At 38.2% G+C, this 112500-nt stretch overlaps 7 protein-coding genes across 9 annotated transcripts in view; 4 read left to right on the forward strand and 3 right to left on the reverse strand.

Annotated features, from left to right (window-relative positions):
• Positions 1-6132: 6132 nt before the first annotated feature.
• LOC144649762 (octopamine receptor beta-2R-like) lies at positions 6133-8329 on the reverse strand. The gene has a single exon (XM_078509348.1). The coding sequence runs from the start codon at positions 8003-8005 to the stop codon at positions 7106-7108; it is 900 nt and encodes a 299-aa protein (XP_078365474.1). The 5' UTR covers positions 8006-8329; the 3' UTR covers positions 6133-7105.
• A 6105-nt stretch (positions 8330-14434) lies between these two features.
• On the forward strand, positions 14435-27772 carry LOC144663280 (schlafen family member 13-like). Its single transcript, XM_078524182.1, has 8 exons — positions 14435-14542; positions 15476-15565; positions 17700-17731; positions 17902-18021; positions 19111-20108; positions 20582-20692; positions 24986-25724; positions 25934-27772. The coding sequence occupies exons 2-8, from the start codon at positions 15485-15487 to the stop codon at positions 26670-26672; spliced, it is 2820 nt and encodes a 939-aa protein (XP_078380308.1). The 5' UTR covers positions 14435-14542; positions 15476-15484; the 3' UTR covers positions 26673-27772.
• A 12530-nt stretch (positions 27773-40302) lies between these two features.
• On the forward strand, positions 40303-73665 carry LOC144663343 (schlafen family member 13-like). Its single transcript, XM_078524250.1, has 10 exons — positions 40303-40411; positions 44046-44138; positions 45304-45338; positions 45710-45793; positions 46691-46771; positions 47771-47902; positions 61960-62987; positions 67872-67976; positions 70647-71370; positions 72784-73665. Exons 2-10 carry the CDS (start codon positions 44055-44057, stop codon positions 73505-73507), a joined length of 2997 nt encoding a protein of 998 aa, XP_078380376.1. The 5' UTR covers positions 40303-40411; positions 44046-44054; the 3' UTR covers positions 73508-73665.
• A 3802-nt stretch (positions 73666-77467) lies between these two features.
• LOC144663362 (tyrosine-protein kinase CSK-like) lies at positions 77468-95342 on the forward strand. Of its 2 annotated transcripts, none has more exons than XM_078524274.1 (17): positions 77468-77624; positions 78254-78305; positions 79781-79846; positions 80155-80205; positions 80993-81096; positions 81550-81669; positions 82116-82218; positions 82761-82866; positions 83518-83583; positions 84609-84711; positions 86067-86154; positions 86867-86940; positions 90118-90168; positions 90934-90982; positions 91367-91462; positions 91871-91957; positions 93113-95342. In XM_078524274.1, the coding sequence occupies exons 2-17, from the start codon at positions 78285-78287 to the stop codon at positions 93299-93301; spliced, it is 1374 nt and encodes a 457-aa protein (XP_078380400.1). In that variant the 5' UTR covers positions 77468-77624; positions 78254-78284; the 3' UTR covers positions 93302-95342. The 2 variants fall into 2 exon arrangements, with proteins under 2 accessions (XP_078380400.1, XP_078380410.1); XM_078524284.1 differs by having other exon boundaries at positions 77468-77611.
• A 3085-nt stretch (positions 95343-98427) lies between these two features.
• LOC144663290 (Golgi pH regulator-like) lies at positions 98428-102396 on the reverse strand. 2 transcript variants are annotated; one of them, XR_013572595.1, is made up of 3 exons: positions 101629-102396; positions 98929-99793; positions 98428-98742 (listed from the first exon to the last, which is right to left on the reverse strand). XR_013572595.1 is itself a non-coding variant. In XM_078524193.1 (2 exons), the coding sequence occupies exons 1-2, from the start codon at positions 102308-102310 to the stop codon at positions 99096-99098; spliced, it is 1380 nt and encodes a 459-aa protein (XP_078380319.1). In that variant the 5' UTR covers positions 102311-102396; the 3' UTR covers positions 98428-99095. The 2 variants fall into 2 exon arrangements, 1 of the variants encoding a protein (XP_078380319.1); XM_078524193.1 differs by having other exon boundaries at positions 98428-99793.
• Positions 102397-102477: 81 nt separating this feature from the next.
• Positions 102478-106867, forward strand: LOC144663304 (G2/mitotic-specific cyclin-B-like). Its single transcript, XM_078524206.1, has 7 exons — positions 102478-102691; positions 102827-102952; positions 103052-103318; positions 103503-103664; positions 104589-104825; positions 105510-105761; positions 106142-106867. Exons 1-7 carry the CDS (start codon positions 102641-102643, stop codon positions 106244-106246), a joined length of 1200 nt encoding a protein of 399 aa, XP_078380332.1. The 5' UTR covers positions 102478-102640; the 3' UTR covers positions 106247-106867.
• Positions 106868-109817: 2950 nt separating this feature from the next.
• Positions 109818-112500, reverse strand: part of LOC144663425 (proteasome subunit alpha type-1-like) — a 9113-nt gene continuing 6430 nt past the window's right edge. The window contains exons 11-14 of the mRNA XM_078524372.1: positions 112320-112391; positions 110953-110994; positions 110427-110459; positions 109818-110013 (exon numbers count right to left, since the gene is read on the reverse strand). Coding sequence (XP_078380498.1) covers positions 109945-110013; positions 110427-110459; positions 110953-110994; positions 112320-112391 — 216 coding nt within the window. The 3' untranslated portion in view covers positions 109818-109944. The remainder of the gene's footprint in view (positions 110014-110426; positions 110460-110952; positions 110995-112319; positions 112392-112500) is intronic.

Consider the following 112500-nt stretch of genomic DNA (forward strand, 5'->3'; position numbering starts at 1 on the left):
GAACAATCGGTAAATGTCAAAGGGACTTTGTTTTCAAATGCGTTGGAAAATTAGGAAATTCACTGATGGAAATTGAATAGTAATGTAGAGAAGGTAGTATAGGTTGCAAGGGTGTAAACATATTCAAATGGACTTGTGCTAAAAGCTTTTTGTGAGTACTTAGAATTAAACATGTTTATTCACCTGTTTTTTCTTCAAACGAAAGTTTTCAACTTTAAAGCTTCAATTTTTCTTCAAGCAAGCAAAGATTTAAGAAATTTTCAACACAAACCGGCCATTTGCAATCCCATGAATACTGAGAAATTGTCCACAAAATTTACGAAAAGTTATATGGTAGGTAGAAGTTTCGGCAAACATCAAAGTAACTTTGGTGGCCTTGGCAATAAGCGATCGGTTATCTCCCTGGCAGTGGGTAAGATATCTAGAAACCGATCCATTCCAAGTGGGAATCACTTAATATAATATATAACATCTTTATTCATCTTCATGACTGCAGACCAGGGTGAATGTAATCATGTTTTCCCAGTGAGGTGGGGGTCGGCTCGATTAACTTCTTTTCTTTTTTTTTTCTACAAGAATTTTAATATCTTCTTTTCTCAATTGTGGTAAATCCAGGCGCAATGTCAAATGCCTTCATTAAAATCCTATCTGATAACAGAAAGAAGCATACCGAGTTCTCTACAATTCTCCATATTCGCAGGAATATTTCGATCTTCATTATTACTTGAAAGAGCTCTACTGTGTAAATGGAAGATGTTTTTAGAAAGCTAAAACCGTGTCGTCCTAGGGTGATGTCGAGTGATGGGAACTCTGCAAATAAACAAGGCGATTGGAAGCGATTTTAGTCACAAATTGCCTAGGTGGGCTCAGACCTTAATTGAACAATGGGTTGGTATCCTGCACGGGAACGAAAAATTAGCTCATGATTTATTGGCGCCTACAGGCTTTAACCAACCTTTTGCCGCCAAACAAACCGCAATTAATAAATCAATTGCCTGACAGATTATTCCCATAATCGTATCTTCAAGCATTTTGAAATATTTCGGTTTAGAGATTTCAGATAGATCACAAATTCTTGGGTGCAAACCGTTCAGCTGGCACAACTTTGCCTTGGGCAATTCACTGACTCTATAAGTGGTCAGAAATTGTTTTGGACCCACTTTTAGAGAACAATAAGCAATTTATTGATGATGATGTGGACAGGATAGCAAATATTATCAAGGCCAATGTTATTCGCATATTTACAGAAAAAAAGAAATTGAACTCGTGCTTTTTTCCTGCGCAAACAGACACTCTGAACGTCAGAAGTGACGATATTCCTCGTCATTTGATCTAACACTATTCACATTGGTGCAGTGCAAAAGATTATATACTGCTTACATAGGGTGCTTTCCCTTGAATGAATCGATAACAAAGATAAAAACTTATCGATAGCGCTTCTAGGAAGTTATTATGATAATGAATTTATAGTGCTCTATTTATGGGAACTGTAATCAAGTTCCCCCATAATGACACTATTTTATGAATGATCAAATTAATTAAAGGATAATAATAAAATCATCATAGTTGGTAGTCAATGTTTAATGACGGTACTCTCGTTCTCTACTACATACAAAATTGGTCCTATTTGTTTACTGTTTTCCTGCACACAACGAATGTCTACCTTGATTTTACTATCAATTGTAAACAGAAAATAAATGCCCCTTACTGTGGTCCGACTACTTTACTTCCAGTGAAGGTTCCTTAAGAATACCCCACTGAGGACGAATTCGGCCTCTTCTCATCATCTAACATCTCTTTCCATTACAAATTAAATGATCGTGCTAAATGGCATATCTAATGAAAATTATTTCCCCAGTTGGAGTAGAATCGTGAAATAACGAGAATATCTTTAAGACCATATCGGACTTGCAGGGTCAAAATCATCAAGAGCCAATCACAGCACTTGATAAAATGATTATCTGATAAATCAATACTTTACCACAGCTGGTTTGATGTATTGTGTGATATCTTTCAAATCAATCGTTTTCTTTTTGCGTACTCACCATAGTATATTCAGCTTCATGATGGCGATTTTCTCTTGTGCATAATGACCTATCGGGGCCTAATTAAATCTTCCGGTACTTATGATCGTACAGTGATCTTCCTGATTTTAGCGTGGTTAGCTGTTCGAGTTCCATCAACTTCATCGACTTTAAGTTGGTTCAGACGCTTCAGTAATCATTTTTGTTCAGTGTGATGACAACATATCAAGAAAGCCTTTCATTAATCAGCGGCCAGTCACTTCATATCCCCAAATTCAAGTGTTCGCCAATGATGGCATTCTTCGGACTGCGAACAAAATTTTGTTGTTTATTGTTTATTAAACTTAAGTAAATACCCCTTACTGTGGTCCGACTACTTTACTTCCAGTGAAGGTTGCGAAATTTTTACTGGGGACGAATTCGGCCTCTTCTCATCATCTAGCTTAGTTTTCTTTTGTAAATTAAATAAGCGTGCTAAATGACACGTCTCATTAAAAGTGTTTTCACAATTGGAGTAGAATCGTGAAATAACGAAAATATCTTTAAGGCATATCAGACTTGCAGGGTCAAAATCATCAAGAGCCAATCACAGCACTTGATGAAATGGCCATCTGATAAATCATCACACCACAGCTGGTTTGATGTATTGTGTGATATCTTTCAAATCAATCATTCTTTTCGTATAAAATGTTCAGCTGTGATGGCGGCATTCTCTTATCTCTCCTATATTTGTATAATTAAATCTTAATTTTTTTATGATCGTCTTATTTTAGCGAATTTAGCATTTCAGTTATCAGCTTGTCAGCTTTAAGTTAGTTCAGACATGGTGGTATTTTTATTCAGTGTGATAACTTCTTTCCTGTCAGCCTTTCGTTAATCAGCCAAATCTTATATCCCAAATTCTATTATTCGCCAATGATAGCATTCTTAGACTAAGACCAAAATTTTATTGTTGTGTTTATCAAGGGAAAATAATTTTTTATACTCTTTGCGTTTCCTTGAATTAGTCCTGATTTTACAGGCATAAGTTAAAATCTCAGTCATGCCAGCTACGTCTCAAGTCGAATCTGTATATTAAAATGGATTGTTCTTATTAATCTTCCAAAGAATAGGTATATGAGCCCTTCAGATTCAGTTATTTTCAAGCTACAAATTCATCGCTGTAGTAAAAATTTTTCATACTCGTAGCACCATCCTTGATTTAGTTGAAAAACTTTACAGACGAGATTTTAAATCGCAGCAACTCTTTGGCTACTTTTCATGGCAAATTTGCATTTGTGTGCTGCAATACTCAAACAAGTCATATATGAACCCCTTCATAAAAAATATAAGTTATGCGAAAAGCTCGGTCAGTTTCAGGATACATAACTGTCCTGCGCATATTTCTACACCATAACATTTTATATCAGTTTAGAATTACCAAGATGGGAGAATTTGATCAAGACACCTCTTCCCTTGGGGATTAGTACTGGATTTTGAGAAGAACTGGAACGCAGATCTCTGCGAAAATTAAAAATTTGTCCAATCGTTTCCTCTAAAAAATTCACCGAATTTAAATTATTAACTATGATATCTTCCTGAAAGTTATGCTACTTTTTCAGCGTGATAACACATGCATAGTCAAAGATATTAAATATGGAAAATAATTCACAGGCGTTTACCATTTGCCAAAAAAGCTGGGAAATGTAAAGTAAATGGAATACTCTGTCTTAGTGCTTCCAACTGGAAAATTTCCGACGTTTCAGATGGATTTTCGTTTCCCACATACTTACACCGGGCAATTTGATCTAACATAAAAAAAAATTCCCCTTCGATGATCAGAATGTTTATTCTCATGAGCTGCAATACCAGATTGGTACTGATATTGTAAAGAGAAATGAGACGCTGGTCACTGAGTTGGCAATTTTGCCTGTTCTTTAACTTTTATCTTTGTGTTATATGGAGTTATGCTTCTCTTTTACATTTACAACATGAAAGACGAGGAAATGAAAAGCTGACTGACGAAATCTCACAAAAAAACTGCTTGATTAACTCTCTCCGCTTTTGATTTCTCGGCGTAGGAACTGAAGTTAGAACCAGGGTCAAGTAGCTTAACTATTTTAGTTCAAGCATTCGGAAATGATTGATTGAGAAAATAAGTGGTGCTTTTAAAAGCTGAAAATTTCGTTCTGGGCCTTGTCAGAACAGTTCAGGAAGTTTGTGAATTATTAAATTGAAAACTTAATTGCGACCTTTTTCTTTGAATCGTTCGATCTTAATTTCGACTTAATTGTTTACTTTTTTGCACAAAAATGACTGCCACTCTTTGTCTACCAGTTTTGTTTTTCTTGTTTATCTTTTCAATCCACCAAATGTAATTTGTCTTCTTGTACAACACCGGTAATGACAAAACGAAAAAAAAGGTTGTACAATTAACCACAATAGTTAGCGGTGAGATGTTGGCGTTTCCTCGCGGCAGTCAATAAACACATAAAAACCTCAAGCAATGAATGGACTAATTTCTTTTATTGCTACTGATTATTTATTTTACATTTGCATTCCGTTTTTTGTCATCGCCTTTATGAATAATAGCACATATATATTTTATCCCACTTTATTTTATTAGTAAACTGCACTAGCTGTAGATATTTACAAGTCTCCGAAATAGTTCTCTAAAACGAAAAATACAAAATACAAATCATTTCAGATGCAGTCGGCGAGTGAGAACAACTTGCCACACGACAAAAGCTGAACAAGCAGTTCGTTTTTTAGTTGAGCAATCTTCCTCTCCTGGCTTTTTTATTAAAATTGTGGTTCTCAAATGAAACCGTTTCTGTTTACATGTTTCATGGTCCAGTTTTTCCAGACACCATCGACCTCCCACCAACTTCATTTCCAATCGAGCCATATTATTAAACTTGAGATATCACTCCCTGACTTAAGCATATTAAACTTAACCTTGTCGATTGATTTAGTATTTCTCCACAAAGCCTCCGTTTATGTTCAAGGACAAATGTGTCTACTCCATTAGCATCGATATGCTAATGGCATATCCCCATTTTCTCTTTGTCATTATTTTTCAAGCATACACGACAAAGAAGCCTTCGCGATCTTTTTCGAAACACAACGAGTCGAATTCTCCAAGACACTATAGACGAGGAATTTGTAAGCGTTTTGTTGCAGTTTAGCCCGCTAATCTTGTTTCACCGATAAGATAGAATTATGACATCTTTTCAATTTAGTAAAATTAAAAATGAAAGACAAAGGATGAGATTTCAATTCCGGTGTATTGTCATATGTTTCGTTTTAATTTCCCCGTCCCGCTGTTCCGCAAATTTATCGAACATTCTTCGAAGCGGTTTTCATTCGAAAAATTCAAAATAAAGGGTTTTGTAACAATATACACCACTGCGAATAATTTATACTTTCGTGTTTATACTAATAGAGAAAATTGAGCACCCGGGTAGTTGCGGTTTCTTTTTTATAACAGTTAAAAATTTAATTTCTCTCTAGCTCGTGTTATACCGGGGATGCCTTCCTTCACTATTTAACACGAAGATTCTAGTTGAAAGCGTTTCCTAATCTGACGTTAGCTCATCTCGGCGACAAAAAGGCCATCTCTTTTGACACTGAAGACAATTTAAATTGTAACTTGCATTTCAATCTATCTGCGTGAATGTTTTTTTTTTTTTAGATATTAAAGCTTGCCATCCTTACTGAAAAAAAGAAATGTGATCCGAATTTCAATACGAAATAGAATCTAATGCATTCCTACAAAGGATTGGAAATAAAAATATATCAATATGTTCATATCGTAGAAAGAAAGCATTTTAGCATTTTGCCTTATTGTTTTTCCGACAGGGTTTATTTCTTATAAACAGAAGCAAATTTTATTAGAAGCTTTTATCGACGAACGTAAATCTTCATAAATAGCTATTGAAACTTTCACTACAAAACCACTAGCAAATTTAACACTCAACGATCGGAAGATACCCGGCTAAATGATCGAATGACTACTAAATTAAAATGCAGATTTTTATGTTTTTGACACGATCACCCAAGAAGCCAAACATTAGAAACACAACAAGAGATCACACAGTGAAACAACACAAAAATGACATCGGAACAATTGATTATTTTAATATTGAGACTGATTTTTCACACAAAGAAATTTCCCCCATTATTAATCGCGTTAACATTTGAATGTGTAGAAGTTATTAAGTTATTTAGGCCATCTTTTCATTGAAAGCGAGGAATCCTTTATAATTCCGCAATTATCAGAAATACATCCAAGGTAGCTATTGTAGCTATTCGTTGAATACAGTCTCGTCAGGCTAAAACCCGGAGTAAATAATTCGCTTTTGTTTGTATGCCAGAATACACAATACCACCTTTCCTGCATCATAGTTTATTTCATGAACTTGCTGTATTGACTTTTGTGATTATAAAAGCAAGCTTTTAAGAAGGCGGCTTTTTTGTAGCTTAGCTACAGTTTACATTACAGATTTTAATATTCTAGTGAGACTTTACCAAAACGACAGTTCGATGTCTATATAGCATTTAACATCGCTTTTAAATACTCGTTAAAAAAATAAAAGCGATCTTCAATTCCGTATTGATTTAACAGATGTGTTGCTCGATAAATGAAAATTTCTTGGTTTTTGCCCGTAATTATCTCGTGAAAAGAAAACAATTGAACTTTAAATTAATATTCGTATCGAGTTTTACAATCGCGAGGCTTAAGGCTCCCAGCCAAGAAAACACGATTTTTGGGTCAAGTTTTATGATAAGATGAAGAAATTATCAATAATTGTAACAATTTTTTTATAATTTTAATTTTCTGACAAGAAAACAAAGCTATTCTTTTCCTAAAGATTTATGTCCTAGAGCGGTTGTCGTGTGGTGGTTTTTCATAACAACCGGCGCCATAGTTCAGATCTACGTGACATATTGATTTCGAAAGAGACAACATACATTGCACTCGAAATGAACAATAGCTCGAGGCATACTTTTCAGCAAGGTATTAAATAGCCTTTACAATACGCAATCGACCACATGCAAATACACGTCTCAAAATAAGCTAAAATATCCAAAGTTCGTGTTCAGTTCAACGATGTTCCTGATTCCACCTCGTCAGAGCAGTGACGGCGAAAGCTGATCGTGCGGCAGTGAAAAAGACGCAGGAACGCATTTCTAAAGTCGCCCTTGAAAAACGCGTAAACAGCCGCGTTCGCCAGTGACCCCGCCGTCATAGTGTACCATGAGACGATGGGGAGTACCTGAGGAATCATGTCATCTCTTTTCAGCGCGCCAGCCGCTGTCATGTAAAATACGGGCATCCAACTTATCACGAAGATTCCCGCAATAATGGCGAAAACTCTCGCTACGCGCGCTTCGCTCGAAACGCGCTTGCCTTCTTTGGTCGCCTGCGCCTGGTTTTCGTAGGTCGCGAGTTTGGCGAGGTTCTTTACCTGGCGCGCGACCTCGCGAAAAATCTTGATGTAAGCGAACAGGATGAAAATATAAGGAACCAACACACCGAGCACAATAAAAAACAGATAAACTGTCTCTGCAGTTGAACCTATTTCCCACGCTAACGGCAGAAGGGTTAGTGGAACTGGAAGAATCCAGGTCGCTAGCAATATTTTGACAAAGTATTTAGTCATTGTGTAGGAATATCGCAGCGAGTTCATAACAGCTAGATAGCGGTCCAGTGTCACCGCAAACAAATTGGTAACGTTAGCGAAGAGAATAAACGAAATCAAATATGCGTTGACTGGGTTAAACTGATCAGTGATACTCACTGGTATTAACACAGCTCCGAAGAGAACGTCTGATAGAGCTAAAGACACCACAAATCCGTTGGTAAAAGTTCGTAATTTGCGGAAGCGGTACACCAGAAAACAAACGAGGAGATTTTCCAGCGTAATTAAAACGCCAAGGATGCCCAAAGGGATGGCTTCGCTGAGCGGTTTTGTCGGCGTTGCTGTATGATTAGCCATTTTTCCGTGGATAATCAATTCGCCGGCGCGCGATCGCCACAATGTCTTCCAATGCGATCGAAAATTTCAATTAGTTCGTGAAAGACGTGTCGTGGTGGGGTTCCCCTGAAGCAATTCAATAACTTGTGCGTTCTCACCCACGGTCTTAAATACGTCGTTTCCCAGTGTCACACACCTTGTGGTACATGAAAAGTGAATGGATTGTTTCCCTTTTCTCAACCACTCAGTTGTAATCTGTGGACAGATGTTTTGAGTTAAATTCGCCGCGCAGACTTCGCGACTTTTTTTACTAACGAGCCAACAGTAATGAGACGGTGTAGGTAGATTGGAATCCCCCTTTTAACGTCTCGCTTGTCGCGGTTCTGCCAATCGGAATTCTTCTGTCGAAAACAAAGCGTGCGTGAGTGGTATCATGGCATAGTGTCTTTATATTTGTATTTATGGCGCATGAATAGGGCTGGTCGGCTTTATCTATCAATAAAGATTGATAGCCTCTTTGCTCAAATGCGAATTTATGTCCAACTAACGCGAGAGGATAAATGTAAATAACTTAGTTTTCTTTTTCACGGTGATTGAAAATCGTTTTACGGGTTTGAAATGACAGGTACACAAAACAAAAGGAATCATCAAAATTCTTGCTTACCGCAAAAATTTTCCAATATGCACGAAAATGCGCTCAAAATATTGTATTGCTTCCAGCGATATAAATGACAGCTGGGAATAAACGTATATTCCGCCTTCGAATTAGCAAAATATTGCGCTCGCTTTCGACACTAATAACTTATTAAAATGTTATTTTCTTGGCCAGCTTTCGTCTCAAGACATCAAGTTTCTAGCTTCATCGAAATAAATTTTTTAGCAAGTTTATTTGGAAATTAAGCAAACTCCTGCAATGTTGTCAATCCAGAGTTCAAGCCTTTCCTAACCGGCAAAATGGCACCTATTGAGAATAAACGCACTTCAATGTATCGTGCACAAAACATGCATAAAAACAAAGTTATCTTCCGTTCTAAAAACGCCTTGTTGTTCAGCTGTTCCACGTGTGTCTGTGTGGATAGTAAGGACACAAATCGCTTTGGCTGAGACTTTTCGTCTGTTTCCTTATCGAAGCTATGTTTATCGCATGAGCTGAAGTTCCATCCCCATGAGCAGGTGCCACTAGCAGCCACAAAAGTTGTTTGCATACAGCGTGAGGTTTGTTTACGTGGCGAGTGTTTGTTAATTGAATTGTATATCGCTGACTTCCGTTCACCACATACGCTTTTGCGCCAGACTACTTCGTATGTCCCGGATATACCCTAACTGAGCAAAATTTATGCTTGTTTCGCCGTGATCGTTTTTCAAACACTCCTCAACAGGGTTAATCTACAGGGTGTTCTCTCTCTAGAGTCGTAAATATTTTATTTGTATTTGTATCAATAGCAGCCTGCCGTGAATAATTTATTTCTGAAGAAAAGCCGGAGGCAACTACACTAAAATACTGAGATAGCTATGGCGATGGGGATTATTAAAATAAGAGAGCAAACACGCATTAGAGCACAAAATAAACATACAAACATCAATACTGCAACGCATTTTAATAATTTAACTTGGCATTTTAGGAGCTGTTTATCTGTCTTGAAGAGAATATCCAGGTCAAAATTGAAACGATGCAAATTTAATGTAGTCGTCGGCAGTTTTAATGTAGGTTTAATTGCTTTTAGAAAAGACGATTTTAAGATATCGTGTTCCTGCTAATGAAGGTTTGTGGGCAGTAAATACCGGAATTATTTTGTGGGAAAGCCTCTTTTAAAAAATACCAAGCCAGGTTTTCCTTTTAAATTGAATTTTGCTGTGAAAAAGATATTTTAAAACTTTGCTTACTTCTCCAGTTACACGAACTTAAGATCAAAATACGACAATTTAGAATTTTTATTTTTATTTTCCAATTAACGTTGCTTGCGACGTATTTTGAAATATAAACATATAGGTAATTAACTCATCTGTTGCCAAGAATGGAAGAAAATTTCTCCCGGTTGAAGAATTACCAGAATTAATTAAGCTGAAATTGAATTAGTGCTAGTTTTCAACGCATCTTCTGATCTCGTTCAATTAAGACCCCCACGTCAAGGTCTTAGGAAGTTTTTAAAAATTAATGACTTTTTACAGCTATAAACTTCGACTTTTATTAAGGATTATAGAGATCTAATCCCTGAAATAATCTTATGCAAAACGAAAGACAGTCTGAGAGGATTATTATCAAACTAAACTGATCTACCTTGGAATAAATCAGTTTTTATTAAAATTTAAATCCTTCCTTGTCAGAGTTCGTCTGTAGATTAAGATTGTACGTCTTTATGTTAAGACTAAATAAAGTAAACTTTCGACATTGATGTGATGTTTGAATATTCATTTTCTTGACTTCCTTTATCGCAATATAACTATTGAAATAATAAGACATGCTTTACTATACGCTTGTCAGGAGCTTAAGTATAATCCGACAGTTTAGGTCAGTCTAATAAGGTTCGTTTTCTAAATTACACCATCATATGAAACTTCAATTTGACGTTTTGTGATCATTTTAGAACGCAACAGATGTTTTATCTGAATAGAGATTGATTTTCTTGACTGATTTATCGAAACGTCTGCATCAGATAATGCACAAGACACTTCAATATTTATTCTCTTGCTCATGTAATTTCCTGAAAGGATTTTCAAGAGCATTGTGTCTTTCCCTTGTTTGTTTACCAAGAGCAAAGAAATATCTGTGATTTTTGATGCAGTGACACGCCTTCCCAAAGTGGCTTACAAATGGACTCAAGTATCTTTAAATCGCTCTTCTGGAGTGTTTGCAAACAGTTCTAAACATACCTTGTTTTTAAAAGCTTTTACCAATAGTAAAAATAGCCTTCTTGAAAAGATAACAAAATCAATAACAAGCTATCTCTAAAATCTTCATTTAAGTTATGTCAACCTTCTGTTAGCCGGAGGAAAACTGGAAGGGCATGGGAAGTGAAAAATCACCAAGGAAACTGAACAAGGAAAAAAATGTGTGATCAGTAAAATGTATAGGTTTTTTCAAGCTTGTCGATCCTAATCTGTATTAATTTTCGTCAGTCGAAACCATTCTTGTTTATTTTTGCGTTTTTATTACTCCTTTGTTGTTTTTCTGTGTTAGACAGCTATTATTTTGAGGTTTTCTTCAATTTGAAAGTAATCAGAAAAAATTACTTAAAATAGCGTGACACTGTTCTTTTAAGTGTAATACTATTTATCAACTGGCCTGCGTATTAAAATGAAATCCCCAAATAAAGTTTCCACTTGTGTTGTATTGATACTGAAGTTGAAGAACGTTAAGCAGTCAATATTGCTAGAGATTTTTTTATCGGTAATATTGTCGTCTTTATCAATCTATTTTAGTGAAAATCTTGTTATCTGATAATGAAACCTTCATATTAAACGTTGACTTTAGTTCCATGAGCTTTTTGTGTTTTATTTTTGCAACTATGGTTAGCTGTCCTTGGCACATCTAGTACCGCGCACACCTCACATGCAAAGCCCACTTCTGATGCATCACCTTTTTTACTCCAGAAGCCTTTTAACCGTTGATCAAACAGCCTCTGCTGTCAACTAAGGGGTTTTTCGTGCAGTCTTTGACTATAGCGTGTTCACACAACCAATTGAAGGTGAAATCAGTAGGGAACTAAGCACTGACGTTTTAGAGGCGATGGCGTCATCTATAACCAAGGGAACCTGGCGCAGAGGATGCCACCAAATGAATAGAAAACCTGCATATGAAATGTTTGAGAGAAATGCTGCTATTATCGTAGGATATGGAAATCTTTTTGGGCGACTACAGAATTCTTGGGTTACCGCTCCAATTACCCAAAATTTCTTCACTGATTTGGTTTCTTTTTCCTTCTGTCTTTATCACCCATGCCACACCCTTTAGAATACTTGGAACTGAGAAAAAATGTAAAAAAATTAATTAAAATCTGCAGTAAAGATAAAATGAGGTCAGGTGTGGCTTTCTATAAAAGGAGATGCAATATCATTTCAATACTCGTTCACGATCGCTTTGCTGTTCGTCCAGTACAGAACAACCAGATTCGGGTTATCTGTATATATCAGCCGTACGCCAGCGGACTGATACCTCGGCCATGATCGATTATCATATCACATGATATCACGATGCCATGCAATTCACAGACTCGTAGAACTGACTTTTTACTCATTTAATCTATAGTAGAATACACTGAACTTATGAGCTTTCTAGTTTGGTGGTTATTAAAGCCGTGATTTCCAACAATTTTAAATATTTCCTTTTTGGTTATGAGTTAATATCATGATTTCATTTGCGTGTCAAATCTCGACCGTGACTAACTGTGACTCTGCAGCAATATTTTATACTTTATGAGTCTTACGTTATCAATGGATATAGCTCTATAATTCATCCATCCTATCTTATCATTTTTTTAACCCTGCGTAGTTTATAATTGTACTTCCGTCAGAAATACTGATGTAAGCTATATTGAGAACTTTTGACTGACTAATCGTGAGGTTGACGAGGTTGCATGCACTTGATAAGAGCTAGAACTAAAAGCCTTTCGAACACGAACTTATTATCTGTAAAAATAGCCTTTAGTTATTATCAGGGTGTCTCTTTCTGTTTTGTCTTTAAAAGTGATCCATCCTTCCATTCACCATCCGTCCGTCCGACCGCCCGACTGCCCGTCCTTCCATCCGTCCGTCCATCTCTATACATACGTTTTTTCAAAGCACAAAATAACAAGACCATTCCGAAAAGGGAGATTAAGAGGCGGACTCTATCCTCTTATGAAAGGGAATCCTTAACACAGAGATAACCTTTGGATTTCCCTTTCAACAGTCTTTTCATAACTTTGTTCAAATGAGTCTCAAATAAATTGTACGTGTCATTCTATCATAAGAAAACGTCCGAAGAGAGCGTTGGAGGTCACTGTCCGGATAAGCGAGTGATTGTCCAAATACCCTGTTTTTTTGTGCGTCTGGTTACAAGTCTCGATATAAAGACGGATTATTCGTCCAGACCTATATAGCTAGCTTGTGAAAAGGCTGTCTGGTCTTTGGTCTCTGGTCTTGATATATTTTTGACTTAACGGGGTTTTTTATACAAATTTCAAAATAACTCTGTAGGTAGGGCTCAGAGCTACATTAAACAGTGTTAAAGTTTCGTACAAATAACATAGCTCTGAACCCTACGAAGAGATTATTTTCAATTGTAAGAATTTCTCTTATGCCAAAAAGACAAGAGGAGGTTATTTTTAACAACAGTTGCCAATAAAGCCTGCATGATAACCTTTTTCAATATGCCAGTAGCCGGCATACAAACAACACAAGGTATTCATCAACTTCAGTGTAGGCATCGAAGCAAACTTTGCATGAAACCACGTCTACGCACAATTGTACCACCGCTGGAAGGCAAATGCCCTCCTATCAGGCAATACAGTACATGTAGATCTCTGGCATGAATTTCCTCATTATCTGATTGCAGAAGGACCTAAGTATGTTTTCTTCTGCCAAAGAAGTAAAACACTATTTTCTGTCAGAACAACATTGTCTATAAGATTCTGAAAATAGAATGTTGTAAGTACAACATTTACTTGGTCTGGTTTTCTTCCGTGCTGCTCCTTCTTTTTTTAAAGGGTTTTGCGTTGAATGTTACTTCACGTTTGAGGCTTTTAAAATAACGACAAACCACATCAGCTGGGGGTAAGTTTACGTTTATTTTGACCTTTAACATAGACATTACTCTAAATACGTTCACTATAATAAGACCCTTTCAAAATCCCCATACATTTCTTTTCATTTCGAACATACAGTCACGCCGCTTGTATGGGCCTCCTGTGAATTCACAGGAAAATATATTTGCGATCGCAACTCGATCTGCAGCCATCGCATTTGTTTGACTTGTTTATACCTGGTTTTAATGGTAAGAACGAAGTCGGGCGGAAATGAAATGCCAATAAGAGGCAAGGGGTAAAGGCAGTTAAAAAAGACAGGAAACCGCAAATATATATATAGCCTGAGCATTTTTTACTGTGGAAAACTCGAAGTGCGTGTTGATGCAGGATTACTATCGATTTATTACAGATTTCTCTGCTCGTTCGATGGTCGTTTTCTAACAAATCTGCCTCGCATATCTTCTCGCATGGACCAGAAATATAACGCAGTTTCTTCGTGAAGGGCTATCTTCTCGTAGCATATTACAAATTTGCAAACTGATTCCGGCTATCCCGAAAAGCTAATCTGTAAGTAGACTTCCATTTCTTTCGCCTGGGAACGAGTCGAAATCTGATTTCGTGCACAGGCTTCGCCGCATAAGAGGGACAAAGCAGGATCTGGGGAGAGATTACATCATCATTACGTCAGAGAACGTCAGAGGTGAGCGGGATTTTTGATCAAGAAAAGCACGAAGGTGGAAGCCATTTTGGAACGCCTTTTTCATTCCTGAACGCTTTCGAGAAGTTTGTACATTTTAGTAACCTATCGAAGACCCCTGAAGCTCGTTTCCAACAGGTGAGACCTTCAGGATATGTTTTTAGTAGTTATTTAGTAGCTGCGGGCAGTTTGAGGCAAAACTCAGACGCACGAGTCATCAATAACTTGCGGAAGAAAATATCGAACGAGAAAAATTATCGTTCTGTAGAAACCGAAGGGTTTGCAATTGCATATCACATATTTTCACTCTGATGTAAGGTTGTTGTTCTGAGTTGATAAAGGTCTTGTTTGTGAAAAGAGAAGAAACGTCGAATATCAATCTCAACACGATTCTCGACTCCGCTCTACAACCATATTCAGACATAAGCTTACAAGTCGATCGAACACAACGTTTTCGAACGTTTTATTTGAAATCGAATGTACCGTAATTGGCCGTCGCGTGATTGGGTTTTTAAAAATGTGTTAGGTACGTATATTAAAACGTTTAGTTTGGTTCCAATGGCGTTTGTGGATTGAGAAAACGAACGTTCGATCATATTCGGTAAATATTAGAGATTTTAATTCTAGCATGTTTATACCTTACGTAAAATTAATTACGAACGAAACTTAGTATATATATCATTGTATTATTCACTTTTGAGCTGAGTAACTACACTCTTAACTAGAAATCTTATTTTAAGAACAAATTTTTCAAAACAAATTGCGAATTAAGGACCTTTGTTCTTAAATTAAAAACGATCACTTGATTTAACTAATTTAAGACAAAGGTCCTTAATTCGCGATTTGTTTTGAAAAAATTGTTCTTAAAGTAAGATTTCTAGTTTAAGAGTGTTAACTGCCAGAGCTAAAAGCATCATGATCAAACCATTTGTCAGAATGTGAATTTTTAGGCCAATGCAGGATAAATTTTAGGATTTTATGTATTGGATGTATGTTTGATGTACACAGTGTTCCCTAACACTAGTACTATATAATTCAAAAATTGTAATTCAATTATACATTTTATTTAAGGAACTAAACATGTCTAAAAGACATGCAGAAGAGAAGAAAGGCTCTCAGAAGCCTAAACTGAAACGTTCCAGTTCGCAAGGAAAAGTTTATGTAAGTAAAAACTGGGATCAGAATAATTTCCTTTATAGTTCATGCAACTACCAGATTCCAAGCTTTTTTTTCACTAGAATAATAATAACCAATTTTAACAACCCTTTATAACTTTTCTAAGAAATACTAAGAAATTCTAATTAGTGTCATAATTAAAAGTACGGAAAATCGTCATTTGTGATGTTGTTTCAATGAGTCATGCTGAAGAAAGCGTGTCCTGATCAGCCATTAGGGAACTTAAGCACCAGACGTTCTCTGTGCGGCTAAGGCAACCAGAAGTAAATTTCACTTTAGGTTTCCTTTTTCCGTGAAAATGTTCAGCCGTCGTGACTTCAATGGCACTGATGTTACTGTGCCTGTTTTGACGTTGCTGTAATACGCGAGTTTTGCCTTTCGATTTTCCTGCCTAATGTTATTTTGCACTTACATTTTTATCCAAAGCTTCAATTGTTACTGTAATTGTTAATCGAATTAGCGCCCGGGGCGCTTATTTACTTTTGGCACCTCAAGGGATAGCACTCATTTGAGACAGGGGGCTTATTCTGGACAGGGCGCTTATTTAATTATTTGAGAAACAACCAAATAATCAAAACAAAACTTTTATAAATATTAAAATAGCTAACAACATCAGAAACTGTAACAGTAACAAATCATTGAAAGTTCAGTTGCCTTTAAAAGAATTGTTCATTTTTGGCAGTAAATATATACATGTACGGTGCCGTGAATGTTCATGAGTTTATAAGAATAGGGGCACTTATTAGAATGAGGGCGCCTATTGGAATAGGGGCGCTCATTGACAAAAACACATTCGAGGGGGGTCGCTTATTCGGAAGGGGGTGCTTATTGGAAGGAGGGCGCTTAATCAAATCATTATGGTATTTTATTTTTTTGGAACCTGTATCTTCGAGGTAATGAAATATTTTGTGCATTTTTAGAAGCTTTTTAGATCATGCCATAAAGATGTCTACAACAGTACAAATGCACGTGTTGAAAGCATTTTGTTTAAACTCAATTTATCTCATTTATCATGTTAAATTTGCAGTTCCCGCTGTAATTTCCAGTTTTTGTTTTTTTAACGATTCTTACGCTTTTATGATTACGATTGTCATGATCCAAAATGTAAAGCGCCGAGGTATCTTTGTTGTCATTCAGTGGAATAGAATAAACAGCCTGTAAGATCACCGCGCTGTTTCTATATGCGACTGTCTTAATTAAAAAATTGCTAGCGAATTGCATGATCCAGTTCAATAAAAATAAAGGCCAGGGCATGATTAATCTCGGAAGTCAACCTTGGACAGATTAAACAAGCTTGATAATCCACATGTCGAGCTCTGAACTATGCTTAACATTCAGCTTCCTCGATGGTTTAAAGCTGATAGGAATTCTTGAATAGAAATTATGCAGAATTTTATTTTTCTTGGAGCAGTAGCTCTCCTTCAGCACCAAAAATTCTTCGTCCAAAAATATTTTCCTATCATACGATTATAGCATCATTTCCTTGGAAAAATTTTCACACATTTTCTCAGTGAGTTTTTGAGCCAGGGTTTGAAGTGTCTGAAGTAGTTGCCATCGCGAAAACTGGGCTTGCTTAAAACCATGTAATTTGGCTGCAATAACAGCGCCCTCTTTGCCAGGTTAAAACGTCAGTGCTTAAGTTCCCTATTGTATTCAGCAGACAACTTGGTATAGATTTATTATTTGGTATAGATTAAGTATGTGGCACACTTGCTGCCGATATAAACAATTCAGTAGATATGTTTTGAGGCACACTTGCCGTGAGTTAAACAACTGGGTAGCCGGATTTATTTTGTGACCACAGGCCGTGACAACCCTCCAAGCGTATTTTTTCCTTAGTGGCCATTTGGCTGCGGACTGCTCAAGTTTGGTCGCCAGTGAAAAATTTAAGTTGTAAATTAAGCTTATGCTTTCGATCCTTATTCTCAATTATGTTAGTCGCCAGGCTGGCGACTAACATATTGACCTACACACATGCCAAGTGTGTAGGTCAATCGGGTAAAGCATGCAGATTTTAGGCACACAAAATTGACTTGAACGCACTCCGCTAATGTATGATTATTACTAGTATGTATATTACCCTCTGTCAGATAATATGTTTTATCTGTCTGTATTTTAGGAAAATGGAGATTTACCTTGTTCTCTGGATAGGTATGTACCATATATGTATATGTAGCTATGGTTGGTTCTGTCGTTTATGACTGGAAAAAAGTTCTCTGCAGTGCATTTTCAGGAAAAAGTCAGGGAATTTCATTTAAAATTATCAACATACTGAGATAAAATTTTTTTGTTTAAGCCCTAATATTTTTTTTTTTCAGTAGAGACTCAGGATTTCAAGATCAGGGAGGCAGTTCTATGGATGTAGATGAAAACGACAATACAGTCATCCCACAGTCCTCTACTTTAGAAGAGAACACAGCTGGAGATAATGAGAGAAACAGGTATATGTGCATTTAATTTTGTTAAAAATATATTTAGTGACCTGGTTTTTGACATTGGTTTGTTTGTGCAAAGCTGTTGAGCTGTCAGCTCAATTAAATCAGACTTCCTGAGAATTAAATATAGGAGGGTGTCATCCTGCAGTGCTACATGTTAAAACATGTTAAAAAAACAACAGAATTTTGCATTCTTTTGTTCAGCATTGTGTGTTTGTTTATTGTTGTATTTGAGTTTTAATGGGTTTTTTTGGCATGTCACAGGGAATAATTTTTTAAATCTCTAGCCATACTCCAGATGCGTGAACAAAAAGTAGTGGAACTCTCATGTACAGGCAAAATACTCAGCGTGTTCTGCCTAGTATTTCAAAATGGTTTTGATAAATGGCAAAGAGACTGCATTATTCGTATCAATCATTAAAATTTGATTAGAACATTATAATCATCCAACCATAGCCCGAGTGTGAACTCATTTGAAATATTGATCGTTGCTATCTGGGGTACTAGATGAATCTTGGATTTGATCTCTATATATCTGGATATATCTCCCCGGTAGTCATCCCCCTTTAAAATTTCCATGGCACACTTACCTGATGTTGTAAACCAATTCTTGTATGTTCGAGAGCAGACTTCCTCAAACGACAAAAGGGCATTTGGCGGGTTTAGCAATTCACCAATTTTTTTGCGGTGATTTCCTTCCCATAATCTGAACATGTCCATTCCAGAAAGTGTTTATCCTTTGAGTTTTCAAGAAGAGCTTGCTTCTGTTAAGTGTTTATTATAAAATTAGATAAAAATCTTGCCAAATGACAACCAAGTGAATGGTGCCAAACTTCCCATTACTGGTACTGTTTCTGTTTTCATTCCCCCCATTCTGGTTGTTTCAATCTCAAGTTCTTTATATTTTTAGTCTTTCAGTGATCTTTAGTAAGTTGCTTCTGCCTGATGGTACTGCCATGTTTATTATTATTATTATTATTGTTGTTATTATTATTATTATTATTATTATTATTATTATTATTATTATTATTATTATTATTATTATTATAAAGTTTGCTTCTGCAGGAACATTTATAACTGCATTTTTGTTCACAGGCTTTTTGCGGAAAATGTATTAAGTTGCTTCATAAAGATTGGAGGAAAAAAAGGCAAGAATCCGAAGAAACCTAAAAATCAAAAAGCATGTGATAATGGAAGCAACATCCCAAACTGCATTGTTGAAAAATGTTGTGCCATATACAATGCTGGTGGAGGAGTGCTAGAATTGCCAATTGCCAACTTTGAGGATTTAGATGCTCCCTTACCTGACTTGGATAAGTTTTGGCAGACAGTAGAACCAAAACTTAACGCTTTGATTAAACCATATTCTTATACTGATGTCTTTGATCGTAAATATGATGGAAATTCTGGTAAAGTTCATCTCTTTATAAAAAGAATCCCTAATCATTTTTGCACATTGAAATACAATTTGTTTTTGCCTGGTGATTCAGGAACCTATGATGCCTCATACTCTGAAGCAATAGACATACTAAGCAAAAAGCAGCATTCAAGTGTTGAAGTCTCTCTTGCCAATCTCCCAAAATTAGAAAAAGAATTTGTCTATGGTGACAAGGTCAGTTTCCACGAATCAAAACAGATTCAGCTCAAGCACTACGAATCTGAAAAGATTTTGGATGCTCACAGTAAACACAACCAATGTGATACTATGAGAAGAACTATATCAGCCTTTGCTAATGCATGTGGTGGTGTAATTGTTCTGGGTGTCACAGATGAAGGTGTGGTGGAAGGCCAGAACTTGGAAGGAGACTCCACGGAGGCCGTTGTGCAAAGAGTGAATGACTTAATCAACAAAATGCACTGGGTTGACGGTACCCCAAAAAGAGAAGAACATTGGGACATAGAGTTCTTTCCCGTTAAGGGTAAAGAGAACTGTTTTATTATAGTGATTAAAGTGGCCAAAGTGCCAGGGGGTGTTTTTGCCAAATGCCCTAAGAGTGTTGAGCTGAGACCTGATGAAGATGACAGCGAAGGACAAGTTCTGACATTTGATGAATGGAAGCAAAGAATGGTTGGTGGTCAGGCTAATAGCAAAGGTTTGTACTTGTGTGTACCTCTTTCTTGTAACTAATCGTCATTATGTGGACTTCACAAAGTCACATCCAATCACCATAAGTACATGTACATTCTGTTTGCATTCGCTAAAAATTAAAGATACAATTTTGAGGTTTTGTGTGTGTTAAATTATTGATTGCAAATTTGCTTTGAATTAATCTGGGGTATGTTTTTGAAGAATAGCTTACTCAGGGTATCAGAGGTTCTTCTATGGGCTTTTGCGAACCAGTCGTAGGTAGTCAAATTACTAAAATTATGCAAGAAAAGCTTCTAGCACCCAATTGTGGCATCCCAAATAAGGAGGTGAAACGATTGCCATTGTGAAGGCTTGTGATGTACCGCTTCAGGTTTGCACAGCCAGATAACTGAGCACTGAACATGCTGCAGTTGCAAGCTTTGACTTTTATTTGTGTTTGTGTTAATTTCTCTTTTGTTTTGCCTTTGTTTTTTACAGGTGTTGAGGCAGTGCTTTCAAAGTTCAAGTGCTTTAGCTTAGGTGCTCCTAAGCATGAGTTATTAACAATAGAAGGTGGTGTAGACGAAATACGAAATGCGTTCTTTGAAGGTAAAAGCAAAAGTTATATAAAATGTGCCACAATGGTTGTAAGACAATGGATCGTTTTCATGTGGCATCAAAAATTATATTTGTTTCCAACATTTCAGCTCAACAGTAGCCTTCGTTACGATCACGGTTGTCCAAAAATATCTATTAATCTTGTGATTATTAGCCATTAAAGAAGTTAGAGTAGCATAAAGTGTTCCAGATGTTCACACTCATGATTTTCCGGCCACCATACATGTATTAGTGTACCCCCGAGGTACACCAATATGGCGACTCCATACGGGGCTCTGTAAATTTGTGCAAAACGTCTCGACGAATATCTTACGTTAGGGAAAATGCACAGACCTGAAATTTGGAGAAATGACTTCTTTATTAATCTCCTCTAATAATATCCCGTTTTCTTGACTTCATTCACTGGATGGTTTTTAAATTTGTATTTTTGTTGCGTGACAGTGAAAACGATCTATAGATTATTTTTGTTTTCATTTCATTTGCTCTCAGCTTTAATTATATATGCCGATTATTTAAATGAAGTCTAAAAATAAACAAGAACTGCAAGCAGTTTATAATCGTGCGGGTAATTTTTGACCACCTGACCTTTGCGTTAGTCACGGAGTGAACGTGACATGAATTTCCTTTACCACGTCATAGCCACATGCCTAGCCGGAAAAATGCCTGCTTACGCATGCAAATATTTATTTTATTCCGAATGTTCAATAAAATAAACCCAAACCAGTTCATTTAAAAGAAAGCCAAATCACGCCAAAATAAAGAGTAGACTAAGGCCATCCCATTGTGTTTCTCCGTTTAGCGTCTTCCGACAAGCTTTTGGTAATTCCCCTGGCGCGATGACGTGTATCCCGTGCTTTGGCACATTCTTGCTGAGCTTGCAACTTACGTTTCGATAACGTTTCGATTCTCAAAATACCGTAAACTCAAAACAAAAATTGGGCTATCCAGAAAATAAGTCGTCGTTTTGCAATATTTAACACATTCCGGGTAAATTGTACGACTTGCACTCGCTCCGAGCCAAACGCTTGAGTAACACAACAATAAATATTTCACACAAACAGAGCGCAGAGTATTCAAACAGAAAATAGGTGAATGATTATTTATAGCTACAAGCGAGAGATCGCGTGACAGGGGTCTGACGTAGTGGTAGTTTCAAATAGCTTGGACATGTCCAAGCGGTCTTGGTTTTCGCTATGTGATTATATTCAGCCTTCTCTTCTTGTAAAATATGGTATGAAACAAAATTATACATTTCAGAGAGCAGAGTGTTCGTGTTAAACGCGAGTGATCGGCTGATCGCTATTAAATATTAAATCTTGCGTGACCGTGACAGAAGAGCCGGCTGGGCCGCGTGGGTCTGGATCGATTTACCGACAAAAAAAAAAAAAAAAAAAAATTCCGTGCAGATTATGAATCGGGCCCAGGCCCCGCCCGATTAATTAACCAAAAGCCATACTAGTTAGAATACGTCTAAATGTTGTGCCCCAGGTGCTAATTTACTATTGGTAATTAAAGGGAGGGGCCGAATTGGTGAGAGGGCGCTTACTTTTTTCGACATGAGCGTAAACATCAAAACAACAACAGATAATGTAACTCGAGAACTGTTTTTAATTTTTCAGACATGTTTCGGCAGAAACCAATCTGCCATCCTCAGTGTGATTTGAACATGGTTACAATAACATATAAATAGTAAGGAAAATTACAATAATAATAGTGATAATTAGCACAGTAACAATGAGAAAAAATAAACAGAAAGTTTTAAATTGACGTGATGAACTTGTGCATTAAGTGTTGGTTTTTCCCAACGGATGTGGAGCGCTTCTTTGATCTTGCGTGTAAACTTTTTAGAGGCCCGATCGATGATGTCAAAATTGGCCTGTGAGCATACTGAGCGGCATGTTTCTGAACTCTCAAGGTGTTTAAAAATGTGCGAAGCCCTGTCCGTTGTTCCGTTACACGTGTGTTGAAATGTCGGGAGGTTTCACCGACATAGCCAGCTGCACAGCCTACACACGAGAATTTATAAACCACACATGATCGGAGACCGCTAGGGACTGGGTCTTTCCCACTTAGGAGACTACATACCTCGAGAGAAGAAAAGGCTAACCACTATCTTGATATTTACATTATAGCAATAAAATTGCGATAGTCGACGAATGCGTTTTAGGGTGAAGCTGAAAAAGACACCAATGTACGGTAATTTGAAATAAAAGGTATAGGGCGTTTGTTCAACATTAGGTCTTTCAAAGTTGCTGGTTACATGTTTGGTGACACTACGATTAATGATCCTTTCAATAAGCCTAGATGGATACAAGTTTTTCTTTAAGATGATTATAAGTCCTCATTTAACACTTTTCAGGTGTTACAAATCTTGAGAGTTATATCAACAAGGGTCTGAACCAGACCAATTCTGTATGTTAATGAGGTGAAGCAGAAAAAACTTGTAAATAAGCCAGTGAATGTTTTCTTACACAATACTCTAGTAATAATTGCTGGCCCATGTTGTCAATGTATACGTCTAGAAAAGGCAGTTTGTGATCAGTTTCCGCTTCCATTGTAAATCGTATGCTTTTGCAACCATGTTCAAATCACACTGAGGATGGCAGATCGGTTTCTGCCGAAACATGTCTGAAAAAATTAAGTGTCGTGTTTTGTTTTAAATTTGTAACAAAATAGGGGTTACGTACAGATTAGGAAGTAGACTACGTAATTCATTCGTCTATTTCTAATCAATCTATTCTATATATTCTAAATGTCTTGAATGTCGCTTTTGCAATGGGGGTGCTTATTGAAAATGAAGGTGTATGTTTCGCTTTAGGGTAGGAATATGCGAAAGATGTGAATCAGTCAGCGACGCAAGCTAATCGATAGGAAAAAAACAGAGTTCTTCCAACAGGAGTACATGCATCATCAGCATTTTAAATTTTAAGGAGTGCCACTTATATTCTATTATTTGGGAGGTGCGATGGCCTAATGGTTAGCGCGCTCAACTCCGAGTCGAACGGCCCGGGCTCACAATCTACAGTCACCAGATTTGAAGTGGCATAATGGAAATATTGAAATAAGCACTCATTTCAACCAACTGTCTCTACTCGACGATTGTAGTTAGGTCTACCTACATGGCGTAGGTACATTGAATCGCCTGCAGCTCAGTGGTAGAGCGTTCAAGTGGTGTGCGGAAGGTCATAGTTTCTACTCCTGCTATAGAAGAACTCTGTTTTTTTTTTCTTGTCGATTAGCTTGTAAACAATCGACATTATTACTTTATACTAAAAACGATCAAGTCATTTAAATTGGGTCTTGCTTTTAATAACAATAATATATAGATTTAGGCACGCCTAAAAGCGGAGCTCCCCATTTATTTAATTTTCACTGGAGTTAACAATTTTTTCATTCTAGTGAATAAGCGGCCAAAGTACTAATGTTTATGGCGGTTTATAGGTGCAAGACAAATTTAAATAGCTCACGGTTAAACTGAATGTCAGTAGTACGACAAAAATAATAATCTTAAAGCGGGGCAAAATCATTACTCATGGCACGAAAAATTACTTTAGAGTACAGTAAATTATCTGCTTTCTAGCAATAGAAAATAGTTTCGCGATCCTGTTTTAGTTTCGCAGCAGTTTAGTAGACTCCACAATATCTATTACATTGATATAGGATATATTCAACGTGCATTACAGAGTCTGTCGGATTAGTTCAATCGGTAAGGTGCCAGTCTGCGGCTCGGGAGGTCGTGAGTTCAAATCCCAGAGGGTCAAATTTTTTTTTTTTACCCCGTAGCAATAAAATGGTTTGTTTATTATATCAACCCGATTTAGCTTTCGAATGCTCCTTCATGTACGATGCTGGCTTTACAGATAGACACGAAAGTCATCGATCGATTATGGCTCTCAATGTCCACTTTTTTGGTGGTCGATTTCTTTCTACACGTAATTTTCAGCCACATTTTGTTTCATTGCTTCTTGTTTTTCTTTTTAAACCTCTTTAAATTTGAAAGGCCGCCTTTATACGGCCTTCTTGCTTCACTCTTTCTACCATAAAACTATGGCCGCCATGTTGCGCGACTCCGTACGTATGTACGCCGCACGTACGCGCCCGCGAACCATGCCGCTATCCATGTCGACCATGAAAACTTATGTGTTCTTTCTTTCATGGTTATGGTGCTACGCTTAGGAGCTCCGCTAATAACAATTTATCGAGAAGAGAGAATCCTACAACAGTCAGTTTTCATGTTTTCTTGACTACACAGCTTTGATTGTTTTCTGTTTCTGTGAATTTCAGTGAAAGACGACTGGCCACTGTCACCGAAAGGTGCTGTTTCAAACCTTCCAAAAGCAGCGCAAGATGTTATTACACAAATCCAAGATATGCTTGCAAATGGTGGTACGCACGGAATTATTTTAGTCTCCCGTTCATGGCTTAGGGATGTTGATCCTCAAGCAGCTTGCCCAGATGGTTTAATTTGTGACCTATTGCTTGTCACCTCTGACTATGGGGGACTCAATTTAGTCACGCTTTGTGAACCCGGTTCAGAAGAGAGCGTCGCTGAATACAGCCTAACAACTGCTCGAGATCTGAAGAAATCCCTTGTGTTGGAGGGCGGCTGCGACGAAAAATTCTATATTTCGAACCGTGTAGTACCTTGCAGTGCGACAAGAAAGATTGATATCCCTTGTGCTAACAAGCAGTACCCAAAGCTGTATGACATGGCATATACCCCGGAGAAGCTTTACAAGATTCTGGAGGCCTTGGTGATCGTTCTTGCCAAAGTCCCGTCAACGCTATCAAACTCGCTGGGCGTTAGCTTTATGAATCTTCTCACCGTAAGACAGTTTCAGTTGGTACATGAGCAGATTGAAGACTGCAGCTGCAAAGAGCTGTGGATCAAGGGTCCAGCTGGATCTGGTAAGACCTTGGTAGCTGTCGAGTTTATGAGAGAGCTGCGCCGCCGTGATGAGCACCTAAGGAAATACGAAATCCTCTATGTGTGTGAAAATAAAGGGCTCAGAGAGCAAGTAAGGTAATTGTTCTTTTCTTTGTTGCTTTCACGCATAGTTTCTGTTTACCCGGCCGTTTAACGTGAAATTATTACACCGGTTTACTGTAATTTTTTAACTGTATTTTCTCCTCTGACTTGTTGCTCACGGCGTAGAGAATGCCAAGTGATGGAAAGCCATTTATTGCTTTGATTAATTTTGCTTCCTTATTCTATCTTATCCTATTTATCAGGAGAGCAGACGTGTGTGAGTGTGTTTGTCGAAAATCCTTCATGACAGGCTCATATTTCCTGGTTAAGCATGTGGTCATGGACGAAGTTCAGAGTTTTAGAGCCGAGGACGGAGACTGGCTAGAGAAAGCTAGAAGACGGGTTCGTCCACCTTCTGATGACCCTGACAAAGATCCAGGCTTCCTGTGGCTTTTTATTGATAACAGTCAGGTTAATCACCATTATGAGACAGGTATCCCAGCTGAGACGCTACAGGTACCCCATTTTCGTCTTAAAAAGGTTATAAGAAATTCAAAAACAATTTTTGAGTATTCAAAGAAATTTGTACACGAGAATGCTGCAAGTAAAATTGAATTGGGGCACGATTTCCCTGGGGACGAAGTGAAAAGGGTAAATTGTAAACGACCTAAGCTTACTAGTCGTTTAAAAAAAGTTTTAAAATCTCTTTTCGGTGAAGGGTATAGCGAAGGAGAGATTACCGTCTTGTACGGGAAGGAGGATTGTATCCCTGACAATCTTTGTAAAGAATTGAATTTGCCCAGATATGTTGACGCTGAGAGGAACAATGCAGACAGTCTGGTTGTTAGTACCCTAAGAATGTACAGTGGTCTAGATAGACCAGTTGTTGTGCTGGTCAACTTAGGCTCAACACTTCCGTACAGAAGTCAGGTGGAGAGGGCCATTTACTGTGCCGTCACTCGGGCCATGGTCAAACTGGTGGTAATAGATGTAGAATGGTAGCATAAGTTCAACAGCTCTTGTCTTGTCCAGTCGTGTTGGTATAAGAATAGTATTTAGGTACTCGTAGTCGAAAAGTCCCTGTATTACTAATCATTGCATGTACAAACTTCTACAACACATATAACGACAAGTTTCTTTCTTTGAACCGAATTTCAAATGCTCATGTACCCGTGCCAAGGCGATGCTACAAGGTACTAGATTGCTATATCGTTGTTTTTAATACCCCCTCCCCCCTCCCCTACCACCGTTGGTCAAGTTTGGTTCATACAGTTTTAGTAAAGTTGACGTAAGGTACCATGGAGACCCTAACATATAGGAGAACTTGGCCCTTCGTTTTAGTACAACAAATTAAGATTTGTCTCAGAGAAGCAAATGTGTCGATAGCTTAGGACTTAAAGAATTATTTGGGATACTTTGAGATACTGAAACAATATTTTTTAGCACTTAAGGTAACATTTTGATACGAAGAATATTGATATGACATAAGTTTTCAAATTTTGTTTAATTAAAATAAAAACAATAACTTTTTGAGTTATCGATGGGTAATAGTGAAAGATCCATTTTGCAGTATTTTTAATAGGGCGCTTTTCCAATGACCTAAAAGCTAATGATGTATTTGCCTTGGTTTTATGATTGCTGGGTACCGTAGTTCATTGATAGCGGCAAACTGCTATTTTCCAGTCAGAGAGAAGAGTCAAGATGTCGGCATTCCGGCCAATCAGATGAAAAACCAAACAGAGTTGAGTTCTGATTGTTAAAGAAACTATTTGCAGTGATTGGTTGATATTGTGCTTCTTTTCACGAGTCATTCGCATTAAGAAAGTCATTGGATAACCGCTCTAGGAATTAAAAATTCCCATGTTTTCACATTTCCGTACTTTCTAGAACTTGTGAAGAAAATGTAAATAATATTGTTGGATTTGTATTGTAAATTAGATTTGCAATACTAGTATAGTTATTTCTGAGTTCTTTTACATTGAAAATTTAAATTTTCAGTTATTATCGATGTAATAGATAATTAATTTTACGGCTTATCAAGTCAAATAAAACAGTTTTTAAAGGTAATCACGACTTCAATTTTATGATGCTTATGGGAGCAGTGTTTGACATGCAGGTAAAAAAGTTTTGAAACTGATATTAAAGTTTTAGAAAACGATTAAAAATGACGGTAATATAATTTTTTAAAAGTGACCTGTGATCTGGCCCCGGTTGTTCAAAGGGTGGAAATAGTCCAGGAGCAAATGTCGCTGAAAAAAGTTCCGTTGGAATTTCGTGAAGATTTTTGCCGACCAGTGTAAAAGTGTTGTGGAGGGCCTAAGGGACCCGATAAATGTTGTCGGCACTTTTGTAACCCGTGCAGACGGTTTCTATGGGGCGTTGAAATGTGCCCTGTGTGGCTCAGCATGAAAACGAGGCTGAAGTCCTAAATTGCTTCTCCCAAGCTCTAAATTGGTTGAAATATTGCCGTTTTTTGTATTTTAGGACGAAGTTTTCCTAGTCGTTTAAATTTTGAGATAAAAAAAACTATAGCTTGCACTGATTATTCTGGTCACAGGTCTTAGCCCTATTGAGACCCGGGGGAGGGGGCTTTTCACGCCCCCGCTGACTTTGAACACTTATTACTTTTTCAGGGTTCCACCAAACGCTACCAAACTTTGCTAGTTTATCTAAAATTTATCCGAGAATAATTTGTTAGAATAGATTGTTGTGTCAGGAACTTGACATCACCACAGCAACGGCATTTTGACAGGCATGTTTTCCCAAATTTGTAATTTTCGTATTTCTATTAATGAAAATTAACTTTAATGCAAATATTTTCACCTTTTTACGGTTGGTAAGCACAGTTCTATTGATTTCAGGTACTTTGCAGTAATTTTGGGTGGTTTTCTTGCGTTTTGGAAAACTTTTGAAATCCAAGATGGCGGATCCAATATGGCGGCTGTTTTGACATCGTGATGTAATTGCACGTGATGTCACGTAGTCATCCCACGTGACGTATACCAAAAGACAAATATTCTGACATACTATACATCCTATTAGCTTCATTGTGATTGCTGAAAGTTATTCTAGAAGCTACATGAGGGGACTCGTAGTCGCCCTCGGTCCAAGAAGGACCGAGGGCGATCCAAGAAGGTCCAAAAAACCCCGGTTTGAGGGGCCGGGTTAGTTTTTTTTTTTACTTTAGTAAAAAAAAGCTCCTCTGACTGGCTAAGCTTTGAAACAACTGATAACTTCCAATATCAAATTAAGATTTCTAGATATTAATTACTATGATATAATCGTTTATTGTTTTAAAGCTGTTAAAACCTCGACATGTTAAGTTTAAAATTAACAATAACTGCAGCAACAGAAACCTATTGGATGTGAACTATAAGAGGTCAAAGATGCCCATTATTTTGCAAAATGTCCTAATAGAATGAAGTGCGAGTGTTTCGGCTCTGAATGTGGACAAAGAGGAAAATCAATCATTTATTGAACTTTTGTTTCTTAGGCGTTTCAAAACTAGACTGCTTTTATGACTACGTAGTGAAAACCGGTTGAAAATTAATGGTAGGAAAAAACCGTTGTTATTACTTAAAGAAGCCTTGAGGTCTATAGAAGTTTTTTCATGGCAACAGGGAAGTGAACAAGAACCCGCGATAGGATGGGATACCACTCTCGCTCATATCAACCGTTGCATGAAGGCTCCAGGAGGACTTATTGGGATCACACTAAACCTAAATGCTAGAGCAAAGTTTTTCCTAAGGCAAAGCAAATGGCTGGGATGTCTTCACTGATGCAGCTTTTATTTGACAACGCGGAGACAGAGTTATTGATTGGTTGTTGACCACGGAACTTTGCTAACCCGTTTAAAGAAAAGAGTAAAGAACTTTACAATTGTTGTAACCAAAGTGGTCATGATCATGCCTGAAGCAATGAAGACTGATCTTTGCCATAAAAGTGAGAGAGATAGGGCACTTTGTAAGATCTTTGCTTAAGACAGAATTCACTCGAACATAGTGAACCGCTGGTCCCAGAACAAATAAACTCAAACTTCTTCCTTGGAAAGAAAGCGGAAAGGTATCAAAGTACCGGTATCTTGCAATGATAAAGTGGTCGAGTTTCAAGACTAATGATAGTATGCAAGAGCCAGACCTGAGGTTGATGCCAAGGCAGTGATAGGGCAATCTAAGTTATCTGTAGTACCGAAATCTATGTTTGCACCCGATGGTATGATGCTCCATTATTCCGCAAAGAGCTCGTTAATGAGAATTCTTTACAAGCATGGAGGTGAATCGCAGCAGAGAATGAACACGGCAACTCAGAATAACGTAGATGACATAATAAATGTGGACGCGGAGCCTAAACTGCAACTACGAGTCCCTGCTGTTGACGCGCTGTGGCAGAACTGCAGTACCTTGATAGGTCAGACTTTATTAAAGACTGTTCATAGTCACTGGCGTTGGCCAGAACCACCGTGTAATTGAACTTGGGTCCATTGCTAGCGCTCTTGGCAGTGCTAAAATTGCAGTACTATGTGTAGCCTGCGAATACAGCAGCCTCTCATTCGCGTAGTAGCGAGAGCGAATGAGAGGCGGCTGTATTCGCAGGCTAACATAACTGGAGGTTTTTTCCTGATAGTCTGCGTGCTGAAAGGCCTTCAGAGACACAGACAAGGACTTAATTAATGCTTTGGGATGTCTTGGAACGACGCTGTATCCAGAATAGAAGACAGTGGCTCTAATAGAACAGTATGTTTGCCAGACGTTTTAGCTCAGAACAAACATCTCGACTCATGATGATAAAGACATCATGTGGTAGATGTGCAAAAAGAACAGGCTACCACCTGCATTTGTACGCAGAGTGCACTTTATGAAGCAATTCTCTGTGCCCTTTACCAGATCATCGCTTTTAACTACGACGGAGTATGCAGTCCTAGGTTGCCAAAGCCAGATGGTTACGGATGGAAAAAGAGGGAGGAAGAATGGACGACTGTAGCGATGCGTAGAAAGTTTACCCACAAAACTTGCTACAATCTGAGAGGGGAATGGGAGGGTCTGTAGATATTATATTACATATATTGAAAAGACGGTTTTTACTAGCGTCACTAGACCCTGAAAAGTCTTTTAATTTCGTTACAATTGCCCAACGCCGGGATATTCATTGATTCCTACTGACATAACTTAGAAAATGTTTGGCGAGGGGACGGGAGACACTATGGTTTCAGGTCTGTTCCAGGTTCAATGAACCACAAGAAAATGCAGCCTCGATTTCATGGTCACGTGATCGAGACTATCCATATTAGTTAAGATATTCTTTTGGACATCTCAAACTATCGAAACTGCTAATAATTATTCTAAAATACCAATAAATACCACATTTTTTGAAGTTTATCATTCAGCCTCGTTTTCATGCTAAGCCAAATAGGCGATGTTTTTCAATTCCCCTCTGAAGGCCTTTGCACGGGTTACAAGATTGCCGACAACATTTATCGTGTTCCTTAGGTTCCCCTTAACACTTCTAAACTAGTCGGCAAAAATCTTCACGAAATTCCCACGGGAATACCATTGCTCCCAGACTAAAAACTGCGCTATCCAATGGATAGTGATTTATCCGGTGGATAGCGTCCTTTGAACAACCGGGGCCAGGTGTATTACAGCGCAATTTACTCGCAACAGTTTCGACTTTAATAGTTGCCTTTTAACTTCTGGATCACTTTCGAATCTTACCTTCGTTAACTTGTGTTTCTACACAACGTTTCTCATTTCCCCGAGCTTCCACTAGATTTTTTTTTCTGTGCGAAAATGTTCCCTACTTAAAGAACAGCCAGCTAATACTAGGACATATCTGAAGGGTAAACTCGTGTAATTTTTTACGCGTTGTAATGTTGTTTTCTATTTTTTTGCGCCTTAAACGTGCAAGTTTGTCATGACTAACCCGGCCACGTCTGCGGCCGTGACAAACGGGACGGACAAAGGATAAGTTCAATGCAGAGGGTCGCGAGATGGAGGCACAAATGAAACGGCACTCGCGAGAGTGACAAGCCCAAGACTGGTCGAGTCACTCGATCACACAAACCCCGACTTTTACCCAAGGACATATGTGGCTCTAGTAATCTTGCTTACGTATCCTGTATTAACATGTGCTGCAGAACATTGGCTGAAAACCCCTCTTCGTAGTACCATGTCAGAAGAGAGGCTATCCTCCCCGGCAATTTTTAACTCAATTTCCCATTCAGTAAGCCTCCTGTAAATAAAAGGTTGGCATATAAACGAAGTCATTTGCTAAATACTTGACGTGACCTTTTCCTGGAAAACTCGGGAAATCGCATTTTTGAGCCCCTAAAAAATAGTTTCCGGGTGGGGGAGGGGGCATGCCCCCAGACCATCCTAGCAACTCGCGCAACCATTTCCATAATTTCAGACATATACTATCTCAGCGGAGGTACCTCCATATTATAATCAGAATGGGTATATTCCGCTGTGAAGGGCATGGTTTTCAAGCAGTTTAGTCTCTTGATAAGGTACAGAAAACAGAGAGTTCTAGTTCGCAGTAGGGTCAGTCAGAGACCTCCTCTCGCAGTATTTTGGGGAGTGTTCACGTCTTGTATACGATAGGGTTGCAGAATGCATCTGAACCTGGTCGGGTGAATGGTATAAGCGGCACACCCACCCAAAAAATTCACGGAGTACCCAAGATACCGTAATTTCTTTTACACATTTTTGGCCATGGTGCGTACACTGTATTTCGTTCATAATTGTTGGGCGTTTTTCGGCGGGTTACTATCGCGAGGAGGTAAGCGTTTCAATATTGGTTAGGCTTCTTTTTGGGAGACATTTTAGTCGATTACACACTGATGTTTTGGTTCATGGCTGCAATCTTCGATATATTGCAGAGAGAGAACAATAGGGTTTTAGAAGGGCAGTAATCATATATATGATATCACGATGTGAATACAACTTGAAATGCGACTTCCTATGTGTTTAAAATTCTCGCTAGAGAAACTAACCAGAACACAAAACAACCACCAAACATTTCTTTGGGAAAGGAAGTTTATTTCCAGAACAAGAAACAAATGCAGGAAAAAACTACACCGGAAATGAAACTTCAGCCCACATAGGGTGGGAGGGAAGGGTAGAAAATTATCCGTGTAATCAAACTATCAGTAAACTTATGCGAATCAACCGGTTAACAATTCCAACTGAGGTACGCCCTTTTGTAACGTACAATATATACAATGTCCATTAATAAGTAATAATTAATAAATCATGTGATATACACGCCTCGCTCAAATTAATTATTTTAAGCTGGGCTAAAAATATAACAATTCTCGCTAGAGAAACTAACCAGAACACAAGACAACCACCAAACATTTCTTTGGGAAAGGAAGTTTATTTCCAGAACAAGAAACAAATGCAGGAAAAAACTACACCGGAAATGAAACTTCAGCCACCAACGAGGAACCCCAAATAAAAGAAGATGGTTGTCTTGTGAATCAAACTAGAGAAAACCTAGGTATTGTGCAAAAGACGAAGCTTCATCTGCTCAGCGACTTGAACCTTAGCTGGCAACGAAATTTCTAAATAGGTCTTGTAAGCATCAGACGCCCAGTCGCCAAAAATCTGAATGAGTTCGCCTGGAACTCCACAGTGAAACGCAAATGTGGCCGCCCCCCTACGAAAACTGTGTCCCCGATACAATTTCGGAAAAGAAACACCTGCAAGGGTCAACTTAGCCCTCAAAAAGGAAATAAACTCGCCCTTGTGCAGAGAGACAAAATTACCCCTACGTGAAGAATAAGTAAACGCGGGTGCCGAGCGAGTAGCAGGGAAAAAACTAATCATGCGCGAATACATGGCCACTGGACAAATAGGAGAGTTCTCTAATCGTACTAAAGGTAACATTAAGCGACGTTCCCCGAACTGAATAGTTTTTGACCATTTAAATAACACTAATAAACCCGCCTGGCACTCAAAAATATCCCCTCGACAAAGGTGCTGGACCTTGTCAAAACGAGAAGCTGCTTGAGGGATAATGTTGGAAACCCGAGCGAAAAGGAAAAAGGTAAAAAGGAAGGCACACATAAATGTGACCTCTTTTCCGTCGGCAAGGTCAGTGACGGAAACCAACTGTGACAAAATATCGGGGGTAATGGGGGGTGCACGATTGGGAGTATGTTTGACGGTACGCTGAAGACCTTTCAACGTCAAACGAACCTCGTACGATTGCAGGAAAGGGAACTCAAAACCCGCAACTAAATGCAAAAGCTTAACCCCACTTAAATAGTTTCGAATAGACTGCGGAGTAAGTGATCGACTGAGAAATTGACAATACAATGCAAGAACATGAGCAGTGGCTGGAACTGGTGTTAAGTCAAAATATAAACAAAATGCTAAATAACTTTTCCACTGCGATCTATGATTCTTATGAGTTCCTGGTGCGTACGCATTTAGTCGAGTGCGCTTTAAGTCTTCCTCTAGCACAAGTCGTTCAGCATCTGTAAAAGAACAAAAGTTACAAATCACTATTGAGCGTAAATAACTCATCAGTGACAGTTTCCTCCTTAATAGAACCAGCGTCGTCACATTCTGCGGCAAAAAGTGAGGAATACTTGACGACGTCCAAATGCCATCGGGATAAATAGTCTGCAAGTCGGTTATTTACCCCTGGCAAATGAACCGCTCTGATCTCAAATTCTTGCGAAGCAATTTCAAGCCATGCGTTACGCAGGATTGCTCCCATTAACGGGTCGCTAGTCTTCCCGGAGTTAATAACTGCAACTACGGCGGTATTATCACAGTACACTTGCACTCGTAAACCAGCCCAACGCGCGCCCCACAAACGAACCGCAATTAAGAGAGCTAGAAATTCTAGCTGATGAATAGCTGGAAACTGCTGAAGGACCCAGTCTGGAAATGGAGCATGGAAAACCATGTTACCACAAATTCCGCCACATCCTGTCAAACAAGCGTCAGTCGCGAAAACACAATCAGGAGCTGACCACGGAACATCCAAAATGATTGACACTCCATTGTAGACAGCGATAAAGTCAAGCCACCAACAAATGTCTTTCCGAAATTCTTTATTCAGGGAAACTCGATGATGATTGTGATTAAGGCGTTTAAGCAGATCAATAATTCGCATGAGAAAAATGCGACTGTTCTTTACACATTTCGACACAAAAGACAGTTTTCCGAGCAACGATTGCAGTTCTCGCTTAGTGGCCTTTGTCTTGTGTGACCACGTTGTTAGTAACTCTTGAATCTCAAGTAAACGTTCGGGATGAACCGATTTTGTCATGGCCAGAGTATCAAACTCCACTCCTAAACAGGTCGCACGTGTAGTCGGCGAACAAGCCTTACTCGTCGATTCTTCTACTCCGAGTTCCACCAGTAAGGGTTGCAAAGAACAAAAGGCGGTCGCGGCTCTGTCCGGAAGCTCAACGCCTTGAAAATCGTCCAGATAATTTAACACGTCAAAACCCCGCCGAGAACAAATGTACGAAATACCGCTCGTAATGCGTTGACAGGCCATCGCGGCCGACCGCAAGCCCATAGGAAGCACGACATCAAAATAATAACAGTCATTCCAATGAAAACCCAATAATGGGAAGTCATAAGGATCAATGTAAAATTGCCGATAGGCTTTGCGCAAATCACATTTATAAATCAAACAACCTGGTCCCTTCCGAGCTATAAGACTAGCGATATGATCCACCATAGGATATGTCAGGGAAAACTCCACCCCTTCGTGCAGCGATTTATCAATTCCAGCGTTGACAGACGTGCTCAAAGGCCAACTCAGGTCAAGGATAATTCGCCGCTCAGTAGAATCTTTCTTTGGAACAGAATTAAGAGGCGACACCGCCAACCGTCCTGAAAATGGAGGAGATGAAAACGGACCTGCCACAGAATGTCTCGTAAGCTCCGTGTCAAGATAAATGTCTAAGTCACGCGGGTAATTGGTCGCGCCAGAGTGATTGCGCAACTGACTGACAGGAAAACCGAACTGTTCGTAATCATAACCCACTGGCCAGCCAAATTCAAGATAATCAACGATAACATTGTCATAATAATCACTAAGATAAGACCTCCACTGCGGAATGTTAAGGTTTGAAACTAATGGTATCCGTAATCCTCTGTAATTAGGGAAACCAGACGCAAAAACACGCTCGTGAAGCTCAACCACGTCGAGACTAAAATTCTGACGTTCACGACAAACACTAGCCTGCTGCTCGGAAGCCTGATCACAAACACCATTTTCCCGTGAAAGTGTTCGAGATTGTACAAGTGAAGAAACAAGATCCTGGTGCTTGAAAGCCCTACCGGTCGCTCCGAGCTCACTAAATAAGTGATCTTGAGAAAAGGACGGTTGAAACTCACAACTGCTTGAAAAAGAGTTCTCACAAATAGTTAGAGTGTCCTGATCACACAAGTCCGGAAAAGATGTCCTGGAGAAATCGTGTTTGTCCTGATAACAGAATTCATGAAAAGGTGTCTTATGAAGATCTGGATTGTCCTGAAGACTATTGAGGGTCTGAGCAGATGTCCTGTTTAAAACACAACTGTCCTGAAAAGAATTCCTGTTAAAATCGAGAAAGTCTTGATCGCCGGAGTCCTGAGTACCGGCAACAATAACGTCTTGAATAAACGGAACAGCGGTAATTCTTGCTAGTCATTCTTTTGGTTTGTTTGGGCAATCATCGGAATATTCGGAATGCATCCGTTTAACCTTGTCCTTCACCCAACAGGCCGCACAAATATGACACAGCCATTTCTTTTCCCCTTTAAGCAGGGCGTAATGATCCTTTGAGTGTGTGCATGAACCCTTCTGATACTCGCGGCAAAACAAAACTGCAGTGGAAGTGGAGGGGGCGGGGCGCTTCTGATCTTTCGTCTTCTTGTGCGAACCTGCGAGCGTACGGTTTTCCAGATGAAGAAAAGAATCCCCCCAGTTAAGCCGACCTCTTTCAATTTCTAATAAAACCGCCGCATGAAAGCTACGTACGGCTGGCCATTCGTAGACGGACGCCAGATACATCAAAGCGCCCAAGTGTTCCGTGCGATGTGTTCGTTCATGAGAAGTGATTTGCGGCAACAATAATATAGCACTGTACCCCGCAACAAATTCCTCTAAAGTAAGCTCATCGTAGGTAACGTTTTTAGAAACATAGCCTAAGCTCAACTCGCTTTGCGGCCAGAATTGTCGCCGTACTACACGCGTAGCAATTTTGGCTGTTTTACCAGATTTCAGGTTCCGCTTACCTCGTTTCTTTCGGGCGTTCTGCTCAGCTGACGAAGAATCGTCGTCGCTGTCCTCACTGGACGTAGAATCATCAGCGGCGGCTGCAGAGGCGGAGGAAGTCAGACCCATTTTGCTAAGACGTTTCTCTACGTCGCGCGATAAATCCTCAAATTCACGCAGGTCTCGTGGAGAAATTTCTTTGTTCTTGTCTTTCCTTGTCACCTTCCTACTCTTGATCTTGCCAGAGCCCGTTTCACGATCCCGTTTGCCCTGCTCTGCTAAAGTTTCCTGTCGTAGCTCGGCCAACTTCTTTTTCAATGAGATTAACTTTGTTCTTTCGCGGGCTTCGTCTAGCTTAGACTTTTCTTTGACAATCAAAGCTTCTAATTCTTCTACGGTTTCCTCTGGCGACTCGTCGTGGTCGACGTCTTGTTCGGTGAGCACATGAGATTCTTCAGTGTCACGCTCTGAGCCACTTAATTTAGATCTGGCACTCATGGTTTTACCGCGTACGTTAAGTGTCCTGTAATTTACACGCGTAGACCGTGGCCGTAAACTGTACATAGAAAATTATCCGTGTAATCAAACTATCAGTAAACTTATGCGAATCAACCGGTTAACAATTCCAACTGAGGTACGCCCTTTTGTAACGTACAATATATACAATGTCCATTAATAAGTAATAATTAATAAATCATGTGATATACACGCCTCGCTCAAATTAATTATTTTAAGCTGGGCTAAAAATATAACAAAACACGATCTCCTTAAAATCCAATTCACAGTCTTGTAGAACTTTTTTCTTTTATTGCTCTAAAGTAGAATGTACTCAACTTGAGTCAGTGAAATTTCTGGCCACGTTGGTTATTCAAGGCGCGATGACCAACAATTTCAGTTAAATATTTCCGTTTTGGTTTTGAGTAAATATCGTGATTTCATTGTGCTTGTCAAGTCTTATCAGAAATGCGACCGTGACTAGCCTTGACTCTGCAGCAATATTTTATACTTTAACTTTCTTAATATAGTTAATGGTTTGAAACCAGGAGTATCAGTAGGTCGTCCCGGGTAGGTCGTAAAGTATGATCGTCCAGGTGAGCATTTATACAATGGCTGTGCACGCACGTTATAAAATCTTATAAATCTGAACGCTTTCTTGACACATGTAGCTGCTTTCACAGGCGCGTAGGAGGGGGGGGGGGGGGTTCGAGGAGTTCGAACGAACCCCCTTTGGAGGTTTATAATGGAGGACTGAAAACACAAACTGTTGATTTTCAGCAATTAGTAAGTAAGCGGCCTCAATATATCCTAGTGACCTAGTATTATATGTAGTCAAAATAATCCCATCGTTGAAAAATATTTCCTTAACAGGCGTTCAGGATTTGATAAATGGTCGGGGGACCCAGTTGATACGTGTATTTAGTGCATAATGACGCTGCTTTTAGTACATTGACGGTGGAGCCGGGGGGTGGGGGCTTAAGCTTTTACCCTGAGATGCTTTTGCAGCACACGTCAAGCTTTTGTAAAATACAGAGACAAGATAAGCAAGGCTGACACTACGTAGAAATGAAAAAACCTTAACGGGACAACGACATGATAGAGTCCAAACTGAAAGTCAAAAATGCAAACTCTGGACAGCTGTTTCGACCTGATTGGGTCTCTTCAGCAGAGTGTATGCCGCACAGAATAGAACAACCAGCGCAAAGACAGTTGTCTATAAAGTGCTCGTGGTAATGACAATCCGGATGGGCTCAAATTCAAACACTCGCCCATTGATCACAGCCGCGTGACTATTACTCAATAGGTCAAATCATGTCGTTGTCTCGATAAGGAAAGTGAGAATAGACAGAACTATCCTTACACTGAAAACATGGACAAAACCATGTGAAAAACAACACTGCAAACATGGACAAAACCATGTGAAAACAGTGAAAATGTACAGCATATCGGATCTAAAAGATCTACGGTCCAAATAAAACTAAAAGTGACAATAGAAAGCAAGGGACCGCGGACGAAAATGCTGCTGTGTACGTAGGAGCTGGCGACAGCTCTAATCAGCCAAAAATAAAAATACAGGTCGAAACAGCTGTCCAGAGTTTGCATTTTTGACTTTCAGTTTGGACTCTATCATCCCTTGCTTTCTATTGTCACTTTTAGTTTTATTTGGACCGTAGATCTTTTAGATCCGATATGCTGTACATTTTCACTGTTTTCACATGGTTTTGTCCATGTTTGCAGTGTTGTTTTTCACATGGTTTTGTCCATGTTTTCAGTGTAAGGATAGTTCTGTCTATTCTCACTTTCCTTATCGAGACAACGACATGATTTGACCTATTGAGTAATAGTCACGCGGCTGTGATCAATGGGCGAGTGTTTGAATTTGAGCCCATCCGGATTGTCATTACCACGAGCACTTTATAGACAACTGTCTTTGCGCTGGTTGTTCTATTCTGTGCGGCATACACTCTGCTGAAGAGACCCAATCAGGTCGAAACAGCTGTCCAGAGTTTGCATTTTTGACTTTCAGTTTGGACTCTATCATGTCGTTGTCCCGTTAAGGTTTTTTCATTTCTACGTAGTGTCAGCCTTGCTTATCTTGTCTCTGTATTTTTATTTTTGGCTGATTAGAGCTGTCGCCAGCTCCTACGTACACAGCAGCATTTTCGTCCGCGGTCCCTTGCTTTCTATTGTCACTTTTTGTAAAATGTTTAGTGTACTAAGCCGGTATGTATGCATGAATGTATCAAGTTAACAAAACGCCGATAATATTGTTGTTATGACTAAACATACCTGTTGTTTTACACTCCATCGAGTTTGAAATATTGACGTGCACAATGCTGAAAATAACATTTCCGGGCCTCTAGATTTCAAAATATTCTGGCGACATGCCCCAGACCCCCCCTAGAGGCTCGCGCCTTCGGCGCTCGTATTTAATAACCCCCTTAATAATTATTTCTATCAATACGAACACCCTTCCAAAAACCTCAGCTACGCGCCTGTTTCAGGTGCCCAACTCGCTAGATTACCGGCCGAAGGAACTTGGGATGAATAGAAAATAGCGGTTATCCAAAATTCCAGAAAAGAGGACAACCTCGCAAGATAGCTAAACCCAAGTATTTGGGAAAAAAATTCCCGGAAATCTCAGTTCCATTCGATTTTGCTCCTGGAATTTCCGGAATTTCGGTTGAATGGCTCGCATTGCGGAAATTTAACATTTTTCTATTTTCTGGAAACTTTCCCAAGAAATTTTTTGTACCCATACCATTCGCTCCTGTTCCAAAATTTCCGGATCTTTTCGTCATGAAAATCGCCCATATAGCTGGAGCTTTGTATGATTTGATGACGTCAGATAAAAACCACCAATAGGAATGCAAAGATTTTATTTAAGCGGGAAGATCATAGATCAAGACGCCGAGGACGCCATTTTGGAAATGAATTGCATGATGAAGAAGAAAGACGTTGATTGTTTATCGCCGTATTATTATAATTCTAAGTAGTGAAATGTGCAGATAAAAAAGGTAAGGTTTCCAAATTTGCTTTTCTTAGTTTTCGATTTTAATACTGTATGTTCCACTCACGTAGACTTGTTTAATAGACTCGATTAGACCCGGGGTATCCAATCGAACAAAATCGAACCAAAAATCAATCGAACCCAATCGAACACCAATCGTTCGTTTGGGTTCGGTAATCGCACAAAATCGAACATCTATTTTGCTGTGAGTTCGATTTTCGAACCAATCGAACATAATCAAACATAATCGAACACAATTGAACTCAATCAGGTTCGATTTTGTTCGGAATCTTTCTCTGGAAAAGTAAATCACGCAGGACTAATCAAAATGAACTTCAGTTATGGAATGGAATAAATATAAAAACGTCCAAATATCTAACTGAATGTCAATGTTTAGTAAAATATATTTGGTAGAAGAGAACAAAACGACGGTAAAATAACTGAAATGCACTATTGTTTACATTTATATATTAGAAGGAAAGATATCGTTTCTGCCCTTCTTTTCACCGTTACACTCAAAAAGAAGTTGCACCATTTCATTCACTGCAACACAGCCAGTTGTGTTCAATATGTGAAGGACACACATTAACGCAGTATAAACAAACAGGAGTTCGATAATCGAACGTTCGATTGAGTTCGATTGTTGGTTGTTCGGTAATCAAACGTTCGATTGAGTTCGATTGACCAAATTTTATTGTGAGTTCGATTATGTTCGATTACCGAACCCAATCGAACGATTGGTGTTCGATTGAGCTCGATTACCGAACGTTCGATTGGATACCCCGGGATTAGACCGTGGATTCTCCCGAGAACAGCTCATGGGCTGCAATCCAAATCGAAGGATCGCAAGGTTTTTGTAGCGAATTCCCTCCACAGTAATGCCAGGACTTTAAGCTTTATGGTTGGTGTACGGTGGTTTGAGAAGAGAAGAGACTCTTTTCAAGTATATTCTCTCTAAGAGAGAATATATTTGAAAAGATATGTAAGCTTATAAACACGCAGTGAGCAAATATGGGTCAATAAGAATTGATTCATGCGTGGCGCGCATACAACTAGTACTTGGGCCAGACGAGGATGAGAGTTCAAACTCTCGCTCTCGTTTGGCCTGAAACTCTCATGCGCTCTCATCGACTTTGAACATACTCCAATTGAAGAGCTGCGGGAATAAACGGCCCCTGGACTTTCTGACTAAATCGAACATTATCGAAACAGCTCCAAATTGCGCATGCAGGTTTGTTTACGTGTGCTTAACAATGTCCTGTCTTTCATTTCACTGGTCTTTGTTTCGTTTTTGAAAAATTACACATGCAAAAAGACAAGGTTTTTGCTCGCGCGGCTTCTTTTGTCTTTTCTTTTACAAACGATAAACAAAGGAAACCTTTTGTTTCTCAAAACGATGAAGTTAGCTAAAGTTTTGGGATTACAGGCCTAGCCCCAACCCCTTAGCTTAACCCTAGCGAAAAAAAGCTTAACCCTAAACCCCAAGGGTTAGGGTTAGGGTCTGACGCTAGGGTTTCATTTCAAATTTAGGGTTAAAAAGCTAAACCCAAGTTTAAGGGTTAGGGTTAGCGTTAGCGTTTCAAGCGGCTAGCTTTCACTGCAGTCTGCTTGCGGTTAGCTTCTTTTTGTTGTTTCGGGCAAGACTATTTTACTCTGTTACCGTTAGCTGTAATTTTGAGGTGAAAGTGAAATAAAGACCGATTGTTGATTGAATACGTTTGCTCGTGTTGTCACATTATACTAGTTTTGCTTTCAGTTAAGTGCCGCCAGCTTGCTCTCACTTCTATCTCCACTCCTTACATCATCACACATCTACAAAATCCCGCGAAAACAAGATAAACTAAGGCACGAATCGATTGATTGATTTATTGATTGATGAATATTTAATGAGGCACAGAAAATAATTTTGCGAGGGAACGTCCCCTGCGAAACCTATAAAGAATTTTTTAGTCTAAAACCAGGTCACTTCTCGGCAACTTTGTCGCGGCAGAACCCAAGCGGACCCTGCAAAACTCGCGTTGACGAAGTTCCCGGCAAGAAACCTCTTGTTTTAGGCCTTCTATGCGGCCAGGCTCAAACTACCTTGTTTGCAACGTTTTTTTCCGAAGCGCTAAACAGCGCTGTTGTACAAAACAAAGGCAGAAACATCACTCAGTTCTTCGAGCGATGCTGTAAACTTACGGGTATTCAGACTTAATGATGTCCTTCAACCACCTGGCAGCCGCAATCGAGCTAAAACTATAAACTTTTCCGTTTTACTTTCACAGGCGCCATTTCGCTTAATTCAAACTCTTCCGCCTCTAACATGTGACCTTACGTCACAATGCAGTATCCAGTCCTACTCTACTCAAATCAACAAAAAAACATGCGCAGCGAGTCGAAAGAATGCTTGTTAAATGGTTTCTCGTCTTCCGTAGACGCTTAGAAAACCCTACAGGGAAAGATGTACACGCGATGCGTTGGAAAACTCAGACTGCTAGCTGACTGGAAGCACGTAAGCCTGCAAAATGCCTTTTTTTGCATACATAATTTCTGAAAAACGGAGAAAAGGCCAGCCGAATGCAACACAGGACAGTGTTTAGCACACGTAAACAAACCTGCATGCGCAATTTGGAGCTGTTTCGATAATGTTCGATTTAGTCAGAAAGTACAGGGGCCGTTTATTCCCGCAGCTCTTCAATTTTTATGAGAGTTGATGAGACTTTTTTCTCTCATTTGGCCCGAGTTGATGATCGTCGATGAGTGTTGATGAAACCTCTCATGAGAGTCAACTCACATTCTTGTTGTTGCTGGAGGCTATGCCTCGAGCAACTCTTATGAATCTCTCGTGCTCTCGAAACTTCTCAAGTTTAGCCTTTTCACTATAATTTGTTGCAGCTCATGTTTGGATGAATATTATTTGGGAAACACGCTTGTTCCCCTTCGTTTTTGTTTTCTCTTTCTTGCTGTCTTGCTGGCTACAAGTTCGATACCAAAGCAAAAATTTGGAAGTTTTTCGCTAGAATATGCCATTTATAATTAGTTGTTGTAAAGACTGTCTGAAAGTAAACAACAGGAGCTTGAAGCTATAAAAGAAACTTGACAGGAACTTTGCAAAAATGTTTTGGAAAACATGCCCCCAGACCCTCCTAGGGAAAGGGGCCTTTTAACCCTATCCTGCGAACAGGCTTTGTGGTGCACTCAGATGGCACACTGTGCCAGCAACGACTGAGGCGCAAAGCTGTCTGAGTGTTCCGGAAAGCCTGTTCTTAGGCTATACAACCCCTTTTGTGGTCACAGCCAATCTCTGTGGGTCACCACTGGATTTTTCTGCCAGTGACACCACATTTCAGAATTTGCAAGCTGCAGATGGTACAAGTTGCTTGTTCTGAGTGTGCAATTAGTGGCCATTTTGATTTTCTGGCCTGCACAGGCCTGTAGTCTCCTGCAAATCAAACAAGTGACTTGGAGCAAGTCTGAACAGCCATTAGCTACCCAGGCTACAAGTTTTTCTAAACCAAACATTGTTTCATTTTACACATGTAGGATTCTAACAGCAACAAAGGGAAACAGTAGCTTAGAGTAGTAACAGTTCAGACATTGCAGATATATAAAATGATTATTAATAATAAGCTCTCTCTGTAAACAAATTTGTGGCTCAGGAACTGACCATGTCAAAAAGGCGGCCATCAAAGGAAATAACAGACCCCGCAAAGTTTAAACACATTAAATCTTCCAGTGGACAGGAACAAATAGTAAGTACATATAATATTCTGTAAATGCTGGGCAAAAAGAGACTGCATGGATGGAGAATCGAATTAACAAATGGTAAACGTCACAGCATTCACTATTGATTTAGGTTTTAACTAAATTTTAAATTAGATTATTGTTTATAGTAGATTCTTAATTTTTATAGTACATTAGAGAGGGCCACAAATTTATTAGTTGTAAAACTATTACGTGTAACCCTCTATAAATAAAGTTTGATTGATTGATTGATTGAGTTACAGATGCATGCGGGAGGTTGCTAAGCACAAAAGATGCGTAAGAGTCGCCCGAGGCGACAGCCGAGGGCGACAATAGCTTTTTGAGTGCTTAGCAAACCTCCCAAGTGCATCTGTAACTCAATAGTGCACGCTGTGACGTTTACCATTTGTTTTATAGCACAACTTTTAGGAGACTTATTAAAGTTTCTTTGAGGTAAAATTGCGTGCGCTTATTTGAACAATTATTTATTGAATCATTTGAAACTTGCTTTATACCTCAAAGTCTTTCAGCATTATGGAGAAATGGTTTTTCTTATGTTTAGCTTTTCAAATTCACAGAAAAATCGAGAAAAGAAGTAAAAACTCGTGAAGTAGTGGAACTTTCTTGTGCCATGTTGCAACAGATAAGCGCGCACGCTCAGGTTGAAGCATACCTCAGCGTGCACCCATGGGCAAATAGTAGACGCTAAATTAACCAATCAGAACGCGTGCTTTACTTTAGTTGTGCTATAACTACAGTTGTCTTTAACTCTTAACAGGCACCCATATTGTTCTGTATAATTTATACAAACATTTGCATTATATTTGTGTTCTGTTGGAAGTCCAGGAATCTTATCGGTTTTCCCATTTTTATCCATTTTCTGATAGAACATGATCCTCCATTCCTTGAAGGGAAATAATATTATTCTTGAGATTTTGGTTTAAGAACACATTAAATTGCAGGTTTCGGACTGCAATCCTTTAGTGTGTTTACTAAAACAATTATGTTTTTGAAAGAAGTCAATTTGTCTTATAAGTAAACCTATTGTGTAATGCTATATAGAAAATATATTCTGAACCACTGTTAAAGCACTTAACAATCAACATCCATACTCAGATGTCTCTGTTCTATTTTTTCTAATACTGATTTGTAATCATCACTTTCTTTTCTCAGAGTCGACATGATAATCAGTTTTTGTTTCCTGACAGGTTTGTAATTTATTTGTGTGTTATTAACTCTTATTTTTGTAATGACCAATTTTGCAGTTTATTTACTACACATCTTATAATAGGTGAATGATGATATAAACATAACAGCATAAGGAGGAAACTAATCTTTTCTCTATGTTGTTTTGTTGCTTAGTGTAAACCAGACTTTACTATCTGTGAACATTTTTTCTTACATAATCTCACGTCATCACATTTTTATCAGTATTGTTCTTTCTGCCATGTTTTACCATTAATAGTCTTTGGGTTTACTTACATTGTGTAGTATACCTTCTCATTTAAAATATCATTTTTTGTTATACATTTATGCCTATTACTCTTTTCATTCCTTTACCCTGTTTATCTTATTACAGTGGTTACTCCGACTCTCAAGATAATAATGAACAATCCATGGAAGTGGATGATGTGTCTCCACTAGCTGCAGAACCTAGCTACAAGTAAATAATGTTGTATTATATTTACTTTTAATATTTTTAGCTTTGTATGGTCCCAGTATCAGAGTTTTGTAGTAGGCATTGGTGTGATTAATAGGCCATTTCCGAGTTACCCTTTGCCTCTGTTTCATGACGAGTCTACGTGCGAAACCATTCATATGAAAATGAGTTTCACCTACAGGTCCATTTTCATGCAAATCAAACTCATTTTCATTTGAATGGTTTTGCACTTACACTCGTTTTGAAACAGAGGCAAAGGGTAACTCGGAAATGGCCTATTGACCATGATATAAGTTTGGACTGGGTGATAATTGCCATCTCTTTAGAATATAATCTTGACACCCCTTTTTTAACCTTAAACTATATCATTTATTTTTCAGTAATGACTCAGATGTTCAATCTGACTTGAAGGGCATTTCCCAAAAGAACTTCTTGTTGTTTTGTTGCTAGTGTGAATCACAATTATCTGGGGCCATTTTATTATTTTTTTACACAATCTCACATCATTGCAAGCTTATCAGAATTTTTCTTTCTGCAATGTTTTATTATTAACTTTAAATAACTCCTTAAGCCCCAATATCACATACAAATTCTCCTGACTGATCTCCATACATTTTCTTATAGCATTGTGTGGAGAATTTGTTAAAAGTTCAGAGCTATTTTCCTTCGATGACAATTTTATTAATTCTCCTAACCTCTTCTTTTGATTTAGTATTGATATTGTGAGGAGAAATTTGATGTTGGTCACTCCAGGACTTAAAGCCAGTTAAAGGGTTAAAATAAATAGTCTTTGGGTTTGTTTCATTGTATAGTTCACTGACCTACTCACTTATTTACTCAAAATATTATTTTTTTGATATACTTCTATCATTGGACTTTACCCTGTTTATCTTATTACAGTGGATACTCTGACTCTCAAGATAATAATGAACAATCCATGGAAGTGGATGTGTCTCCACTAGCTGCAGAACCTAGCTACAAGTAAATAATGTTGTGTTATTTACTTTTAATATTTTTAGCTTTGTATGGTCTCAGTATCAGAGTTTTGCAGTAGGCATTGGTGTGATTAATTGCCTTTTTAACCCTTTACCCCCTAAATTAAAGCAAATGGTCTTTTTTCGTAAATTAAAAAATATAAACTTGATATCAATATATGATACACCATTTGAAAGTTCTTGATCAGAAAATTTCATAAAAAACTTGAACAAATAAGAAGGAAGTTACAGTTTTGAAAGAAGTTGCTTGAAAAATTAAAAAGAAAAAGATTTAAAAAATTGTTTCTCTCCGTATATAGTAGGTATACCCCTAAACTATAGCTTATTGTGCAGCTCTCAGTTTACTGATAAATTTCAGTAATGTTGCATGTCACCTATTTGTCAGGCAAAAAAGTTGCAAAAGTCATAGGGGTGGTCAACCATGTTACAAATAGGGGGGAGGTACATTTTTATGCTTTCAACATGCAGATCTTTTGAAGACAAATGTGGTGTCAAAAATTCAAATAAATTGCACAAATATTGACCAAGTTATGGCACTATGTGCCAATCGGCACTCTTAGGGGTTAAAGGGTAAACCGACCATGATTATTATTTTAAGTTGGTTCTTATTAAGATGGGTCTACATCCACTTTGGACTGGGTAATAATTGCCATCTGTAGAGTATAGTCTTAACCCAATTGTAATCTTAAATATTAACCTTAAACTACAGATTTCTTATTTAATAATTTAGTTCATCCAGGGCTCAAGACTAACGGTAGCCAACTAGCCAAAGGCTACTAAAATTTAGGTTTTGGATACCAGGTTTAGCATTCCTACTAGCCATTTGGCTAGTGAAAAACTCAGAAAAGTCAACTGTTCTTGATAGAAATCAATATGCCTGACTAGTGAAAAACTACTTTTGGCTAGTAAAATCTGACATGTCACTAGCCAGTAAACCAGTGAGTTAAAAAGTTAGTCTCAAGCCCTGTCATCATTTATTTTTCAGTGATAATCATGACTCAGATGTTCAATCTGAAGAAGAACATTTCCCAAAAGAACTTCTGCTTATAAACAAGAATAAGGACAGTAATCAACCATTGATTACAGACACAAGCAGTAACAATTGTGTAAACAACAGGTATTATCAATACACATGCAGCATACATTGGCATGATTACAGAAGCCATTGTAGCTTCTGGTTACACTAAAGAGTATATTTTTTAGTTGTTATATGTATTTGCTTGCAGAGTTTTGACTAGTAATATTATTTATGGCATTCACTGTATATGCAAGCTTGTTTGTCAGCAGACAGATTGCAAAAGTACAAATGCATTTTCATGCCCATGTAATGAACTCAAGCTTTTATAATCGTAACTCTAGTTCTTTGCACTTGAACAGTCATTAAACTAACAGTTCACTATCTTTCCCTTTTTGGGTTTGTCCTCCCAGCATGCAATCTGTCCTTTAATGAAAGTGCCTCGATATCAGGTTCTGTTCTAGATGTACATCCTTCTCTTTCTCTACACAAAACAACATAAACAAATGATTGGCATGATGCCAAAGAGCCTGGTTCTGAGACATCCATTCAAGTTGCTGTCCATTCTTATAAAGTTCCTTATGTCCAGGTGCCTGTCTGAGGGTCATAATGCTTTGACGGTTGACATCTTTGCTCTTAGGAAAGCGCACAGTCAATGTGTTGATCCAAGCGTACATTGGGGTGCTTGTTGACCCGGCCTGACCAATTGATGAAACTGATCATCGATGATAATCGATACCAATATTCAATAATTATAATCGATGCCAATTAATCGATTGATTAATTGGAAATCGAACTTAATTTAATCGATTTTCATCGACTCATCGATTTTCATCGATCCGTTTTTTATTTGGTTTGATTCAATATGGGTGTTATTACATCAACTCGACTCTTAAAAGCGAACAATACCTCATTTATTCTTTTCGTGATATACTGTTAAATGGGGCAAGATTTACACTAACGTATAGATTACTTGTCGATAATTGTCCACGGATAAGTAACTTTAAACGTGTTCCCACGCTCTCCCCGTTTTCTCTTAGCCACAAACTCCTCTTCAACTTCAACGGTGAAGTTGCAGGCATGGTAGCCTTTGACCACGCACTAAATAACAAGTGTAACGTCCATTGCTTTATCCCCGGCTTTATCCGCTTCTTCAGACATGTCATTTTAGGATTGTGAAAATCTATGTCCAGATATCTTGGAGAATTGTCCACGGGATGCGCAAGTACGCAATAACAATCGATGAAAATCGATAGCAATCGATGACAATCGATGTAATTAAGGAAATTTTTATTTGTGACTATCGATTGGTCATCGATTGGTCAGGCCGGGTTGTTGAGCTTGCTGGCTAGGAGCCTGTGTCCTCTGATTGAGGTGGATCATGGGAACTTGGGTCAGTTTGTTGACCAGTGGTATCATTTCCAGTCACGTTGTTGGCACGATGGTCACTGTCAAAGATTATGAATTTGTCAGGTGTCCCACAAGCATATATGTGACCTCACACGGGAAAACGTACACTAAGCCTCAAACGTTAAACGGAACAAACCGTTCGTTCTCCGTTTTTTATCCGTTTAACGGTAAAGTAAGACCGTTCGAGCATTTAACGAAACCGTTCAGAAAAGTTTTCTATCCGCTAAACGGAAAACTTCAACCGTTCGAAAATTTTAGCATCCGTTTTCTCGGCAAGACCTTTTCGTTAAACGGCAAGTCATTTCCGTTCAAACATTTTTAGCAACGCTCTTTAAACCTATTAAAACAGCAAGCACTGTCGTATTTATTAGGCTATAGGCCCAGACGCTAAACTACGCTAAACTTTTGGCTATCAAACCCTGAAGAGTCTAACGAAAAATACCCTACATACTCGGCTACAAGTACAAGTCGAGACCCAATATTCTGTTCAAACTTTAACCAAGCGCAGCAAATCTTTATTACATCGCATTTCTCTCATTGAAAACAACAACAAATCACAAATAGAATATGAATTTAATGTGATCGGCGTTTACATGCTGGAAGCATAATATTATTGTAGTCAAAACGATACTTACGAATAAATATTTACCTGAGTTCAGAATCCTATCTCAAACAATCACACGTTCTTCCGTAGAATTAAACGGTAATCGATCATCATCAAAATCTAGTCGTTTTTTCAAACAACTAAAAATCTTCAAGACCTTCAAGTTCAGAACAACACAATACGGAATCGGTGAATTCCGGATGAAGCCGTCAGCGAACAAATCAAGCGACCCACTTGAACTGTGGTGAGCTTAAAATGTCATCAAAACGAAAAACGTATCCTGAATCCGATCAAACGCTCCTGTGTGTTTTTTAGAAGACAACTGTATTATAAATTTTCGGTTTTTGAACTGGTTTTGAACTAAAATTACACGCAGCCGATTTCTATCAGCAGATCGTGTTGCAATGTTTACTCTGAGTCGTGGGATAGTCCGGCGGCTTAGCTCCTGAATTGTGCGATTTTTGATACAAGCACCAAACTTTGCAGGATTACAAGCATCCGCATACTAATGAATTCTTGATATAGTGCCAACGACAATTTCCTATTTTCAGCTAGTAAACAGCAAATGAAATTTTCAGCCGAGAGGCCCCCCTGCCCCTTCCCCACGAAGTATTTCTTCTTGTACTTTTATTAACCTTTTATTGTTGATTTTTATTCATAAATACAGAATGATGTGAATGCTTTTAATTAGGCTTACAATTGTTATTTTTTACCATCTGTTTGATACCAATAATTAAATAGGAAATTATTGCATGGGAAAAGATTTTTCGTTCCCCGCCCTCTGCTCCCTCGCGTCTTTCGTTTTGCGCTAGCGTCCAGGTCTCTCGATGGGTGAACCGTTCGCTAACAGAAGAAAAATAGGAAAATATAGAGCTGTGAACAGTCTAAATTACAGCATTTCATTCTAAATTTTGTACATGCGACTTGGTATCACTACCTGGCATAATAGTATTTGTCTATAAATCAGGACAAACAAATATTTCACGAAATTTCATATCCGGGAGGGGCGGAAAGTGCCCGCGCTGACTTTGAACGCTTATAACTTTTTCAAGGTTCAACCAAACGCTACCAAACTTTGCAAATTTATATAAAATTTATCTGGAAATACTTTGGTAGGATAAGTTGTTGTGTCAGGAACTTGACATCACCATGGCAACGGTATTTTGACAGGCATGTTTTCCCAATTTTGTAATTTTCGTGTTTCTTTTAATAAAAAATAATTTTAATGCAATTATTTTCATCCTTTTACGGTTTTTAAGCACAGTTTAATTGATTTTGAGTACTTTGCAGTAATTTTGGGCGGTTTTATGACGTTTTGGAAAAAATTCGAAATCCAAGATGGCGGATCCAAGATGGCGGCAGTTTTGACATTATGATGTAATTGTCACGTGATGTGACGTCATCTTCTCACGTGACGTATACCAAAAGATAGGTGTTTGGACATACTATATATTCCCTAAGTTTCATTGTGATTGCTTAAATATTCTGGACGTTGCGGAGGTCTGAAAAGATCCAAAAATGCCCGGTCTGAATAGGGTTAATAAATTAAGGTTTCCATGGAAACCGGTGTTTTTCGGGCTTGGCACTATATCTGAAAAAATTTCTGTTGGTGACCACTTTCATTGTGCCAAGTTTCATGCTTGTATCAAAAAGTGCACAATTCAACTAAAATTTCGAGCTAAGCCGCCGGACTAGGAACAATCGCTTCTGATTGGTCAGTTTCTGACGTCGCCAAAACAAGTGAAACTAAAGTCTAGTCAGCTCACTGAAAGCGTTGATTGAGTCACGAAAGCGTTGATTCTGCAAAAGATTAAGGTGAGGCAGCAGAAATAGTCTTGGGCAGAAATTATGGAAGAGATTGTGAGAAAATCGTTCAAGACATGCGGGACTTCGAATGTTCTCGACGGTACAAAGGACGACTATATATACGCCGACAAATTCCACGTGACAGTCGTTCGCTCGAGACATGTTTTGTCAGGGAAGCGGCCGTATATTTCTCTGTAACTTCTTTCTTCTACAGTTATAAATCTTCTTTTTAGAAGGATGTTCATGTTTCCTCATTTACATTTAATAATTTGAGAGACGGAAATGTAAATGTAGCTGCATTTGCTCTGGAAAGGATAAGAAAGTTGGACTTGTTGCCGCTAGCAAACTTTTTTAGACGAAGATGCATGTCTGCATTCAGTTGTTTAGTTTCCCAGACTGAGTCCAGATGAAGCTTACTGTTGGGTAAGTATTTCTTAGTTTAGTTTTACGACAATGAGTGATTTTCCCGAATGCTTTTATTAAAGGGCTCGGAGTTGATAAAACATACCATAAGTTTTATGGCCTATTAAACATCACCATTTCATTTTGAAGTTTGTTGTTGTTGTGGTTCTATTAGCTTCATAGTTTAAGTTTTTCTGTTTATTTAAACGTTTTTGTCTGCCGTTCGCAAATTTTGCTTCACCGTTAAACGCTACGAGCTACTCGTTTGCAAATTTTGCTTCACCGTTAAACGCTTCGAGTTATGCGTTCGCAAGTTTAACCTCATCGTTAAACGCTTTAAGCTTTCCGTTCGCAGCGTTTCGTTTACCGTTTGTAATGCTTCATGTCACCGTTTAACGCTTAAAAAAACCGTTTACTGTGCGTTTTCTATCCGTCCGTTTTCACCCGTTTAACGAATAAGCGCTAGTGTACGTTTTCCCGTGTGAGGTCACATATCTTCCCCTTCTGTATTTTGTTGGTGGGTATGTGTAGACTTTCTTGAATTTCTTTGGTCACCACATGTGGCCGTGATCTGGGTACCCTGTACTTTAATGACTTTGTATAGGCTTGTATCTCTGGGACAGAAGGACCTTGCCATTGACTTATATGTTGTGATGCTTAACATTGGCTTTGGAATGTATTTTAATATTGCTGCCGAAAATCCCTTTCAGGGAGTTAGTTATTTTAGTATGTTTTGTAATTGTTGTGTCAAATGCAGAATAAAAAAAAAATATATATATATATATATTATATATATATATATATATATAATCGAGTTGAATTGCAGAACTGCTTTCAGAGTGCTCAATAGTAAACTAGAGCGTGATTATAACAGAAGATGAACAAATCAACTGTACATTTGACTTGGCATTTTATTACTATTTAGTTTCGTACTACACAACCGTGCAGCACTCATCAGATAAAAGCAATAGTTTTCACTTTGTATTGTATTGTTTTGTAAAATAGTCCACTTTTTGTAGCTATCATATTTCCAACGGCCGCATGTGCATTTAAAATCAGTGTAACGATGTAAATTCGCATTTGGCAATTTTATCTGATGAGTGCTGCACGGTTGTGTAGTACGAAACTAAATAGTAATAAAATGCCAAGTCAAATATACAGTTGATTTGTTCATCTTCTGTTATATATATATATATATATATAACTACCAGTGGATAAACTGAAGACTTCATCTGCTATTAAAGTGCTCAATGGTAAAACCAGAGCTGTGAATAAAGAATGAATTTCTGGAGTCGGACTAGTTCAAAAACATTTAATTGCTACTCGGAGTTTCATGCCTCTTACGAAGCAATCATCAGGCAACTGACTACAATAACGGTTACATGAAAAGATATACAAATTTGAAAATATATATATATATATATATATATATATATATATATATAACTTCAGGTGGGTTTCACACTGATAAATCCAGAATAGTGCTCAACAATGAAGGAGCGGTAATAACAGTGATTTTCTACTCAGTATCGTTTCATATGGGCTTTAATACAGGTCTGTTTCGTAGACCAACAAAGAGTTGATCCACTCATCAGTAAAAAGGCAGGGAACGACCAACTTAAGAAAATTGACGACAAAGCGAAGAAAATCACCGAGAAACTTTGCATTGACGACCGTGTTGAGACGACTGCCACTAAAGAAGCTTTTATCACCTTGAAAGACCACAAGGACAATTTCGAAACGAAACCCACGTGCAGATTAATTAACCCGTCAAAACAGGAAATAGGAAAGATAAGTAAACAGATCCTTGACAACATCAACAAGCAACTATTGAACGTCACGAAAGCAAACCAGTGGAAAAATACCTCCTCGGTGCTACAATGGTTCAAAAGTTTGCCTAACAAAAACAAGTGCGCTTTCATAGCCTTTGATGTAGTGGAATTCTACCCCTCCATATCAGAGACTCTACTTGAACGTGCCCTTGACTTTGCAGCCAATTACGTGACCATCCCCGATCATGACCGTCACATAATCCTTCAAGCTAAGCAATCTCTTCTTTTCAACAACGGAAACCCTTGGCAGAAGAGAAATACCGACACGCTATTCGACGTTACCATGGGGAGCTATGACGGAGCGGAAACATGCGAATTAGTCGGAAACTACATCCTCTCGCAACTCAAAGAAATCCCTTTCGACATAGAAATTGGGCTATACAGAGATGACGGCTTAGCAGTCCTGGGCCAAACCCCACAAAAAATTGAAAAAATTAAAAAAGAAATCTGCAAAGTGTTCGCCAAAAACAACCTACGCATCACAATTGAAGCCAACAAAAAGGTCGCAAATTTCCTTGACGTAACGCTAGACCTAACCACTGGAAAGCACAAGCCTTATTCAAAGCCAGCCACAACTCCGCTCTATGTACACAGCAAGTCTAACCACCCCCCAAGCATAATAAAGAACATCCCTGAAGCAATTAACAAAAGATTATCTGAGATCTCATCAGACGAGGAAACCTTCAAAGAAGCAACAGCACCCTACCAAGAAGCATTGCAGAAAAGCGGTTATTCATACACCCTCAAATTCAACCCACCACAACAGCAGTCACCCGAACCAGACACCGACAAGAGAAAGAGGCAGCGAAACATAATATGGTTCAACCCACCATATAGTAAAAATGTACAAACTAACATAGGTAGAGAATTCCTAAATTTGATTGAGAACTGCTTCCCACCCAACCACAAATTAAGAAAACTTTTCAACAAAAATAATGTTAAGCTGAGTTACAGTTGTTCACCAAATGTAAAACAAATCATCGATGGACACAACAAAACCGTTTTAAGACAGAACACGCCTCCTGAGGAAACAACACAACCCAAAACATGTAACTGCCGCCAGCCAGAAAAGTGCCCTTTGGAAGGAGAATGCTTGGTCAAGGAGGTAGTATACCAAGCCACAATCACCACAGCTGAAAGCACTGAGACGTACGTAGGCCTCACCGCCACGGAGTTCAAAACGAGATGGCGAAATCACCAAATGTCATTTAAACATGAAAACAAAAAGAATGACACTGAACTAAGCAAACATTTATGGCAGCTGAAAGATCAAAAGAAAGACTTTAAAATCACGTGGAAAATTCTAGCCAAGGCCAAATCTTACTCTAATCTTTCCAAACGATGTAATCTATGTAATACCGAGAAATTCTACATTTTATATAAACCGGACATGGCAACTCTTAACAAACGTAATGAACTTGTATCAACTTGCAGGCACAAGCGAAAATTTCTTCTTAAATTCAATCGCGTCCTCAAGGACCAATCATAAGCTTACAAATGTATATTACTATTGTTTTTTAAGTTTGAATTTTGTAACGATCACACCATTGATGTATATAAACCCTAGCGATGCGACAGTGTATATGGAATTTAACTGATGAGTGGATCAACTCTTTGTTGGTCTACGAAACAGACCTGTATTAAAGCCCATATGAAACGATACTGAGTAGAAAATCACTGTTATATATATATATATATATGTTGTGTAAAAAAACGGTTTTTGTAAAAAAGCTGCTTTTTTACATAAAAAAGCAGCTTTCTTACAAATATATAATTGTAAAAAAGCAGCCTTTTTACAAGAATATATATTTGTAAAAAAGCTGCTTTTTTATGTAAAAAAAGCAGCTTTTTTACAGTTATATAATTGTAAAAAAGCTGCTTTTTTACAGGAATATATATTTGTAAAAAAGCTGTTTTTATGTAAAAAGCAGCTTTTTTACAAGAATATAATTGTAAAAAAGCTGCTTTTTTACAAAAATATATATTTGTAAAAAAAACTGCTTTTTTATGTAAAAAAGCAGCTTTTTTACAAGAATATAATTGTAAAAAAGCTGCTTTTTTACAAAAATATATATTTGTAAAAAGCTGCTTTTTTACAAGAAATATCTTTGTAAAAAAGTTGCTTTTTTACAGAAAAACGGACAAGATGCTGCATAGAGTACCTTTAGAGAATTTGAGTTGAGAATTAGGGTATGCCAAAACCCATATACCAAAGCGCAACTGTCTTAAAGTTTCACTCGAACACTGAGTCACAACGTTAATATTATGCGAAACGTGTAGCATTTCTAGATCTGTTTAGTTGCCTTGTTGCTACACTTTTTGAAGTGTTCGTGATAATGAAGCGATCTTGCATGCCCGGTACATCAAGCCTGTTTCATTTCTATCAAGATATTGATTTTCGTTCGCTAAAAAAACGAGGGACTGAAACAGGCTAATATGTTTCGACATGTGAATGTTTACGCAAGGGTCATGCAGAGGTCACGAAAACTAAATCATTTGGTGAAATCAGGATATTCACTTTTTAAAATTAGCTCTATTTAAAATACATTCATACGAATCTCGTGCTTCGGTGATGCGAAAATTAAGAACGGAAGCGGTTTATTATTTGAGGCCAGCTCAGTGCTTCATCAAAACTAAACAGTCATCATTCCGGCGGCCTTCGATCGGCGAGTTGAAATTTAAATCTGTTTAAAACAACAAACGTCTGCTTTTAGGCTAAGAGTTAGAATATAATACGAAGAACTTGCTCCAGTGTTTATCGATTTAAATTTATTTCAAACAAACGAAAAAACCTAACCGTTTTAATTAGTCTTTGTTGAGCTATATGTATAGCAGACAGACCTTTTTCTTGCAAACCTAATTTTGTAAAGAAACCGGCCATAAACATGTTCACACATTAAAATACAGAATGACACTGCCAAATAATTCAAGCCTTTTAAGCGTAGAAAGATTCAGAACACTTGCTTTAATTGAAAGAAAGCTATAGCCTTCGAAACATTGATTGGATTTCTTGTGGACGTAAAGTGGAATGTTGTTGGGTTTGGTATAAGGCATGTATGTACCATTTGAAAGGTTGAGAGTGACATCGAGGAAGTTGACGATTTTCTTGTTGGCTTCAATAGTAATTTTAAGGCCATACTCGCCGAAGATGCTGCACAGATCTTTTTTGATCATCTCCACTTGGCGGGGGGTTGCGTTAGTTACTCCTAGGCCGTCATCCCTGTATAGGCCGAAGTTGTTACCATATTTCACTTTGATTTTATGTAAGAGAAAAGCGCCAACAAGCTCATAGGATTCAGCACCGTCATAGCTACCCATGGTGACATCAAAGAGGTTGGAGGATGATTTCTTTCCCCATGGCTCACCAGAATCGTAAAGAAGAGATTTTTTCGCATGTAGGATGATGCGCCTTTCATCGGCGGTGATGTTATCGTAGTTGGATGCAAAATCAAGGGCAGCACTTAGAAGGTGAATTGAAATGGACGGATAAAAATCAACAACATCAAAGGCGATGAACGAGTAGTGTTCCTTGCTTTCCAAGCTATTGAACCAGCTTAAAACGGCATTGGTGTTTTTCCATTGATTTAATCTGAGCTTGTTTACAATGTTAGTGTTTATTCGGTCTAGGATTTGCTTGCTGATTTTTCTGATTTCAGATTTAGCGGGGTTGATAAGGCGACATGTGGGGTTGTTGGCGAAGTTTGGTTTGTGATCTTTAAGGGTGATGAAGGCTTCCCGTTTGGCAGTGATATTGATACGGTCATCTAGACCTAGCTTCTTGGCGATGCTTTTGGCTTCGAGCTCGATAGGACCTGTGGTATTTGGGGTGACTTTCTTGTAGGCCTTTGTGATGTTTTTCTGCAGTAAATCGTTGTAGGTTGATGTTTCCATTTTGTAGAAATTAGTGGTCTTGTCGGCGGGTATTAATAGTGTATCAGACTTTTTAATCTGCAGATCCGACCTCGCTTCTCTCAACAAACGAAATGAACTGATAACCTCTTGTAGACACGCAAACAAGTTCCTTCTTAAAAATTCAAAAGCTGTCACGTAACTGTTTGTTTAAAATTTGTAAACTCGCAGTGTCACGCATATTTCAAGCTTTTATTGTTTCAAAACAGAAACCGTTGTAATTTTATACCTTGCTATTTTAAACATTTTTAGTATTCTACCGTTGTAATTTTATGCTTTTTCATCCATCCGGCGTACTTATATATACCAGCGTAGCGTTGTAATCTTTACATTAGGCAATTTTATCTGAAGAGTGCCGTACAAGTTGTACGGTACGAAACTAGTTAGTAATAAAATGCCAAGTCGTATCTTCAGTTGATCAGACTGTCTTTTAATATTTATGCTCTAGTTTTCTATTGAGCACTCTGACATCAGTTCTGCAAATCAACTAATATAAATTTATATATATATATATATATATATATATATATATATATATATATATATATATTGCTGCCGAAAATCCCTTTCAGGGAGTGCAATAAACATATTAAGTTTATGAATGTATTGTAGGCCTTTTGCCTTGCTTTGGCTTGTCCATTTTTGTTGACACACTTGAGGTCCTGTACCGGGGCTTAGCTTGAGCTCCGGTAGGCGTACTGTTAATTTGTAGTTGAACAGTAGCGTGGCTGGGGCTTTGCTGCTGGTGGTGTGTGGTGTTGCATGAGATTAAATGCAATTTAACCAATTAACCAACTATGAGTGTGTCAGTCAGCCGTCTTAGTGGTCAGCAGCTCCTAGCTCTTGTCAGGCTCAGGGCTCTACATTCCTGGACTTTGCAGCATGATCTCAGACTCTCTTGACGGTATTTCAGGGATGTTAAGTGAGTTCTTCCCCTCCCTCCTTCCCTCTTGCTTCTTTTCTAGTCAGTGTCACGTGTGCCTGTGTGGGGGAGCTCATGGCTGCTTTGCGGGGATTGCCAAGCCTTGGAGGCTTGATTCCATCTGGGGGCCCGACTGACCACAGTGGGCCCCCATTGATATCCCAGGCACCCATCCTCCATATACACGAGGCAGTTGGTTAGCCGGTATTTCCAAAGGAATTAGATACCTTTTGTTGAACATTCTTGCCCTCAATGTGGGCAGTGTGTCACACTTTACTGAGTGCAGGTTTTTAGGAAGTTCTCAGCCAGTCCATTGACTTTAGGGTCCTCTGGACTGACAACGATGGTTTTGTTGCCAGCCCATTTCATGTACATTCGTGGGTACCGGTGCCATTGAATGGTAGTCCTTCCTCAGTTCTTGGCAGTGTCAGGAAACCTGTGCATTGAAAAAACTTCAGTCGATGTGTGGTATGACAGCTCAGGCACTGGTGCTATTTGTGAAGTCTACTTCTGGGTATATTTGATCATTATGAGCAGGTACCGTATTCCCCACTGAGAAGTGGTCCCCACCAGTCTATATCAATGCACTGCTAGGGGTTATCTGGGAATTTATTTGGATTTAGGGTTTAGTTGGCCTTAACTGGCTTGGCGGACAAGGCAGTTCTTCATTTTTTTGCCCACCATTTTGTCAACTTGCAGAAATCAAAGCTTGGAGCCCTTCATTTGCAATGTCAACCATGAGTTGTGAAAGGGTACCTGTGCTCGGTGACATCTCTGCATTTGGAATGACTAGCGGTAGCCTGTCCCCTTGTAATATCACACCTTGGTAGTACAGTAGATGAGGCCAAGGAATATCTGGCAGAACTCTGTTAGGTCATGATCGTTGGTTGAGTGGCCTTTCTGTATACAACTGAAAAGTTTCTGTAGCTGTTGATTCTGCTTTGTGGCATGTTGCACCAATGTCAGAGTTACTGCGTCGGGCAGGTCATCCTTAACTATCCTGCTGTTGCAGAGTTCATCACCGTCATAAATGACCATATCCGCAAGTTGCTCTTTGGTGGAGTAGCTTGTGAGTGGTAGAGGGTGTCCTAACCTGTACAGTCGAAGCTCTCTTAACAGACACTCTAGTAAGCAGTGTTCTCACCAGGCCGCGGCCTTGCTGGATTCCCGCACAAAAAATTGAGATGGCGCACTACAAGCCAAGAGGATGTACCCGTTAAGGCGGCGAAATACAAGATACAAAAACCCTGAACTTGTTGCGCAACATTGTTGCATTGCCAGTTGAATGAGTTGTTGCTCGTATTTCTACCGCGCACTCAACTTGTCTCACAAAAAATTTTGGTGTAGCAAGTTGAAAAAAATGTTGCAAAAAGTAGAACTCGGTTCTACTTTGTGCAACATGTTGCTGCAATTTGCAACACTGAAATTTGTTGCAAGACAAGTTGAGCACGCGGTAGAAATACAGGCAACAACTCGTTCAACTGGCAATGCAACAATGTTGCGCGATATGATGAGGGTTTTTGTATCTCGTATTTCATCGCCTTTAGGGCGCAGGAGCAAGATATGAGTCAAACAGATTTTTGAATGATAGTCGAACACTCCAGCTTTTTTTCTCGTTCAATTGAATAAAAACACTTCATAACAAGATGAAAAACCCCTAAATCTATTGTCTTTACCTTCTTTGGTAACAAGTATGTAGCGAAGTTTGGCGCAAGCATCGTTATTGAATCATAAACAACTTGACCGCCATATTGGATCAGTTTGGTACTTCATGTAACAGACAATTAAAAGACAATTAAGACAATTAACAGACAATTAAACAGACAATGGAGTGCGGGCTCAGGTTTTTCATACCGCATGATTTATGTTGACATAACACAGTTGATCCATCATGGCCATGGCACAGCAGAGCATGACAACATTTCATTTTCTTTTTCTTTTTAACTTGTGGCTGTGGCATTGACATTGCCCATTTATAATGCATACATGTAACCTTAAAAATGGTCAGAGGTGAGAGAAATAGACTTGTAGCAGATAGGTTGGACACACTGATGGTAATTTCAGCTGAAGGACCACCATTGCAAGAGTTCATTTAAGCATGCATTGATGATTCGTAGGCAGAGAAATCACGAAGGAATTTCACATCAGCCATGAACCGCGAGTAACTTTTTCCCCCTAATGTTCTTATAAGGCCCCTATTTTTCAGCAGAGGAGGCCCTGGGACTCCCCAAGGCAATATCCTGGTGAGAACACTGCATAAGCGGACAGCTCTACTTACGGCCGCCTTGATTAACACCCCGTTTTAACTCCCATACAAACTCTGTATTTTTACATTCTTGTAAGTGGACATTCCTGTAAGCGGACGCAGACACTTTCAGATCAGAGATTACGACTTAGACTTTTTCTTTGTTTTTAAGCTCCCGTAAGTGGAGAGAGCTTCGACTGTAGTTGCAGGGGTGGCTTTTGCCTGGAAGGTATCTCATTGTGTACTGGAATCATTGCATAAATGTTGAATATATGACATGCAGCAGACTATTTCTGACAACATTTGCTCAAGGCATTTGGAAGTTGAATGAAACACTGTCTTGAATGTTTTCTATATTTTGTCAACTATAACTCAAGGAAAAATTTATGCTAATTAAGACCAGATATATATATAAACAGCTGTTATGGTCAAAATTGACTTACCGGTAGTTGTTTGTTAAATGTACGTGTGCTTAATGATTGGTCATTTCAAGGTCATTTTAGCTCAATTAAAGACATAAAGTTATCTATCTCTATCTATCTATCTATGGCTTACATCATGTGCATGTTTCATTGATTTATAATGAATGCAGCTTAGTCATGAGTTTGAGCACGCACTGGATTTCTTTAACATTTTATAAAAGAAATAAAAAAAACATGCTCCTCAGGGGCGATCCAGGATCTTTCTTGGGAGAGGGTGCACCAATAACCCACATACCGGTAGTTTTTTTTTTTTTGCAGAATACCAGTTGTATTTTAGAAAGCTGCAGGTCGATCATATTAGGGGGTGCACCCCCTGCACCCCCTAGATCCGCCACTGCTCCTTGGGCATTGGCAAGTAATAAGCACTTGAGAATTTTTAAGAACACTTGAGAAGTGCCAGAAGCACTTGGCTGCTTCTCTTACTTCTCTACGCACTTCTCTCATGTTATCAAAATTCCTGTGTGCTACATTAAACTCGACAATGCACTTAGGCATCTTTTTGATTTTGTTAATATTGTTGAAGCCTTTATTTGGTTAAACTCTGCAGGTCTTTTGCTGAGAATGTACTATATTGCACAATAAAAATTGGACAAGATGAAACAAGTCAGCCAAAGAAGGAGAGAAAAAGAATAAAAAAAGAAGGCCTAGATGCTAAACATGACGAGACTGCCCAAGAGTGCGTCCTTAAGCGATCCTGTGCCCTGTTAAATTCTGGTGGGGGAGTGTTGGTCATAAAAATTTCTGACTTCCAGATTTTAGCAAGCAAGCCAAATGCCCTTGACAATTTCTGGAAAAAAGTAGAACCACACTTAAAAGCAATGATAAAACCATCAAGCTATTTTGACGTTTTTGACCGCAGCGAACATGATGATGAAATATTGCTATTTGTCAATGCACCGCAGCATTTGTGCACAATGGAGTACAATCTGTTTGTACCAGGAGATACCAGTGTAGATGAAGCTTCTTATGAGGAAACTTTTGAGTTACTGAAGAAAACCCCACAGAGCAGGAGACACAGGTTTTCAAAAGTTGAAGTCTCATTGGAAGAACTTCCTGAGATACCTGAAGTATTTATATACAACCAGGTACTGAACTTAAAGGAATCTAAACAGATTCAGCTGAAATGTTTCAAGTCTAAAGCAATTTTAGATTCTGCTAACCATGCACAGCGTCAAAGTATCAGCAAGTATGTGTCAGCTTTTGCTAACGCTGGCGGTGGAGTTATTATTTTGGGAGTTGAAGATGGTGGAAGAGTTTGTGGTCAAGATATGGAGAGAACACAGAACACTGAGGAAAATGTAATTTCCATTATCAACAACATGTACTGGAATTTTAATCCAGAAAGAAAAGTCCACTGGGATGTGCAGTTCTTTTCTGTCTCGGGCTGTGAATCTAAGGCTATTGTAGTGATATATGTGGCAGGGATGGGAAGCTCTGGTGGCGTTTTTGCCAAGTCTCCTAAAAGCTTTGCATTACAACAAAGCACAGATGGGCTACAAAGCATTTGTCGTCTTGAATTTGGGGAGTGGAAACAGAGAATGCTGTCTGGAGAGGGCTTGCAGAGTAATAGGAAAGGTATACACAAGTACATTCCTGTTGTAACTTTCAATCATATAAAATTAGTGCAAAACATTTCTTATACGTGCCTATACAGGGATGTAGATTAGAGCTGGGACCCAGCACAGGTAACCAAAGCGTACTATGAGAGTTTGTATGGATGTACTAAGAAGGCTTGTATGGATTTGAAATAAAGTCGAGAAAAATATCCCTTTTTACCGATGAAAAGTTATGATGAAACTTTAAACCTTACCTGGTGTCACGTTTTTGTATTTCTAGTGCTTTAGAAAGTCATACGCGCGATTTTCGTCTTAACCGTCTGTTGCGTACTAAAAGAAAGACAAGGTAGGAAAGCAAATTCGAAAGGCGAACGCAGGCCTCTTCAAAAAACTCGCTAAAGAAGCTCAAAACCAGACGTAGCTTGATCTTTTTACTTCACGATCCAAGAGCGATAAATATTCCATCTTTCTGTGTAATTGAATTGCATTCAAGTCGAAGTTTGGAGCTAAGAACTTCATTTGAATTCACAACTTCGGCACAAATCGGTCGCCATTACGGCCGTGAAATTCAAATGCGAGCACCTAGCTAACGGTCGGGCCTAGGACGAGTACAAAATCCACCCCATCCGGGGGAGATAGAGGAGACCTCTTGTAAGCACCATCTGATGCTCACTTTCTTTTAGTGCGCAACAGACGGTTAAGACGAAAATCGCGCGTACGACTTTCTAAAGCACTAGAAATACAAAAACGTTACCTGTGGACCCAGGTGAAATATATGAAGTTAGATCGTGGACAAAATGTTCGACTCGTCGTTTCGTTATTGCGTTTCGTCATTTCGAGTCGTCGTTTTCTGGGTTCGACTAGTCGAAATGTCAGTTCTTTTTGGCGTTTTACGAGGTCGACTCGTCGGATGACCTGTTCGACTCGTCGTTTTGCATAGTTGGTCGTTATGTCGTTTTGTCGTTTCGACTCGTTTTCGTGTTCGACTTTTCTAGGCTATAATTCGTTACAAAATATATGAAGTATTACTTGATTCTTTGCAATGTTATAAATCAGGGGGGGGGGGAAGAAACGAGGTCTGGGACCGAGTAGCGATGCTCTCACAACTTGCGAAGCGATCAATTCACGATGTAGTCAGCGGTTTTTGGACGATGATGCAACAGGCAATCTTTTCCCACGAAATGGAAGCTGCTATGCCGTGGAATCACTTATTATAAAGGGGTTCAATTCTCTTAACTAAAAATCTAAAAGCAGCGTGTTTATCCGAAAATTTCGTCATCGTCGTGTAGTTTTAAGAACGCAGAATTTTGTGATGCCGTGCTACTTTTCAGTGCTGAAATGCAAATGTTTGTACCACGATTTTCAACTGGCCCACATGGGGATTGTAAATGAAGTAAAACAAAGAAAGACCAAGTCAACAAACAACCTCGAAACAATAGAGCAAGAACAATAGCTCCGACCGGCGCGGGGATATTCGATCGCCACGTTTTCATTACCATTCCCGTGATGGTTTTATTTCATAACAAACACCACATATTGACACCAAGAACCTTTCCAGAGAAATTCTCGCTGCTTTAAGACAAAACTTAGAAAGTCTTTTTTATTACTATATATATAAAAATATCGAACTCTCTCACTGGTCCCTAGCCTGAATTTCAGACATCCCTCTGTGCTCGCCTCCTCGCCAGAAGAGACGTCTGAACACATTTGGCTCTAACGCCGTCCGGTGACGTCACTACCCGAAAACCGGGTAGTGATTCTGATTGGTTGATTTAAAAATATTTTGCATAATTATGTGAAATTATGACTGAATTTTACTGCGCGAGGATTGTAATTTGAAAACGTTTGCAAAGAGTTTCGAAAGAGTTCACCTTCCCAGAAATGAATTTATTCGTCATTTACCTTGAGTTTATTACTTTATTAGTTTTAATTACCTACGGATGAAGAATAGTAATGGAAACCGGTAGGTTTTAAGTTGGCGGCATTCGTCGCTCCGACATGCACTGTTTTGCCAAATTTATACGTAAACTTATTCTTTTGTTGTCAACAAAGCCGCTCGACGCTTATGTCCTGCAGCCTCGATGAGCCAGTGATTTTTTAACTCAGTGCCCACGGTCAAGAAGGATATTTTTGTATTGAATTCCGTTTCTTGATGCCTATGTAACCGTCTAAATTGATTCATTTAAGTACTCACAAGTGTGTTGTATTTGTCCGCTGCATATTATATTTTGATCGCTAGATAAAGCAAATCAGTTCAGATTAAATCGGTTCCGTAGAAGAATATAGCCTGTAGTCGATTAAAATCTCATTCATTTGTCTCAAGTCTTCAATAGTTTACTATTCAAACAATTTGTTACCCTGTAATCCTTTATAGAAGCGATTTTTCTTTCACAATTTCATGGCCTCGACAGAAACTTTTCCGCATGAATTAAACCCAAAGTGTAGTGACGTCACCGGACGGCATTAGAGCCAAATGTGTTCAGACGTCTCTTTTGGCGAGGAGGCGAGCACAGAGGGATGTCTGAAATTCAGGCTAACTGGTCCCATGTTGTTATTGTTTTGGCAAGTTTACAAAGAAAGGAGCTGCTCATGCATGCGCCTTAGAGACATCCGCTGACTACCGCCCCAATGATTGCTTTGCAAGTTGTTAGAGCATCGCTCAGATTTCATATAAGAGAATGTATGGGAAGTTGCTTCCCCCCCCCCTGTTATAAATACATGAAGTCGGAACGCGGAACGGCGGAACGAGAATCGGTGTATCGAATTTTTTTTTAATATTAAACTTAATTTATTTATTGCTATGAACAAAATTAAATTAAAAAGTTTTCACTTTGCAGACCCTGCAGACAGCAGTACCTGGAACCATTTTTTCTTCTTCGCAATATCGGTATATGGCTTATTTGATCTCTAGACTTAATTACATAAAACTAGGGAAAGAAACAAAGAAGCAAACCAACAGTAAAAAGTATCCCACAAAATAAAGGGCACCCACATCTTCTAAGGATTTCGAGTTTATTTCGAGTGTCAGAGAATTTCAAGGAGAAGCGCGACTGCCCTTCGGACCTTTCACACGCCAATCGAGACAATGAAACGTACCTGAAACCGAAGCAAGTCAACGAAGCCATTGGATAAAAAAATAAAAGGGCCGGAAAACTTACTGATTTTGTAAGAAAAAGAAAGAAAGAAAATGAAAAGCCCACAACAAGGGGTATTTTTAGTATGTCACCCATCCAAGTACTAACCCCGCCCAACAGGGTTTGACTTCAGCGATCAGACGAAAACCAATGCTTTCCTTGTGGTATCAGTGTCAGACGAGACAAAGGGTTTTAAGAGTCATGAAAATAGAGAAAAAGAAATATCTGGCTAAAATGGATCTTTTTGGAAACTCGGTACTTTCCTGCCAAAACTGGTCTTAACTTTTATGAGCTGATTTACGTCATTAACGCGCTCTTCCTGATACCACATGGAAAGCAACGTTCTTGTCCGTTCGCCAAAGTTAAGCCCTGTTGGTCGAGGTTAGTACTTGGATGGGTGACCAACTGAAAATACCCCTTGTTGTGAGCTTTTCGTTTTCTTTATTTCTTTTTCTTATGAAATCAATAACTTCTCAGGCCCTTTCTTTTTTTTTTTTTTCCAACGGCTTCGTTGACTTGCTTCGGTTTTGTACGTTTCATTGTCTCGATTGGCTGGGGCGTGAAAGTCCGAAGGGCAGTCGCGCTTCTTTTTTGAAATTCTCACTCAAAATAAACTTGAAATCCTGGCTCTAGATCGACCTTAAAGGATTAAGATGTTGGTGCCCTTTATTTTGGGGGATACTTTTTACTGTTGGTTTGCTTCTGTGTTTCTTTGCCTAGATTTACGTATTAAAGTCTAGAGATCATATAAGCCATATACCGATATTGCGAAGAAAAAGAATCGGTTCCAGCAGTACTGCTGTTTGCAGGTCTGCAATCTGAAAATTTATAAATTAAATTTGGTTCATAGCACTACATTAATTAAGTTATTTAAAAAAAATCGTTACACCGATTCTCGTTCCGCCGTTCCGCGTTCCGACTTCATGTATGTATAACATTGCAAAGAATCAAGTAATACTTCATATATTTTGTAACGAATTATAGCCTAGAAAAGTCGACGAGTCAACGAGTCGAACAGACAAGACGACGAGTCGACCTCGTAAAACGCCGAAACCAACTGACATTTCGACGAGTCGAACCCAGAAAACGACGACTCAAAATGACCAAACGCAATAGTGAAACGACGAGTCGAACATTTTGTCCACGATCTAACTTTATAGAAATACCCATCTGTTGTATAAATTGTGCCGCTTAAAAAGTGCTACTATGATGAAATTCATATCTTTCCTTTTGTGGCCGTTTTAATATATTAACAAGCACTCTATATGAGAAGGAAAATGCCGTTTACTGTTTTCAAATATCTCTTTTCTTTCTAGAGATATTCAAGTTTTTTAAGAATATGCAAATTAGCAAAATGATGACATCATAGACTCAACAAAATTTTGATCAAATATAAAGAAAGTGATATCTCAGCCAATTTGTATCAAAAGTCTTTGATTCTTTGCAGTTACACTCTGCTAGTTGTGTTTCACAATATGAAATTGACAATTTGGTTACCATGATGACATACTAGGTTCAAGATCCCCCAGATGCTTAAGGCTTTTCTGACCAATTCTGGCCTTCTTTATTGATATTTGCCAATAAAGCTTTACATGTGTGATTTGGCAAGTATATGAATGAATTTGGCAGACGTCTTGGCTGGGAAACATTTCCAAACTGAAAAAATTAAATATATTTCAAAAAATATTAAAAATAAAAATAAAATGGTTCTAGAAAATAAAAACCCATATATAGTTTTATAGTTGCATGCCACTTCCTTTGTTTTGCAGCCATGCAAGCCATGCTTTCCAGGTTTGAAGAATGTCGTGTTCCCAAAGGACATCTGATGACTGTAAAAGGTGACGTTCAAAGAATCAGGGATGCCTTTTTTATTGGTGAGTTCAACAGCTCAGAACTTTTAAAATATTACTAATTGAACAGAGCTCTGGAGATAAAAAATATGGATTTCCTTGTCATTTCCTTTGTCCAAAACCTAGAACTTAAATTGTCTATCAACTTTATTGGTCTTAAAATTTTTTAAAATTTTACAAATAAAGAAGAAAACGAAAAGGACCAAAAAGGAATTGCGCGAACGGGAAAATAGTAACCCATGCGGGGCGCAACCCTAAAAACTAAAAAGAATGGCGATAAAAATCTTAAATTAAAAAATATATATATATATATGTATATACAATAAATCTAATTAATTACTATTGTTAAAAATTATAGTTATAAAATCTAGTTAATTACTTATAGCTAAAGTTATAAAACAAGATGCAGATAATATTAATTACAAAAATTAAGAGCGGTGGCAAGGGCAGTTACGGAAGAGGAACCAGGTTCAGGGCATGTCAATATCATAGGTAGTGTCCAGTAGAGTAAAATAAGTGGCGCGCAGAAAATTTTTGAATAGACTTGGGCTAGAAAATTTGTCGTGAGGGGCGAGGTTTCAGATAGTGTTCCAAGGTTTTACAATTCTATTGAAAAAAGAAGCTTGAAAAGTTGCGGTTTTACAGTAAGCAGGTTTAAGTACGAGGGTGGGGTTCTTAGAGCGGGACCGGCCATGCGTGACAAAAGTAAGTATTAATAATGTCATTTTTCTATACAAGTATGTTTAAAAGGTGCCTATAACAGTCTAAGGATGGAAGAAATGGATTGTTTCAACTTTTTTATAAAAAAATATGTACAGAGGTTTCTTAATTAACCCAGCAAAGTTCCGAATATAGCGACCCTTGTTACTTTCGGATTTAGTGGCCTTTTCTTTTTGCAACTTTCGGAGGGTCGCAACCTTTGGGGGTTTGCTGCCTTCGTTCAGCTAAGACGTGTACCATACGTGGGCTGATCCATAAATGAAATAAAAATGTTTTGTAAAAAAAGCTGTCGCATAAGAAATCTGATAAAAGAATAAAACTTGCTGAAAGTCCAAGGACAACAGGTCTCGTCAAGTACAAAGTGCACCCCATATAAGGCTGCATGGTTTTTTAACTCGGAAAATTGCAAAGCCATTCCCGAGTTTTAGTGATCGGGGCGAATTTTGCCACGACTTACTCACTTTAGGCTCAAGTGAGTAAGTTGTTGCAAATTTTCGCTGAAGTGTTAAAGTAATTTGATGTTGTGTAGGCCATATTTACAATAGCCACCTTGATGGTTTTCATATTATAATGCAAATTATCCACGTTGTCTTCCAGGGGGCAAACATTGATGGGATTGTTTCTCGGAAAATCGGTTCGTCAAATTGTAAACTATCTGCGTCAAAATCACATTTAAAAGCCAGATCATAAAAATCATAATATTATTAATAATAATAATAATAATAATAATAATAATAATAATAATAATAGTAATAAAATAATTTTTTAAATTAATAATAATAATAGTAGTAAGAATAAAGATTTATAATAGCACCATATCCATGGCTCGTGGCGCTTAACAATAAAAATGGTTAATGTAAAAAATGCTGGTGTACTGTTGTTCCCTCGGCGGTCCGCAGTCGAACAGTTCTCCTGTTGTTGTGTTTTTTGATCGTGGGCATCCATGCTTCAGGAATTTCAATTCCACTGTCCCTGTTGATATTATTAGGGTGAAGTCTTATGTGAATCGCCTCTTTGACCCGGCGTGTGTACCAGTGTGGTTCACGATCAATAAACTTTACCTCATTCCAAAGCGGGTAGTGTCCGGTGTTGTTGGTGTGCTCTGCAACGGCGGAAGACTGGGTGCGGGCGAGTCGGATGTCCCGGCCGTGTTCTTTGATCCTATCTTGCATAGGTCTTCCAGTCTCGCCGATGTAAACTTAAAAATGGTATTAAAAACAGAAATTACATTTAAAAATTTACGTCAGTTATAATGATTAAATTATCATTAATTATTATTAATTAGTGATAAAAAATTACATTAGTCAAATAATGATTTCATTATTAAGGTTAGTTCGAACAAGTTGCTCAATAACTTAACTTGTTAACTATGCAAGGAGTTTTCTTTTTATGAAATCGCTGAAATTTTTTATTGGTGAGGTCTACAGCTCAGAACTTTAAAAATATTAATAATTGCACATAACTCTACAGAAATTGCGTAAAACTTAGAATATTTTTACCACAATAGTGAAACCAAAGTATGGTATGAAAAAAGGGTTATCGGACATAACAAAAATCCAGCTGAAATTTGTTGATTTAAGCTTGCTTACCCCCTCAGAATTCACATGCCAATTTTCATTATAAAGCGCAAACAAACATGGTGGCTATCGTGAATAAGGCATACTGAACTGTGTTACAGTTTAAATATATTTGGCTGGTAGTCGAAGTTATCTCAAAAGTGTGGAGTCTCCAATGGTCACTAAAGGTGATGTATTTGCATCAATACAAAGATAAATTGATGGATGGGGGCTTGAACGTATCGTTTAAAATTGATTTGTTCTGTGCAAAACTTTATTTTTTAAAAGTTTTCAGTTTTATATTCTCGTTTCATATTTCATTTTCCGAGTTAAGTGGCGCCTAAAAACTTTGATCATTAGTAGTTGGCTTTTTTCTGCCTCAAAATTTTCATATATGTTTTGGTTGTTGCATTTGTAGTTAAAGAGGAATTCCCAGTTTTTCCTGACGGCTTTGAGTCAAACCTTCCAAAAGAAGCGCAGACAGTCATTCAAGAAATCCAAAGAAAGTGTACCAGGGATCGCAATCGGGGATTACTGGTTGCTTCACGTTCTTGGCTGGGTAACACAGGAGGTACCCCTATGGATGGCGTCGTTTGCGACCTTCTCCTGATCAGCAGAAACATGGGTGGACTTCACCTTTTCACCCTCTGCCATAGTGCTACTGATGACAGATTTCTGAAATACGGCAGAGAAACTGCCCGATCTATAAAGAGAAGCCTTGTAAAAGATGGTGCCTGTAAAAGGAAGTTCTATGTCTCGTACCATGTAGTTTCGTGTGCTGATATAGCAGAGGTAGAGCTGGCATCACGCGATGTCCGATATCCCAAAGGGTATGACCTGGAATCCTCTCGAGAAAAGCTCAATGACGTGCTTAAGGCAATGGTAATCATTCTGGCTTCGGTACCTTCACCTCTCTCCAACAAGTTGGGCGTCAGCATTATGAACCTCCTGACCAGGGAACAGTTCCAGTTGGTACATCAGCAGATTGAAATAAATAGAGAGTTATGGATTAAGGGCGTTGCTGGAACCGGAAAGACCCTTGTGGCAGTGGAATTTATGAGGGAGCTCCACCGCCGTGAGAAACTGCCCAAGACAAAAATACTCTGTGTTTGTGAAAATGAGGGGATCGCAAATCAGATACGGTAGGTTTAATAACTTGTTTATTTATTTTTCAAGTGTGGCCTTTATCTAATGCCTACCTGTCTACTAACTTCATCTTTTCTTTTTAATTTTCTGGTGTTTTTCTGTGTTTTTATTCTTGTTGCTGTTTTGATTTATTTGTGTTTCAGATGTTGGGCTTCGGAGTTATTTTCAGGGGAGAGGGGCTTATTATTGAACCTTTCAGTTTGGGGGTTTAGAATACACCAGTCCTGATAGACTATTGTTAAAGAACAAAAGCTGTAATTTTGATGGCGTCAGTGCGAAACGCGCGAAAACGTGATCAACAAACATTTATGTAAATTCAGTTTTAAAGATGGTGTTGTAACGTTGTCGGTATATTTATAATTTTTCTTTGATCAAGAAGCGTTTGGTGTCGCATCGGAAAAAGCAATTATCTTGTTCTTCGAATTGACCAATTATATTCTTTCTCTAACTATCGAAAACATGTTAGTTTACTTTTCGCAGCTTGTTTATTCAATACAATAATACTCTAGTATCGCATAAAAGGTTTTCTCGAGATAGTTCAACTGTTAGTTCTGTTTTCTTATTTCAAAATACGCCTTTTTCCGAAGCGAAACCATAGCAAACCATAACAAACTTAATAAGTTATCTTTCTATTATCTTTGGTTTCCAAAGGATGTACATTGACATCTACAGAAGTGATTGTTCTTTTATCTTGAATATTGTATAATTGTACAATACGATTTGGAATTTATTTGTACATCAGGTACTGCTGGTAACACCTTTAGCTTGATCCGAAACTCGTAAACAACTTAATAGTAATATATGTATGTGGGCGTAATAATGTCAATTCAAGGAACGCCCCTTCTTCTTCGAATCTACTCTAGAGTTTGATGTTGGTTTGTTTACATTAAAACAACCTTTTTGGTTTGGATTTTTCGATACAATCTTGTAACTTTAATTTAATATTGTTCTGTAAAATTATTCTTTGTAAATTTCACTTTGCTCGCCTTCTTTTATTTGGACCAGTTGCCTAGTGGAAGTTAGTTAAAATCGTAGAAAACAGAATCGAAATTCACACCTTTGCACGTTCTGGAAAATAGACCTTCCCGTGTTGTCACCTTCTCGTGGCGTGCTTTGCGCATGTCATTACATAAGATTACATTTTGGATTTTGACATTTTTGATTGTTGATTGACGGATTATGCCTGGTCCTTTAAAAGCGCGCGTGCAAGATTGATCGTTTAGAGAATTGCGAGAGAGCATTGTAGTCAAGTTAACTACTGAAATAAAAACAAAGTGAAAAAGAAGAAGCTATCTTCGTTTGTTGAAGTAGAGAGAGCTAGCCCCCTGAAAAATCACTTCAACACTATGGCAAAAAAGTAAAATGAAAGTAAATCATACCGTTTTTTCCTTCTTTGTTTGATTCATCAGGGAAAGCGATGTATGCACTGTGGTCTGCCGTCAAACATTCATAGGGAGCGAGTTTCCAGGTGTCAGACATGTGGTGATGGATGAAGTACATAACTATGAACAACCAGTGGGCACTGAATCTTGGTTTCACAAGGCAAGAAACCTTGTGCGACAGCATGACCCAGACAGACCAGGATACTTGTGGTTTTTCACCGACAATTGTCAGTCGAATCACACCTTCCCAACAGGCATTCCACCCGAAACCCAGCAACAGCCTCAGTTTAGGCTAAAAAAGGTGATTCGCAACTCTCGAAAAATATTTAATCATTCAAAACAGTATGTCACTGAAGTGGCAGATGCTCTTGAGATGGGGCACGATTTCGAAGGAGAATGTGTCGAAACAAAAACATATTCAGAAAGCGAAACATCCCAACCGAATGTTGTCAATGAAATCTATTACAAGCTTTCTAATAGTGGGTATAGAGATGGGGATGTTGCCATTTTGTTTAAGAAACAGGACTGTATTCCACCAGACCTACCTTTTACGTTCAAGACCGCAACAGAAAACAGTTCTGACTCTCTAGTTGTTAGTACTGTTCTTAAGTACAGTGGTCTGGAAAGACCTGTTGTAGTTCTTGTTGATGCAATCGATCACATTCCAAGGGGACGCAAACAAAATCCCTTTATTTACTGTGCAGTCACACGGGCCATGGTAAAACTCGTTATTATACGGTGTAAAAATTGAGTTTAATCAAAAAGCTCCCTCAGGAAATAAATACAGGGTTGCCACGGTCAGGGAAAAGTCAGGGAAAAAAAAAATTTCAAGGTCAGGAAAATGTGAGAGAATTTTGTAGAAAGTCAGGGAAAATATTGCTTCTTGCCAAAGTCAGTGAATGGTTAGGGAATTTTAGTCTCCCTCGCAGCCGTTCTTAGTGTCGTCACGCAAAATTCCTCCCCACTAACCCGTTAGTGGGGAGGAATTTTGCGTGACGACACTAAGAACGGCTGCGAGGGAGACTAAGGGAATTTTGGCTGAAACAAGAAAACAAAATGGATTTGTTGGTGAAGTCAGATTCCATGCGTTCAAAATCCCGTAAAAAACGTGAAGAGATCGAAAATAAAGAGAAGACTCGATGGTCTGCAGAAAAAGCTGAAGTAAATGTAAAAAAAAGGTTGGGCTTATTTGTAAATTCACCTAATTCAAGGTCAGTGAAAATTGTTTAGAGGTCAATGAAAAGTCAGGGAATTTTGGGGGTTCTAATGAGTGGCAACCCTGAAATGGCACTTATCCCGTTTTACTATACGTTATAAACTGTGGAACAAGAGGCTTTTGAATCAAAAAGCCATGGTCTCTTTCGTACGAGTAGGGTAATTTTGTTAGATATCACGTGAATCAAAAATGAGGATTCTCTTTCTATAGAGGGTTTTTTAGTGTTGAATAGTTTTAAATATAGAAAATTTATTATTTCCTTCCATAACTTTACTTGAAAAATAAAAATACTTTTTAGCTTTTATCAAGAGAGGATCATCCTCTCTTGTTTCTATTAGATTTTTTTGTAATCTGTATATAACAAATTTTGTAGCCTAGCTAAGAAAATAATTGAGTGTACTTACCAAAGTACTTTCACACAAAGGAAGTGTTTGTTATTGAATAATATTTAGTAGTAATAAACCAGTTATATTGGTCGAATGACCTAGAATACCAATATTCTCTTAAATACCTAGCTTTCTCAGTTTACCTAGAAGTGGTTAATGTAAAAAGATAAAACTTTGATGTAACTGAAATAAATTTGAAAGTAACATTTTTGTATCTGTTATTGAAATGTTAATAAACTACTAAGTGTAGTCATTTTCATTTGCAATTAACTTTGCTTTCACGCGTTTGACACTATCACGAAAGGCAAACAATCGACTTTTTTCGATTTCACCAAAAAAATTATGATTGTGATTAATAACAAAGATGGAAAACTAAGAAAAGAGACTAAATGCCCAGCCCTCACTCCGATTTGATTAGTAAAATATTTTGCGGCCAGCTATCTAATGGAAGATTTTCTTTAGAAAAGAACAGTTTTGAGTATAAGTATGTGTATTTTTACGAAACTCGGCATGAAATTTTCGATAGGCCATCAAAAAGCACATTTTTTTCACATTTTCGTCCCCACCCCCCACATGGAATCAGATCTGAGTTCCGCTAGTAAAGCCGCTATTAGCATCCAGTTGCAGAAGCGGGACATCGACGTATACCTTACAGCGCGTACGCTCAGGTAGTGTTCGTGAAGTTGGATCTTAAAGCTTTGAGGAAAGGCATCGATGCAGCCTTTGACCGCTGGTACAGATCAAGTATCGAGCTAGGAAAAAGGCTTCGACGTCGTGCCCTCGATGCCTCGTATTGCAAGCTCACACCATAAACCCTGCGTCTACACCCTGTGATTACTACAAGCGCTCTCTTTGCTCTTGATAAGCTCTTCAGCAAGCATCAGATGAATATACCCAAGCTCATTTGCTCGTTTGTTTCCAAAGTCTTGGCTGATAGCTCAGATGACAGCGACATCGCTGAAGCAGCTATAGCCTGCGTAGCCTGTATATTCATATTTGGGCGCGCATTTGGAAAATGAAAAATTCGCGTGGCCGTCTCGCCATCTCGCGCCTTTCGCACTTCCCAAAAAGCTTCCTCCCTAGAAGGGGATTGAAAGCTCTTCGAAGCTGTGATGCCGTACATTTCCCCAACGTACACATGCTGTTACGAATTCTGTTCACATTACCGGTAACAGCTTGATAGCGAGCGGTCCTTCAACAGTGCCGAAGCAAGGGTAAAATAAGTGGGGGGGGAGGGGGAAGGGCACGCGAGCCGCTAGGGGGGTCTGGGGGTTGAACGCAAGTAGGTCTTGACTCGCTTTAAGGCGGAGAAGGAGAGCTCGCTGACGGCATTGGTAGCTGGCATGACAAGCATAAGTCCAGCAGATCAGCGATGTCGAATCGGGAGGTGTCGTACCCCATTGCCTGCACTATTTCTGGAAGCCCCCATTGCCTGCACTATTTCTGGAAGCAGGGACAGCTGGGCTTCTAGCTTGTACTGCTGCAGGTCAGTATCCCCGTACACGTCCATAAAAAAATTTTTCAACATTTTATACAGGTCTGATTTTACTTTTTGGGAAAAAAAACTGGGGGGGGGGGAGCACGGGACCCCCGGCCCCTCCCCTTGCTACGGCACTGTTCAACTCTCTCAAGTGGCTGAATACATGCCGAAAGATAATCTTCACTTGCCCTTATGAATGTGCACTACAGCAGATCATCAACTATCGACACAGATGCTATCATTGATGTCTTTGCTAAAACTATTCATAGTTCATTAGCATTCCCAGTGACGTCATTAGCATTATATAATAAAATGGAATTAATTAGAATTGTCAGTTGTTGCGAACGTTGGCCAAAGATAGTAAGTAAGTGGAGGCCTTATGTTATGCACGTAAGTCAGTAAAGGTAGTAAGTAAATTAATACGAGGGATAGATGATTTAAGAAGTATTGTTACCGTATCTTTATCTTAATGTTTTTTTTTTCTCTTTGTGTGTACTGAAATGAATAATAATAAATAAATAAAAAATGAGGGACAGATGGTGCGCCCACCCACCACTCCCCCTGCTGCTCTTAGTTCTTTCGGCATACCCTCTCGAGCTTTGCTCGTCAGGGGTCACTACCCAATACTTAATGCTAATGAGTGAGCAGGGAGGATAATGTACTATTCAAACGCATCAATGTCTTCAGTCACAAATTGGTTAGCCTGTGTACAGCCATCCCGCTCCCCTAAAAAAATCGGGGAGGGAACGTCTGTGTTTTGGCGACGTTTTAAATCGTGTTCCGCGACGGGTGGTTTTCCCGGAATGTGTGGAAAATGATCTGATTGGCTCTTACACAAAAACCATTCATAATTGGCTTTAATTTATGCGGGCGATAGCTTGTGGCGTTTCAAATTACTTCAGTATATTGTTCCCTCCCTGATTTTTTTTAGGGGAACGGGAGGGCTGTACACAGGCTAAAATTGGTTTCTTCGTATCTCCTTATCTGCTGTTGGTTTGTTAATATATTTTTCGGCAAAACGACAGCTTTACCGGTTTTACTACCTTATATACCATGCCATAGAAAATAAAGCCAATCAGAGTACAGGGAAGCCGTCGTATATTGCAATTCCTGAGTTTTGATTGGTTAACGTACAGGCAATGGTATGTGAACTCATATACCAATGACAACAAATATTGTAGCTGATACGCGTCAAAGTCAAAGGAAACAGCTGGGGAGCTCAAATATTGCAATTATTTGGACGTTTTAATAAAACAATTATTCCACTCGCGCTTGTTGGATACGAGATCGTTATAGCCAACGAGGCGCGGTAATATCTTCCATCCATCTCATATCCAACAAGCGCGAGTGGAAAATGTTGCATAACTAGTATATTTTACACGATCCGCTATTTATATTTTGCAGCAAAGAAATCCGTTCTATAAAATAGGAAAAATGCGGAAGTGCCGTTACGCACATTTCTTAATACACTCCGAAAGCGATACCTGCGTTCAGTCTGATTTTCACGATACCGCCCGACCGTGCAATACCGTACCAGTCATATACTACCTTATGTATGCGTATGTTTGTGTCCCCGCCACAAACAGAAATTCATTGACCCCCCTCTAACGTTCGTCTCATTTCCTGTAAAGTACTTAGCTGAGGCAGCGCGTTCGACACTGTAGTACGGAAGTCGTTGTCTTGAAGTTTGTTGGACCGAAATAAACCACTGCTTTATCTTAAATAGGCCATCAGAGGATTCAAACAGTCTAGAACTGTTGTTCCTGGCAGCAGGTAGGCCGCTAGGGTAAGTATTCCCGCGACAAAACCACGTCGAACTGTGCCGACACTCGGACACCCAAACGCTCACTTGGCTGTTCAGAGATCTTGCTCATTTAAAGTCTTCTATTACATATACCTAGTTTTTCGTGATTTTGATGCCAAATATTCCCATGAAGTATAAAAGAAACTAGACAGATTAAACGGAACTGTTGTTTTAGGGTTAGGCACTGAAATGGCCATCGACACTTCCGTGTGTACACAAATTGCCTGTCTTGCAATCTTGGATCGATACTCGAAATATTTAAATTATTTGGAATCGAATAAATACGCCTTTAGAGATTTCAATATCTGAGAAGAATGTAATCGAATTAATTGAATATTAGATGCTACGAGTTTTTGTCAGTTTGGTCCTTTTGCAGCGATTTCTGATGTTACAAATACTTCTACATGTGACTCTATGATCTTTTCGTACAGTAATCTTTAATCTAGCGCTATCGATTCGAAAGTTATCAATGGAGTTCTATTCACTACCTGCGGCTGTCACTGCCAAGTGAATTAATCGCGAGCCAACATTTTTAATCAAGTCCATTTAGAAAATGATAGTATTTGTTGTGGAACTCATCATTCCGATACTATGTTGTTGTTTTTCTACAGGTTCGGGCCAAAGAGGGCCAAATGACTCACCATGTCCAATAACAAAAATCAGGTTAGTTCATAATGAACAGTCAAATAGTAAGTTACATCATTGTAAGCATAATTTTGTGCTTAAAATTTGCGATGACCAGTACATGTAAAAGAAACGCTGATAAAAAAATTAAGTTGCATTGTTAAAGCGACTCACTCACTCATGTAAGAATTTTGATCTCACTCAAGTGAGATATTGTAAGTTATGTTTTGTCTGGGAATAAAGATAGGACAAGCAGAGAAGAAAGGTAAACCAAAGAAACTTTCTTTCCATCTGGTTGACTTTTATAACCCTTGGACGTACAAGGTGGTGGTGGTGGGGCTGGATGCTACCCCCTCTTGAGGTTTGTCCATAATTCTGAAAAGGGGACTTAATCTATGATGCTGAAACTTTTAATAATACCAACTGCTTGTCATTAATGATTATTTTTGACAGCCATGTCATAATTACATGCAGGTTTTCCCAAATATTGTCTTTTTTGACTTAATTCTTTAATTAATTTCTCCAGTTTTCTTTATAGAGGGGAGCGTATTAGGGGGGGGGGGGGGGCGAAAACCACAAAACCACGCAGAAATACGCTACAAAACTGCAAACTGAATCAGATTTTACCAAAATACCGAAACAGCAGTTCCAAATGACCAACAACGGTAGATAAGACTGGATCTAAGCCGAAATCTGGCCTGGAATGTCATCAAGTCAACGTATCATTGGATAAAACAGTTAAACACATCAAGTATTAATTAACTGAAAGAGGCTGCAATTACAAACTACAGGACAAGTTTGCTTAATAATGAACAAAACACTTGGCTAAAGCTGGTTGAAGCAAAACAACTGAATGAGAAAGGATCTAGTAGGAACTGAAGAGAATCATATTACTGCAGACAATTTTCTTACCGACTACCGCAATCTAAAATTTGTAAAAACTGCACAACGGCAATACCGCAAGTTGAAATTAAAATTACCGTAAATCGCACGAAAAATTACGTAAACACGTCACATGGCAAGCGTTATTGCATGTAGCTTAATGCTGCTATCAGTAATGTCACAATCTCACTTCATTTGCCTTTGAATGTTTTCATACGTGAATGGGTCATTGATAGCGTATGCTCTGAGGTGTCGTATTTGCGAATTCTATTCTCTTTTATCACCAGAGGATAAGTGTATTGATCCTCTTTCGATTTTGTGGAATTCAACATTGTTCCCTGAAAGAGAGAGACCCTTGGGGAACGAGGTTGGAGAATAATTTGGGTTTGATTGACATGTGCTGAATGGTGTCAGCACATTGACCTTTTAATACATAAATTAATTGCAGTTTAATATCAGAATGGAATGAGTGATCGAGTGAGTGAGGGAAACACGTGACTTCGTGAATGATCACCACACCTCATTACCATTTGGTAAAAATCACTCATCTAACTACTCCCTGAATGGTACTCCATTTAATTCTGTTAATAATACAATTTAACCATATGGTATTGTCTTGAATTTCCATTCAGGTACCAGTGTGGAAAGCAGGAACTGAAGTGGTTGGACGATTTCAATTTAGAGGCAGGAACCAAGAGGTAGTTTTAGCTTCTTTCATTGTTGTTGTCAGTGTATTTAATGTTATGAATACAACCACAAAGTCACAAGGAGAAAGATTGTTCCATAACTTAAGCATGACCCACAGGAATACTGTGCCAGCCTTAGAGGTATTTGCTTTAGAGTAGAAATTAAAAAAAAAAACAAGTTTGGGGCAACCTACATGATGATACTAAAGATAATAGGGATAAGGTTCATCTTTCTTGTAAACCTGCCTACAAGAATTATTTTGAGATGTGGAGACAGTGAAATTAGGAATCACGGTTAATGAAGTTGTCCTTTTATTCAGGATCTACCCTTTGAGAAGAATGAGGTGCTATATATTGAAAGTGTCACTCGGGTGAGTGCAGTTATGACAAAATACACACACTTATTACACTATACAAAGCTGTTTCAATCTGTAGATCATTTTGAAAAACATTTCTCTTCACTTGGTCGAAAATATGAGAACAAAAGATCTAATGTTGCTAGAATAGCAACACTATTACACTATTTACTATTGATTATTATTGATTTTCATAAGGTGTATACTAAGTAATAGAATGTTATTACTTATCGGGACAATCTGACAAAATGCTGGAAGAGGTTGGCAGTGGCAATTGGCAGTAATTGGCCTTCTTAAGGTCCATTTACAGAGGCGAAAAATGTGAACCAGCAAATGTAAACTAGCAGCCATTTTGTTACTGCGATATTGCAGAATTTTTGAACATATTCGCAAAGGTTTTGAACATAACTTAAAATCTCTTTAATAATAATAATAATAATAATAATAATAATAATAATAATAATAATAATAATAATAATAATAATAATAATAATGACATTATCCCAGCAACAAAATCGTTATTAGCAGCCCTGTATTTGTCTGGTACATGCATGTGTAGATGTTGACTTCTTTAGTAGAAAAGGATTTGCAAGTCATGTTTTGGTTGTTTGTGTAAACAAAGATCGCTCACTTCCCTTATTTGCCAAAAATAATCAGGGAAAAAGTGTGGAATTTCATGCACATTTCTTGAATGTTGTGACCCTCCAAAAGTAGCAATAGGAAAAGGATGAAAATAACAAGAGTCGCTACTTTTAGATCTTTATGTTAATTAATAATTTTGATGTTTCTCTGTTCCCCTTAGGATCCTAACTGGTACAGAGCAAGAAATGCAAGAGGACGTAGAGGAATGATTCCTTACAATTATGTTGTAGAGTATAAAAGAGGAGTGAAACTTCATGCAATGCCGTAAGTTATCATTAATTTGCTTTGAATGCAAGAACAGGTACATGTACACTGTAGACCCAAAGGGGGAGGGGGGTGGCTTATAACTGACATAAAAGTAAAACACTTTGGAATGAGCTACAGCAGCATTAATTGAAATACATTTTTCATTAACTGCTTTTGAATTAAGCTTTAAAAACTCACAATAAATCAAATTCATTTCAATATTTGGAATGATATTGGGAGATGGGGGCTTACAGTCAGATACATTTTTTGTTCTTCAAGTAGATGGTCCTATAATGGGGGTGGGGGGGGGGAGGTGACCAGGGTGGGGAGGGGCTTAAAAGAGGGGAGGTTTATCAGCGGAATTTTACGGTAATTTATCAAGATTATTTTCATCACCTGCTTGAGGGTGTACAGTGGTGATTCTTGGTAGCAATCCTCTATGTTTTAATTTTACCGTGTTTTAATTTTCAGATGGTTTCATGGGAGGATCACCAGAGAGCAAGCTGAAGAACTCCTCAAGCCTTATGAAGAAGGCTTGTTTCTGGTTAGAGAAAGTCATAACTACCAGGGAGACTACACTCTTTCTGTTTGGTATGTCATTAGTTTTACTTTAAAGCTTGTTTTACGTTCCCTATATTATTTGCTGTTTTTAGAGAGTTTTGATTTTCATAATATTGATAGCTTTAGAGCGCGTTTAATGTTTTGTAAAGTTTTATTACTAACATTATATTCAGAGGCATTTTGTTCTCCCGTTGCACTTAAAGAAAGCATGTGCTATGTTCCAGGCATAACTAATCGATGATCAATGACATCAATTGGTAATCAATGAGTAATTGATGGGTAATCAGTTGATTAATCATTGATTATTGGTGATGATCAATGAGTAATCGATGAGTAATCGAAGCCCCAAAATTTTGTGGCCTATTGATTACTCATTGATTACTTATTGATGTAATTGATTACCTATTGATGTTATTGATATTATTGGTGATCTGATATGGATCTTAAGACTTCTTTTTAAATTGCTTTTTCAATAGCACTGATTCCAAGGTTGAGCACTACAGAGTAAGGTACACAGATGACAATAAGCTAACTGTTGATGATGAAACCTATTTTGAAAATCTCACCAAACTTGTAGAGGTAAGTGATTACTTGTTGACTATTGTTAAAACAAATAAAACTGATTAATTTTGCCCAATGCAGAGTTTACTTTTAAAAGGCTAGGTTAAAAAGGGCAATGATGATTTTTGGCTTAAATTGAATGTTACCAATTGAAAACAACTCTGATTTGTCAAAAAAATGTTGAAACGAGTTGAGCTTTGCTGGTTTCATTTTTATGACAAGCAAAGGTTTCTTTTGTTTTTATTTCATCAGAAAACTCCTTAAGATGCCACCAGGATAAACCAAGCTTTTTGCATACCGTTTATAGATATTGAAATTGAAAGAAAAACCAGTTAAAACAAATATAGGACAATGTTTAACACATGTATTTGCATGGGAAATTTGGAGTTGTTTGGGCAACGTTCAATTTCAGCCAAAAATCACTAACGCCTTTTTTCCACCGTGCCCTTCATTTACTCCGTGACGCCCTTCCCTGATGCATTATTGCCACTATTAATCACACACTTTACATCTGACTGAAGTCCTGTGAAATTGTTAAAGGTATTTTTTGTATTGCTTAGCACTACCAGGAAGATTCTGATGGACTTTGTACAAGACTAGCAAAACCCTTGGAAAAGAAGGGAGGGAAATTTGATTTCTCTGTTGATCCAGAGTCCTTTAAAAAAGGTTTGTTTGTATCTTTGCTTTTGTCGCCATTAGCATTGTGTGGTGCTTGCTCTATATTTTTTTGGAGGGGGTGGGGGTGCATCTGACAATATTACTTTAGTTCCATATTTAGGATAGTGTTTTAAGAGCTAAACAGATTAAACTCATCAACAATAGATGAGCTTGGGGAAGGTGCCTGGAAAGAGAGTGAAGCCTCGAGCACAAAAGCCGAGAGCATAGGGTAACCATGACAACCCTATGAACGGCAACCACCCGCAATCACCAGGCACCGTCACACTGCATACACAGTGGAACCATGAAACTTACCTCATACTTACCAGAGAGGGAGGGAGGGCAGGTAGAAGATGCCAAAGACAATCGAACGGCAAAAGCGCACGTGAAAATGAGCTGACCTCAGAAGCCGAGCTGTAAAACCACGCAACCCCCAGCAGACCCCCCTCCCACTACGCATGACCAAAACACGGGTAGGCTGCTGACCAGCATTGTTTCGCGTTTAACTTAGCTTAAATTACATTCAACCACATAAAAATATACTGTATGGGAGTAGCCTTCCTTTTTCTTAGCAAAGCAGAATGTATCCTACAAGCTATTAACAGATGTTGTGTCCTTTGACAAGCTTTTGGTACAGTGTATGTGTGATTTGTCTTTCAGAGGGTTGGAATATACAGCGCCATGAATTACATCTTGGAAGGTCCATTGGAAAAGGAGAGTTTGGAGGTGAGAAAAACAATGCCCTGCAAAGACTCACTAATAATGTATTACATGTGGACAATGTTATGCTGAGTGTTGCAGAGAATCTGCAGACATTATGCATTGTGGCTGCATCAAACAGTCTTGACTCTTTTCCAATTACAGTTCAGCATTAATTTTGTTGAAATACTGTTGCATTATGTTGAAGAAAAAAAAATCCTGATGAAGAGATTCAAGTTATTTTAAGTAATTAGAAGAGTGTTATCTTCAAGTTGAAACAGATTCACCTAGGTTGGAAACAGATTTAACCTGAAAAACAATACAACCTACAACACATTGCATGTATGTATATCCTGTGTCAATAAAATGAGGGATTCTATTGATTGTCTGGCAACCAAAAGGTATCTTCAAAATAAATTATAGCACAACTAAAGTAAAGCACGCGTTCTGATTGGTTAATTTAGCGTCTACAATTTGCGCATGGGCGGTACACGCTGACGTTTGCCTTCAACCTGAGCGCACGCGCTGATCTGATACGACATGGCACAAGAAAGTGCCACTACTTTACGAATTTTTACATGTTTTCTTGATTTTCCTGTGAATTTGAAAAGCTAAACATAAGAAAAACCATTTCTCCATAATGCTGAAAGACTTAGTTTGAAATAATTCAAAAGTTTGTTTGTTTATTTTTTCTTTTAGGTTTTCGTCAGCGTTTACACAAGCACTACACGCAATTGTTTAAATAAGCGTGCGCACTTTTACCTCAAAGAAACTGTAAATCGCCAAAAAGTCGTGCTATACAACAAATGATAAGCATCACAGCATGCAATATTGAGTTACAGATGCACTTGGGAGGTTTGCTAAGCACGAAAGAAGCGTAAGAGTTGCCCAAGGTGATAGCCGAGCACGACTCTTATGCTTCTTTCGTGCTTAGCAACCTCCCGCGTACATCTGTAACTCAATAGTGCACGCTGTGATGTTTACCATTTGTTAATTTTCTTTGTTAATGTTTTTCTTCATGAAACATTAATAAGTGCTGGTTATATCCTCAGATGTTCTTCAAGCTGAATACAGAGGACAGAAGGTAGCTGTAAAGTCACTCTTAGATGACAGTCATGCTGCTCAGGCATTCCTAGCTGAAGCTTCTATAATGACGTATGTTGAACCTAATATATTGGGTGTAAGTGAAGAATAGCTCCCAAAATAACTTGTCGGCCAACAGGTTATTCCGCAAGCAGTTCTTCACTTAAAATACAAATTACAAGTTAATGCAACCTCCAGTACAATTGTCACTGTTGTATATCACTGATTTAGTACCGTAGTTATTCGGTTATAAGGCGCACTCGGTTATAAGACGCACCCCAAACTTGGCAACATTGTTATGCTAAGTTTACAAACTGAAAATTCTCAGAAAACACTCGGTTATAAGACGCACCATGAGTTGGAGAGTTGAAAAGATGTAGTGATCAATTTAAGGACAGTTTTTTCTTTCAAAATTTGAATGTTTGAATGTTGTTCATACTCCTTGGCACAATCTTCGAGTAAAAAGCTAACATTTCCTGCTAAAAAAGACGTAAATCCACTTGAGCAAAACATCTTTCCATCGTTCAGGCTTCGAACTTAGCTGCTTAGTAACCTGGCAGATGTGTAGTTACCAGTGACCACTGAGTTTGTAGCTTGGTTACCAAGTTCTCAAGCATGCTTCGTATCGCTACGAACTTTGTTTATCGAGTGTTTTTCAAAGATTCTCAAGCTTTTTTGATGTTTTCCTTGTCTTCTAAAGTCATTTTCCACTTTCCACGCTTAGAAAGGTTTGTTACAAATGAGTATGCTTGGTTTTCTTTGTCTACTTTCAACAACATGCTGGCATATACTGGTGTTACTTAAACTCGTTTTATATCCGCGATAAAAAACTTTGCGTTTAAACTTAAGATGTTTCTTATCTCTTTAATACTGTAAAAGTCAATAAACAACATTAAGTGTTTTCATTTTTCTTGTTTTAACTGTAAGTTCCAGTAAAATGGCGGTCATAAGATTTTGTTGGGCGAAAATACTCGGCTATAAGACGCACCCTAATTTTGGCATGAACTTCCCACAGAAAAACAGATTTTTCCCGAAAAAACCGTGCGCCTTATAACCGAATAACTACGGTATTACTTATTACAAAAATTAATGAGTCATTTAAGCAGCTTGACCCAACATTTAAAAACTGCCAAACCCATTGCCTTCAAAAAGTAAAAGTGATCATGGTTATTTTTGGAATATTAAATTTGTTATAATAAATAAACTTGGTTGACAGAAACTGCTATTAATAATATATAACAAAAACAGTTGTTGTTCAGTTGTTGTATCTTCCCTAGATACATCAACATGACAAATAATGATAATAATAATAACATTAATAATTAATAATAATGAATTTTTATGCTAATTGTTCTAAATACTTGAATTCCATGAAACATGCACCCTTAGTCAATGTCTTATGTTTTTTGTACACTTGTGATTTATAGGAATTTGAATCATAAGAACCTTGTGAGATTACTTGGTGTGTCACTGGATGGAAATCCTATTTACATTGTAACAGAATTTTGTGGAAAGGTAAGAATTTGGGTTCAAACATTAAATCTCTGCACTTCAAAGCTTACATTGAACTGACCTTTTGAATACTTAGAGCAGTTTTCAATTTCAAAAGTAACATTTTTGCTTGTAACACTTTGTGGATTTAGCTGTGACTGGCTCAAATTAATAAACCTGCGCAGCATTAGGCGACCAACCACAGCAAACATGCTGTTTTTTTTAATCAAATATGCGTAAAAGTGGTGTTGGTTTTATTGCTGTAATGCTGTATTGCATTATGCACTTGACTATTAAATCATCCTTATCTTAATCCCACTTTTATATTTTGACAAAGTCTACTAAATGCTGTGTTTACACTTGGGCATTCACTGAGGTAAAGATTTACCGACTAAACCTTGGTAGATTTGTACAGTGTTTATACTGGATCAAATTACCGAGGTAAACCTGTCATCAACCACAATCACGATCGAATCGAATTGGTGGCAAATTCTGAAATCCATGTGTAAAATGGCCGCATTTATAAGAGAAGCTGTGGCTCATGTAGTCCTCACGTTTTATTTTCTTGTTCTTGAGCTGCAAACTCAGGTCTTAAGATTTCAGCACTATACCTTTTGTAGCACCTCAAGAAGTCAAGTCGATATTAAATTATCCTAGTTTATGACTTAGTTATGTGCATTTATTGTAATCTGAGGTTAAATATTAATTTTGAACATTTGTGTGATACCATCTTTAGGGAAGTTTGGTAGAATACTTAAGGACAAGGGGCCGAACTGTTATTGGGCAAAAAGATCTTGTAGGATTTGCTAGGTAAGAATTTAACAAACTAAATAGGTAACATAAATATTACAGGTGTCATATGGTTTGCAAAATATGGCGGTAGGCAGCATGCCTTAAGTAAATACACATGTGGAAAGATATTTATTAGTGGACCACCATTAAGCATGGTAAAACACAGTAAGAATAAAGAATACTCTTTAGTCAGTGACACAAGGTACCCAGGAAACTTGGAAAAAAATTAAGTGACAGGGCTCGAGACTAACGGTAGCCAACTAGCCACAGGCTAGTAGAAATGCAATTTTAGCTAGTAGGTTCTGAGCTTTCACTAGCCAAAATAGCTAATTAAGGAGGCTCGATGTAGTTTTTTAGCCGAAGGGTGGTTGTTTTGAAAAACGCTCTTACAGATTTTCCTAAAATTTTGTGTACAGGTAGTCAATCTACTATACTTGAACATATCAAAAAATGAATACCAAGAGTCAATCTAGATTTCGAGAAAATCAAGCTTGTTTGAGGACAAAAGAAAACGTCAATGGTTGCTATGGTAACCTTTGTGACAAAGTGACCAGTAAAAAATTAAAATTTGGTCATATTTGATCATTATGGTGTATTTTAGCAAAAATCGAACACTAGCTTCCTAGATAATTTTGATTTTCAAAACAACCACCCTTCGGCTAAAAAAGCTACTTCGAGCCTCCTTAAAATTTCAGGAATTTCATTGGAAAAAACCATACATGGAAATCGACTCTGAGAGAACAGAACTCACAAGTACATTGCCATCACGTATAAAATTATCAGACTTGGAAAGCTGAAATTAGAGACAAGAAGTAACTTAAAATTAACCCTTATGATAATAACAGAGCCAATAAAAACAGCAAAGTGCTTCTGCCCAAACCTAAGTTAGCTTGGAATTCAGGCTAGTAGAAAATTGTTTTTGGCTAGTGAAATCAAAGCTGTCACTAGCCAAGAAGCTAGCTAGCAAAAAAGTTAGTCTCGGGGCCTTAAGTGGTTGGCATCATGTAGTAATTAATAAATAAATGTATGTTGAGGTATTCCTGGAGGCTATTTTCTTCATTTTTTGTATATATATATATATATACAAGCACTGTTTTAACATCAATATTTAAGAGACTGAAGTCATTTTAATGCGACAGATTCACCATTTCTTATAGATTCCAAAAATATAGTTTGAATTTTAGAAAAATCTAAAGAATGCTTGGAATGTAAGGAATTTAAGGGGGTGATTGCATCCACTAAATATGACAAATTTGATAAAATGTGAACAGGAATTTATTATATCCTCCCAAGGTTTTGCACACAGTTAACATGCATAAAAACTCAACTTTTCACCGCAGTCCGCATTATAACTTACATTGCTTTGAAGTATTTTTACAGAAGAAATTTAAAAAAAATACCTTCATGAAATTTGAGATGCTGTCTCTTGATCGCTATTGCGTTCCCGAGTGCGGACTGCGGTGAAAAGTTTCCTTATCCCACGTATTTGCAGCCTGCCGAGTTTAGCAGCAGAAGAATAAATCATACAGGAGCTATTCTATCTAGAATGAATGCATGTTTGTGTCGCAAGCCTCCAAATTATTCAAAATACACCATATTTTTTCGCAACTTCTTTCCCGATTGATTCTTGTGTGAGTTCTGCCTTGCCGCCATGTTTTCCAAGCCAGCAATGTATAATTCCAGCGGTAAATAACAAAAATTTGCTCTATATAAGGTCTTTCTTTCCTTATAAAGAGAGTCCATTTTCCCGCGAAACCAATCAGGAGTGCGAGCGTAAACAATGACACCTTTCCTTGGCAACCGATGTCCTGGCCTGGAGCGCAGGGTTGACAGATATATTTTATTCGCGTTGCAAATATCAGAGTTATTCTTCGAAATACAACGGAACTATGGCTTTACATGATGGAATGAAGCTTCCACAGATATTTGTGAACTATGAATGTAATTTGCAATGGACAAGATTACAATTTCGGCGTTCTGTAATAAGAAGTTGCCAAACTACATTTCAGTACACTTTTACCGCCGAAAAAACTATGGTATTTAATAAGAGAAAGGTAACTTGTAATCTTCCATTTAAATCATCGGAATAAGACGCGCAATAAGCGAAAAGTCTGCCGATGCATTATTTCGCAGTTGAAACTGGAGATCCTGAACTGTCAAAATCGCCGCCCTGGGGAATATTTTAGTAGACCGCAATATTAGAATTTGAGCCGTTTGTTGTGGCAATTTCCCGCAAAATTTGCCTTGGAGACAAAACTTCAGTTGCTTATAAATATCTCGCTAAATACAAATACCTCTGAACTAAAAAGTTGTAAACAGACATATTTAGTAAATAAACCCCTTCAGGCGGCTGGTATATTGGAGGATGATGCCCGAGGCCGAAAAATGAACAGTTGGCCGAGAAGCGAAGCTTCGAGGGCAACTGTGAAATTTTGAGGACAATCTTTCAGCCAAGGGCATTATCCTCCAATATACCAGCAAGCCAGAAAGGGGTTTATTTATTTTATAACCCTCTGATTAATTTTACAACGCGCTTTATCGCCAGTAAATTTATAGGAAAAAACTTTCGTAATAAACCCGATGTAACTGTGGTTGAAACAAATTTAAGTTGATTGTTTTACGTGATTTTTTAACTCTGTAATTTCATTAAAAGTTAGAATTGAATAAGGTGACTTCATTCGTTTGTTTTGTGCTTGCTTACAAAATCAGGCGACGGATATGAAATCGGACGGAGTATATTCGCTGATACCCGTCGTCCGATTTTGTACCACGTGATGCGTTTTGTCCATTGAGCTCACGCAAAAATTAATGGGTGGGTTATAATTTGTGATATTCTTCAAGCTAATTTAGAATTGAACAGTTTTAAAAAGGGTCACTTTAGCCTCCAGGAATACCTTAAATTAAAATTAACTTCTAAAGATAGAATATTATTAATGATAATGATAATGATAATGAATTTATATAGCACATTTTTCATGTGTATATGTTCAAATGCGCTGTACACCTACTTATTCACGTCTCAAAGGCCAGACCACAACACCGGGAGCTTCGTGCCCTACTCTTTTCGAATAGTGTGTGGGTTCTTTAACGTCCCCTGTTATAAGACTGAAGATACAGGAGACGGAACCTACGGTTTATTTATATAAATGTTCTAAGGTAAGGTACTCATTTATATAAATGTTCTGTCTTTTACAGGGATATATCTGCTGGTATGCAATATTTAGAGTCAAAGAATTTGGTTCACAGGTAAAAGACCTTAGAGTATATTCATATTGATTTAAGGATTAAAGAATGAAAATATTTGTAAAGAACTTTTTTGAAATCAACTGACATGATAGCATGAAAGAACACACAAATAACATGCAAAATGAGTACAAATAACTCACAATATTCGTACTCCACAAGACAACAGCCACACAAAAGATAAAAAAAATAATGCCGTAAGTCAAAAATTTGAGAAAAAAAAAGATTGGATAATAAATCTTCTTATTAGACATTTTATTGTGTTGTATGACGCGGCACATTTGTACTTTGGACTCCCAAAAATACTGCAAGACTATACAATAACATGTCTCAGAAGACATATAATTATAGGAATGAGCGGCATTTTAAGTAGCATGGTACATAAATAAGGTACATATAGTACAACACCGTAGGTGACAGCAACATCCATGTCTGGGAATGAATTGAATAGAATAGAACTTTATTTTAATAACATGCCACCCCACTTAGCTATGAGCATGTAGTTTTCATCACTAAGCTTCAAAGCAATATTATAATCAGTTGTAATAAAAATATTGTGCCCTGCATGTGGGACAATAATTTGTAGAGTACTTGGATGTACCGGTACTCGGTCCTGTTTTTGTGACTGGACCTAAGTTGTTCAAGATTTGCAGAATTCAGCTCTTGTCTCCAAAGTGTGCTTTCTTGGCTGTTGTTTAATTATACATCGATGATCCTTGTAGGGTGAGATATATTCAGCAAATAATGTGCAATATGATTTTATTTCAGGGACTTGGCAGCAAGGAATATTCTTATTCACGATGATGGAACAGCCAAGGTACTTAATGCCAGTTATTACGCCTTATTGTGGTTTTCAATGACATGCAAACTTGGAAATTCATACCTCAACCAACAGTTTACTCATTTTGCTGCCGTCAATCATCTTGGCGGACCTCTCCGACCTTACTTCAAATGGTCAAAAGGTCACATCTGTCGGCTGTGATTAATAGATTTCATTCTATTTTGTTTGTTTCTGTTTTTCAAGGTTCATTTGCTGTCATCATAATTATGATTGACAGCAGTGACAAACACAAAATTTTTGTGAGTTGGATTTTTTAAACTTCAGAGCTTTGCAATTAATAGTAGCCCACAGTGGATATAATTATACGTGTCCGTTATGGTGGGAGTTAACTGTAACTTGTCATGATTGTTTTCATGGTAGGTGTCTGACTTTGGACTTGCAAGAGAAGCTAACTTCAATTTAGAAGGAGGAAAGTTCCCTATTAAGTGGACGGCACCTGAAGCAATCAAACATGGGGTAGGGTTTGCTGGAAGTTAATAAATCCCTAGCAAATACACAAGAACAAATTAAATTTTTGGTTTTGATCATACATGTAGTTAACATATAATTTGAGCATGATCACACAGGAAAGTGATATTGATTGTACAAAATAAATTAGGCAGGTTGTTTTTTTGAGAAAAAGGTAAAAACATACCCAAAATTAAGATAATTTTTGACATTAGTTCCAAGAAAAATGGTCAAACTTAGGTCATGGAAAACTTTGAAAAACCATGAAAAGGGTCATGGAAAGTCATGGAATTTCAAAAGCTCAAAAGAGTATGAACCCTGAAAATGGAAAAGGGATAACTCTCAGTAATACTGTTTATGAAGTGTCCAGAATAGTATTGACCATTTCATAATTTTTCCCTTTTTGTTCATTTTTAGAAATTTTCGACACAGTCTGATGTGTGGAGTTATGGTATATTACTGTGGGAACTGTTCTCATTTGGTAGAACTCCATATCCCAGAGTGGTAAGTAATACAGGACGTAATTACTGTCTCATGGAACAAAGATGATAAAAATTAATGATGATGAGAACATCATTTCCTCACTAGCCGAGGTGTAAACATAAATTAGGTTCCCATTTTTTTAACTGTACTTTCCATCATGCCTTGGTGCAAGGAAATGATGTTACATGCTAAGCTTGGTATAACACAATAAGAAAGATATTATTAGAGTTTTACAGTAAGGAGCCCAAAAGTGTGACCACTTTTAATAAATTTACATTCTTTATTGCATATTTTATTCAATCAGAAGTCAGCTGGAAACTGCCCTTGGCTTCTGATTTGATACTGACTGCACAGAGGAATGGTGCCAAACCTTCAAATTAACTGGACAAGTATTGACTAAATTATGACATTATGTGCCAATTAGCCATGTTCTAAACGAGCAGGGGACTGGGCACAAACATATTTTCTCTTCGGTACAAACATTCAATATCGATTTATTTGAAAAATGGGGCATGTCGTCTGAAAGAGCATCCAAAAATCAGTAAATTTACCAAATCTGACGGTTATTGGTTTAAACCCAAAGGCATGGTATACTTAGTATGGATTGGAGGGACAGGCGTCCTCCAATCCATACTAAGCTCTCTTATTTTTGAAGTGTGCCATGAATTTGGGTTTAAACCAATAACCATCAAATTCGGTAAATTTACTAATTTTTGGATGCTCTTTCAGATGACGTGCCCCATTTTCAATTCAATCGATATTGAATATTCGTACCAAGAAAAAATATGTTCGTACCCAGTCCCCTGCTCGTTTAGAACATGGCCAATTGGCACTCTTAGGAGTTAAAGGGTTAAAAGCAGTCACACTTTTGGTCTCCTTGCACTGTGTCATAAATATTAATATGGCTTGTTCCTTTGTTGTTGTTGTACAGTCAACTCTCTCTTAACAGACACTTCTATAAAACAGACACCTCTTCAAGAGAGACACCTGGTGTTGGTCCTGTCCCAGCCATTTTTCAGTCACTTAACTGTAACTAAACTCCCTATAAGACGGACACCTCTCCAAGATGGACAGTTGGAGCCGCTCCCGACGGTGTCCATTTTAGAGAGAGTTGACTGTAGTTGTTGTTGTTGTGTACAATTATGGGTTCACACACTAACTCTTATTTCTCTCCAGCACATAGATAGTGTTGCTGAGAGGATCGAAAAAGGTTATCGTATGGAATGTCCTGATGGATGCCCTAAAAAAGTTTATGATGTAATGAGAGACTGCTGGGACTACGATCCAAATCAACGGCCAACATTCAAGAGAATATATAAAACGCTAGATGAAGTTTACAGATCATTTGTACCTGTTGGTAACTGATACAAACAGCATTACTTTAGTTAGTAATTGACCAAGAATTGTCAAATGTTTTAAATGTTGATGAATCTCTAAAAGGAAGTTAAATGTCACGTTTGTTTTCTGGCTCCCACAAGCGTTGCTGTTTTTCAGTTTTATTACCGGTTGGTAGACTTGGTTGAAGGAAGTGAATAGGGGTATGCAAATCTGCTGATTTTGTTGTTGTTTTTTCAAAACGTTTTGGTTGTATGAAGGTAACAAGATTCTCAGTTGATCTCCAATCTGCTGTCTTTTCAAATTCTACGTTTTCATTCAAGAATGCAATCCTTGAAAAATCTGTCGATCTGCCAACCTATTCACCTCCACCACGTCTTAGTTACCTTATTGGACCAGGTATGATTTTCAAAAAATCGTGAAATTTATAACTCGCGAAACATATTTTTTAACGATTTAAGCATATTTTTTTAATGTTTTAAATGTACATGTGCTTTTTGGCCAAATCGCGACCCCGCGATATACTGTTGCGCCAAATTCTCGAAACTAAGTACCTGCAAAATTAAGTACCAATAAGATAATTACCAGTGATTTCTTTATCTTCCATTTGGAAAGGGCTTTGTAAGGAATATGAATATACCTTATTGTTACATGTACTTATTTTCGTGGGACTTAATTTTCGCAATCTTCAAAAAGTCCCGAAATTAAAGACACGCGAAAATTTATTTCAAACGGTTTCTATTGTATTTTTTATGCTAATTAGGGATTTTTGGCCAAATTACGAAAGTTAAGTGCCGCGAAATATGCCCGTTCCATTTTCGCGAAATTAAGTTCCCGCGAAAATAAGTAACAATAAGGTAACACGCTGGTCAATTTTGGGTTTTTTAGAATGTTTAACAAAATATCAAGTTTTTTAAAATAACCTCTCAAATGAGAAAAATAAATAAATTTTGTTAATGTAGTATTACATTTCTATTTATCTGTTGAATTTGTTTTCATGTTTTAGAAGAATGTCATCATTTAATTGGATTATGAGTAGTTAGGTAAATGTAACTGAATCGATGTTAGAAAAAAAAGATTCAAACTGGTTTTTTCATAGCCCTGAACTGTGATTTGCATGACAGCTCAGTACATGTAGTTTAAACATCTCTGACCACTAGTTCTTTATATTTTTATACCATTCAAAGTAAGCTCTACAGATCATATGCATAATTTCAAAAAAACCTTTCAATGTAATAAATATTATTTGGATCAGCATTGCATGTTTGAATGAAATGCATGAATGAATGCATGTGTCAAGATTACAGAAAATGCTGTTTTTGAGACTGTTACACCAAGAACATCATTATTTGAAAGTTAGTGTGTGAATTAAAACTGTGAATTTTGTTTGGTTTTAGCAACATGCAAATTGTGCATACTGATAGGGTCTGTCTCATTTAATAGTTTTGTAAGGCATGTAACAAAATGTTATCAATTTATGGAATTTAGAATTTTAAATATCCTGGACTTATAAGCATATTAGATTTTTTGTAATTTTTAATTCGTGATGGATGTGGATGCTATTTTCTATGCATAAGTGTTTTATATGTTGAATAAAGGATAACAGCAGTATTGTTCAATGAAAATGACAGTACTTATATTACCACAACCGATATTTTCTGTGTTGCTGGTTTTGTGGCCAATACTACACAGTTGTTAGTTCTAATTTAGCATAATTATTACATTTTGTAAGTTAGTAATTTTTCCGATCAGGCTAGTGAAGTGTATAATGGATTATAGGTGAAGACAAGCCGAGAGCTCATAGATATGACTGTCATAACTTTTATTTTTGATAATTGTAATATTAATATGTTCAGAGGCCGTGACCATTGCTACTAAGAAAAGGAAGAAATTTTCCCACATTGCATCTTTTATTTTTGCAAACATCTCTATTGACATGTATTCACGGTTGAGAGTCCATTATGGATGCATGTAATTTTTGTGTTGTGGTGCATCTTGATTATTCATTAGTAGAGAAACTGTACACTCGCTATGGATCAATAAAAATCACTAAAAAGTTTGTCCAAGCAAATCTTATGCTTACTAGTATTGAGCTGACACCTGTATAATTTCTGAAAACCAGTTTTAAAGGCGCATCAATTCTCTGTATCAAAACTTAATATTGACAAGTGGTTAAAGCTGCTTGCATGTGGAGTATACATTCTACAGGTCCCATGTTTTCAGGCTACGTTTACACGGAACTGGACCAGAACCTTTCCAAGCCGGATCGGCTTCTGTTAACATGGAACCGTTTGGTTGGACCGGATCCGTTCCGGACCGGTCCCATGTAAACATAGCCTCAACATGACATTAAAAAATTTCCATTTGTTCCAGTTCCTACCACCTTGTTAATCCCACTTTTCACCCCTTTTTTTCTTGGCTAGACTTCCTCCACAAATACTCACACATCTTCTAACAGATGCAAGGCAGTCCCCAGCTTGGCATTGTATCATGTTTACTTGAGTATCACGATGTAACCAGCTGGGGGCTTACATAAGTGTGGTGCTTGACGGGGGGGGGGGGGGGGACTCCCATATGAGCTATATGGGTATGTGCCGCTGTGAAGGGTATGGTATTCAAGCAGTTTAGTCTGGGATAGGGTAAAGAAATCAGGGTTCTTTGGTCTAGAATAGAGTATCATTTGCCAGAAAACTGATCAGAAGCATGAGTAACACTGTTTCCATTAAAAACACAAATAGTGACAGTTCTGAAAACAGCAAGTCTGGGATAGGGTAGTAATTTTCAGTGTTTTTGTCAAGTAAAGGGTTGTGAAATATGCTGAACATGGTCTGGTATAGGGTAAGGGTTTTGAAGTCACAGCGGCACCCACCCACCCAAAAATATATAGAGTACACCCCCCCCCCCCAGGGGTTAGCCTGAATTTCAGACATCCTTCTCTGGTCACCTGCTGAGGGATGTCTGAAATTCAGGCAACCCAGGGGTGTGGTAAAGGTGAAATGAAATACAGTCAATGATGCGTGACACTGGATCATAGTAAAGAAATTTGAAAACTAAAAAATGAACAGACGTTTTGGGTTTGGCCCTTCTTCAGTGTTCTGGTCTGAAATGCCAATGTTTAAATGCAAGTTGCGCCATGCAAAACCAACGGCTCATGCACATGCAATTAACACAGTAAGTGTAGGTTGACAAGCAACTCTCAAACACTTAGGGCAGTTACATGCTTACCTACCTGTTCCCTTTTTACCGAATGGTAATGAGGTGTAGTGATCATTCTTGAAGTGACGTGTTTCCCTCACTCGACCACTCGCTCACTCCATTCTGATATTAAACCGCAATTAATTCATGCATTTAATGGTGAACGTGCTGACAGAAAGGTTCTATAAAAACGCCATTCAATGCATGTCTAAACAAATTATTCTCCAACCTCGTTCCCAGTGTCTCTCTCTTTCAGGGAACTAAATTGAATTTTCACAAAACAAATCGAAAGAGGATCAGTTACACTTATCCTCTGGTGATAAAAGGGAATAGAATCCGCTCTACGAAGCCTCAGAGCATAGGCTATCAATGACCCATTCACGGAAGGAAACATTCAAAGACGCGTTTTAGTAAACACAACATTCATGCACGTTTTTGTTTCGCGTCACATCATCTTCGTGTCACGTCATCCGTTCTTCATCTTTTTGAGTCGTGCAGAAACGCTCATCTTTCTCTCAAATTTTATTCGCTGCTCAAAATAACGCTATACGTGCTGGCAGAAAAGTAAACATATTCACAAAACAAATTTACTTAACGCTAAAATGGATCAAAGGTTACACTTAAATATTTTTGTGATGAAATAGAATTCGCGCTACGAAGCCTGAGGGCACGAACCATCATGACGCAATTCCCATGGAAAAATAAAACATTCACAGGGAAATAAAGTGAGATTGTGTTCCATTATTGAACGCTTATTTAAAGAAAAAAACTATCAATAAATCTATCAATGAAAAAAATTAAAGGCAAATTAAGTGAGATTGTGACATTACTGAAAGCAGCTATGAACTACATATAGTTACGCTTAAATTGTTATAAAAAAATATTACGCTCGCCATGCGACGCACGTTTTTGTTTCGCGTCACGTCACCTCGTGTCACGTCATCCGTTTTTCATCTTTTTGAGTCGAGCTGATACACGAAGTGCTCGGGCGTATAGCGCGATGAGAGGCGGCTGTATTCGCAGGCTATCGGGCGTATCGTTTCTCTCAAATTTTATCCGCTGCTCAAAAATAACGCTATACATGCTGACAGAAAAGTAAACATTCACAAAACAAATTCACTTAATGATTAAAAGGATCAAAGATAATACACCGACCGGTAAATATTTTGGTTGTGAAAACTGAATAGCGCTACGACGCCTGAGAGCACGAGCCATCAATGACACAACTCACGTGGAAAAATAAAGCAAAGTGAGATTGCTTTACTTTATTGGACACTTTATTTAGAAAAAAATGCGGAGGTCGGCACTTCATTCATCGAATTACCATGAGGTTGCTCGAAGAGCCTTTGATTTTGCTTTTATATCATAATTCAGTCAGTTTCCATTGCCCATCGGGAAAGTAAGCGTGAAAAGTTACTTGCCCGACAGGAAAATCTACATGACCTGGAAGACAGGACAGGCCTTTTTCAACCCCTCACCCACCTCTGGACATTCCAGTTTAACTTCATACTAAACCCCCTCCCCCACAGAATTTCCAATGACTTTCCTTAGGATGTAATATGGATATTTCCTGGAAACATGCAAGTCATTGTAAAAGTCAGTATGTCATAATTCTTTTTCAAATGACAGTCTACCATCTGCCTATGTTACATGTCATGTCAGTTCATCACATTTTTGAACCAAAAGTATTATATTTGTGTCGTTGGAAACTTAAAAAAAATGGTTCATTTTCATCAACAATTGCTATTTTAGAGCACTGTAGGTCATGGAGAACCACCACCTATAAAATCCTTCCAAATAAGCAACGGCTTTCTAGTGTTCTGATTGGCTGTATTTAGTCAAGGCATTGGATAAAAATAATGTATCAGAAGTACCATTTCTGGTAAAAATGGTTACTTTCTTGACTGGGATGTTTTTAGCTGTGTGAAGCAACTTGCAGAAAAAATATTTACTTCACAGACTTGTGCTCTTCTCATAATACATTTAATTCTATAGAATACAAAATAATTAATATGAAATAGCTAATACTTTACATTTGTTGCTATTATACCTGTAATATATTGAAATTTCTTGCACATAGGTGAAATGATGTGTGTGCCAATAATGTGTTCTGTTCTGGGACATGCATGCATTTTTTAAAGGCCATCTAAAATCAAGTGTATTTTTAGTGCAAACCAACAATGCTTATTGTGTGACAACATGAGCTGATTATCAATAAAAAAACTAGAAAACAGGAAATACTAATTTGAACAAAGTTATTTATTAGTTATTTAGAACTACAGTAGAACCCCGGTAACTCGAACTCGGAAAACTCGTACAACGCCGCTAACTCGAACAAACTTCCATTTCCCTTGGATTTGAACCCATCTTTCAGTCTTATTCAAGCGACCCCAATAACTCGAAACCCACTAACTCAAACTGTTTTTCATTTCCATTCAGAGTTCGAGTTACCAGGGTTCTACTGTACTTAGAAATCCAGAAAAGTCCTTAACTAAAGCAGATCTTATACACAATTTGTGAAACATACTGATTAAAGTGTATGATGGCAATTTGGTCGCGTATCAGGACAGTTCACTGAAGGCTTAGCAGAATTCTACCAACTTAGAGCAGACCCTTTGTTATGGCAAAACTAAAAGGAATTATTGTCGTACATGTGTTTTTCAGGAGCTTGCTTGTGAGCGAGATACAGGAATCCAATACTAGATAAAGCACTTATAAGGAAAATTACATCAAACCAACGATGGTAGAAATTAAACTGAAGTTCACCAAGTACTTCTGTGATAATCTCCCGGTATTTACCAGGCATGTTCATTCTCATTAACAAAACCGATGATACAAAATACATGCCCATGATTTCAGCCAAAAAGAGGACAATAATGTTTGATGACTTGCTGCTTGCCATTGCATTGAAAAACTTTGTCAATGTGATAAGAAGACCTCTGATTGATGTCACAATTAAAATCCCAATCAAGAAGAATGAGATGTGCTGCGACCAGAAGAGAACATCAAACTTCCAACCAAGATAATTGACAGTTATTTCAATACCCCGTGTGACGGGATCTGTCTTGCCGACGCGATCAAACACAATGTTTACTGTTGAGATGAAAATTTTCCAGATACAGTATCCTGAAAATATATGCCCAACTAAGTCAAAGTATTTTCCTTGTAATGTCTTTGACAACTCCATTCTTTCTTTGGTGTTATGTAGATCTACAATTTCCAAGAACAGTTGTCGGCTTAGTTCTTCCAAAACATCTACTTCCTTCTGGAGATAACTTGTGTCAGGTGCTCCACTTCCTGTCATACTACTAAGCATGCTCCAAATTCCTGTTGACAAATAACATACCCATCATGAGATTATTTTTTCAACATTTTATTCCCATAAGCCAGATTTTTGGGATGATTGAAAGGGTTTGGGGTTTAGAGTTTTTCTAATAACAGCTCTGTATAATTGTCTTTCTGAACTGGTAATCTCATTCTCATCCCCAGAGACCACAATCCTTCTGGTCTGTGCCAGGGATTGAGACCTCTTGCCTGTTCCATCACCGGAAGTCTATGATTCACAGACTCATTGTCAAATCTGACAAATCTGATTGGCTGGACATACTAAAAGAGTACTCTATGCATGCTCACAAATCAGGACCGGCCTGAGGTCTCGAGCCCTGGCGCAGACCAGAAGGATCACAGGCTCTGGGGACGAGAATGTGGTAATCTGTACACATGTTCCCTACAAGCTTCTGTAAATATATTAAAAATGGATTTGGCTAGAGGAGTCTACTATTCTTATCACGAGCATGTCCTCTGATGATGTTCATTGTGTTTTTTTCATATGAACACCATCACCAGAAATGAAAAAAATATAACCATTATGTTTCATGAAACTTGATCCAACTCTTTCACCCATAGTTGTACACCTTTTGATATGTTGTGGTTTAATTATATCCTTGGTTCAAATTTTATTTTCCCTTGTTTTTGGGTATGGTAAGGATAAAATTGAACCACAACAGATACACCAAAGGTAATGTTCCAATGAACTCCATAGTTAGGAAAAGAGATGGAGGCTGTACATTTTAGCACAATACCTTGGAAAACCAGTCACGGCCATATTGGCACATAGAAAGCCATTTATGTTTTTTTTTAAAATTTGCTCGATAAAAGCAACATTGCATACTGTGTTTACACGAATAAACGCCACGGCGTTTATTAAATTTTTCGCGATTCCAGTGCGGCGTTTATACGAGGGCGGCGTTTATTTAAAATTTGATTTATTTCTTGCAAACAACAGCATTGTAACTGAACATTTGAACTTTGAAAACAGGAACATGTTGTAGTACTTGTCTAAAAAGTCATTTTCATTATTTTAAAACATTGTTACCATCGAGGAAAATAATTATTTTAGGCTTGCTCAAACTTGATATTTCACTGCATTTGCTTTTTGAGTCTATAATACGAATAAACGCAGCATGGTGATGTGGTGTTTATTCAAGGGCGGCATTTATTAATATTTCTGCTCTAAAATGCGGCATTTATTCGAGGGCGGCATTTAATCGTATAAATACGGTATGCCAGGTTTGAAGGTTTTAGAACTTTTATTTGTGCTTTGAGGGTTTGAGGGTTAGGGTTCCAATGAGGAGGAGGGATACATGCTGTGACAAGAAGGACACATTGAACTTCCAACCAAGAGACTAAGAATTACCAGTTGCCATATTTTTCTGTACGGTGGATTGGGAACATTGTATTTATGCAAAGAATTTTAGAGATGTTTCAAGCTGCTACAGGATTGAGGCTCCCCCAGGAGTTTCAGAGAACAAGTGAACATGGCCATTAACTTTTTGGGCACATGACATGGGAACAAAAGGAAAATAAAACTGGAAACAGGGAACAAAAGCAAATTTTAGGGAACAGGGAACACCAAAATCGAAGAATTACTTTTAGGCAACATGGGAACACGGGGGAAATTCTGTTGGGAATTAGGGAACATGAACCCTCCCTGAGAGGACCTAAGGATTTTGTGATGAAGAAGTAAATTTCTTGGGTGGAGTGACGACTAAATTCAATCATTACCATTACCACCCCCACCCAACCAAAGGCATATGGGGTAAAGGGGGGGGGGGGGTGAGAAAAAGGAGGGCTCTAGTGCTTCAGTTGAATGAGCATGTTACCTGTCTTTTGCTGCGTTGTTGCAGCAAATCGCTGGCTCTCCCTCTTTGCAAGTGCAATTCTCTTTTTCTTACTTAGGATAATGTCCATTGTTTGGAACTGTCTTCTCTCGAGATTTTGAATGTCTGCATCAGTCACGTGCCTCATAAAGTACGTCATGTAGGTGTAAGGGCAGTTCACTGCACCAAATCCAGATAATATGGCCATCATTGTGACACCAATTACGCCAACTCGGCTGATTCCTTGCTCGATCGAGAATATTCCATGCTTAGAACTCAAAATCGGGAATGGATTACCTATTTTCCAAAACATGTACAAAAATGCAATCCAAAAGCTACCTGCCAACAATGCTACAGTTCTCCTTCGGTGAATAAATCGCAATGTCTTGACCAGGAAATAAGATATGTAATAGGGGAGGAGGAAGATTAAAGTGAAAAGCATAGAATAAAGCCCGAGTTTCCAGTGAAAGAATCTCGAACTCTTCTCTAGAATCCCCAAAATCTCGAAAATGACCAGTTCGAACATGGTGCACGAGAGAGAAAATGTCAACGAGAAAACTAGCTGAACAGCCATGTGGTGAACTTCATAGTTTCTAAACAATCTTCTCATGAAGAACATCCAACCCATACCAAAGAAGAAGAACTGTGAACAAAAGACAACGGCGCAATCCGCAAAAAACGACATTTTCACCAAGCATTTGCCACGTCTAGCATCGCTCACGATAATAAACGATACCTTCCGATAAGGAACGAAGCCTGCACGAAGTTATTCCGATGAGAGGTTGCACGGGATCACGAGAGTGTGACGTAGGTGAGAGAAATTTCTGAATAGCTAATCGACCAATCAGATCACAGAGTGGGTATTTCAAATGCTGTCGTCCACCACGCGTTGTTCAAACCAGACGAACAACTCATCGAATCGAGGAATAGTACTGCTTTGAAGTTCGTAGAATCCTCTCATTTACTAGTTTTCGTCTGCATTTTAGTTTTTATCAAACCGTTATCAAGTTTTTGTATGCTCAATTATTGTGCAAACATAATGGCAGCCGTTGGACGATTGGGAAACGTAAGTCTTCTTTAGAAAATTGAATGAATGTCGTTGCGTTCAGAATATTGGAAAGTGGAACTAACAATTACTTGTTATAAGCTCGGTTAAAGTTTTGTTTGTAATTGTGTTCTTATTATTTCTGTTTCCAAACAGGTTCTCCGCCAAAACCAAGAAAACGAGCATTTGTTGGCTGCGAAGGCAAAATTTGCTAAGAACGCGAGACCTCGTGCAGCGCTTGGCGACTTGGGCAACAACAAACCCGCAGCACTCACGAGCAAGGTAAAAAAAACCTATTTTAGCTCTTTCAGTTCAAAAAAGGCCAGCGTTTTTAGCTACATATATTCTTCGTGTTATTAACTGTGTTTTTTTTTCTTTCAGACCTCGGCAAACCTTGGCGCTAAACCCAAAAGAACTTTGCACAGAGCCGAAGCAACGACTGGCTTGTTGTCGAAGCAAGTGATAGATCATGACGCCAAACAACAAGAAAAGACCATTGATATGGATCCCATTGGCGCAGCGTTAGAATCCTGTTTATTGAACGCCAGACCTGCAAATGTGGTAGATATCGACAAAGAAGACCACTCAAATCCACAACTATGCGCCGAATATGCGCAAGAAATTTACCAATACATGCACAAATTGGAGGTGAGTTGTTCGATTTCTTCGCTTGCTTTTGTTTCTTCGCAATTGTGAAGTTTGCTTTAAAAAATGCAGAATGCATGGCCACTTATTTGCATCCTATTAAATGAGAATAGCGCCAGAATTAAGCTGCTAAACTCGTACCTTTTAAATTTTTCGGTGTTTACAAGTTTGCTTTTTTTCTGTACAGTGTGAATTCCACGTCAACCCAAGATACATGAGCCAAAGAACAGAAATTAAAGAGGGAATGCGAGGCATTCTGGTCGACTGGCTTATACAGGTCCACAATCGGTTCCGCCTTTTGCAAGAAACTTTATACATCACGATCTCCATCCTGGACAGATTTCTCTCAGTAAGTTCAAAAACACAGGCTTATCTTATTTTACAGTAAAATCTACACTGTTGTGAGCTAACTGCTAAAATTTCATACCGGGGACGTTCCGTTTTTTATCCGCGAATCAGGGGATTTATTTAGATTTGGGGCAAGTGGGCAGGGTTTTATCCCCAGGCAAAGAAAGTGTCAGTAAGACCCCACCCTGTTTGGTAAACTGAAGCTGATTAGATGTTAAAAACAGCCGTCAAAGTTGTGTTCACAGCCAGTCAATTTGCCTTGTTGGTTGGCCCTCGATTTACTCCTGGCAGATCATGGCATGTTTTTGCAAAAAAAAAGGGGGGGGGGGGGTGTACAAAATGGACCCCTTCCAAGGTGCTGACAAAAATAATCAACCCTTTGGATTTCATTTTTCAAAGGCCACTGACAAATTTTAGATTCCTGCCAACTTTAGGGGGTGCAGATAAAAAATGGAATGTCCCCTGGGTTGTAAAATTCTGGGTTTTGGATGTTTGTGCAGTCCCTTCCTTTTGTCAGTAAAAAAGGGCTTATTTACATGAAGTTTGGTTTGTTTGTTGCCCATCTGATGTTTAACTGGGGAACAGTTTTTTCCAAATTTAGTTGTCTTAGTGTGTGTATGGATGTACATGTATAACTTTTAGCTAGATGAGGGAAAAAGTCTCCAAAGAACACTGAAGGTTGAAATCAAACACTAAATTGTCTGTTGGTATACCAGCAAGTTGTGAAATGAGAACCATTGCTTAGACAGTTTCCTCTAGATTTGTTGAAGTTCTTGATTTAGTTTAAGTCAACTGATCTTTAAATTTAATGCAGCAATTATTAATCAATAGGTCTACTTATTACTCCAATTGTGTATGCTTCTCAAATAAGATGTTGACAACATCATTGTTCTATATTTGTCTAATAGATAATTCTTCTTTGTAGGTTTATGACGTCAGTAAGAAAGACCTTCAGTTAGTTGGTGTAAGTGCTATGCTTTTGGCCTCCAAGTACGAGGAGATGTACTGCCCAGAAATTGGCGACTTTGTTTACATCACAGACAACACATACACTAAAGGCGAGATCAGAAGAATGGAGGCTCTCATCTTCAAGCATGTTAATTTTAGTGTAGGAAAGCCACTTTGTCTTCATTTTCTGAGAAGAAATTCCAAAGCTGGAGAGGTAAGCAACCTACAAATAATCAGGGATGTATCTAAGAAAAAAGTAAGCAGGCTCTTTAAAACGTCCAGCGAGTTCTTCTGCTCTTATATACCTTCAAAATTAACCTAAATCTTTGTTTTCAAGTGCAAATTCAGCTTTGGTAAACTCTATCATGACAATGAATCAAACTTAATGCATTAACAGGGCTGCAAATAAAAGTCGGACATTGACCAACCAAAATTTGCTCATGTCCGACAAAATCCTAAGTGTGGTCGGACATGATGTCCGGCCCTTTTTTATCGTAAATCATTTTACGGCAAAGATAAAACATCTGTCGTCAGTAAAATCTCACTTTGTGATCAGCTTTCATAAGTCACTAAACAAGATTGGTGATGTCTGACCACAATTTTGCTAATTGTCCAATCAAGATGGTGTCTTAGTAGGACATACATGTATGTCCTTTTAAGTGAAAAAAAATATTTGCAGCCCTGCATTAATACACCTGTACCTGAGGCTGTCACTGGGAGCTTTGTTAGGTCCCCTTCCTGGCTACTTAGAGTTTGATAAGATTTCTGAATACTTTCAAAAGGAAGTGAAATGGGATTTCCCTTTGGTCATGTGATTGTAACAAACAAAAGCCCCTTTCTGTTTGCCCTCAATTTATTTGTACAATTTACAATATTTTCATTTCTTATTGTTGTTTAGGTTGATGGTTTGATACACACAATGGCAAAATACTTTATGGAGCTATGCCTTGTGGACTATGCATGTGTTGCATTTCTTCCCTCTGAGATTGCTGCAGCATCATTGTACATAGCAATGAAAGCCAAAGATGGCTTGGAATGGACTCCCACCTTAGAATTCTACAGTATGTACTCAGAAAGTAAACTGCAACCTTGTGCTAGAAGAATTGCTTTCCTTATCACAAAGACTCTAGATGGACGTTCAAAGCTCAAGGTAAGCAACAATAACTTTTGCAAGCTACACTGAAAGCGCACCCATAAATTTAATTTGTAAAGTCTTGCAGAGCTTTGAATTTTGTTTGTCAAAAAGTCCAGGCTGGAAGTTTGAAACACTATTCTCTGTGCAAACCATGCCATGTGTCAATATCCTTTGGCCAGCCAATTTTTAGTGAGAAAAACAAATTTAAAGAAAAGACAACGGATTGATAAAATGTAATCTGATACTACTTTGTTATGTAGTAAAAAAAATTGGACTGGGTTTCCCCCCCCCCCCCAGCAAAAATCTGTGAGTTCCTCCGTCTGGTTATTTGTTAGCCAAAACAGTGGTTAGGGTATCAGCACTAACTTTACAATATTCTGTTTTAATTTTTGCAGGCTGTGCACAATAAATTTGCCACATCCAAGTTTATGGAAGTTAGCAGGCTAGCATGTTTGGGATCATCTTTTGTTACAAATCTTGCATCAGAGGAGTCACAATAGACTATTAGCAGTGTTCAATAGATATTTATATTCCCTTTGAACAGATAGTTACATGATTTTCTAAAGTCATTTAATAACTCAGAATTACATCAACTGTTTCTCAAGTTTTGACTTGAATACCTTTATTACATTGACCAGTGAAAAGTACTGTTACTAAAATTGTAAATTCTTTATCTAGGAAGATGTATCACTTCTGTAGTAGGGTCGTACTCTCTTTTGTGTTAGAAATTACATGGCCTCGACAATTCAGCTTCTAAAACAACCACTTGCATCAATCTGTCTATCTTTTTGCTCCTTTGCAACATTGTAAAATACATATAATCGGTCTTGTTTTGACGCTGAAAAGAAAATGTATGCTCTGTGGAGATCACTGCAAAATGTGCATGAAAATTTCTGTGTAACCTCACCCCAATTTTGGCTGCCAGAAATGCACTTGGGAAATATTAAATTAAATTAACAAGATCTTGTTTATTTTTATGATTTGTTAGATTAGTTTGTTAGTGTTAATTCTATTGCTAAATTTTCATTTCAAATATTGCTGTAAATAATTTATGTAAATATTATTATCTTTTGTAAAGCTAAGCTTTAGTTGTTCTCAATAAATTGTTATCTTTTACAAAACACCATAGACATTATTCTTGTCTAAGTGATTGAGCGCTCGTTAAGAAATATATTTTAAGTATTGCCTCAAATAGGTATAGCAAAAAAGCTTTCTGAACGTAAAAAGAGCAAAATTATTTTGCTTCAAATACGATTACAATGCCAGACAATCAAAGCAAAAATGCTACAAATTTGTTGTGATGATGATTGAAAAAAGATGGCAATCTGCTGAAGTGCTACCAAATTTGATTTTCAACAAGAAAAACATCTCGGATATAGTTTTAGAAACGTGAAGTACAGTCTTTAAATTTTTTCTTGATGCAAAACAAGCTAGTGTTTGACTTTGTATGACTCGCCTGACTGCTTTTTCCTATGTTTCTTGCATTTGGTGAGAGCTAGTTATAAGTAATTTGAATCGTCCCCCCCTGTTTGGGTTTTTGTGGAGGGGGAGGGGGGGTCTGAACCTCCCGCCTCCTGTACGTTTTAAGGTCTCCCCACATGCAGGGACAAGACGTAGGGTCGTTGCAGCAACATGTAGCAGCAACAAAATCATGTGTTCTTCACACTGAGGGGACATGTAGCAGCAACAAAATCAAAACGCAACACACAAGTAACTGTAGCGAGGAAATAGGAACATGTCACAGCGACACATCCCCTCTGTGTGCTGAAAACTTCTGGCACGTGAACACAAATTCCTGCATGAAGTTCAACGAGTTGAATTCCGTGCAACATGCCGCAGGGACTGAACAGGTTCCAAGTTCGTGTAGTGCGTGCCAAAAATAATCAGCACACGAGGGGAGGTGTCGCTGCGACATGTCCCTGGAACATGCACCTGCTACATTTTCTTGCGTTTATACACATTGTTATTTTGTTGCTGCTACATGTCCCCGCTTTTCGTCCCCTCAGTGTGAACAACACGTGATTTTGTCTCTGCTACAAGTTGCGCTACATGTCCCTGCGACATGTCCCCACACGTGTGCGGAGACCTTTACTCCTACTTTCTTCCTCTTACCATTATGATACCCTCTGTTTTGTCTCTATCAATTGCAAAATATAATGAAATGTTGCAAAATTTTACTCATTTTCTCCCGATTCCCGTTACCTTAGGAATCCTGTTTCCTGCCCTCCTCTCCTGCCTCTTTTCTCACCTGCCTCTGCAACCCTGTCCCCCCTCCACTAGTTAAAATAATATGCAATTTTGTGATGAAGTAAACTTCAAAAGAGATCTTCATGCTGCTGCTTCTGGCTTTGAATCACACAATGACAAGTGCTTGACCATGACTAACTAACAAATGGGGCAGGGAGCCATATTTTTTAGCCCATGCAGTAGCAGTTACACGGAATTGAGAGCTTAAATTTTACTTTTCCACATACCTTTTTTATTTCAGCGTGAAATATATTTCTTTTTTGTGTTTTTTTTTTTTTACAGTTTGACCACTCCAACCAAGGCCACCTGAAAAAATTTTGTGCAAATTGATAAATGAAAACCTTGGACGTTAAAAAAGACAACAAATCGGAGAACAATCTAAGCAAGGGACCTTTTTTTATCGTTTTAAGACCCTTTTAAGGTGGCTCGATCGGATTTTTGAGTGACGATACCTTTCAAATTTGAGCAACTTGTATGCCACCGTAAACAATCCAACTGAAAATTAGCCTGAGTACTCAGGTTAACTGAAAATCAATCAGTACAGCTGTACTAAAGAAAGATGAAAGTTTCGAATGAGATAAGTTTTATCGAAATCGGAGTAACCATAGCAACACAATGACGTCACCACCCATTTTACACGAGACCGATTTTCTTGTAATAGAGGGATAATTTTGAAAAAAAAGGTTCTAGATCGTGGACTTGACATAGTTTTCTCAAGGTCTGCAAAATTGGTAGAATTTTTATGGAGCGTTTTCAAGAAAATTTTGGATGAAGTTTTCAGGTGCTTAAATACAACAAAAACAAAGCAGTCTTAAAAACATCATTGAGAAAACGTTCACAAGGCCCGATCAAGTAACATTTTGGCCTTAAGTGAATCTTGTACTATCTAATTACCTTGGGAGAAAATCTTAGAAAAATCGTTTTATTTGATTTCTTGAAATATCGGCTTGAATATGAACTGGTATGAAGTGTTATTTCTCTGCTCTATGGCAGCCCTGTTAGAGTCATTCCTATTTCAGTTGTAAATTTTAAACTTGACAGGAAGGGGGTGAAAGAAAGGGGAGATAAAGAGAAGGAGTTTTTTATTGAAGGGGTAGCCACAGGTAGCCAGCAAAGCTAGTGGGATACGCAACTGAGAGGGAGTGCTTTGTTTATGGGGAATGGTGGAGTCGATTTGTGAAGCTGCAAAGGAATTGCGGAGGAGTCGAGGTTGGCTAGGATTTTTCTTGCTCCGTGCTAATCCCGCCAGCTACATTGTGCTGCTATAAGAATACATTGGGGAGCAGTTATATCTAATTTTAGTAGAAACTCAGCTGTGTTCTATTGGAAATCCGCGAATCTGATTGGTTCTCCCACTGATTTCTATTCGCCGATAGAAAACAGTCGTGCGCACGTAGCTCTTTAAGCGGTAGATTTTCTTTATTTTTGTCTTCACTGTGCATAATATTGTAGGTTTTGGACTGCAATCCTTTATAGTTTCTACTAAAACAATTAGACTACTCGCCCTCGTTTCCTATGAGCGATAGTCAACTCGGCTGCGCCTCGTTGACTATTTGCTCATAGAAAACTCGGGCTCGTAGTCTAATTGTTAAAAAGAATACTGGCAAAACAGGAAAAAAAAATAAAAATAAAAAACAGCCAGTGAAAATACACAAAGAACACCACCATAAAAATTTATGGAGTCCACAAATAGATAAAATTGTTCTACTCTTGCTAACGGTTGCTGCATTAAAAAGGAAAAGAAGAAGTAAAAATGGGGCAAAAAAGAAAAAATAAATAAACGAAATTTTAATGGAAAACCAGCATATTAAGACAAGACAGACCTGTTCATCAGAAGATTTATTCTTCCTAAATGTTGGTTTAAAGTTTACAAAACAATATTAAATGTAGGTAGAGTGACAGTTGAGAAACGCTTCAAGGAGCAGGCCACTTTTCATGTATAAAGAACAGTTTAGCTCTCTTCAGCCTCCATAGATTCTCCCTCAGGTTGTTGTTCACCAGCGTCACCTTCAGCAGCCGCCTGCAATGAAACAACATCAAGAGTACTGTGACACTTCAACAGCACAGGATACCCAAGTCTCAAAATTGAAATGATGTAAAAATTGATGTAAGAATTTAATACTTTTATTAGCAAAGAGAGTACAAATTTGAAGTGATAATTTAATTACACTTATAAGCAGCTTTTTGTTCAGATTTACCAGGATTTTGAAACTTGTTTCAAAGGATGCAGTGGGAGCAAGAAGCTTGTACGCCGATCAATAGCCTCGAAAAAGCTCATTTTGGAAATCAAATTGTTTTATTGAAACACAATCAAATAATAGGGTAAGAAATAATATGCTGTTTCCGGAAGGTATCCTGAAGCACCAGTTACTAAGCTGATGTCATAAATAAATTATTATGAGCTTGGGAATCAGATTGTGTTTACAAGCTTACCGCTGCATCCCCTTCCATTTCTACATCAGCAGCCTTTAAGATAAAAAAAAAAAAACCAAATATGAATAAAACTGCATTGTTAAACCATATATGCAACAACCTGCAAAGATGCCAGGGTGGGCCTGGCATCACTTCATCTTGTTAAAAAATCACTGAATGTACTGGTAATAATTTTTGCACAATCGGTCACTACCATTACCGAACATGTTCACACATGCAACTAAATATTGCAATTTCTTACGAGCGGAAAGTTGTTGTCACACATTTTGGTGCTTGTTTTATTTCTGACTGCCTAGGTCTTCTCATCTGGTTATCCCCCAAGCAGTTAAGCATGTCTTGATACTTTTTCAATAACCAGCAATGCATCGTCAATAATAATTACTGGTTATTATGAACTAACAGGATTTCCAAAGAAAACATCAAAGCATTGGTTTAGGTCTTCATACAACAATGTCTAGCCAACCTGACTGCAGAGTACTATTAATATTAATAGTAAACATCATCTGTTATAACACAATATTGTTACCCCTTCTCCTCTACGTCTTTTTGTTTGATCAATTCCAGCCAGCTATAACAAGTTAAGGTCACAATAGCTCTTAAAAACAATATAGATTTTAGCATCCATCGCAAGGAAGGCTTTCCTTTTTGCATCCCGAGACCATTTTTCTCACCCTGCGAGCAGAACCCTTTCTTTCCCACTGATATACTTGAGAAGAAAGGGCTCTGCAAGAATCGTGCAAATCTTTGTTGAGCATGCGCGAGGCTTGGTTAAGCTTGCGCAAGGACCACTTAATCTTAGAATGCGCTTTGTTCACAACAGAGTGAACAAAGTGTTTGTTTTACAAATTCTTTTCTTCAAAAAGCATCTGAATTCCTTCATCAAAAACATGTCAAGCACTGCTTGAGGTCTTATTAGTGACTTTATGGTATAGATGTGCAATTTTAACCATGAAAAATGAGCGCCCAACCGGTATCTGGGAGGCCATGGGTTTGATTCCCGTCGGGGACTCAGATTTTTTCTTTGTCCCACACTCGTGTCATGTAGAATAATTTCTTTACTATTTATCACCGAGCTTAAAATCTACCATCTTTATTATTTACTACAATTTGATGATTTCGACATTGCTGATCCTAGCAGTATGCAGGACGCGTGTCACTTATCAACCTAGTAAATGGCCTAGCTCACAGTGAGTCTCACGTAGCTCAGTTGGTTAGAGCGCCCAACCGGTATCTGGGAGGCCATGGGTTCGATTCCCGTCGGGGACTCAGATTTTTTCTTTGTCCCACGCTCGTGTCATGTAGAATAATTTCTTTACTAAAATTTCTTCTTGGTTTGCGAAAAAACCGAGATCATAAATGATCCACAAGCTACACGGGCACACAAACAGCAGCAGATGGCGAGAGCAATCATCAGCTCTAGCGCTTTCGAGAACCTACTGTGGGCTCTGTTGACAGTCAGTTTTTCCAAAAAAGCGAAAACCGGTTTTATCCGGGCTGACCAGCCCAAACTTTGGGGTTGTGGCGACTTCAAAGAAATGACAGATAGAGCCTCTTTCTACTTCCCAAATCTCAACTGCAGGGAAGTAAAAGAGGTGCTGCTCGCAGGGTGATTTTTCCTGTGAGTTGGAAAGAGATTATGGTTAACTTTTAAATTAATTTTTTGCCTATTACTGATTTTGCATTTGCTGGTTAAAATGCACCCATCAGCCACCATAAGAACTGAAGCACTGTCCAAACTAATAACAAGCCTTTTAAATGACAGGAAAGTGTCATAGAACACCAAGAAGATTGACTGACTGACTGACTGACTGACTGACTCACTGACTGACTGACTGACTGACTGACTGACTGACTGACTGACTGATTGACGGGGAAATCAGCTCAAAAGGATACATAAGGAGCCACAGCTTCATCACTATGAATAGCAAGATCCTGATCTTTACCAACAACACCAATGGAACAGTTCTACAATAAAACAATGAATGCTGTTTTAATGGTGAAGCTACAAAATACATTCATGTATTAATATAGGTAAGTAAGTAAGTTCTATTATGTCTGCCTTCTCAGGGGGACA

Source organism: Oculina patagonica, chromosome 1 (genome assembly GCF_052425735.1).
Source record: "Oculina patagonica isolate OP01 chromosome 1, crgOcupat, whole genome shotgun sequence".
Taxonomy (NCBI): domain Eukaryota; kingdom Metazoa; phylum Cnidaria; class Anthozoa; order Scleractinia; family Oculinidae; genus Oculina; species Oculina patagonica.

Excerpts from the sequence above, each read along its gene's own strand:
- LOC144649762 (XM_078509348.1), bottom strand. The coding sequence starts at position 8,005 with ATGGCTAATCATACAGCAACGCCGACAAAACCGCTCAGCGAAGCCATC.
- LOC144663290 (XM_078524193.1), bottom strand. The coding sequence starts at position 102,310 with ATGTCGTTTTTTGCGGATTGCGCCGTTGTCTTTTGTTCACAGTTCTTC. Across the intron at positions 99,794-101,628 it reads AACAACGCAGCAAAAGACAG|GAATTTGGAGCATGCTTAGT; the intron begins GTAACATGCTCA and ends ATTTGTCAACAG.
- LOC144663304 (XM_078524206.1), top strand. The coding sequence starts at position 102,641 with ATGCTCAATTATTGTGCAAACATAATGGCAGCCGTTGGACGATTGGGA. Across the intron at positions 102,692-102,826 it reads CCGTTGGACGATTGGGAAAC|GTTCTCCGCCAAAACCAAGA; the intron begins GTAAGTCTTCTT and ends GTTTCCAAACAG. Across the intron at positions 103,319-103,502 it reads AATACATGCACAAATTGGAG|TGTGAATTCCACGTCAACCC; the intron begins GTGAGTTGTTCG and ends TTTTCTGTACAG.
- LOC144663362 (XM_078524274.1), top strand. The coding sequence starts at position 78,285 with ATGTCCAATAACAAAAATCAG. Across the intron at positions 82,867-83,517 it reads TCCAGAGTCCTTTAAAAAAG|AGGGTTGGAATATACAGCGC; the intron begins GTTTGTTTGTAT and ends TTTGTCTTTCAG. Across the intron at positions 91,958-93,112 it reads GAACTCCATATCCCAGAGTG|CACATAGATAGTGTTGCTGA; the intron begins GTAAGTAATACA and ends ATTTCTCTCCAG.
- LOC144663280 (XM_078524182.1), top strand. The coding sequence starts at position 15,485 with ATGTCTAAAAGACATGCAGAAGAGAAGAAAGGCTCTCAGAAGCCTAAA. Across the intron at positions 18,022-19,110 it reads GGAGATAATGAGAGAAACAG|GCTTTTTGCGGAAAATGTAT; the intron begins GTATATGTGCAT and ends TTTTGTTCACAG. Across the intron at positions 20,693-24,985 it reads ACGAAATGCGTTCTTTGAAG|TGAAAGACGACTGGCCACTG; the intron begins GTAAAAGCAAAA and ends TGTGAATTTCAG.
- LOC144663343 (XM_078524250.1), top strand. The coding sequence starts at position 44,055 with ATGTCAAAAAGGCGGCCATCAAAGGAAATAACAGACCCCGCAAAGTTT. Across the intron at positions 44,139-45,303 it reads CCAGTGGACAGGAACAAATA|AGTCGACATGATAATCAGTT; the intron begins GTAAGTACATAT and ends TTCTTTTCTCAG. Across the intron at positions 46,772-47,770 it reads GCTGCAGAACCTAGCTACAA|TGATAATCATGACTCAGATG; the intron begins GTAAATAATGTT and ends TTTATTTTTCAG.